The sequence below is a fragment of the Trichosurus vulpecula genome, chromosome 6 (genome assembly GCF_011100635.1).
Source record: "Trichosurus vulpecula isolate mTriVul1 chromosome 6, mTriVul1.pri, whole genome shotgun sequence".
NCBI classification, from domain to species: domain Eukaryota; kingdom Metazoa; phylum Chordata; class Mammalia; order Diprotodontia; family Phalangeridae; genus Trichosurus; species Trichosurus vulpecula.
In genome coordinates this window covers 128,140,463-128,284,641 of record NC_050578.1, presented here as the reverse complement: position 1 = coordinate 128,284,641, position 144,179 = coordinate 128,140,463, and the positions used below count along the sequence as shown (strand labels likewise).

The 144,179-nt window shown below is 38.4% G+C and overlaps 1 long non-coding RNA gene across 1 annotated transcript; it reads left to right on the top strand.

Moving 5' to 3' along the window:
- Positions 1–58,948: 58,948 nt before the first annotated feature.
- LOC118855307 lies at positions 58,949–139,574 on the top strand. The gene is made up of 4 exons (XR_005010737.1): positions 58,949–59,235; positions 82,966–83,047; positions 112,511–112,824; positions 139,208–139,574. It is a non-coding gene; the product is annotated as an uncharacterized LOC118855307 (long non-coding RNA).
- Positions 139,575–144,179: the final 4,605 nt, after the last annotated feature.

Below are 144,179 nucleotides of genomic sequence, written 5' to 3'. Positions count from 1 at the left end.
CCTGCAGAGCCCCAGTGAACACCCATGTTCTACTGTGATTTTCAAGGCTTAATACACATGACTCTACTTTAAACATTCATTAATTCAGTCCAACTGGTTCTTTGGCTATTCTCAGAACATTGAATACCATCTTCAGCCTCCATAACTTCACATAGTCTGTTTCCTAGGCTTGGAATGCACACCCTCCTCACCATTACCTCTTAAAATCCCTTAGCTTCTCTTCAGATTAGTTTATATGACAATTCTCACAGAAAGTTTTGCCTGATCCTCCCACTCATTAATGCTCTTTCTCCTCAAATTATCATCTATTTACATAATCTGGACCTTTGATTTCTTTGCTATGGGGAACTACTTCCAAATAAAAGCTGCCTTTCAATGGAAATCTTTTACAAGTACGATCTCAGGTAGTTGCCTGAGAGTACTAAGAGGTTATCTCTTTCCCAGGTCACCAAACCAATGTCTTTCCAATTTGTGACATTCCAACTCCAAGGCCAGTTCTCTACCCAGGGATTCATAACCAGTGATCCAAGGACTTAATTTTAAAAAAAATGTTAATTGTATTACAATATAAGGGGTTTGTTTTGTAATTACATGTATTTTATTTTATGCCTATCAAAATATTATTCTGAGATTGGGGCCATTGGCTTTACCAGACTACCAATGTATCCAAGACATATACACAAAAGTTTATACTATACATGATATCCATATACTAAAGGCAGGTACTAATAGAGGAAAGGCATTAGTGGGGGAGATAGGTTACTGAGAAAAGCCTCATGAAGAAGGTGGCTTTTGAGGTTTTAGAAGAAGCCAGGGAAACCAGGAAGCCAAGGTAAGGAGGAAGAATATTCTGTCAATAGCAACAGATGGTACAAAAGCATGGGTGTTAGGAGATCAAGTATCTTACGAGAGTAACAGCAAGGTTAATTTCTCTAGTCTAGATCATACATGGTTGTGGAGGTGATGAGTGCTATAATGGAAAGGAGGGAAAAGCTTGGATTATGGAAAGTTTTAAATTTAAAACCAAGGATTTTGTATTGATTCTGGAGGTACAAGGGAGCCAGTGGAGTTTATTGAAAGAAAAGGTTGGATTTGTGCTTGTTAAAAATTACTTGGTTATGTGGAGAACAAATTGGAATGGGAAAGAGTTGAGAAAGGGAGATAAAACAGAAGGTTATTGCAAATAGTCAAGATTTAAGGTGATGAGGGCATTCTCCTGGGTGGTGACAGTGTGAATGAAGAGATGAGTTTGTGCATATGTTGTGATGTTAGAACTGACAAGACTTGGCAACCCATTGGATATGTGGGTTGGGTGTGAATGAGGAGTTAATGATGAAACTGAGATTGCAATTCTTGGTGACTTGATAGCAATAAGAAAGTTTGGGAGGGGGAGAGTTTTGGGGAAAGATAATGAGTTCTGCTTTGAACATGTTGAGTTTGAGATATCTATGGGCATCTAGTTTCCCGTGTCCAAGGGCAGTTGGTGATATGAGACCAAAGCTCAGAAGAAAGGTTAGGGCTGAATATATAGATATGGGAATCTATAACTTTTAGAATTTTACCACATAATATGGCATTTGAGTGTATTTGTAAAGGATGGTTTTGGGGACAGTTTTTTCCCCAGGGGACACAGTTAATGGGGAACAATAGTATTGTTTCCTTGCCCCCATGACAATACTGATGCTGGGTGCTGACGAGGAAACAGTAATGTTTCCATAAAAGGTTGAAATTAAAATGTACTCATTATTACGTAAAATTGATTAATTATCACTGGAGAGGGCACTAACCAGTGGGAATACACAGGAGGTAGTGTTTGAGCTGAACATTATCTCTGCCTTGGGAGAATAAGATAGCTATCTTCAAGCATTTGACAACCTGTTATGTGGAAAAGAGATTAGATTTGTTATCTTTGGTCCCAGAGGGCAGAACTGGAAGGTAAAAAGGATGCTTCGCCTTGAGGTAAGGAAAAGCTTCTTGCCAATTAAAACTGTCCAAAAGCATAGTGCTTTATATCAGAAAGTAGTGGGTTACCTATTATTGGAGTTTCTCAAGCAGGGGTGAATAGTCACTTATTGAATATGATAGGTAGAGGTCATTCTTGTTTAGGTGTGGGTTGAATGAGATGACCTCTGAAGCACTTTTCAACACTGAGATTCTGTGTTGCTGGGATATATTTACACATTTAAGGGAAAGGTGATAATTTAAATAATACTTTCCATTTTGATTCTAAAACAACATAGCTTTCTTCCAGAACTGTCAAGTAGATTATTTTCTAGGTGAAGAGTTTCTAAAAATCAGCTGAATATAGTCAGATCACTGACTAGTTAGAACAATGATTAAAAGTAACTTCAAGTTTGAAGAAAGGACCAAGATGAAGAGACACTCTCTGCAAATACAACAGCATTAACCAAACTGTTGACTCTTAAAACTAAATTAAGTGACTAAAAGATATTCACTCTCCTTACTCTATATTCCATATGTGCCTCTGTCCTTTGTGTAGGCTGTTACCCATGTCTGAAATGTATTCATTCCCTACCTTTGCCTGCTGGAAGACTTGGTACTATTTAAGGCTCAAACATTCCCTTCCATGAATTCTCACTGGTTAGTGCCCTCTCCACTGAAATGGCTTTGAATTTACTTTGTATATATTTTGTGTTGATTTTTTTATGTTTAGAAGTGTTTCTCCCAATAGTATCTAAGCCCTTTGAGGATAAAAACTATTTCTTTTTTTGGTATTTGTATTTCCTAGAACCTAGCAAAGTATCTTATATTGAAGTGATGTAGTTTTAGTGGAAAGAACCCTGGACTCAGAGTCAATAGACCCAGAGTTGATTCTTGGATCTGGCACTTAGCAGTTATGTGACTCTAGGCAAGTTGGTTAACCTTTCAGTACCTCAATTTCCTCATCTATATAATGGGGATAATAGTACATCACTTTCTACGAACAGATTTTTTTGGTGTATGTATATAAGGTTCTTTATAAAACATATATAGATGTGAACCACTTATTACTATTGCTATCTCTTAGAGAAGATTAGCCAGTACAAAGCAGTCATGACAGTAAGGAGACCAAAGGAGTCCAGAATCACCTCTGGATAGCAAACATTTGTTAAGTAGGAAGATAGGGCAAAAGGAATACTAGTTTAGAGAATAAACTCATTTGCACTGGAGAATGGCAGAAAAATTATGAACAGTATTCCCTCAAAAATAGTGAACAAAACAGGAAACAACACAGTTTTGTATAAAATCCAACTAATCTGTATCATTTCTAAAACACTTCTATATGATAAGTAGAAGGAACACAAACAAATCTAGTCCAAAGGGAATCAATTTGTTAGTGTTCCTACTGTCATCTGTTTTCCTCACAAGTGACTCTGGAACTACAATATTTGAAGGATGTATAATTTTCTAGTGTATGGGGAACTCCCTGTGTGGAGACTACCTCTTAGTAGAATTGAATCACTATGGAGATTTATTCTTCTATACCTTCTCAACTCCCTCAATTGCCTCTCCCTTCTGATTGGAGGGCAGAGCAATAAACTCTTCCCAAAGCCTTCCTTTATAGAAGGCTCAGAATTTTCCAGTTAACTCTTCATTCTGCTTGGTTTTGATTTTATGAACATTATGCCCCCCACCTGGTAAATGGTACTCTCTGGCATCTCCACCTTTTCATATTCCTTTTGTGTATTGTATTTCCTCGTTAGATTGTAAGGTCCTTGATGTCAGGAACTGTTTCTTTTTCTTATTTTTATCCCTAACACTTAGCACGTATCTGGTACATAGTAAGCACTTAAAATGTTCATTGACTAGGTAGAAAAGTCTCAAAGAGTTGACTAAAGTTCTAAGAAGTTAATTAACTTGCCCCAGTAAAAATTCTAGGAGGGGATTTGAACTGAAGTCTTTCTTACTTTAAAAATTGCTATAGACCAAAAAACATACCATTTAAGTCGTGGATCCTCTTCTCCGCTCAACCTCCTCCCCCCTTCCCTCCTCCCCTCTCTTCACACAAGATGGGCTTCTCACATTGTGGGGGTAAAAAATTATAGATTCATGCATTGGTATATATAAAACATTAAAAATCCCAAAGAAAATCTTCCAACATATTATATAGATTCTCTGTAGAGGATTTATAGTCAGGCACGGGCAAGAGCTGAGAAGGGAAGGGAATGGAATAGTCCTCTATATAGTATTATACTTATTATCTCAAGTACAAAAAAATGAAATAGTTTTTATCCCCAAAGGGCTTATTACAAACATTATCTCATTTGATCCTCATAATAACCCTGTGAGGTAAGTGCTATTATTATCCTCATTTTGCAGTTAAGAAAACTGAGGCAAACAGATGAAGTGACTTGCCCAGGGTCATAGATATAGTGAGTATGGAGCTGAAGTTAGGTCTTCATGATTCCAGGCCCAGAACTCTATCTACTGCACCACCGGCTGCCAGGTGTATCTGGGTTGTTGTCTGCACTGGTAGAAATTATGGATGTAGTAATATATATGCGTCAATGTATTTTTGACAACTGAAACTCATTTATTTGAATAATATGTGTATTTAAGGCAGTTCATTCCAGATTATTTGGATTTTTGCTTCCATGCTTTTATCTCACTTTATATACCTACAGACAACTTTGGATTTAAGTTTTTAAAGCTTTTTGGATCTTGCAATATGTCAGAGTACCAGTTATTATGAAGCCAAAGGCTCAGATGGAAGTAAAGATGAGGAAAAAAATGATAAACATATTTCTACAATTTCACTGTACCCTCTTTTCTATCCCAACTACCATTATATTAGTCCAGGAGCTCATTTCCTCCCATCTTTTTTATTGTAATGGGTCTTCTCTACTCTAGGTCCTCACGTATGCTTGCTGCTTTAACTATCCTGATGTATAGATCTGATTCAGTAACTCTGCTCAGAAATATGTGTTTCGCTCTCCTACTAAATAAAGCCAACACTCTCTAGTCTAGCATGCATGGCTTTCAACAAATGGGTTCCAATCTGACTTATAGTTGTATTGTACTTACCCTAATCTGTTTCATATATTATAAAATCCTTAAAAATCATACTACTCACCATTTTGTGGCCACAACACAGGTGCCTTTACTCATGCTTCTATTTTCATGTTTTATTATTCTTTGTGACGATTAACACTTTATATGTTTTATCTCCCCTCTTATACTGTAAAGTCCTCGAATAGGCAGGGGTTGTGTTTTATTTCTTAATTTATAGCAGACCTTTTTACCTGTTTTGTGTTATGGATACCTTTGGCAGTCTGATGAAGCCTAGAACCCCCTCTCAGAATAAATTTTTTTATAAAATCATAATTGAAGGACTGCTAAGTTTCAGGTACAAATTAGTGAAAAGTAAGCAGTATTTTTTTTCCCATCCAAGTTTATGGACTCCTTGAAATTTACCCACAGATCTCAGGTGAAGAACTCCTAATTTACACTAAATATTTATATTTTTTAGCACTTAGAAATGTTTTTCCCCTTCAGGTGGTATAGTTGGTACAAAACATCCCACATTCCTGAGCCAAAATTTGTGGCACACTCTCGCATAAGTACATGCAGAGTCCAGGGAAACTGGGTTCAAACTTAGAGAGCACAGGTGCCAGCAGGGCGCATCATGGCACGTTGTTACTGAAAGCTCTTTACTCCCCTTTGTGGGATACTCAAGAAGGTTCTGTTTAACATGGTGAAGCTTTTTTCTTGGGTTTTTTGTAGAGTCCTGGATTATATATTCTTCGATTTGTGTCCTGATATAGACATTGCCTCCAACAATTGCTATTTTCAGAGATAATGCTGGAATGTCAATGGAAAGTAGGACATACAGAATCTTCTGGACTCTTCAAAGTTCAAAAAGTACTCTTTCTCCCAAGGGACATGGGAGGAGGCCAAGTAAATACTTAATATTTCAGAAATTCCAGTCTTCCCACAAATATGTTTAGAATAAAACTCTGTGTTTATTTTAGCCATCCCTTACCTATTCATCTCGAGAACAATGGGAGTCCTGTTATATATAAGTTTGTTGAGCAGAATTTTTGAAAAATAATTAAGACGCGAATCTTAGGGACAGAGCCTACTAACGAATAGTGTAGATGATCAGAATTGCTAAGATTTTCCTCAGGCAAACAAAGATATCAGAATATTCACTGAGGGCAAAATTTGTTAGGAGGCTATGCCAATGACTAGTAGCATCCCTGGAATTAACCCCAAACTCAGTGAGTTGAGAGATTGGAAGAAGAAAGATGGAATAGATCAGCTGACCCCTTGGGCTTATGCCTGTACTTGGATCCAAGCAGAGCTATCTGTCTTTGCCACGCCTCTTGCCCCGTGAGGAATTTATCCCATTGGACACTGCCAAAGGTAGATCAAAATGGTCTAAATTTAGAGCTTCTCTTGATACAAATCAGTGGAAGTGAGAAGCTGAAACAATTAGTGAAGAAGTTGCTTCTTTGTGGAATGTAGAAGAAAGAGACCTGGATTTGAGGTCAGGGAATCTGGGTTGGGCAGTTGGTTTCTCTCTCTTGGCCTCAGTTTCTTCACCTGTAAAATGAGTGTGCTGGACAATATGATCTTTAAGGTCACTTCCTTCTGTTTGAAGGGCTTAGGACTCTGAGAGTAAAGAGCTATTGGGGTCAATCTATGTGGATTATATATTCTTCGATTTGTGTCCTGAACCTATCAGAGAAAGCATCTAGATGAACCAAAACAGAAATGAAATGGAAAAAAAGACAAACTGCTTAATTTGGAGGTTTTATTTGAGATTATCTTTCGTATTTTAAAAATAATTATAGCTGATATTTATATAGAGATTTAATTTGGTAAAATGCTTTCTGTACATTATTTAATGCCTCACAACAATGTAGCTATTGCAGGCTATTATTGTCCTCATTTTACAAATGAAAGAACTGAGGCATGCAGACAATAAGTAGCTTGTCCCTGGTCCCACAGATGTCTGAAGTGGAATTAGAACCCAGGGCTTCTTAACACCAACTCCCTCAATTTATCCACTGTATAACTCTTCTTATTGACCTACACAACGAAGTTAAAGGCTCCAAATAGATGTCTCTTTAAGTCCTGGATTATGAATTTTTATTTGAACTTGTCTGAGCTTACATTAATTTCCATCATTTTGTAGTTCCTGTGTGTTTCATATATAATTAAAAATGAAGCTTGATCTCCGTGTGTATGTTTTTCCTTACTGAGGATATGAATTGAGAATAAAATGTGCTTTCTTCTCTGTTCAGTGCTAGGATATAATTATAAAGGTCAGAGGCTTAGCACTGATGGTTCATCCTGTACTTATTAAATAATAGTATATTAAACTTCTGATTAAAATAAACTACCTAATGAAAATGGATAAAGTTGCTTGGCTGTGTTGCCGTCTTTCATTCTGCTCCTTCTCTGGAGGGTGAGCCCTGTGATTTAGACGATCTTAGAGTTGGGAGGCCATCAGAAGCTGCTGTTTTTTCGTTGTCTTAGGGAGCTTTTCAGCTGGAGTTTCTAACAGCTGTTCCCAAGCTTCATTAAGACTCATTATGACTTGTCATGTAATAGAGAACTTATATTTTTTGATGATCTCCGCATACCAGTAAAGATAAAAGTCTGTCTTAAGGCAGAACTAAAAAGAACAGAAGTCGGTACATATTAAAAATAGATGACTAAAATGCCCTAGTTAACAGGCACAGGTCTGGGAAGCTCAGTACGATCACTCAGATTTAAAGGGGAAACATAAAACAGTACCTAAAGTGGCTGGGCTTTTAATGCCCCAACGGTCATATTTTAGGCTGGGCGGGGGGTGGTAATGGTGTGAGGAGCCATTCTTTAGTATGAAAGTGGCTCTCTATAGGGCACCGTTGATTAAGCTGCATTTCCATGGACAAAATTCAAAGAACCTGCTTCAGGTCATGCAGGATAAAAACACTCTGGTTGCTGTTGAATGGTGAGACCAATCTCTGGTAGGTAGCCATTCACATCTTCACTTACCCTTCCGTGCCACCCACACTGATGCCATCTTGGTATCTCCATTAGAAAAAAAAAACCCTGTGCTAGAAAGGAAATGACTTGGGCAGCTAGGTGGCACAGTGGATAGAGCACTGAACCTGGAGTCAGAAGAACCTGAGTTCAAATCCTGCCTCAGATACTTGTCATTTACTAGCTGTGTGACCCTGGGCAAGTCACTTAACCCTGGTTGCCTCATGAAAAAGGACTGAATAATTCTGGCAAGGGATACAGTGGTCCAAACTAGCTACTCCATAAATACTCTAGCCTATCTAGCCTATGGTAGATCTTTTCACCGCTCTGGGCCTCAGTTCAGTCATCTGTAAAATGAGAGGCTTATACTACATGAGGATTAAGGTCCCTTCCCACACCAAATTTATGAACGTTGAGTTTTCCCTCTAGTTCAGCAATTCTGTGTGTGTGTGTGTGTGTGTGTGTGTGTGTGTGTGTGTGTGTGTTTGTGCCTGTGTCTGTGTGATGGATCCCTTTGGGTACTTGGTAAAACCTGTGGACCCCTTCTCAGAATGATGTTTTAAAATAATTGAAGGAATTGCTAAATTTTAGTTAGAGGTTAATGACACTAAAGATTTAATTTTTTTCCCATCCAAGTTTGGACCCTTGGTCTAGTACTTATCTTTTGATTAAAACTACTCTCTTAACAATCATTAAAAAGTCATTTTCCCTATCTAGACACGATTCATGAATACAAAAAAGGACTTGTGCTGGAAACTTCCGGTGTGGGAACTCCTTTCACCAATGCAGATCACACCGACATTTGCTATGTCTTACTGCTTCTTTATTGTTCATCGTTCATCACTCATAAACGATGGAGTAAAGAACACTGAGTGCTGAATAGCCAGCTTGATGACCAAATATTTATTACCAGCAGACTGATTTTTTGAACTCAAAACATTCCCAACATACTTAAAAATGGCATAAACAGTCTGCCTTTTTCCATTGACTCCTTCTCCTTTTCAGAAGTGAATTCTTTGGGTAAGTTGAAGATAAAACTAGTATATAACTACACTTGGAGTATAGATATTGGGTCACAGTCACAGTACACAATACTTTTGCCATTTACCAGCTCAAAAAGAAAGATAATCACATCTTCAAATTGCAGTAAAAACAGTTCCAGAGAAAGCTCATTCTAGGTTTAGATAACATGAAGTTAAGTCCTTGCTCAATTTCACAGAGAGCTAGCACAAAAACTCAGACATTCCCCTCTTGTCTCTGGAATATTAACACCATTACTGACTGTGTCAAGATGTTAGCTTAAAGAATTTCAATATGAAATGGTTCAATAATCTGGTTGGTGACAATTGATTGACAAAGATAATTAACTGACTGAAGGAGAGACTTTTACAAGGAAGCCAATTCTATCTGAAAGAATTTCCTAAGCAGACTGAAATGTCATTTTTTGTCTGTCTCATCCCTCATCTCATCTTTTCTCTCCTTTCTTTCTGCCTCTCCCACCTCTAACACCAGCCCCTTCACTTTCTCACTAATCTTAGATAAAAGAGACTTTTTATTCCCTTTCCTTGATTGGTTTCCTGTGGAGCTGGTAATATCTGAGATTTTTGCTCACCAAAGCCTCCCTTTTGCTTTTCCCGCCTCTCTCTTCTGACCCTTTGGAGAGCTAGCTGTGGAGTTTGAGTGCATCCATTAGCTTCCAGGGTGTTCTGCCAAGGACACGTTCACATCTGGTCCCTTGACTCTAGGGAATGCATTGTCTGAGCCCCAGCACATTTTTCTTCACCTTTGCGGCTGTTTTATTCCATCTGGTCATTGTACTCCCTAGCTATGTTAACTTCTCATCACAGAGAAAACACCCATCTCTAAGCTGAAGTCTCCCTCCAGGGGCAGAGAAACATTTATTGGGTGTTTTTTTCAGCTTTTCTGAGGGATGAACACTGCTGCGTCTGTATTTGGGTGTGCATGTTTTATGAATGGCAGTAGATCTCATTTCTACAGTGTTTTGCCTACATTCTCCAATTCAGCCTTGCAAAAATCCTGTGAGGGGAGGTGCTATTATTACTATACCCATTTTACAGACGAAAAGACACAAAGAGATTAAGCAACTTGCCCAGAGTCATTCAGTCAGTAAGTTTTGGGTACACGATCAAAATCCAAGTCTTTCCGACTCCAAGTCTAGGGCTCTATCTGCTCCCCTATATTGCCTCAGGACTGTTATCTGTTTTGAAGGAACTCCTTATCTTTTCTATGCTAAGATCTCAAATTTGATTACAGGCCAGGAATTGATTACTATTTTCATGAATAGGCAGGGGGAATGAGTTTGAGCAACTGGTAACTTTCTAAAGCCTTATTAACATTTGTAATTGAAGTTGACAGATAAGTAGCTTGAAAAGTATACCAGCCAAGTGCCTCTACCAATTAAGAAGGTGTCCATTAAAGTGATAGATCCTCATTTGTTAAGAAAAAGTGTGAGTTTCATGAAGTTTCTTCCATCAAGCTAGCTGTCTCCCTCAATATGTTTAGTTGTTTTTTGGCATACCCCTTGAATACTCAGACTTCCCACCAGGGTCTTGGGGTAGTAGGTGAGCAACGGTTCTGAATCAGAATATGTCTCATCTCTTTAAAAGAAATGACTCAATGTAGCTGAGTATCCATCTGTCATCTATGTTTAGCAAAGAAAACGGCCTGTGGCTGTCACTGTGTAATAAAAACCTGCCCAGGCAGCCAAAACTCCAAGGAAATACAATATTCCTTTGTCTTGGTATTTTTAATCTACTAGCTTTCCATCTATAAGACCAAAATTGTCACCCACCCTAGTGAAGACTATGAGGTTTAGTGATTACCCCATACTTGGGATTCCTTAGAGGAAAGTCATGTCTTAGACCTGAGCACTGGACATTGCTATTGTTATTCAGCTGTTTCTTGTTCTAGGAAATAAGTGACTATAGGATTTAGACTCGTAAAGTACCTCAGATCATCTGGTCCAAATCTCTCACTTTACAGATAAGGAAAGGTCACTCAGTAGCAGAGCTGGGGTGTGAACCCTGCTTTTCTTACTCTTTCCATGGTACCATTTATCATTCTGCTTCCTAAATTTTTGATTGAAATGATGATCCAGCTCACTAAAAAGTTGCTTAAATCTCTGTTTGCCTTAATTTCCTTAGCTGCACCTACTTCCCAGAGTTGTTGTGAGGATCAAATAAGATATTTCTAAAGTTCTTAGCACAGTGCCCAGCACTATTTATATAGTAGGAATTATATAAATACTAGCTATTACACACACATACACACACATGTCTCCTGGATATATAGCATTGATATACAATATGTATGGTATACATTACATACATATATGTATGTTCACAAACATACGTATTTTACATATATACATATATATACACACACATATATATATATATACATATATATATACACACACATATATATACAGGTGCATGTTTATAAACAAACACATGTATATATCCTGATGTAGATAGGCAGATCCTAATCACATATATCTATACACATATATACATATGTATACACATATGTTTATATATATATATGTATGTGTGTGTGCATACATGTGTGAGACATACATATCCTGAAATAGACATCCAAAGAAGCACGACATGCAGACTCTCTCCATTGGTATAATTTATAACCCTGCCATGAATAAATAGATGGTTTAATAAATTGTAATAGCCATGATATTTTCTGGTTATTTTCTCTGCCTCTAGTCTCTCGCTAATCTAGTCCAGCTTCCATTTAGCTGCCAAAGTGATCTTCCTTAAGTGCAGGTCTGACATTGTCACCCCTGCCCCTACTCCAACTACCAACAAATGATGCTGGCTCACTATTACCTCTGAGAACAAATGTAAAACACTCTCTTTGGAATTTAAAGCCCTTCACAACCTGGTCCCTTCCTATCTTTTCAGCCTTCTTATGCTTTACAGCCTTCCATGTACTCTATAGCCCAGTGATATTAGCCATCTTGCCATTCCTTGCACGTAAATCTCCATCTCCCAACTTCATGCTTTTGCTTAGACTATCCTCCATGCCTGGAATGTTATCCCTCATCTTGTTCTCCTATCAGCTCAAGTCCCACCTTCTTCAAAAGATGCCCCCCCCCTCTCTGTTAGTCATGATGTAAAGAAGAAATAGAATCAATGGGAGGAACCATGAGAAAGAAGAAGCAAAACAAAACAAAACAACAACAGAAAAAAGAGAGCAAAAGAGAACTCCATTTGCATTCAGACTCCAAAGTTCTTTCTTTGGATGTGGATAGCATTTTCCATTAGGAGTCTTTTGCTGAGAAGAGCTAATTCTATCAAAGTTAGTCATCACACACTATTCTCCTGGTTTTGCTCACTTCACTTGGCATCAGTTCCTTTAAGTCTTTCCAGGTTTTTCTGAAATCAGCTTGCTTATCATTTCTTATAGCACAATAGTATTCCATTACATTCATATAACACAACTTGTTCAGCCATTCCCCAATTGATGGACATCCCCTCAATTTCCAACTCTTCACCAGTACAAGAAGAGCTGCTATAAATATTTTTTCACATATGGGACCTTTTCCCATTTTTATGATCTCTTTGAGATACAAATCTAAAAGTGGTATTTCTGGGTCAAAGGTTATCCACAGTTTTATAGCCCTTTGGGCATAGTTCCAAATTGCTCTCCAGAATGTTGGATCAGTTCACAAGTCCACCAACAGTGCATTAATGTCCCAATTTTCTTTTTCTTCCCTTATTGCTGAACCTAATATTTCTAGTACAATATTGAATAGCAGTAGTGACATCCTTGTTTTACCTCTGATCTTATTGGAAATGCTTTTACCTTATCCCCATTACATAGAACACTTGCTGATGGTTTTCAATACATGCTACTTATCATTTTATGGAAGACTCAATTTATTCCTATGCTCTCTAGTGTTTCCAACAGGAATGGGTGTTGTGTTTTGTCAAGAGCTTTTTCTGCATCTATTGAGGTAACCATGTGATTTCTGTTGGTTTTGTTGTTGATATGGTCAATTATGTGGATAGTTTTCCTAATATTGAACCAGCCCTGCATTCCTGGTACAAATCCTACCTAGTCATAGTATATTATCCTTGAGATAAGTTGCTGTAATTACTTTGCTAATATTTTATTTAAATTTTTTGTATCTATATTAAGAGACCTCTCTTGATCTCCCCCACTGCTAGTGCTTTCCCTCTGCGATGACCTCCTCTTTATATTTGTACACATTTTATATGTATGTACTTGCTTGCATGTTCTCTCTCCCATTAGAACATGAGCTTCTTGAGCACAGGTACTGTGGTTTTGTCTTCCTTCATTTTCTTCATTTTAGCACAATGCCTGGCGTGTAATCACTTAAATAAATGCTGACTTGGTGATGGTCAGTTTTCTGGTAATGGGCCTCTTTAAATTTAGTAAAAGTGGTCTTTGGATAATATAGTTCATTCCTGAGACCATATTAAAAGTTTTTCCAGCTTGGAAGGCCCTGTTATAGGTCATGCTTTGCTGGCCATAGCCTTCAAGAACCTAGGGTCACTGCCACACCAACATGAGGCATCAGAGTGGGACTTTGATGGAAAAGCTCTAAATATATTAAGCTTTTAAAAGGATGGATTCAATATAGATGTTTATATAATGCTAGAATAATGGGTTTTCCATATTAGTCATCACTTAGTATGCTTTTCAAAATCTATCAATTTAAATGTATTCATGTGTGTATATTTAAAAAATAGAAGTCTCTTTTTATGTATGCATAGCTCTCCAGGGATCCTTGTAATTCAGATGATAATACCAGGTATAGGATTTATATTTAGTCTTAAAACATAGGCAGACTATGTCTAAAATTTAAAGTAGGCAACTTTCTATTTGAAACATGATCTAAATGGGTTTAGAATGATCTCTAAGGACCCTCCTATGTCTAAATTTTAGGATTAGTAACTAATTTGAAAGAGGAAAAAATGGTAGTACCAAGGTCCAGCTTTTAGAAAGTTCTTTTCATCCATGAAATGCTTTTTTTCTTAATAAATGTTAAACTTCACAAATTTTCCCTGAAGAAAGTGACCATCATTGCATCATAGGCAATCATAGGATTAAGAACTGAGGAAACTGGAGCCCTGAAAAGGATATAAATCTCCAAGGTCACAGAAGTGCTAAGTAACTAAGTCTGGATTTGAAACCAGGACTTCTGACACTACATGAAGTACTATTTCCATTGTAATAACTTGAGAAACAGCTCAGGTAGATTTTGAGGGGTTTAAATATAATTTGTTAAGGGAGAAGGGAATAAGCTTTTATATGTCACCTACTGTGTGCCAGGCACTGTGCTAAGTGCTTCTTTTTTTTTAAACAATATTATTTCATTTGATCCTTACAGTAATCCTGCAAAGTAGATACTGTTATTATCCCCATTTTACAGTTGAGGAAACTGAGGCAAATAGAAGTTGTGACTTGCCCAGGTAGTAACTGTTTGAAGCTGGATCTGAAGTCAGTTCTTCATGACTCCAGGCCCAATGCTTTATGCACTGATGTAGTAGCAATTTAGATTTGAACATCTTTCCCACCCATTAATAGGCCATGTGACCTGCTTACATCATAGGAAGCATAAGTCACATGTAGTGGGAGGAGCTTCCTGACAGGAAAAGGAAGTTATGTCACAGGAAATGAGAGAGAGAGAGAGAGAGAGAGAGAGAGAGAGAGAGCAGTTATGGCTGCTAATGGCCACCATCGTGATAGCTAGAGCTGAACAGGCTGACTTAGCTGTACTATGAATTTGTTTTGGGGAAGACCCCATCAGGGGGTTAGAGAGGTTTTGGGATGGCGAGGCTCCATTTTGCGATTTGTGTATTGGATGTTTTATTGCTCTGATAGATTGGATAAATGGCTTGTGGGATATGGTTCTCTGGTATCTGAATAAACGGTTTACTTCTTCTACCTTCTATGTGGAGAGTCTCGTATATTTTGAGATATAGAACCACACAGGCACTTTGACAATTATCATCTACATTGTTATTATTGCCTTACTGATACACTGAGCCACCTACTTACCTACCTACTGGCAGTCCACTGGATGAAATATATAGGGTGTTTTCCATAGGTATGATAATTAAAATGTTTAAGCAGTTTTTTCAAAAAGAGGAAACATTTATTTCATTCAGAAAATGAAGTTATAAATAGATGAACACAGCTATCTTTTTGGGTCTGGTATGACTATGACTTTAATCAGGAATGTTTATGCATGAGGCAAGTGGCATGAAATAAGCCCTCAATTAAGCAAGGAGAAGGCATTACCTCATAGTGGGAAGGAAGAGATACTAGGACATCCTTGGGAGGCCTTTTAAGGATTGGTTGGGGAAGGAGCTGACTTCAGACTTCTCTTTGTAGCTTCCCATTTTGAGTAATTATTCTTGGTATCCAGATACTAAGCTCTTTTGTTTCCATGACAAAAAACTATTCCTTGCTCCCAATGGCTAATTCCAGGTCCTCTCTCTATCTCCATCAGTGAGTAACTGTCTTCCCTTGAGATTCATGCTATCCATCTCTACCGCCTAATCAAAATCCTGGTAGCTGTTGTCCCCACATCTCCAATTTACCCTTCTTCCTTCCTCAATGAGTTTGTTATATTACTTATGATCTTTCTCTTCTCCCCAACTCCTGCCTGAAGACCTAAGCCTCTTCAACATATATAATGACCCTCCTTAAACATCCTCACCTCTCGGTTCCTCAGTCTACTCACTTCCCATGAGCTACTCCTCCACCCCACCTCAGCCACACATAAAGATGGTCATACTGCTGTTCTTGCCACTATCACCCACAAATGTATCATCTGCATGTTCAAGAATTCGGAAATCCCTTTATCTAACCACAATCTGTTGGCTTCCCATTTCTTACTCTGCTTTCCCTCAACAAATACTACTCTGCCTCTATACCATGATTTCCAATCCCTTGACCCTTCAGTTTTCTCACTGGCCATCTTCCTTGTTCTAGCCATTCTCTCTTCTTTTCCCCATCTTGACCCCATAGTGAATCCATTCAGTTCTACACTTTCCTCTTCTCTTGAGTTGATAGCCCCCTTATCATTTTGCTGATTATTCCCTGTCAAGCCTCAGCCTCAAATCAGTCCCATCATCTGATGCCTTTACTCATAAGCATGCTAAATAAAGGAGAAAATCAGGCAACCATTCTAATTGGGGCCACTATAAATTTGTTATATAACCTCAACTACTGCTGCTAGGCAGTCCTGTTATACCTCCCTTATCAATTCACTATCCTACTCTTCACAGTTGTTCTTTTAAACTTTTTTTTACCCCTCCTCAAACTTCTCAAGGCTTTCCCTCCTCCCACTCTCTCATCTGAAAACCTTGCTTCAAATTTCAGAGAAAAAAAATTGAGGCTATTTGCTGTGAGCTCCCTCTTCCCTCCTCCTCCCCATCTCATATCACTAACATCCCTTCTGCCACTATCAACTTCTTCATCCCTGTCTCACACGATGAATTAGCCTTACTCTTTACTAACCCCTCATCCTGATCAAGTAATCCTACTCCATCCCATATCCTCCAAAAGGTTGCCCCCTCTGTCACCTATTTTCAGCATCTCCCTGTCTCCTGGCTCCTTCCCTATAACCTACAAACATCCCCATGTCTCCCATATACTCAAAAACCCTCACTAAACTTTTCCAGCCCTGCTAACCATTACTTTACATCTCTTCTGCCCTTTATGACTAGATGCCTTAAAAAAGGTCACCTATAATAGGTGCCTTCACTTTATCTCCTCTCACTTTCTTCTTAACATCTTACCATCTAGCTTCTGACCTAATTATTCCACTGAAACTATTCTGCATTGATTTCTACATTGCCAAATAGAATAGCCTTTTCTCAATCTATCTTTGGCATTTTTAGTCACCCTCTCTTCTTTGATATTATCTTCTCTCTAGGTTTTTGGATGCTACTTTCTCCTGGTTCTTCTCCTACCTATCTGACTGCTCCTTTTTAGGCTGCTAGATCTTCATCCAGATCATGTACTCTAATGGTAGGCAAACTTCAGGGTTTTGTCCTGGACCCCCTTCTCTTCTACCCTCTATACAACTACACTTGGTGATGTTATCCAGTCCCATAGATTTAACTACTATCTCTATGCCTATGATTCTGAAATTTACCTATTCTGCCTTAACCTCTATCCTGCCATCTAATCTCATACTTCTAGCAGCATTTCAGATGTCTTCAACAGTATATCCACTAGACACTGTCCGAATATATCCAATATGTCCCCAAATAAAATTTATTATCTTCCCCCCTAAACCTTATTCACCTCCCACCTTACCTATTACTATAGAGGGCAACACCATTTTTCTAGTTCCTCAGCCTCCCAAGTGCCATCAATTTCATCTTTGTAACATCTCTTAAATATGTCCTCCTTCTCTCCTTTGACATTGCCATCACCCTGGTACAGGCTGTCATCACCTCATGCCTGGACAATTGTAATAACCTGTTGATGGGCTTACCTCCCTCAAGTCTTTTCACACTCCAATGCTTTTTACCTTTAAGCTACCAAGGTGATTTTCCTAAAGTGCAGGTCCAGTCATGCCACCACTCTACTCAGTAAACTTCAGCGGCTCCCTATCAGTTCCAGGATCAAATAAAAGTCCTGTTTGGCATTCAAAGTTCTTCATAACCTAACCCTCTCCCACTTTTCCAGTTTTTTTTACACCTTACTCTCTGCCACATACTCTTTGATTCAGTGACACTGACCTCTTTGCTGCTCCGTGAACGAGACACACCATCTCTTGGCTTTGGCACTTTGACTGGCTGTCCCCCATGCCTGGAATGCTCTCTCCTTCTTTGCATCTACTGGCTTCATTTAAGTATCAATTAAAATTCCATATTCTACAGGAAGCCTTTTCCAACACCTCTCAATTGTAGTGCCTTTCCTTTCTTAAATATTTCCTATTTATCATGTATATAGTCTGTTTCTACACCTCTGTTTGTTATCTCCCCCATTACATGGTGAGCTCTACCAGGGCTAGGTCTCTTTGAGTTGTCTGTTTTTGTTTCCCTAGCACTTACCACAGTATCTGGTGAGTAGAAAGCACTTAAGCAATGTTTATTGCCAGACTGACTAATGTTGAAGGACTGCAAGTATTCTCAGAGCTGTCTAACTTTGGAACCTCATGGAAAAGCCACAATTGCCCAGTCTTAGCTCTGTGCATGGCATTAGAAATCCTTTCATTCTACTGGGTGATCTGAGGGGTTTTTTTGTATTTCTGCCAAGACCTACTTCCAGCAAGAGAAAACCAGAGAAACCAGAAGCAGATATTTACAAATGAAGGTGGAGTTATTGCAGAGCCTATGCTAGTATTAGGTACATATAATTGTGGCTGGATTAAAAAAGACCAGTGAGATTATGAAATGTTTGCCCAATGGGAAAAGGTGTGTCAGAGTACCAATGTGCTCATTAGAGGAGGCTTTAATTAGCACTGTACAAACCTGGCATTAAGGAGAGAAATAAAGAAAGGCTCACATAACTCAGTGCCTGGAGATTTTCCTTCCCACTCTATAGACTCACATTGCCTTTTGCATTCATTATTTTACATGAATTACTGGTCACATAAACCTCATTTAAAATCTTAGGTTCAAACTAAAAACTGGAGGCCAATTTATCTGTGAGATAAGACTAAATGGAGGCCTGACTGAACCCTTTCTCTAACAGTATCTGCTATTTATCAAGAGTTTTAAGTTTTCAAAACCTTTATATTCATGATGCCATTTAATCCTTCACCAATCCCAATGAGATAGATACTCTAGGTTTTGTTTTAGAAGCTCATTTTGCAGATGAGAACACTCTGACCCAGAGAAGTTAAATGTCTTGCCCAAGGTTCTGCAGGGGCAGGATTTGAACCCAGGACTTTCTGACAGCATGCTTGGCACTCTATTCTCTGTGCCATACTTTGGTTAGGAAGCTTGAATGGAAACTTTTGGATCATCACATTCATACAGTTCCAAATACACCTACAATAACTATAGTATCTTATAGTCCATACAACTTTACCTTATCCATAAGGACAATACAGATGACTTTGTCAGTTATTTTGTTCTAAATAATCCATATCTTCAGCATTCCCTAATCTACCCAAATGATAATCCTGTCATAAAAGGAAATGAAATTGGCCTAGCATGACTTTTTCTTGATGCATCCATGCTGCCTCTTTCTGACCATTCTTTCCTATTTTACTAATCATCTCTTTAACAATATGTTGCAAAATTGTACCAGCAATTGAAGGGTGCCATATAGTTTTTATATTTACTTCTCTGCCCTTTTTTCAAAATTGGGACATTTGACCTCCTCAAGAACCCCTACAATTTCTTATTTTTCAAAGATTATTGATATTGCCTCTTCAGTCATAGTTGCTAGTTTTTAAGTAAGTACCCAGAGATGTAGCTTCTCTTGGGTTAGTGACTTAAACTCATCAACGGCAGGCATCTAGATGCTCACTTACTGCTTTTTTGGGTTTCCACTCCCTATTAAACATTCCTGTGATTTATTCCAATCCAAAATATAGGATAATTTAAGGAAGGAGAGAATACTAGCAATTGGTGGAACTCAGGGAAGACTTTATAGAAAAGTTGTTTCCTAAGTTAAGCCTTGAAAGGAAATAATTATCAAAGATAAGAATTAAAGAATGGAAAAAATGTATTAAGTTCCTGTTATTTTCCAAGCACTGTGTATGCTTCTAACACTAGGTGTCTGAGTACTTGGCATACAAAAACATAAATAGACAATCTCTGTTCTTCAAGTATCTTACATTTGAATAGAAGACAACACATCTAAGGTATTTGTGGCCAGGAAGGGGATATTTTGACTTAGTAAATTGCAGGGAGGGTTAGTGGGACCATGCAATTCCTGGGGGAATAGAACTGAAAGGAAAATTTCTTCTAGGAAACATTCTATGGTCTGGATAACAAGGTAGATGGCAAAAGATGTCAGAGCTGTGGGAAAAATGCATTCTAGGTTGGACAGATGACTTGTTCAAATGCAATAGAGAAAAGGATAGAATTTTGAGTTTGGGAATATCTTGTAGGCCATTTTTTTTTCCAGAAACAGGGCAAGACAGGGAGAACCATGATGTAAGATTAGAATGGTATGATGGAGACAGAAGGTGGACAGCTGAGAAATATAGATTTTATCTTAGAAGCAATGAGAAACTACTGGAAGTTTTTGAGTAAAGGCATGGCATGATAAAGCCTGTTCATTAGGAAGATTATTTTGTCATCTACATGGAAATTAGTTGGAGAAATGAGAGATTATAGGAGGAAGACCAAATAGGAGGCTATTGTGGTAGTTTTATTTCTTCCTGAGGTTGGCTAAAGAATTAAGTCTTGGAAGTTAGGGTAGTTGATGAAATGGAATGTGAGAATGTTCAAGGGCCATCAATGTGAATATTTATGTTTCTAAGGATCAAGACTAAGAGTGGGGAAGAGAATCAGACTGCAATCCAGCTACTGAACTTCAGAAGGGAGAGTGACATTGAGGTCATTTAATTATAGCACCTCGGGATCAGGACGGGGTAAATATGTTTTGATAAGGTAAATATCACCAGAGGGGAGGCTGCTGGGAGATGGAAGCAGAGGGAGGGTCAAGAAGTTAATGGTTGGATGGATGGAAGTTTTCTGGCACTGTAGCCAGGAACCTATTACAGGGGCTAGAGACAAGAGGCAACTAAACTCAGTGTATAAGGACCTAGGGAAATCTGGAGGGATAAAATTTTATGAGAACAGAAAGAACATGAGATAAAAAAGACCTAGGGTGAAAGGGTTTTTGTTTACAACAGAGCAGTGGTTCAGGAAAAATTCTTGGAGTAGGTCTGACTGGATTTCATGCAGATAAGAATGGAGAGAAAGTTAGCAGTAATAAAGGGGTTTTTTTTACCTCAGCAGATGGAGATTGTGAATCATAGCGATAAGGGGAGAACAAAGGGGGAATTTATAGGTCCAGGGTAGGTGAAGAAATAGTTGATCAGCACCCTTATCCTTCAGGGGTTTGTAGTAAGTGAAAGTAGTACTAGTGCATATGTATTGGCAAAGTTTGGAGGATGTGATTTTAGGGAGGATGTATATGGATTTATTCTCTAGGCATGGGAAGTATGAGTTGAGGTGTCTAATAAACAGTTGCCAATGTGGGACTAGAATTTGGGAATATGATAATGCTAGATGCCTAGATCTGAGGGGTATTTGGTAGAGATGGAATTATTGAACCCACTGGAAATAATGAGATTACATAGAGATGACATGTAGAGGATAGAAGAGAATCACCCCGAGGATAGAGCCTTTGGGGACATCCATAGTTATAGGATGGGGGATAGATGATGAACAAGTAAAGGGGACTAAGAAGTAATGGTTAAGACAAGGAAGAGCAAAACCAAAACTAGAGGAGAGCGGGGTTGGGCAAGCCATGGAGATAGAGAGAGTTCAGGAGGAGGGGATGTTTGACAGTGTTAAAAGCCTCAGAGAGGCAAAGAGGAATGAGGACAGAGAAAAGACCATATTTGGCACCTATGAAATAATTGGTAATCTTGGAGAGAGCAGTTGCAGTCAAGTGGTGAAGACAGTGTAATATTGCAAAAGGTTGAAAAGTTAGTGGAAATTCTTCACAGTCCAACTTCAATTTACCTCATTAGCTATTACTCCCTTTCACATACTTCACAGTCTGGCCAAATTAGCCGTCTTCCTGTTCCTCACAGATAAACCACCTCTCCTAGTCTTCATGCCTCTTCACTTTCCCCCATGCAAGTAATGCACTTCATCTTTACTTCTGCATTATGGTAGGCTTGTTGATTAACTGAGAGAGGGACCATATTGGAGTAAGAAATAGGTGGGCTCATCTCCTTGCCTACCTCTGCTTCTGACATATATTATCTATGTGACCATTGGCAAGAAGTTGAATCCCACAGTGCCTCAGGCAGTTCTGCAAGGATATAAACCACAGATGCATTGCTTGTCTGCATTGGTGAATAGTGTTTCTATACTGGGAATTCTCTATAGGGATAAAATCACAAATCTGGACCAGCAAAAACAAAAACAAAAGAGAGCTACTGTAATTAAAGTGTTGTGATAAGATATTAATCAAAACACAAGTATGGTGAGATTCTAGGAGAAGTTAGAAATATGAGATTCTAAATTAGTTTGCATCATTACTGACCAAATAAATGATATACTAGAGGAAATCAACTGAAGATGAATGCTAATAGTGGAAAAGACAATGAAAGTAGAGAATAATCAAAGAAAAATGGTGTGTGGGAGTGTTTTGCAGAAATCTATAATAAGTAGTACAAAGAATAGTAAAATGGTTTCCATTGATTATTAACAGTGTAAGGGCATGGAGAAGAAAAAACACTGTTGAAATCTCAAATAACAGGAGGCCTAATAAGATTCAGGAGCAGAATAAAAGACTGCTTGCTTTATATTTTTTATAAAGCTAAGATTATAAATGAAATAAGAATAAATGCAAAGGAAAAAAGGAGAACCATTAAGATCTCAGGGAATGCAAAAATAAATACATGAAATTTAATGGGAATGGAACTTTGGAGAAAATGAAATGATATCCATATTAATAGTATGCTCATTCATCATGATTAATTTTGTTATGATAAATACCATGTGAATAATGATGATCCACCCATAATCTTAAAGCTTTAACAGAAATGCTTTATTTAAACATGAAGTAAACAGTGCTAATCAATGAGTTATAGATACCATTAAATGAGAGTCATGGGAAGATAGTAACAGATGAGTCAAAGCCTACCATACATAATGGAATAATTGTTTTTTTTTCATCTTCCTCATAAAATTGGAGTACCATCTATTTAAGGACATAGAGGATTTTATTTCTTGTGCACAAAACATGGAAATATTTAGCTTTAGGACACGAATCTGGCTCATAGTTAATACATGATTTGCAAGCTATCCATTATAGTTTCAGCTCAAATTTCTTTAAAAAGCATATGATTTAAAAATGCTGAATACCTATGCATAATTTGCTTTTTAGCATGTTTGTGAATTCTAGCACCTACATTTGTGGGTTGGTTGCTATTTTAAAATCTGAATGAAGTGCAGTGTATGTATCCATGGTCATGCAGGGAAAATTCATTTAAACCAAATGACACCTATTCAGGTGCTAACTAGGGTTATTGCTTTCTTCACTGCCAATCTGGACCATGTCCCTGTAAATACTAGTCACAGAGGTAGTTTTGCTTAGGGACCTCAATATGTCCTGATGTTGATGGTCCTCATCACCTCTCACCTGGACTATCTAACAATATCTTCCCAATTGACTTCCCTTCTTCCAGGGTCTCCCCTTTCCAATTTACTAACAGCTGCTAAAATGATTAGCCTAAAATGCAAGTCTGATCATGTTATTTCCCTGCTCAATAAACTGTACCGCTTTCATTTTACTTCTAGGATGAAATATTAATTACCATGTTTGTATTTTAAAACCTTTCACAACCTGGTCTAATTTATTCTCTGACACTTATTACATGGTATCCCTGTCTATATACTTTAGAATCCAACCAAACTGCCTTTCTTACTATTACTCATACATGGTATGTTATCTCTCAACTTTTCATCTTTTTATTGTCTGCGTCCCATGTATGGAATGTACTTCTCCCTCAGATTTACTTCTTAGGATCCCTTGTTTAACTCACAACTCAGGTCAAGTGCCATCTTTTACAAGAAGACATTCCTGATATCCCCAACTTCAGCCAATGTTCTCTCTCTCAAGTGACTTTTTATTGTGTATAATTACTTATGTGCATGTTGTCTCCCCCAATTAAATGTCATATCCATGAAGACAGGGATTGTTTCACTTTTGTTTTAGTATTTCCAGTGCCTGTCACTGTGTCTGGCACACAGTAGGCTCTTAAAAATTGTTGATTTATTGGACAAGTCCAATATAACATGGCCTCTATCCAACAGGGATACTATGGGAATAACACCATTGAGTACTAAAATGTTGGGGAAGTCAATTGTGATCCTGATAGTGCAGCCATTCTCCTTGAAAACCCTGGAAACTGACCTTAGTTTAAGCTATAATGGTAGCCAGTCTATATAGTGATAAGGTCCACTCTTTTTTCTCCTTAGATCACATATGACCTACTAACCCATGAAACTTTAGTATTATAACCATGAGTTCAGCTATCTCAATGAGATTTTTGAAAAAAAAAATGGAAAAGGACCCATATGTACAAAAATATTTATAGGAGCTAATTTGTAGTGACAAGGAACTGGAAATTAAGAAAATGTCTATCAATTGTGGAATGGTTAAAAAAATATGGCATATGAATGTAAAAGAAAACTATTGTGCCATAAGAAATAATGAAAGGAATGTTTCAGAATACTATGGGAAGATTTGGACAAATTGATAAAATGAAGTGAACAGAATCAGGGAACTGTTTAGATAACAATAACAACCTTTTAAAGACCAACTGAAGAACTCTGGCCAATACAGATACCAACTACATTTCCAAAGAACCGATGAGGAAAAATGCTACCTACATGCTCGCAGAGAAGTAACGGGCTCAAAGTAGGGAATGAGATATACATTTTGGGACATGACCAATATGGGAATTTGTTTGCCTTGACTATGCTATATTTGTTATAAGAGCTTTACTTTTCTTCGGTGGGAGGGGAAAATGCTTGTTAATTAAAAAATAAAATTTCATAAATTAAAAATTAAAATTAGGATAAACTGTATGTATTAAAAAAAACAATGCTGCTTATTAGCTAGCGTATTGCTGAAGACTTGCAGCTTCTAGCTGTCCTTCTATCCCTGGTTAAGCTGCTGTCCAATGTCCTGAAATGGCCAGTCATTCATTATAGTATTGTTTTCTTGCATTATAATAAGCTTATCTTCACTGGCAGTTTATGGGAGAACATATGTTGTAGAAGGTGAAGAGATAGAAACAGTTTATACAAAAAACCATGATAATATTCTCGTAATAGACCTGGATACCTGCTGATTTGCATGTGAAGAAGACAGGCATGAGAAAATGGAGAGAGGGAGGGAGGGAGGGGAAGAGAGAGAGAGAGAGAGAGAGAGACAGAGAGAGACAGAGAGAGAGAGAGAAAGCCTTATGCTATATATATAATAAATAATTTTTAAGGAAGGGAGCCTGAAGTTTTTAGAGTTGCTGAGCACTGAATAATATCATAAGACATACAACTGACCATATCTGAATAGACATGAAATGCGTAGTTACTAATGTGGTAGTCAGTTCAGAATAAGCTTTCATTCATATTCATACTATTAACTCATGCAAAATATCAACTTTGAATAAAGGATAAATATAAGATAAAGATAACAAGTACAATTAGATCAGCTCCTACCTGACCTATTTAAACTAGTGGTTCACCCTTAAAATATAATATTATATTTAAACAGATGGTAAATGAATTAATACTGCTATATGTGTTCAGGAAGTCATTCCAGAGTTAGCTATCTCAGTAAAGTAATACTGATTATAGGCAAGATAAAAGTTGATGCAAAGCTAGAAGAAAAAGAGTAGATATTAAAAAAAACTATACCAGCCAATTAAAGAACTAAAATCTGTTCTATTCAAATAATATTGATAGCAAGGACAAGAACAACACTAACTAGCACTTTTGTAGCACTTGAAGCCTTATAAAGGCTTTACAAACATTATCTCATTTTATTCTCACAAAAATCCAGGTAGGTAGTTGCTATTATCATCTCCATTTTACAGAAGAGGAAACTGAGGAAGAAAGGTCAAGTGATTATCACAAGATCATATAGTAAATAGGTGTCTGAAAAAGGATTTGAACTTGAATCTTCCTGAATACAAGTCCGGTGCTCTTTGTATTCTTGTACCTAGTTGCCTACTAATAATTCAGGATAGCTGTGGGAGGAAGAAAGACTGTAGATATAGATGGCAGTAATTTCACAGATAAATTGATAGATCACACGTTCAAGGTATAGGCAACTTTAAAATCCATTTAGTTTAACCTATTCACTTTACAATTGAAGTAGTGAAGGCTCAGAGAAGTGAAGCGATTTCTCCAAGGTTACAAGGTAGTAAAAACTAGGTTTTTAATCTAGATCCTCTGACTTCAAATCTAGCTACCTTTCCAACTGTGAAATGCTTTCTCTTAACTTTGATGTGTACAGATCAATTGCTATAACAAGGAAATCAAAAGAATCTTCAAACCATCATAGATAGTAAGCATCTTTCATACTGTTATAGTGAAGGATCATGAAACATTATAAGCACTATTGCTTCATAGAAGAAAGAGGAGTAGTAGAGAGTAAGACATTTAAAGAAAACTTGGTGAAATACCCAACCAAGCAAATTCATCCTGAAGGCATGTCAGGATAAAATTGAGTGGAATGTAACAAATTGAAGCCAAATAGAAAGATGTTAAAAGATTTTCATAACCAACTTTTTTTCATCATCAAGAAGAGGATAACCAACACACTTAGATTCTAATATCTCAGTTGTGATGTGCCCTAGAAAAGATAGAAATAAAAATTGTTTCACATGTAATTGGGGAAAATAAAATATTAAATATACATAAAAAGAAAAGAAATAACACCCAAGAGAACAAATATAAGAAAATCATAAGGTATCTGAAGCAAGGGGGTTATTAAAATCATGGTACAAAATCTGGGACCTTAATACTGAAAACAGGAATTTTAAAACATGAATACCTACTATCTTTTATACCCAGTTTTCCATTTACATAAACATTTTGTAAAACACTCTACTCATGTGCACCTGGGACATTTTTGATGATTATATTTGCAGGAAATACTAAGGCCTTTGAAATCCATTTTTCACAACAGACAATCTTTACCATTAATCTATTGACTAAAGATGTAGAGAATACTAAATTCTATCATGCTTATTTTTTGTTAATCATAAAAAGCAGAGCAAAATTCATCAGAGCAAAAATGTCATCTTGAAGGCTATCATCCAACAATGAGTCTACCATTTACACATCAACACAATTCAACATTCCTCAAGAGATCTACACTAGAGATAACTTTATTTAATGACTCTCCGATGATTAAAATTAGGAGAGACATAAACCGTGTAGAATTCCTATGCCAAAGGGGTTTGCCACTGTCATGGAGGAGATACGATGTAGAGTCAAAGTGAAAGAAAATTTCCTTAGTCCACATATTTTCCTGCTTGTGCATAGTTTGGGCTATTAATATTATTTTTGGAATATTGAATATCCCTCTGGAAAAGATTCATAACTAGCACAAAGAATTTGAACTGCAGAAGGAAAACCAAGGGGATGAAGACTACTTATTGTCCACATTATGATCTGCAGGTAGATAGTGAGCTCATTCATGAGGATATACAGATAATTATTGGAGCCTCAAATTAAACAGGAGGAGATTGGACTCGATAAATTCTGAGAAACTACAAAATTCCCTTAATGACTTCAAACTTCTTCCAGAAACAGTCTCATTTTTTTTAATTGCAAAATTTTCCTACTGTTGCATGGTTGAATCATAGAACACTACATTCTCTGAAGAATAGATTTATATGCATCTACAGAACCATGTAAAACATGTTTAGGGAGGAGTAAAATTAATATCTTTCAAAAACCAATAAAGTGGTATGTGGCAGGCATGAGTCTCTGCAATAAATAATGGAGAAGGAATGATGAAGAACAAGAGTACAGGATATCATGAAAGAAATGTATGATTGAATAAGGAAGTCTGGTGATGTGGCAAGATTTCAAGAGAAAGAAAAGAAGGCTCCCAGACTACCGGAGAACTTTCTGTGGTGAATTTCTGGAGGAGGTAGTTATATGCTGATTATCAATATCAAGTGATACATAAAGGACACAATTCTGGGCTCATAAAATTTATTCATCATGGCAATGATGGATGCAAACAAGGCAAAAACAGGACTAAAATCACATCAGACCTGGAGTTATGACACGTTTCCATTAGCTTTTCCAATTTAGTGTAGATCTGATGAATATAGGAGTTTCCTTTAGTCTGGGAAATGTCTTCTACAATGATTAGTAGCTCTGGTCTACCAGAGTCTGAACTGGGAGAATTAACACTTCTCCTTACTTTGCAATTCCTTTTCTTTACTCTGTATATGCTTTACATCTACTGATCATACAAGTTGATTCCTCTCAGTAGAATGTAAGATCCTTGAAAGAAGACCCCGTTTCACTTTTATCTTTGTTTCTCCACTACTTGGTACAGCGCCTGGCAAGTAGAAGATCCTTAACCAATATTTGTTGAATTGGATTGAATAGGTCAAATAAAATCTAAATGAAAGATGGAATCCCTATAGATGAGGTCCTTTAATTGTTCCTGCTTGTGGATAATAATGAATTGATTAAATTGATTCTTTAGAGCAAATATGCTCCAGCTCCCTTCCTCTATTAGTTGAAGGAAACTAGGTTTTTTCTGGCTCTTACTTCAGATACAGTATCTAGTGTTATGCCAAAACTTCCTTTCCATAATTGTTTTTCCTGTATAATATCATCACTCTATCTTTCCTGAATCTGATGGCTGGAGCCTCAACCACTAAACTTTGAGATATGTATTAAATATTATATGCTTCTGTCCCTCCTCCTACTTTTCAGTCATCCATCTTACTAGTTTTCTTTTTCATTCTCTGTAGCTTATTTTCTTATTCCTTTTTTTTCTTTGTTTATATTTCTAGGCAGCACATTGATTCCTCTCTCTTACCATTGCTCTCTGTCTCTTAAAAATAAATTTATTTTAGCTATGGCAATATTAACATTCTTAGCATTCTGTTATTCATAAGGTTTTACTTGGCCAGAGCAAAGGGGCATTGCTATGATAAATATATGATTGGCAAGGAATGCTATTTCTCATACAATGTTGCTCTATTCCACCTCCAGTTTAAGCAACATTTTCCCTACAAGAGTGAAAATAGTGTAATGAGGAACATTTTCCTTTTCTGTCCAGGTCAGAAGGTTGAGTATATGTGAGTAACTTAGGTCACTAGATAATGATAGAATGAAGATCAGAACTCAGGTATTGACTTCTGGTTCAAATATCAGTGAAACAGGTGTAAAGATAGTGGCCATTTATGTAATGCTTTTAAATTTGCAAAGTAAGCACTTCCTAAATATGGTCATGTTGGGCCTCACAATAACCAGGCAAGGTGAGTTCTTCAGGCATGAATTTTACATATGAAAAAAGGAAGGCTCAGAGATGGGAGACAACCTGTTAATAGTTATGGCTTGTATCAGAAGATGTATTTGGACCCAAGTCTTGCTGATTTTGATCTATCACCCCTTCCGAATGATGAATTGGTAAACAGGTTATATAATTGAAAACTCTGTGTCCATAGATCATTTGCACCAGGAATGAAGTGTCCTGATCTTAAAAAGATGCCACTTTTGGAATACTATGGGGGCAGTCCCTTTGCTGTGTGGTTGCATGCTATGATTGAAGTTGTACGCTTCTTACAATGCAAGGGTCTGATAGATGTAGAAATGGCTATGTAATTCAACACTTAGAATGCCTTGGATATGAGTCAATTACCAGCAGATGGTTAAAAGACTCACTGGTCTGGATTTACAGGAGAAGGCAAAAACTATTGGATAATGTATTGCTTTATACTTAATAAGTGACAAGAATAAATGATAAATGATTCCTTTATTTTGTTTACTTGCATTGTGGTTACTTGGAAAAGAGCAATTTCTCAGAAACTATTTAGCATCAGAAAGTTTTAGAATGGTCTTAGTTACTCTGAATAGATTTGTATTCGGCAACAAGCCCTCTATTTTCTAGAGCCAAAGAAAAGATTGAGGCCAAAGGTCAAAAGATAATGTGGTTCAGATGCTAAAAGGGAAGGGAACAAGAGACAAAGAGAACGTGAGCTTGTGTTCTGTGCTCCCATCCATGGTCATAATTAAGAGTTGCAGTATTATTAGCCTGTAATAACAATGTGCACTTCCTACCCTTTCAGGGGGTTTCACATGCCAGGCTCACATGGACTCATGAGCCTGGGCGTATCTTACTGCTGCTTTTCTAAGGAAACAATGTAGTGGAGGTATTATGAAGTGGTGTTCTATACAGTGTATATTTGGCTTGATCTCCATGGAAGGGAAGAAAGAGGATTTTATGCTTTTTAAACCATCCACACAATGCTTGACAGCAGTAAAAATGCTAACAACATCTTTTTTTTTTCTAAGAGTCTAGAGTATTTAAATTTATAGAAGTTAATTTGGCATTATATGAAAACTTGAGTTAATGTTCCTACCAGCTGAAGAACTGAACTATGACATATGAGGCCATGATGCTAAATTGAGCTCAGAATATTCAGAATTTTGATTGTGGGAAATCAGTCATTAAGAAGCTCAGATTTTCTAACCTCATCTTTAGTGTTGAGGGAAAAGTACCACATGATTCCTTCACCAGAGCTATCTACAGTTAGTTTTCCCCAACAAGAAAATAGCAGTCCCCAAATGGTTTTGAGTTATATGCTAATCAAACAGCAAAACAACTCACTTTGATGGAGAAATAGATTTGTTTTTGGAAACTAAGAATAGTTTCTTTACTCCATTCCTGCTATGGTGACCTGTACTGGATTTCACTTTCCATGGTTGTGTTTAGCCCCAGGAATCTTTTTGCTAGAAGTGGACTGGTAGCTTTTACCAACCATTTCAATAAAATGTTCAGGGTTATACTGTTATTTACATTCATGTATAATCATACGTAATCACTTATCTGGATAGATGATATTTCTTCCCAGTAGAATACAAGGCAAGGCCAGTTTCATTTTTGTCTTTGTATCTCCAATTCCTAGTGCTATGCTTTGGAAATAGTAAATACTTAATAAATGACCGTTGAATTGAATCGCTGAATTTGGGCTTATTTTGTGGGTAGCTAGGGGATAGAGGGTATAGAGACTAGGAGTCTGAAAGACCTCCAACCTTAGACACTTACTATATGTATGACCCTGGAAATGTCACTTAACCTCTGTCTGTCTCAGTTTCTTCATCTATAAAATGGGCATATTGATAACATTCCCATGGTTGTTGTGAGGATAAAATGACATGATATTTGTAAATGATTTTGCAAACCTTAAAGTGCTATATACATTCTACTATTACTATTATTAGTCTATTTAAAAGGAAAACCCAGCCTTCATATTATCCTGTGCAGTATATTTATGACAAATGTCAAGGATCTGTAGTTGATTTGGGTACTTCCTCCACCAATACTGATAGTAACCTATCTATGACTTAATGGATACATTTTATGTCATAGATTTTGAGAAGTGACTTGCCACTACACAGCCAGTAAATATCAGAGTCTTGATATGAACCTAGGTCTTCCTAACATCAGCACTCTATAGCATCATACCGGTATATCGTCACAGAACATTTACTTAAATTTGAATTTAATCTTTAATTAAGACTATAAATATCCAAGTTGATAACCTTTATAGTAAGTATATGCATTTAGGCAAGTTCCTTCACATAAGCTGTACCATCTGTAAATCAAGGATAATAATGACATATAAAAGAAGGGGTTAAAAACAGAAATGGGATGCTTGTTATCTTGGGCAAAATACTGAATTTTCCTGGTCCTCAGTTTACTCATTTTTAAAATCTTTGAGTTTGACTAGATAGTTTACCTCTAGCATCCTTCTAGCTGCACATCAATATTCCTGTGAGCCTATGAGACTGCCTCTTAAAGTCACTCTACACTCTTATTCAACAAAGAGTTATTAAACACACATATACATACTAGTGCAAAATTCACAGCTGTGCAAAGGGGAGGAAGCCATAAATGGGGCACACAAATAGGGGTAGGGTACACAAAGTTTTTGCCTGTCTGTCTGGGGACTTGCAGATCCTTGAAAAATATATTCCCATTCTATAAAGTGACTTTAAGCTTTGATTCACAATCACTTCTCAACACAAATCCTGGCCCTGTAGGAGAAGGATTTGCTGGGTCTGTTCAGCCAATTCTTAGTAATTCAGAGACTAATTATAAAAGGTACAGAAGAACAGAAGGGCAAGGGCTCCCTTGATCTTGATTTTCAGTGGAGGATCCTCATCTTTTCTTCTCTTCTGCCCTCTGGCCATATGCTTTTTTAGCTACTGCTCATTAGAAGTGCAACTACTCAACTAGTTCTGAGAATTACAGGGTGAAATTCCCACAGCTTTATTTATATATCATTGATATCCTACTGATTTTAAAAAAATGGCAGGTGCCTTAAAGGAAACTTAAGGCTTACCTAAGTGAATTAGATTATGAATACCTCATCCCCAACCCATGACCATTCTATTTTACGTGCATAACAAATGTTATCATTTATGAATTCCCTGACAATGAGACCCATACATTGCCAATGACTGATTCTGGAAACTGAGGCAAAACAGGAAAAAAACCCAGTAGATGAGACAGTATTGCTTTAGATCATTGGGGGTGGGCGGAAGATGGACTGAAGTGTGCGCAGCAGTAGGGAGGGATCATGTATGAACTAAGAGAAGAGCAGTACACAGACTAGGGAAGAGTAGGTAGAGAAGGAAGGCATCTAAAATATTGAGCAAAACCTTTGGGTTAAGGAGGAAAAGGACTGAGTTATTAGTTGCCAGAATAATCTTTCTACATCACATTGACTCTGTCACTCTCCTGTTCAAGAAATTTCAGTGGATTCCTACTTCCTACAGGAAAACTTAAAGACTTTTCAACTAAACATTTAATGTCCTTTTTATTCTTGATTTGGTCTACATTTCCTGGCTTATTGCACTAATACCTCCCCAGGAATCCTACATTCCAGCTAAATGGGGACTACTACTATTTCTCAAGTGTGGCATCCATTTCCTTTTTGCTATTTCCAGCCATCTTGTCCTCTATACCTGGAATATGCTTCCTCCTTATCTCTGCCATGTAGAATCCCTAAATTCCATCAAGGCTCAGCCACCACACTACTTCTTATGGGAAGTCTTTTCTTCTTCTCCTAGTTATTAGTTCTCTTTTCCTCCTCTTCAAATGACTAGATGCATATACTTAGTTGCTTTGCATGTTGTATTTCCACAGTAAAATGTGAGCACCTTGAAATCAGGGGCTGTTTTTCACTTTCTCTTTGCATTTTATAGCACCTGGTACTGTTTCTGACAGATATTAAGTGCCTAATAAATGCTCATTGAGCTAATTGAATTTCCACTGAGCATGCTGATGAGTTGGTTGATTCCTATGTTATCATATTTTCAATTGATTAGCTAAAAAATGTCAAGATTGAAAAGCACAGAAAGGAGATCAAGCAGCCACACATCTAAAAACCCTGCTGTGTTCCTTCCTGAAATTTTCTTCTAAAGGACTGACAGCAAAAAAAAGCATATCTCTTGAGTCTAGTGTATCATTTCTTCTCCCATCTGGCACCTTGGGGATTTTTCTGAATCTTCCCATACATTGGCAAAAAATGCTCTTGATCAAAGTGAGAAGTTAGCTAGAAACCCCTGAATTACTCTAAGTGTGTGTGTGTTTATAGCCTTGTTTCATCCAGCCTGTGTAATGTTTCCTAATTAGGCATTTTCCTCTCTGTTGCTATTGATGAAGTTTCTCTGCTATTCCTCAGACTGGAGGGATCAGCCCTTACAGTCATGGCAGGCTGCCTCTACCTCAGGTTATTTACTTGAAGGTTACTTGCTGGCTGGGCTGATTATTTAAATGGAAAAATTATATCTTCACAATATGCAAGTCAATTGAACTGAAAGCAAACTTCATGTTTAGCAGGAATTTGGATACCAAGTCTTGCTTGGGGGAAAAAAAAACAAAGCAAAACAAAAAACAAAGCTGTCTGCTAAAGACAAAAAGCCTGTGAAAGAAGAGGTGTCTCAAGAACCTGCCCCTGTAGCCAGGCAGTTAAATCGGGAGAAGAGTTAAGGCACCTCATAAACTTGATTTTCCTGTGATCACTCTGAAGACATAATTCTGATAAAAGCCTTTTAGCAGAGATGAATAATCTTTGATGAGGACCATTTAACGTTTACATAATTACTGGCAGAAATGAGTAGGAAAGATGTACAGTTTACCGCTCAGAAACTGTTCTGGGTCTGAGGTCCCCAGACTCTTCTGGAAGATGCCTTGGAGTTCCCGAATACTTACAGTTGCTTCTGGCAAATCTGATATTACAGGGACTGAACACCGGCTCCCGGCACTCTTGACATTAACCAAACTGGAAGAGCACCGCTGTGATTCCATAGCTTTAATCACTGGAATATGCAACAGAATGAGCTGCTGTGGATCTGGGATGAGCCATAAGAGAAAGCAATTTATGCAGAAGGAGAAGTCTGTTGTGGTTTGATGTGCAACGCATGTGTTAATGGGAGATAGGCTAATCCTCCAGCAGGCTGATGGGGAGTAAAAATAACGAGGAGTCTGAGATTGCCTTGCCTGCCTGATGTGTCCCTTATGCAACACATACCGCCAAGTTCGTTCCTGAAACTAACTTGACAGGTGATTTAGTGGCTGGCTTAAAATTGTAGAGCATTTTCAACATAGGGAAGAAAGTGGAGGAGAAGGGTTGCCCCTCTTGAGCTGACCTGGAGTAAGTGCTAACTGTAGCATACGTGAGATATCAATCATCTTTGATTACCAGATTAAATCCTGGGCTAACTTTAATGCTATTTCATTTAGAATGTCTTTAACCAGGATGACAGCAATAGGAACTTTGTGTAGGGTGCCCAAATTTAGGAGTACAAGCTGGTGTTTTGACTCTTTCAGCAGGTCGAAACAACTGAGTTTTCCACTTAATAACAACAGTAATAAGAAGACCTTTAAGGTTTACTTATGTCATGATCTTATTTGGTTCTCACAACACTTCTAGGAGAGGGAGGCTATTACAAGTGGGGAAAACTGAAATGGAGAAGGTGATTTGCCCAGAGACACACAACTAGTAAGTATCGGATGGAGAATTCAAATTCCGGTTTTCCTCATTCGCAGCCCAATGTTCTAGCCACATTACAATACAGCTGCCCCAGTTAGTCAAAAAATAAATAGTTAAGTATACTGAATTAGTTCCAGTAGAGAACTTCCTTTCCCTTGTAATTGCACAGTAGGGAAGTTCTTTCTTGCCTTCTTTCCTCCCTAGGAGGTACCTTCTCCAGCAGAATCCTTGGGGTTTCCCAGAGTCTCACACAACTCACTGTTACAGTGTGAAGTCCAAGATTTTTCCATTTATTGCTTAACTGAATTTGCCTCAAAACAATGACTAGAAAATGCCTTTCCTGTTGTTTGCACCAGTTACAAGTCTATTTCCATTCTAGTCTATCCTCCACCCAGCTATCAGAGTCAAGTTCAGACACAAGTCGGATTATGTCACCCCTCCCCCATTTAATAAACTCCATTGGCTCTCTCTCACTTTCAGGATCAAATATCATAACCTGTTTGGCTTCATAACCTGACCTTTTCTTATCTTTTCATTATTTTCCTGTTTTATGCCCCTCCATGTGCTCTAGAACCTAGTGACATTAACCTCCATACTGTTATTTTCAAAAAACACTCCATCTCCTGATTCTGTTCATTTTCACTGGCTGCACCCCATTCCCTGCCCATGTTTGGAATTCTCTCCCTTCTTGTCTCTACCTCCTAGGTTCCTTGGCTTACCTCAAATCACAGTTCAAATCCCACCTTCTTTATGAAGCCTTTTCTCATCCTCTTTAATTCTAGTGCCTTCCTTATGAGATCGTCTTCAACTTATCTGTGCATTTCTTGTTTGTGCATAATTATTTGCACATTGTCTCCCCCATTAGATGGTAATCTTCTTGAGGGTAGGGACCAGTTTTATTTTTCTTTGTATCCCCAGATCCTAGCACAGCATTTGACACACAATAGATACCTAATAAATGCTTATTGATTTGACTTGACTGAATTTGGTCCTTTCTTCTCATTTGTTCCCTCCTTATTTTGTCTCCCTTCACTTTTGAGCCTGAAAGTTTAGGATAGGAAAGAGTAATCTCAAGTTTGTCTGTCTATAAATAAAAAAGTTATTGAAAGCTTTCAGCTCCTATAATGCTTATGGTAAACAAAAGTGAAGGGACAAGGCCTATTACCAAGTCTTCTAGACCTTTTTAAATGGAGATGACCTTATATTTCTCTAGGCAGCTGTAGGTAGCAAAAATTATGCAGGGTGAGCATAGGGAATGATTGTTGATGGAGATTATCGTTTCATAGAATGTATGTACTGTGGGTAGAGACAGAACTTCCTTATGGTCATCAGAATTACTCCCTTATCATAGTCATACCTGAGATACTCAAGAACACCTTTTGTGTGCTCTGTCCATTAATTTGGGAGTCAATGTTTATGGAATAATGAATATTTACTAAGTTAATGGTGAATGGTGAAGTTCAGAAATGATAAGTGATTTGGGATCCACAATAAGAAATGAGGTGGGAGGGGACACTGTGGAGCTGTAAAAAGTATTTTAGGAGTAGGCAGCTGGTTTTGGCAGTGGTGGTAATACTAGGGAGAAAAGAGCCATCTTTTTTGGGTGCTCAGTTCTAACAGAACAGCATCATATATTTGGAACAGGTTAAGATCTGTGATAAAGTCCACCTTCAGTGGGGGGAGGGCATCACAAGATGCTACCACAAGCTTCACTTCTGGCTCGGAGACAGTATTCTTGCAGTGTGTGTAATAGCCGTACACGCTGAATTATGTATGTGGCCACCCAAATTCCTGAGTGATGGAGGGCATGTAAGGTTTTCAATAGCCCCTCTCAGGCTTTGGTCAAGCTAAGCACTTCCTCTTTGCTGGGAGAATGTGTAGGTGTAAGTAGAGGCATAGATAGCCACAGAGATTTACCCTCTGGTTGTGGGAGTTCTTCCTACCAGCTTGGAGTATAAACAAAGAATCTACTTGTCATTATCTTTTACTTGCTGTTAGCCAATCGACTTTAGTAGGTCATAATGAGATTGAGTGGCTATTAGGTTAATAATAATCAAAGCTAAAATCAATATAACACCTACTATGTGCCAGTCATTGTGCTTATTTCTACAAATATTATATCATTTGATTCTCACAACAGCCCAGGAGGAAGGTGCTATTATATCTTACACTTTACAGATGAGTTAACTGAGGCACAGAGGTAAAGTTACTTGCCTAGGGTCTCATAGCTAGTCTGAGGCCAGATTTAAACTCAGGGGTTCCTGAGTCCCAGCCAGTCATGCTATCCACTGTGTAACTTAGCTGTCCTCACCTAGCTGAAGTTTATGATAATGATATGGCATGATATGATATGATATGGTATAACATAACATAACATAACATAACATAACATAACATAATGAAACATAACATAACATGACATGATATGGCACGATATGATAGGATATGATAGAATAGGATATATTTAGTCATTTCTGTTGTGTATGACTCTTTGTGACCCCATTTGGGCTTTTCTTGGCAAAGATAATGGAATAGTTTTCCATTTCCTTCTCCAGCTCATTTTACAGATGAGGAACTGAAGCAAACAGAGTTAGATGACTTGCCCAGGGTCACACAACTAGTATCTGAGACTGAATTAGAACTTAGGAAGATGAATCTTTCTGACTCCAGACCTACTCTTTTGTCTATTATGCCACCTTGCTACTCCATAATATAATATAAATACTAATTACCGTGGTTGTTGCTGTTATTTTATAATGCTTTAAAGTTTGCAAAATATCATATTCCATTATCTCGTTTGAGCCTCAGAGCAAATACAGATATTATTGTCTCCACTTTATAGATGATTATATTGAATCTCAGAGAGGTTAAGTTACTTGCCTATGGTTCTATAGCTAGGAAGTATAGGAGATGAACTAAAGTCTTTCTGATTCTAAGTCCAACATGTTATTCAATGTGTACTTATTGTCTCCCATATCAGGATGTAAGCCCCTTGTGAATAGGGATTATTTCTTTCTTTTTACCTGTACTTTATTGCCTACCACAACGCCTAGAATAGAATAACAGCTTAATAAATATTGTTGAATGATTAACAATTTGCTCTAACGTGATGGTACTCATGATGACTCATCGTCCTGGTAGACAATTTTAGTCTTTGTGACAATGCATTTACCTACTGGTTGAAATGGCTTGGGGCTTGGAATGTAGCTGAGGGTAAAAATCAAACCTGTCCAAATATTTCCCTTTTGAACTATAGGGTCTAAATAAAGGGAGATCAGAAGGTGCTCAAGGTTCTTGTAGCTAGCATCAACAATGTTTTGCCATGCTCTATCAAGGTGATGTCTCTAAGCATCAAATGCCACCTTTTCTAGGAGTAGGTTCTTCTCTTCTCAAGAGATTAACTTGTGGGTGAAATATGAATAGATCTGTGATATTGATGAGGGTGACTTAGATTAAGTGAAGAAAGTCCCTACTGCAATATCAGTCTCTAAGATTGTTTAGCAAGGTCTAGGTAGATGAAGATGAGGATGACAGTAAACATTGAGCTTGTTGCATTCAGCTTATATCTTCTACATACAAAGTCTAGTGGAATTCCTTGCAATGAACTATCAGGTCTCTAAGGAGCACTGTCATCCCCAGAGTCACCTGGGGATGAAAGGGCAGTAGGATCCCCCCCAAATCAAGGGCTTACTGCAGGCCTTTCACTAACAAAGGGACATTTTACTCTAGTATGGCCTCCATCTGAAGTGTATTCACATGTACCTTCTGATAGCCTTTTAGGTGTTCTTGAAATTCTTTCTTAAATGGGCACTTTTCCAGTGGAGCGAATAGCTTGTGTTGGCATGGTCACTGGGATGTAATTGAAATTGGCATAGGTGAAAGGAATACCTTTGCTTCCTCACCCCAAATGATAAAACCCTGCATCTTGAAAATTCTGAAATTTATTATTGTATCTATTCTTTTCAAGTTCCGAGAAGCTCTAGAAACATTTATAATTGTTATTATGGCAGCTAGGTGGCACAGCAGTTAGAAGTCTGGGCCTAGAGTCAGGCAGATCTGAATTCAATTATGGCTTCAGACATTTATTAGCTGTGACCCTAGGCAAGTCACAACTTCTATGTGCTTCGATTTTCTCATCTGTAAAATGGAGAAAATATAAGCACCTACCTCCCAGTGTGGTGAGGACCAAACGAGATTCTATTTGTAAAGAGCATTTAGCACAGGGCCTGGTGCAAAGTAGGTGCTTAATAAGTGCTTATTCCCTTCACCTTTTCCCCAGAAGGGTTGTTGTGAGAACAAAATGAGATAATATTTGTGAAGCACTTTGCAAACCTTAAAATCCTATATAAATAACCAGACATATTATTTGTAGAAACTGAAATCTAATAGAATTATCCCTACTGAGCGTGCTCTAAAAATTAATAGATTTAATATTAATTAATTAATTAATAGAAAGGTGGCACTGGTCTCATAGGAGTTAGAACCAAACCCTCATTTTACAGATGCAAAAACTGAGTCCAAGACAAGAGAAGTGGCTTGCCCAGGGTTATACAGTTTTTCACAGAGCCAGGATTTAAAACGGGCCTTCAGATTCCCCATGTACCTTTCTTCCTCCTGCTGCTTTTTGACTCTAGGATCTAAGACAAACAATAACGAGAAAAAAGACTGGATCGATGCAAAGAAACAAAAGGTCATGAGACACATGAAGTATCTGCGGCACTTTGGAGGGTCTTTCATATATATGGAGGCAACAGCTACCATGTATATAATGCTTTAAGGTTTGCAAAATACTTTACAGATAGTATCTCCGCTGATCCTGGGAGGTAGGTACTATTATCACATGGATTTGACAGATAAGGAAACTGAGGCAGGAAGAGATTAAATTACTTGTTCAGTGTTACATAGCTAGAAAGGGTCTGAGGCATGATTTGAACACAGATCTTCATGAATTTTGGTTCTATCCAGTGCACCACATCAACAAGCATTTATTAAGTGATTACTATGTGTCTGTGTCAGACACTGTGCTAAGTGCTAGTAGTACAAGGAAAAAGAAAGGTAGTCCTTGCCCTTGGAAGATTATTCTAATGGGGGAAGACATCACATAGAAGGAAGCTGGAAGGGATGGGGGAAGATCTCTGGGGCATTGTAGAGAAAGTCCCAGAGAAAAGTCAGGATCACAGCTTGGAGAAGGAGGAAGACATGGATGGACTGGGAATCTCCTTAAAATGGAGGTAATGGGAAGAACAGGAGGAATTGGGCAGCGAGGTGATGAAGTGGATAGAATACTGGGCTTGGCAGCAGAAACACTCTTCTTCATGAGTTCAAATTTGGCTTTAGACATTTACTAGTTGTGTGACTCTAGGCAAATTGCTTAACCCTGTTTGCTTCAATTCCTCCTCTGTAAAATCAGCTGGAGAAGGAAATGGCAAACCACTCCAATATCTTTGCCAAGAAAATCCCAGATAGGGTCACAAAGGGTTAGACATGACTGCAATGACTCAACAATAAAAAATGGGAGGAACCAGACAATCAGAAGGAGAGTTCTTCAGGTGCAGAGGGTACTTCCAATGTTTGTAGTCAGTGAACTCAGGGTGAAGAGGTTTTTGAGGCATTTCAGAGTAAATCATGTTGGAGAGGAGAGCCAGAAAAGCTTCCTGGAGAGGAGAGTGAAAAATAGGAAACAGCATTCCATCATAATGATGACTAGTATTTATATTGCACTATAAAATCTGTAAAGAATTTCATGCATAGAAACCAATTTGAGCCTCCTAGGAATACTGTAGGGTGAGTTACTACAGATTATGATTATTCCCGTTTTACAGATGAGGGAACTGAGGCTCAGAAAGGTTAAGTGACTTGCCCAGTGTGACACAGGCAGCAAGTGGTAAAGTTGAGATTTGAACTCGGCTCCTCTGACTTTAAATCTTAGCACTCTTTCCATAGTATGAACTGAGGTTGCACAGTTAGCCTCAGAGGCAGTGTTTAAACACAGGTCTTTCTGAATTCCAGTTTAGTGCCTTTTGAATGGCACATAGTGCCTTCTGCTCCTGCTTGAGTGGGTAGAATTCATAGCTGGCAATTTGGGATTGCAGGGGTGTCTAGCCATTACACTCCATTGCTTCTCACGAGAAAAGACTTGATGGCCCCTTTAAATATATGTAATTGAAAGGGAAGTCAAGATAGAATAAATATTTTACCGGATGTCACCTCATTCTGGCTTAAATTGAGTACTTTGTTGTTGAAGGTTTGTCAAATGACTTTAGTTAGTGCCACATCACTCGATACAATCTGGCTTAAAGAAGACAGATTGTACTGGGAATAAAAGGAAGCTAATTAAAAATGGAGTTATCAAATAAAGATGGAATGGCAAGAGATTAGATGACAAACTTTAAATATTTTTTTACTGATCAAATAGATAGCAGGGACATTGGGTACACTTTAATTAGAGAGAGATGTGACTGTGACATAGTGGGCCACCACGGCAGCTGACCTAAAATGAAACAAAATGAGAAGGGGATTTGGGCCAGTAAAATGGGTTACATTCTTTGTTACATAGTTAACGGTGTTGGAACACAAAGATCGAATTGCAAAATCAAATATTCATTTCAGTAGAAAAATAGAGAAAGTTCTGATAGGAAGTGAAGTATAACACTTATACTCTTGTATTTGACAATCTGGAAACCATTATAGTGTGTTAGGTAAACTTTTTTTGCCACTCAGAAAGCTTTGGGGGAAAACCGAAATTGGCTGGACGTTGAAAATTTTATTTTAAAAGTAGTAACAGCAACAACAGATAGATAGCCCCTATATAGGGCAAACTCTCAGGGTGGTCAGATCAAACAGAACCAGCTCTAATTACTAAGAATCCTTTTCTAGTGTGTCTAAATCTGTTCTTGGGGAACAGACAGAACCAGACTTAATTGTTTTTCCACATGATGGCTCCTTAAACATTTTAAGACAACTGTCATGCTTCTCCCTCAACCTTCTCTTCTCTTAGGCAAGCGTTCTTAGCATGAACTGCCTGTGTAAAGCATGATCTCAAATCTTCCTGCCATCTTGGTCGCCTTCCTCTACACAATCCCCAGCCTCAGAAGGCTCTTCCCAAAATGAGACACTCAGAACCGAATGTAAAATCACAGAATTAGAGCTGGAAGTGACTTGAAAGGTTTTCCTGTCCAGCTCCTGGGCAAAGAAAAATTAAGTTGCTTATGCAAAGTAGAGCTGGAATTTGAACTCAGGTTCTCCAACTCCAATACTTAATATTCTCACTGCTACTCCAGTTGCTATCTTTGTCTGATAAGTGAAGTATTTACAAACCAAATCCCTTGGGAGAATTTCAGTTCCTATGAGGCAGGCACTCTGTTGGTCTTTGATCTGATATTTGTGTCCCCAGTGCTAGCTATATTAAGTTATTTGCATTAGGGGCCAGTTGTTAGTTGAGAGGGTAATATGAGGCATTCACAAGTCATTGGCTAACCAAGATAATGAAATTTATTTTGTCATAACGCAGCAAAGATATGTAACAAGACTACAATGGCATTTGGTTTCTCTGGATATTTTATAGATGAGGAATCTGAAGACAAAAGAGGGTAAATGACGGGCTCCTTGTCTCCACATAGAAACACATCTAGTCATCAACGCTGAGTATCATTATTTGGTGATCTTCCGGCATCCACCAAGTAGGAGGTGAATCTAATCCATGTGGATGAGACTTTATGCCCTTCCATTTTGTAACTGAGAAGTTGCCTAGGAAGGCAATGAATAATCAGGTTCCAGGGACAGTTTTATTGCATTTTAGGAAAAGCTAATCCCTGTCGTGGGGAAACAGGGGAGCCCTGGTGCTGTCAAACTGCAGCATGAACTGGTGCTTAGCAAATGCTTCTGAAAATTCTGAAGTGAACCCAAGGCATGATCTGACCAGGAAATCTGGGTTCAAATCGTTTCTCCATCACTTATTAGCCATATGACCCAGGGAAAATCATTTGGTTTGAATTTTAGTTTCCTTATGTGCACAATGATAAAGTTGAGCTAGATAATCTCTAAGATCACTTCCTTCCACTTCTGAATCCTGCGATCCTATAGTCTGCTCCTTCTTATTCTTCAGGGTCATTTTAAAGATAAGTGACATAATTGACTGATTCTTGTCTTTTGGTTTTTCTTTGAAAGGTTTTTGGCAGCCTAAATTTAACACAGTGGTCAGAGATAAGAGCTTATTACATGGGAAAGTGTTTTATACAGGTCTGAGAAATTTCTCTCACAAAAATTAAAATAAAATGGGCTCCAATTTATCTGCATGACCTTGGGTCAATCATTTACCCTCTTTTGTACTCAGATTCCTCATATATAAAAGAATGGCATCAGAATAGTTGATCACTAAAGCTCTTTCCAATTTAAGATCTTAAGAGAATATAATAACAAATAAAGCATGATGAATACATTAGAAAAGTATAAAAAAGTGGGAAGAGTTGTTGAAAGTTTGAAGGAGGGGGATTTCAGCTTCATGTAAGGAAAACATTTTGGTTTCATTGTTGTTGCTGTTGACCTGTTTGTTTTTTGATGATGTGTCCCATACAGAAGTGGAATTGGCTTCCTTGGGAGCTTTGGGGTTTTTCCTCACCAGGATTCTCACTTTGGGTAGTAGATAGAATGATGCACTTGTGGACAGGAAAACAGGCTCAGATGTTGCCTTAGATAATCCTTGGTGATCTTGGGAAAGCCATGTCATTTCTCTTGGCCTCAGCTCCTCATCTATAAAATAAGAGAGTTGGACTTGCTAGCCTCCTAGTTCCAAATCTATCATCCTCTATGAGCTGGTGGTGTGGTAGATAAAGTGCTGAGCCTGGAGTCTGGAAGTACTGAGTTCAAATCCATGCTCAGACACTTACTACATGACCCTGGGCGAGTCACCTAACATCTGTTTGTTTCAGTTTCTTCAACTGTAAATGGAAATAATAACAGCAGGGCTGTTGTGAGGATCAAATAATATAATATTTGTAAAAAGCACATGGTGCAGAGTAGGTGCTGTATAAATGCTTATTCCTTCCTTTTCTCAATTAAGCAGTGTTTCCCTGAACATTTGCTAGTGACATTTTAAAGAGGATTTTGGTTCTTATGTTAGATGAGGTCCATTGCAATCTCAATATCCTATAAGTCTAAAACATTACAATTCTGACCTCTCTTTCAGGCTCTAGATCTGCTTTTCCAACTGCCTATAGGACCTGCCTCCTCCTTGCTGCGAGGCAAGATAAGGCACGAGATTTGGAGACAAGACAATCTTGGTTCAATCACACCTCAGACACTTGCTAGCTGGGTGACTCTGAAAATCATCCAACTGCTTTTTTTCCTTTGCTTCTTCATTTATAAAATGAAAGGATCGTATTTGATGGCCTCCAAGGTCCCTTCCAGGTCTCAAATTATGATCCTTTGATCTCCCCCTGAATATGCCATTGGCATATACATCTCAAAGCAAGTTGATGATTTCCTCCCTAAATATTCTCTTTCTTCTTTCACTATATCTGTCAGTGGAAACTGACTGGTGAGTCACCTAGTCTCCCATATTTGAAGCCATTGTATTATCTTTGATTCTTTCCTTCCCTCTCCCTCAAGTTTCAAATTGAATCAGTTCTCAAGTTCTGTCATTTCTTACCTTGATAACATTTCTTTGCCTATGTCCCCTTCTCTGTTTTCTCATAATTACTACCCAAGCACAGTTCACATTACTACATACCTGGATTATTGAAATGGCCTCCTTAAGGTCTTCCCCGATCCTCTTTCTTTGCCTCCAATCCATTCTTTATTGCACTACCATTATCATTGTCTTTATGGATTGATCAGCTCATGCCCCTCCTCTGCTTTAAAATCTTTAATGGCTCTGTATTGTCTATTGCATAAAGTTTGAGCATTTCTCCCTGGTATTCAAGTACCTTTTAAAGTCTGTATACAATCTAATCCAACAAGCATTTGCAGCCTTCCATTTTCCACTTTATTTCATAATGTTCTTCTATATATACTCTGTGTTCCAGCTAAACTGGATTAATATTTGCCTTTTAAACATGCCCAGTATATCCCAGCCTCCTTGTCTTTATTTATGCTGTTTGCTAATCTTGGAAGGCTTTTATCTCTCCCTTATCACCCATTGAATAATTTGCCTTCCTCTAAATCCTTACTCAGATGCCATATGCTCAAAGAAGCATTCCCCATTCCTTCCTATTCGAACCATTTTTCTCCTTCATAGAAGTTAGAGGATAATTGTGGAATGAGGCATTAGCACAAATAGATATAATATACAATATTATGGTACCAAAAGGGATACCACAAAAATTTTATATATATATATATATATATATATATATATATATATATATATATATATATATATATATATATATACTGAGGGGAATGGTCATTGCTGGTGGTAGAATCAGGGGAGGCATCACGGAGGAAGTAACATATGAGTTGAGCTTTAAAGCTAGAAATTTAAAGCATTAAAAAAGGGGAGGGAAAGCAGGCAGAAAGACATGCATTATATTAATGGGACAGAAAGTAGACCAGTACAGGTGACTTTTCGATCCACTCTTCTCTAGATTAGTTTCTACTTTCCAGATTTATGGAATGGTTTATAGTATTGAAAATTCACAAATTGTGTCTAATCCTCAAACTTTTTTATTTGGAATGTGCTACATGTAAGTTTTTGCATTAAATTTAATTTTCTAGTTTTATTTTAATCTGACAATTCACATTAGTTGTCGAATATATTTAAGGCACTGCTAACTAATATAAAACCTAAATACTGAAATGTGCTACATGACAAGAAGAAACTAATTCCGCAATTTGGTACTTGCAATGGATAGCTCCAATACGGATAAGACATGGACTGGAAGTTCAAATCTACTATGTTGTGACAATGGCCAAGTCACATGATTGCTTTGAGTTACTATTTCTTCATATATAAATATATAAGGGTATTGAGCTAGTTAATTTCTATTTCACCTTCCATATGAAACAGTTTATGATAAATTACCAAAAATGAATGTGGACAAAGAGGTCTACAGGAAGATTGTTCGTTCATTCATGTACTCAACAAACATTTATGAAATAGCCATTTTGTAAAAGGCATTTTCTAGATTTTAGGGATACAAAGACAAAAAATACAAAAATCCCTGCCCTTGAGAAAATTACATTCAACTGGGAGGAAACAGGAGCTAAACAGAAAAGCAAATATAAAATATATACAGAAAGTAAAAGTAAATTGAAGGCAGATAGTAGGGGATGTACCTGGGAGATGGGCCTCTGTGGGAATACAGGATCCCAAAAAGGGGAAATAAGAAGGGAGAGAATATTAGGCACTTGGTCAATCCATGTAAAATCACAGAAGTGGAAGGAACTATATCATTTATGAGCAGCAACAAAGAAGTTTATTTGGATAGGACATATGACGGGGAGTAATCTAAAAACAGTATGAAAAATATAGGTTGGGGTCATGTGGTGAAGGGTTTAATTGCCCTTTTAATAATCAAACAAAGGTCTTTTTAGTTCATCTTATAGTCAATAGGGAGCCATTGATGCTTCCTGAGCAAAGAAGTGATATGGTGTGGAGTGTGGATTGGAGATGGTACAAACTGGTAGCAAGGAGATCAATTAAGATAGGATTTTAATAGTTCAGGTGAGAGAGATTGAGGGACTGAATTAGGATCAATGACAAATGAGTAGAGAGATGGGGAAGGATGGAAAAGTTTTTTTTTTGTGGAGATAGAATGGATAAAAATAATCAAATAATAATCCCTACTGATAGGAGAATAAAGGAGGGAGGAGAATCAAAAAGGACTGCAAAAGTTGTGAATTGAGGTTGCTTGTACATATTCAAACAGAAAATTTTGACTTGATCATTCTTAGTTTGTCCAAATATTGAAGAGAATAGTAATATAGAACCATGGATAGAATATGAATCTTCATCAGGAGACTCTGGTTCAAATCCTGGTTCTGATGCAAGATAAAATGGTTCTGAGACTCAATTTCTTAATTTATAGCATATAATGAGAACATATAATACACATATTCAAATAATAAATAAATACATAAATAAATGAATGAATGAATAAATAAATAAATAACACTACCTTGCTTGTAACCTTATTAGAAAGAAATTATGTCAAAAACTTTTTATGGTATTCACCAAGTGATGTTACTTATTCATCAAGATCAGAGGTTTTGGGGTCAGAATCAAATCTTGGCTCTATTACTTGCTCTCTTTTTTTAAATTTTGTTTTTTATTTTTAGTTTATAACACTTGGTTCCACAAGTTTTTGAGTTCCAAAATTTCTCCCCCACATCTCCCCCCCTCCCAAGATGGCATGTAATTTGATATATTTTCTACATATACCTTCACATTAAACTTATTTACACAATAGTCAAGTTCTAAAGAAGAATTATAACCAATGGAATGAATCATGAGAAAGAAGAAACAAAACCAAAAAAGAAGAAAAAGAGAGCAAATAGTTTGCCTCAATCTGCATTCAGACTCTGTAATTCTTTCTCTGGATGTGTATAGCTTTTTTCATCATGAGTCTTTTGGAGCTGTCTTTGAACCTTGTATTGCTGAGAAGAGCCAAGTCTATCAAAGTTAGTCATCACAGATATCATGTGTCTGTAATTGTCTGTATTGTTCTCCTAGTTCTGCTCCCCTTAGGACTCAATTTCCTCATTTGTAAGAAGAGAACAAAGAACTAGATAACTTCTAAGGGTCACTAAAAAGTGTACTATTTTTCTTTCTGTTTTTCTTTTCCAAAAGCCATTCTGAGTTATTTAATTTATAGAGAAAGGAGAGACTGAAGGAGATACTCTTGTTTATATGGAGTTATGGTTTTATTGTTCTTTTTGCTCAGTATTGGCAACATAAATAAAATTCTTTACATAATTTTCAGCCAGAGGCTTCAGTACAGTGTTTTTTAAATAGTAGCTTTCTGACCCTCTAAGATTTGTTTCCTCTTGCCTTTGGGAATAGAATGGTTTTTTGGGGTTTTTTTCAGCATAGGAGTGATAACTTTACAAAGAAGAATGAACTCAGGTACTCCTGAGTAGAGAAAACTGACAAAAATCAGAGAAGGTCCAAGTGGAATGCTGCTTCCTACTTTCCCCCAATCAAAAAAGTTGCTCACCACCACTAAACTATTGTCTCAGGAGGCTCAAGGAAAGGCAACCAGTCTGGCGCATGTGTAGACAATAGCCCCACAGACTGGAACTTATAGACTGGTGATGTGAACTCTATTAGGTTCTCAGTGAGGTAGACCGAACTATGGAACAATTTCTGACATGAACTCCAAGATCTTGAATATGGCCAGAGTGGCTCAAAGTGCCCAGTTCCAATGCTGGCGTATCCTATACAGTCTGTCACTATCAAGAGGAAAATGGAAATCATGTTACTTGCTATATATGTGATAGAAAAGTTCATGGGGATCAAATTGATGGGGTGCATGACCAAGTCTTTGTAGCATTTCTCTGTCATGATCTGCTCTTACTCCTCCATGCTTGATTTTGTCACTTGTTTGTCCAAGTAACTCACTGGAATTAGCCTAAAATTTTTGGCTGTTTTGGCAACTAGGCTGAGACTATTCATGTGCTGAAGTCAGTATTCCTTTCAGTGATGAGGAACCCTGACCACTTTTCTCTGAGGATAGTCCCCAGCCCCACAAAAGCACTTGTGTAGTCTCAGTCTCATTGCCAAAACAGCCAAAAATGTTAGGTTAATTCATGTAAAGGGAATTGTAAGTGACTTAAAGTGGTAATTTAATGGATATCTTGGAATAGTTGATAAAAGGCTAGTAAGATTCAGAAAAGCCTTGGTTCAAGTCTCTCTCTCTCTCTCTCTCTCTCTCTCTCTCTCTCTGTGTCCCTTTCTCTGTCTCTCTCTGTCTCTGTCTGTCTCTCTCTCTCTCTCTCTCTCTCTCTCTCTCTCTCTCTCACACACACACACACACACACACACACAAATATTATATAACCATGGACAAGTCACCCTCTCAGTAACTCTAAACAATACTTTAATCCTTTAAGTTATAAAAAGAGTTGCTGATCTGCATTCATGGAGAGTTACCATGCTGGGAGTTCCTTTAGTGATGAAGTCCCATATCTGGGACATCCCTTCCCACAACACACACACACACACACACACACACACACACACACACACACACACACATACACACACCTCCACCTCCTCACCCCCATTGGCAGTGCACTATTATTAACTCTTTTTTCTGCTGTTTTCACTCATTAGGAAAGCCTGGACTCAAACACTATGGAAATATCAGAAAGTTACATTCTTGGTAAAACACAAGAGTTGGCACTATTAACAAGGCAAGAAAGGTGATTTCCAGGTTTCGATTAAGATATTTCCTTGAGTGCAGTGTGAGAAAACAGTTATGAAAAAGTAATTATCCTGTCACTTCCTCTTTGAGCTTTGGCAGTGAATTAAGAAGATTTGAATGATTCTATGTCTAGGGAAATGGGCAGCAAGCTGAAGCATGCATACATCTTCACACAATCCAATTGATGGTTGGAAGGGAATTAAAAGAGCTCTAGCTATTTTGACTAAAATAATTTTAGATACTATGTCTCCTCCTTTATTTCTTTCTCCCTTTCCTTCTCTCTATCTTTCTCTTCATTTCTCTGTCTTTTTCTGCCTCTGCCTCTCTCTCCGTCTCTCCTATCTCTGTTTCTCTGTCTCTCTGTCTCTCTCTCTCTCTCTCTCTCTCTCTCTCTCTGGAAAAATTCAGTGATTGGATGCCCAATTGAATAAATTTAACTTACCCAGAAAGGGTATTCTAGCTCATGTTTTCCTATTCTGTCAAACAAGACAGGTAATATAATACAATAGTTCAGTCCATCAATCAATCAACAAATATTTACTGAACACCTACTATGTGCCAGACACTATGCTAGGTGCTAAGAAATGTGCAAAGAATGAAATAATCTCTACTCACGATAAGCCTACATTCTTTAATCTATGAGACAATGAGTACATGGGCATGTATATACAGCATGAAATGAATGAATACTAATCAATAAAATGTGGTTCAACGTATAGTTGGTATTGTTTGTCCTTCCTTCTCAAAGAGAACCATGACATTGCGAAGATGATGCCATGATTTGCAAGTAAATTGGATTTAAGTGAGGCAGGGCCATGCAAAGTCACTAGCCTCACTCTCTCCTCAGGAGCCGTCTGGCTTTTGTGGCAAGATACAGAGCAGGATGACTGGAGATGGCCCTGGATGTTGTGGGAGACCTTGGTATTTGTCTTTCTCAGGTCTCAGTTTGTCTGAGGCTATGCTGATTCAATGATTAAGGCTAGGTAAGAAGAAAGAAGGCAAAGAATGTCTTCTTTTACCCAGTTTAAGAAAAAATCAATCTGGGAGGAAAAGATCCTTAGGGTTTCTTGCCAAAATAGAAACAATTGCTATTTGCACTCACTCAGAGCCATCAGAACCCAAACAGTGACCAAACGAGGTTTGAGCTAGGACCTATTGCTGGCCAATAAATGAGAGCCCATTCAATACACAGTAGTTTGGGAGGGAAGGCACTATGAATTGGGGAGGGAGGTTCCTGAAAGTCAGCCAGTCCTAGTCAGCAGACTGACAACACATCTTGGAAGTCAGGAACTGTGCTAAGCATTGTGGATAAAAAGAAAGATAAAACAGTAACAACCCTCAAGAGGTTCAAATTCTAATTAGGGAGACAACATGTAGATTATGTATACACAAGATGATGCATAAGCAGTAAATAACAGTAATCTCAGAGAGAAGGCCCTAGTAATGAGGGTGGGGGAAGGAAATGCCTCTTGTAGAAGGTGATATTTGAGTTAAGGTTTGAATGAAGCTGGGAGACTGAACTGAGTTGAGCTTTCTGGGAATAGGAAATAGCTGGTGAAAAAGGCATGAGGTTGAGGTATAAGAGTGTTGGATATGAGGAATTCAGGGAAAGCGAGGGTCAATGGTTTATAGAGTACATGCAATAGAGTAAGGTATAAGTAAGCTGGAAGGGAAGAAAGGGACTAAGTTGTGAAGGGCTTTAAATTCCAAACGGATGATTTTATATTTAATTGTGCAGGTAAAAAGGAGGCAGTAGAATTTATTTATTGAGTAGCAGGTTGACAAGGTCTTTGGGAAGATCATTTTGGCAGCTGAGTGGAGGATAGATTGGAGTGGAGAAAGGCCTGTGGAAGGAATATCAATTAGGAAGCTCTTTCAATTATATAGGGGAGAGTTGGTGAAGGCTTGAACTAAGATGGTAGTTGTATGAGTGGAGAAAAGAAATGGAATTTTGGGAAAGAGAAGGATATTATAAAAATAGAGATCTGAGACATCACAGCCATATGAGACCTGGCACTGAGTGGTCTTGGGGCTTTGATAAATGTTTTGGGACCCAAGACAAATATGAAAGTCTGGTACTCAATGAATTGTAGAGCTGACAAAGAGAGGGCAGGTTTTTAGCATGAAAAGTAGAAAGGCTTCTTTTGGTTGATTCTTTGAGATGCTCCTCTTCCTCCTTGCTCCCCTCCCCACACCCAACATGCTCCATTCACTACCCTTGCCTCTGAGGTTCATTAAGAACTGAGTGCTGTCAAACCTTTCTAGACAGCACAGAGACAATTTATAGCTTAAAAGAAGAATGATCTTTTATGCAAATCAGGGAAATGATAGGGCATCAAACATAAAAATGGAACTAATTATCTTCCTTTGAAGAGGACTTCAATTTAAGTAAGCCAGTTGGTAATTTATTGTCATGAGGTGTCAGAGTACTACATGGTCTTCATAGGATCATAGATTTAGAGCTTGCAGGCACCTTAGAGGTCCTCAAGTCCAACTCCCTTATCTTAAAGATGAGGAAATAGTTACAGAAAGCTTCAGTATTTTGCCTAGGGTCTTATGATAGTCTGAGGCAATAATAACAGGATACTAGCAGATGTTATTATGGTGCTTGAAAGATTTTAGAATGCTTTTCACATATTATCTCATCTGAGCCCCTTAAGGACACTAGGAAAGGGCAGCTAGGCAGTACAGTGAATAGAGCACCAGCCCTGGAGTCAGAAGGATCAGACTTCAAATTCAGCCTCAGATACTTAATAGGTGTGTGACCTTTGGGCAAGTCACTTAACCCCAGTTGCCTCCAAAAAAAAAGAACACTAAGAAACAGGTATCATAAGTATTATTATACTTATTTTACAAACGAGAAAACTGAGGCTCAGATAGCCTAAGTGACATATCCGTGGTCACAGAGTTAGTAACCACCAGATACAGGCTTTGAACCAACACTTTCTGGTGATTTCAGGTCCAGTAGGAGTTCACTATTTATTGCAGTCTCCTGGTTTCAAATTATCTCCCCTGTCACCCTCTAGTGACAAGGGTAGTAAAATAAATCTTCCATTTACAAGAGAAATCTGTGTACTTTCCCTTGTTTGATATTGCAACTATCACTGCACTCTATGCTCTGCGTTTTGAGACATTCTCTTGCAAAGCTGCAAGTCTGGCTAGAAGAGAAAATGAAAGAAAAATTAGTCAATAGTAAATGTTTTTTTTTCATAATGTTAAATATCTTAGAACTAGAGCTGTGTTAACTTGGAAAAAAAAAGGTTTTTCTGCTCTTATGTTTTCTGATTGGTCAGCAATTCCAAGAATAGTCAGAAAATCATTTATATTTACCCTTTTAAATTGTATGTATATTGTGTATATATCTTGAGTAGCTGGGCACTGCAGTGAATAGAGTGCAGTGGAGTAAAGAAGACATGAGTTCAAGTCCCTGAGTTCTATGAGTCTAATCACAGAAATGGCAATCCATGAATCTAGAACATGAAGTAAGGGGAAGGGAGGAAAAGGGACCCATACCAGAGTAGTGGGTTATAGGGGAAAGGGAAATGCACCGGATGTCAGAAGACTTGGGCTCAGATCCCAGCTATACTGCATTTGAAACCCTGGACAAGTTATTCAGCTTCCCTGGCCCTTTGTTTCCTCATTTGTAGGGAATAGTTCTTTCTTATTTTATTTTTAATAGTATTTTATTTTTCCCCAATCACATGTCAAGACAATTTTTAGCATTCATTTTTACAAAATCTTGAGTTCCAAATTTTTCTCCCTCCCTTCCTCTTTCTCCACCCCTTTTCTGAAAATGGTAGGCAATTTGATATCAGTTACACATGAGCTATCACGTAAAATAATATTGCCTTATTAGTCACAGTTGTGAAAGAAGAAACAGATCAAAAGAAGAAAAACACATGAAAAAGGATTAAGTGAGTGAAAAAAATATGCTTTGTTCTGCATTCAGAGTACATTGAATCCTTTGTACTTGTCTTGGATCATTGTGTTGCTGAGAAGAGCTGAGTCATTCATAGGTGGTCATCACATAATGTTGCTGATAGTGTGTACAATATTTTCCTGGTTCTGCTCATTTCACTTTGCATCAGTTAGTACAAACTTTTCCAGATTTTTCTAAAATCTTCATGTTCATTATTTCCTATTGCACAATAGAGTTCCATTACATTCATAAACAGCTTGTTCAGCCATTCCCCAACTGATGGGTATCCCCTCAATTTTCAATATTTTGCCACCACATAAAGGACTGCCATATATATTTTTCACACACATAGGACCTTTTCCCTTTTTTAAATGATCTCTTGGGATACAGACCTAGTAGTGGTATTGCTGAATGCACAGTTCGGTTGCCCTTTGGGCATAGTTCCAAATTGCTCTCCAGAATGGTTGGATTAGTTCACAATTCCACTAACAATACATTAGTATCCCAATTTTCCCACATCCTCTCAAACATTTGTCATTTTCCCTTTCTGTGTTATTAGCCATTCTGATTGGTGTGAGGTGTTACCTCAGAGTTGTTTTAATTTGCATTTCTTTATTCAAAAGTGATTTAGAGTACTTCTTCATATGCCTATAGATAGCTTGGATTTCTTCATCTGAAAACTATCTGTCCCTATCCTTTATCAATTGGAGAATGGCTTGTATTCTTATAAATTTGACTCAGTTCTACATATATTTTAGAAATGGAGCCTTTATCAGAGACACTTCTACAAAGATTGTTTTACAGTTTTCTGCTTTCTTTCTCATATTGGTTGCATTGGCTTTGTTTGTACAAAATCTTTTTACTTTAATATAATAAAAATTATCTATTTCACATTTTGTGGTGCCTTCTCATGTTCGGTCATGAAATCTTCCCTTTCCCACAGATCTGACAGGTAGACTATTTCTTGCACTTCTAATTTGCTTATGGCATCACTCTTTATGTCTAAATTTTAATTTTACATTGGTATTTGGTTTGAGGTGTTGGTCTATTCCTAGTTGTGTCCTATTGGCTTCCAGTTTTCCCAGCAATTTTTGTCAAATAGTGAGTTCTTATCCCATAAATACTAGGTTTCTATGGTCATTAACTACTGTGTCTTGCGTACCTAATCTGTTCTCCTGATCCACCAATCCATTTTTTAGACAGTACTAGATAATTTTGATAGTTACTGCTTTATAATGTAGTTTGAAATCTGGCATTGCCAGACTACCTTCCTTTGCATTTTTTTCATTAATTCCCTTGATATTAATTAAGAACCTTTTGTTCTTCCAGATGAATTTTATTGTTATTTTTTCTAGTTCTATCAAATAATTGTTTGGTAGTTTGATTTATATGGCACTGAATGAGTACATTAGTTTAGGCAGAATTGTTATTTTTATTATTTTGGCTCAGCCTACCCATGACCATATTTTCCCAGTTGTTTAGATCTGACTTTATTTGTGTGAAAAGTTCTTTTTTAATTGTGTTCATACAGTTCCTGGGTTTGCCTTGCCAGGTAAATTCTCAAGTATGTTACAGTTATTTTAACTGTCAAGTTAACTGTCAATTTTAACTCTCAAGTATTTTACAGTTATCTTACATGGAATTTCTCTTTCTATCTCTTGCTGCTGGGCTTTGTTGGTCATATAAAGAAATGCTGATGATTTATATGAGTTTATCTTATATCCTGCAACTTTGCTAATGTTAATTATTTCAAGGATTCTCTAAGTATGCCATCACATCATCTGTAAAGAGTAATAGTTCTGTTTCCTCATTCTAATTCCCTCAATTTCTTTTTCTTCTCTTATTGCTATCGCCAACATTTCTAGTACTATATTGGTTAATAGTGATGATAATGAATCTCCTTCCTTCACCACTGGAAGGCTCATTGGGAAGGCTTCTAGCTTATCCCCTTATTGGGAAGGCTATCCAGCTTATTACAGATAATGCTTGCTAATGGTTTTAGATAGATACCGCTTATCATTTTGAGGAACTCTCCTTTATTCATATACTGTCCAGTGTTTTTAACAGGAATGGGTGCTGTATTTTGTCAAAAGCTTTTTCCGCACCTATTGAGATAATCTTATGATTTCTGTTGGTTTTGTTATTGATGTGGTCAATTATGTTGACAATTCTCCTAATATTGAACCTAACCTGCATTCCTGGTATAAATTCCATCTGGTCATAGTCTATAATCCTTGTGATATATTGCTGTAATAACCTTGCTACTATTTTGTTCAAACTTTTTGCATCGATATTCATTAGGGAAATTGGATTACAATTTTCTTTCTCTATTTTAACTCTTCCTGGTTTAGGTATAAGCTCTATATTTGTGGCATAAAAGGAGTTTGGTAGGACTCCACCTATTTTTTCCAAATATTTTATATAGTATTGGAATTAATTGTTCTTTAAATGTCTGGGAGGATTCACTTGTGATCCCATTTGGCCCTGGGGATTTTTATTTTGGGAGTTCATTAATGGCTTGTTCAATTTCTCTTTCTAAGATGGGGCTATTTAGACATTCTATTTCCTTATCTGTTAATTTGGATAGTTTATATTTTGGTAAATATTCATTGATTTCACTCTGATTGTCAGATTTATTGGCATACAATTGGGAAAACTATTTCCTCATGTTTGCTCTAATTCCTTCTACTTTCCTTTTTAAACCAAATTAACTGATGGCTTATCTATCTTACTGGTTTTTTCATAAAAATATCTCCTACATTTATTAGCTCAATAGTTGTGTTTTTTTAACTTTCAATCTTATTAATTTTACTTTGATTTTCAGAATTTCTAATTTGGTGCTCAATTAGGGATTTTTAAAATTTGTTCTTTTTCTAGTTTTTTTTAGTTGCATGCCCAATTCATTAATCTATTCTTTTTTTCTTTTGTTGAGGTAAAAATTTAGAGAAATAAATTTTCCCTGATAAATACTGCTTTGGCTGCATCCCATAAATTCTGGTATGCTGTCTCATTATTGTCATTCTCTTTAATGAAATCATTGATTGTTTCTATGATTTGTTCTTTGACTCATTTATTCTTTAGGGTTAGATTATTTAGTTTCTAATTAATTGTTTGACTGCCATTTGTTGAATGTAATTTTTATTGCATTATGATCCAAAAAGAATACATTTAATATTTTTGCTTTTCTACATTTGATTTTTGAGGTTTTTATGTCCTACTACATGGTCAATTTCTGTGTAGATGTAATGTGCTACTGAGGAAAAGGTATATTCCTTTCTGTTCTCATTCACTTTTGTACAAAGGTCTGTCATATCTAACTTTTCTAATATTCTATTTACCTCTTTAGTTTCTTTCTTGTTTATTATTTGGTTGGATATATCAAGTTCTGAGAGGGGAAATTTGAGGTATAGTTTTTGTTATTTCTTCCTGAAACTCACTTAACTTCTCCTTTAAGAATTTGGATGCTGTATCACTTGGTGCATATATGTTCAGTATTGATATTGCTTCAAGTGGATTATGGTACCTTTTAGCAAAATATAGTTTCCTTCCTTGTCTCTTTTAAATAGATCTATTTTTGTTTTTACTTTGAGAGCAGGATTGCTACCTCTGCTTTTTTTTCTTTTCTTTTTTTTTCCAACTCTAGCTGAAGCATAATATCTTGTGCTGCAGCCCCCTACCTTTACTCTGTGTGTGTTGCTCTGCTTCAAGAGTGTTTCATGTAAATAACATATTGTAGGATTCTGGTTTTTGATCCACTCTGCTATCTGCTTCCATTTTATGGGAGAGTTCATCCTATTCACATTCACAGTTATGATTACTAACTGTGTATTTCCCTTCATCCTATTTTTCCTCTTATTTGTCCTCTCTATCTTTTCACCCTTTCCCTCCTCACCAATGTTTTGCTTCTATTTACACCTCCTGTGATCTGTCCTCCCTTCTGTCAGTCTCCCTTCCTACCTTTACTTTATCTCCTCCTCTTCTACTTCCTTGTCAGGTGATAAATTTCTATATTTAACTGTGTGTATTATTCTTTCTTTGAGCTGATAGTGATGAGAGCAAGGTCAAGTGATGCTCATTTCCCACCTCCCCCATCTTCTCCTACACTATAAGAGGTCTTTCATGCCTTTCCACATTAAATAATTTAACCCATTATACATCTCTCTTCCTTTTGCACCTAGTGTATTCCTCTTTTGTCATCTCTTAATTATTTTTTCATGTCATTCCCTTAAATTCACCTTATATTTGTACCCCCCTCTCTCTCCATACACACACACACACACACACACACACACACACACACACACATGTTCCTTCTAGCTGTACTATTAGTAATAAAATTACAGGCATCATCTTCCCATGTAGGGATGTAGACAGTTTAGCTCCCTTGGAATCCCTTATGTTTTCTTTTCCCTTTTTACCTGTTTATGCTTCTTTTGAGTCTTGATATTGTATATAAAATTTTTGATTTAATTCTGGTCTCCTCATGAAAGCTTGAAGTGCTTCTATTTCATTGAATGACCTTTCTACCTGCTTGTTGTATTATGCTTAATTTTGCTGAATAAATTATTTTTGGTTGTAGTCCTAGCTCCTTTGCCTTCTAGAATATCACATTCAATGACCACTGATTTTTTAATGTTGAAGCTACTAAGTCCTGTGTAATCCTGATTGTGGAACCCTGATATTTGAATTGTTTCTTTCTGGCAACTTTCAGTATGTTTTTCCTTGACCTGCTAGTTCTGAAACTTGTCTATAGTGTTCCTTGGAGCTTTTACTTTGGGATTACTTTCCTGAGGTGACTGGTGGATTTTTCAAATGCCTTTTTTGCCCTCTAGTTCCAGGATATCAGGGCAGTTTTCCTAGATAATTTCTTGAAGGATGCTGTCCAGGTCCTCATTTTGATTATGGCTTTCAGGTAGCCCAATGATTCTGATATTATCTCTCCTGGATCTATTTTCCAGGTCAGCTATTTTTCCTATGAGGTATTTTACATTTTCTTCTATTTTTTCATTCTTTTGAATTTATTTGATTGATTCTTGATGTCTCATAGAGACTTTAGGTTCTACTTGCCCAATTCTAACTTTTAAGGAATTGTTTTCCTCAGCTATCTTTTATTCTTTCTTTTCTACTTGGCCAATTATATTTTCTAAGGAGTTGTTTTCTTGCAGATTTTTGTATCTCCTTTTCAATTTGGCTAATTCTTCTTTTTAAGTAATTGTTTTCTTTTTCCAAGCTATTGACCCTTTCCCCCATAACTCTTCTACATCACTCTCATTTCTTTCCCCAATTTTTCTTCTACCTCTCTTATATGATTTTTATGACCCTCTTTGAGCTCTTTCATGAATTCTTTCTGGGCTTGAGACCACTTCCAGTTTTTTTTTTTGGAGGGGCTGCCCATAGGTATTTTGACATTGTTGTCCTCTTCTGAGTTTGTGTCTCGATCTTCCCTGTCACTATAACAATTTTTTATGGTCAGATTTTTTTTTTGTTGTTGTTGTTTTGCTAATCTTTTTTTTTGGCCTTTTTTCTTTCTTTTAAAGTGGAAAGGACACTGTCTAAGGCTTCTTGTGACAGTGACTGCAGGCCCTGGCTGTTTACCTGGTGCTGCATTGATCCTGCCCTGAGGCCCATTGGGGACCCTTGTATCTCATGATGTAATTATGGGGTGGGGTTTGGCGTGGTGCCTGGTTTTGCTGGAGGTTGTAGTGGTCTGACAGCTTACCTGATGCTGAGCCAGCTCATACTGGTGGCATCTGGCAGTGAGCTGAGGCCAGTGTGGTGTTATATGTTTTCCTGGGGCTACACTGAAGCAAGTGGTGTTCTGGCTACTGGCTGCCTGTTTGCCCAGGGCTATGCTGAAGCTTCTGGAGGTCTGGCCACTGCAGGTTGCCTGTTTGCCTGGGGCTAAGCTGAAGCTTATGGTGGTTCTCAGAGATGTAATCTGCCCATTCCCCTCCCTATGCTGAGGCTTGTGGTGGGGCCTGCTGCTGGTGTTTGGCTGCTTCACTGCACTGGGGCTCTGGATCTCCCACTGGTTTACTGAGGTGAGGTTTGCTGCTAGTTTGCTGAGAGGCTTCTTGTCCTTGGCTGAACTCCCTTTTTATTTGAATGAGTCAGATCTTTCCTACTGATCTTCCAAGGTTTTTGGACTCAAAGATTGTTCACCCTGTCTTTTTGCTGTTTCTGCTGTTCTAGGATTTGTTTTGGAGGTTGTTTGGTTGTTTGGAGGTGAATATGGGAGAGTTACGGAGATTTACTGCTTGCTCTGCCATCTTGGCTCTTAGAAGTCCTCCTTACTTTAAAACCTATGGAAGATTACTGAAAATCAGGTATACTACTAGGAAAAAATTGAATATGCCTTTCCACTTTCGCTCCCCCATTTTTGTGCATGTCCATCTATGTTTGGGTAAGGTGGTATGGTACAGTGTAAAGAGTACTGGTTTCCTATAATACTATCACAACACTACATTTCTTACTGATACCACAGAGATGCTATTCTTTGATCCTATGGGAAAGCTGTTGTGAAAGCCTTAACATTATATAAGTGTAACATGGAAAGGGGTAGAAGAAGTGTGAATAAGACAATAGGGTCCAAGTTTGTAAGTAAGATGGGAACCAATGCATTTATTGGGAGATCATACCTTCATCACCTCAGCCTGGATCATTGCAATTGGCTCCTATTTGCTCTCTCTCTGCCTCAAGACTCTCCCCACTTCAATCTGTCATCAATCTACACAGCTGCTGAGATAATTATCTTAAAGAGCAGATTTGGCCACATTACTTTTTATTTAATAAGTTCTAGTGGTTATTTATTACTTCTAGGATCAAATATAAACTTCTTTGTATGGCATCTGAAACTCTCTTGCAACCTATTCCCTTCCTATCTTTCCTTACATGTATTGTTTTCTCTTAGGACATTCCCTCTGTGTCTTCCTGTACCTTTCTCCTCACCATTCCACCTCCCTCAATAACATTTTCTCCTTGAGGTGACCACATAAAGTCACCCTCTTCCTTTAACACACAGCTCAACAGGAAGCCTTGCACGATCCCTCCAATTGCTGCTATCGTTCCTCTCCACACCTTGTATTTATTTTCAATATTTTTGGTCTATACATAATTCTGTACATGTTATCTTCCTCATTGGTGTATAAGCTTCTTGAGAGCTAGGACTATGTAATGTTTTTGTAACTGTAGCCTTAGTGTTTAGAACAATGTCTGGCACATAGTAGGTGCTTAATAAATGATGCTTGCTGATGGATTGGTTGTGGCTTAGTAGACTTGATGGAGTAAAAGCACTTTTGAAAACTGTTAAATACCCCGGTGAAGAGATTTCAGTGCTCCCTGGAGGGAGCGAGCAGAGTGAGGCCATACAAGTGTATAGCACTCATGCAGGAGTGAGGGACCTCAAAACATGTATTCATTGACTTCTAGGGATCCTCAGAAAAGTGGCAGCAGCTCTGTTAAAGAATGAGGTAACCTCTATTAGTTTGCCTGTCAGCTTCCAGGACCTTCGTAACAGTCTGCCATACTCAGGGTCAAATATCAGAAGATTTTGTTCCTTAAGGCGCTATGCATATAAGAGTGTGAGGGACTGGCCGGAGCTATCATGGAAACCACTCTTTGAGCTCTCTTATAGAAATATAACATCGCTGTATGATTGTGATGGAATACTACTGTGCTATAAGAAATGATGAGCTCAGTGATCTTAAAAACAACATGGAAAGCCTTGCATGAAATAATGAAGAGCAAAATAAGCAGAACCAAGAGAACATTGTATACAGTGACAGCAATATTATTTTAAGAGCGACTTTCAGCAAATAAGTCACTTTGACTATTATAAAGATCCAAATTCACTATAAAGCACATATGAAGAAAGATGCTATCTGCATCCAGAGAAAGAACCAATAAATAGATGTACGTAGAGCAGCACTTCTTAAACTGTGGATCACGACCCACAGTTTAAGAAGTGCTGAAGGGATCACAAGTAGAAAAAGTTTAAGCTTTGATGTAGAAAATATACCTATTTTTGTCTAATGGTAGACCTCTCCAGATGGTGGGAAGGAAGGAAAAAAAGAAATCTATATGATAACTTTATGATATGTTTAAAAGGGATAGCAAATTGTACATAAGAGATTTGGAGTTTCATGTGCAATCATCACTTTTATTATGCTATGTTCTGGAAATACTTGTTTTATTTCATAAATTAAAAATAAAATAAGTGTGAAAAAATACAAAAAAAATATAACATTGGACTTTAGGGTTGCAAAGGACCTTAGGGATTAGTTTATCTAACCATTTCATCTTTACAACTGAGGGAATAGGGGCCATAAAAGTGTAATTTGTACAAGTTGACATAGTTATTAACTGGTGGATCCAAGACAAACCCTTTTTCTCAATATCCAGTCTGCTTCTCAAATCCCTGAATATGACAACACACAGATTAATCATTTCATGGACTTAAGAAAAATAGGATTTCATAGAATCACAGAATCTTTGAATAGAGCCAACATGTACCTGAGGTACCCAAGAATTACCTGTACAACATTCCCCAAAAGTGAAAACTACTAGTGGTGGGGAGAGGTTCTTCTCTAGACAGACAATTTCAATTATTGATACAATGAGTTGTACAGTGACTAGAGGAGAAGGCTTGAAAGATCAGGAAGGTCCTGAAGATCTGAGTTCAAATCTTGCCCCAGACACTAGCTGAATGTTTTTGAACAAATCACTCAATCTCCTTGTGCGGTTTTTTCCTCCTATGTAAAATGAAGGGGTTGGACTTGGTGACATCCAAGTTTACTTCTTTCTCTAACCCTATAATTCTATCCTCCTGGAAGTGGAATGAAGTTTTTCCTTGCATGATCCTCAGTTTTCCTCTCTGCAGATTGTATCCACTGCTTCTAGTTCTTCCTTCCCACTCTTTCAAATAAAAACTTCCTTTCAAATATTTGGAGACAGCTATCATGTATTTTTCATTTCTAAGATAAACATCCCTAGGACTTTCAACCTATGTTTATACATTATGATGTTAATGCTTTTGCATTGGTGAAGTGATAGTTATGAGTTGGCTATTTGAAAGGGAATATGGGACATAGAAGGGTCTACCTCTTTCCTATTTTGGTTTTGTGAATATAGAAATGTTCCCCAATTGATTATGGATTGAGGGCACAGCTTTCTAACCTTGATATGAGGTAAGTTCATCTTGGTTCAATATTGCAGATGTTGAGAATGGTCAAGGTTCTCTGCTGACTTAATAGGGGTCAGATTGTCTACCTTCCAAACTTTTTTCTTCCTTATAGAACCTTTAATTTAGATGGGCTTTGTATCACTTCCAAGAAGGTATAACCCACTATGACTAAGCATATTTTGATAGGAAGTAGTAGTCAGGACTTCTGGGAATTTTTCCCTTGCTTCCTGTTTCTCTTTAACCAGTTTACTTCAGGGATAGATGTAGCTTTTTTTCCTTGCCAGTTGGCAACAAGAGAGCAGACTGGCTTGTGGTCAGCCTGAGACCTAACTGCTCTAATGCTGTTTTTCGTGCACCTGATCCCAAGGAAGTAGAAACTATTATTTTTTTTTTCTACTTTACTGCAGGCTTTGGAACCTTTGAGTCTTCTTTCTGGGAAAGAGGTGCTGCCATGTTTCATTGTTGCCATTCAAAATTTGAAGTCCACTACAACTCCAAGAATTATTGTCTAGACATACTTCCCCCACCTACTTGAAGGCAGGTTTGTAACTGTGTCACACAGTGGTCAGGGGAAGGGGTTATAGGAGATGAAAGAGATCCTGAAAGACTTCCCCTGCCCCTAGAGACATTTAACATGCAACCTGGGAAAATACGTCATTGTATGGAAATTGATCATTCATCTGGTAGGAAATAAATGCTGCTTGTCATTTTCTTAAAACTGGATGGAAATTTTAGGTTTTTAATTTTTTGATTTTTAATAACTTTCTTACATTAATGTGTGTCTTTTCTCTCAGGAACTCAAAATACTTTACAAATATTAGTGGTGAAATAAATGTTAATACATACCTTCCTTGGGAACTAGGTAAAATTGCAAATATTCATTTGCATTTTTAATTAGGCCAAAAAGATCCCAAGCACTCACACACTAAAATCATACTTGCCCTGTTTGACTGTAGAAGTGGCTGCAGATTAGTTATTAATGGAGTTGTCAGTAAGAGAGAGACTGGGTGGAGAATGAACGAAAAACAAAAAGTGGGCAAAGAAGAATAAAGAATAAAATTGTGCCTCTTCTTATATGTCAGGTTGCTTCTTTCTTCCCCCTTTGTAGCTATTTTTAGAAATAGAGAAGTCTAATGGTTAGACTTTTATTCCACATTCTGCATTTGTTTTCTCTAATCATGTTAGCCTTTATTCCAAAAAGGAGGAAAAAAATAACAATTCCCTTCCTTTCCCTTCCCTTCCCTTCCCTTCCCTTCCCTTCCCTTCCCTTCCCTTCCCTTCCCTTCCCTTCCCTTCCCTTCCTTTCCCTTCCCTTCCCTTCCCTTCCCTTCCCTTCCCTTCCCTTCCCTTCCTTTCCCTTCCCTTCCATCAGATCCAAGACCTTCTCTCTAGTTGAGCTGAATTATCTTGTTTCCAATGGGAGAGGTCATTTATTCTCTGTATTGTCTGGTATTTCATCGCATATCTATGCTTTTTCTAATTTCTTTTGCTATTTACTAGGATTAATGGGTTTATTTGCTATGTGGATTCATTGTGGAACTGGTATTTGGTGAGAAGGCAGTCAAGTCTTGGATCTGAAGCTTTGAGCATCCCTTCCCCATAAAGGAAAAGCAATCAAGAATTCAGCTTGAATCTAAAAAATTATGTTCCCAAGACGAATAATATTTAAGAAGGCAGACAGAAATAATTCTTGCCTGATAGAGGGCAGTAGAATAGCCAGCCTCTGAGTCCAACGTCCTACTTCATTTCCTGGCAGGAATCAAATTTTCCCTTGGAAAAGGGCGGGGAGAGGAGGAGATGCCTTTTGAATAACCTCTAGACAGAACTTTGTGGTCATACATAATCTATATGGGCAGAAGCAGCACCACAAAACACCGTAAACACATACATACATACATACATACACTCACACACACACACACACACACACACACACACACACACAGACTCACACATGCAAACTGAAGAGAAAGTAGTAGGAAGAAAATGGATGCATGAGTACAGGAAAAGAAAAGAGAGAGAAAGAAAGGGAAGAAGGAAAACTTTTACAGTGTTTTTAGTAGCTTTTTTTCAAATCTCAGCTATAATTGCGATCAAGTCTTCATGGGCCTCAGTTTTACTACATGTTAAATGAAAGTGTTGTATTAAAAGGCCTCTGATATCCTTTCCTGCTCTAGATATGATGGTGGTACTCTAAATTCTCTGCACCATTTCTGAATCTGAAAAGAATACTTTTCTTTCTTTAACTGAAAATTGAAAGCAACAAAGAAAGGCTCTAGAAAGGAGCTTTAGAGATGGCAGGCCTCTACCTTCTCAATGAAAAGAATCCACAAGAGGCTTTTTCAGGTATGAATTCTGTTGAAGCACCCTTGTTGAGCACCCTCTCTGTGCAAAGCCCACAGTAGCATAAAAAAGTTTAGCTTAGACACTATCCCTGTCATCATGGAGCTTTCTGTCCAGTGATTTCCATGTTGCCATGCTCCTTCTGGTTAAAACTCAGAGTTGATATTTGATTAATGGCATCCAATATATTGAAAGCCCCACTAGTCAATGGTGAAACAATTGATTCACCATAATGATTCCCCATTGCTCCAGTCTTTGGTTTTTTTTTGAGGCAATCCTGCCTTCTAACAATTCATAGGATCTTAGAGGTGGAGAGGACCTCAGAGTCATAGGCTAATAGTCATAGTCTCATAAATTTGAAGCTGGAAGGAATGCCAGAGGTCATGTAGTCTAATGCCTTCATTTCACAGATAGGAAACCAGAGCCCAGGAAAGTTAGATGTTTTGCTCAAGCTCACACAGGTTGTCTCCGAGGCAGTGTTTGAACCAAATCTGATTCCTAGCTAGTGTTCATGATGCTGATTCCAATGAAACTGTGTTCTGGTGAAACTACTTTACTATTTGTCTTTTCCAGGGGAAAACAGAGGTTAATCCTTTCCTTTTCCTTCATTGTTAGTGAATTTTGGTGTATAGTATGAAATGTGGTGTGATATAAAGACATCTAATTATCTTATAAATGTGCCTCAACTGATCATCAATATTGCCTACATGTTCAGATATGACAACTTCTGAAATATCATTAAAACAGTTTTAATCTTATTTCACATTTTACTCACATTTCCTTTTTATAGGTGACTGCTTCCTCTGGAATAGCTAAGGCCCTTGTGGGTTCCTACTTTCATTAGAGGCCATCCTGCTGAGGAATAATTTGAACTAACATTGGTGGACTGATGACATGCAGGCTCTTTATTTTATTATATTTTATTTTTTCTCATCTTAACTGACCCAGGGGGAAGCAATTTTTGGTCTGATGAGGCACCTAGCTGACACTCAGACCTGCCTACCTGACAATGCCCTGAGGCAAAATTCAGAAGCAACGGAGTTGATTTTTGGTTGGCCCCTGCTGCCTTCTGAATGAATCTTTATCCTTTGCAGTTCTTTTTGATAGGACTATTATGTAACCTATTATTAGGAAAGTCCATAAACCTTAGGTTGCCTATGATTGTGAACTCTCCTTTGATAACTGACCCAGAAACCTTGTGCTATTTTGGTCCTAGAAGAGAATTAAAACAATACCACCCAGAAGGAGCATCACTCTGTGAAGGTCATTGCATGGTTGCCTTAAACCTGGATTATCATAATGCATTTGGCTTGTTTGCAGAAACTTCTAAATGATTGAGAAAGAACTTTGATCAAGAGAGAAAAGGGCTACTGTGAGGCTGATGCCTTTCTAAGGGCCACTTTTGAGATGCTCGATTTCCTCTGAGCACAGCATAAAGAAAGGATGCTCTTATTCCTGCAAGGAAGGACTTTGCTACATCCATATAACATCAGCTTTCTGGACTTGTCAGGCTTTGGGCAGAAATTTTATTTTCCATTCCATCCCTTAGCACTGTGACTTGCACAGAGGAAATGATCAGTGAATATTTGATGAACTAATGAATGAATTAGAAGGTGGATTAGAGAGAAAGCAGGAAGTCAGTGTAGTAAAGGGAACATGGAGGAAAAGGGGTGTGCCCATAGAAATAATCCCCATCTAGAGCACTGGTGTAAAACTCAATAGAAAAAGGGGCTGCTAATCCATATAAAAAGATCCATGTAGGTCACATATCGAGTGAATTTCAAAATATAAAATTATTGTATTTTTATTTATTTTGTTAAATATTTCCCAATCACATTTTAATGTGGTTCAGGACACACTTGGGAGTATTGTGGACCACATGTTTGACAACTCTGATTTAAAGCTCTCAGAAATCTCTTTTTTCAAGGATTATCTCAGTTTCCCCTATTATTGTATGAAGCTGCCCATGATCCCTCACCACGGAGAGCATTGCATTCTCTGCCAACTTAAGTTTTCCTGGAATGCTCAGTCTGCATCTTCCCTTTACCTCAAGCTTGTTGTTCAGTTGTATCTGACTCTCTGTGATCTCATTTGGTATGTTCTTGGCAAAGACATTGGAGTGGTTTGCTATTTCCTTCTCCAGTTCATTTGCAGATGAGCTGTGCTGAGGCAAACAGGGTTAAGTGACTTGTTCAAGGTCATACAGCTACTAAATGTCTGAGACCAAATTTGAACACTGATCTTCCTGACCCTAGGGCTGGTGCTCTATCCACTGTGCCACCTAGCTACCCTTTATCTCGAGTACTCCCTATCTTATACTTAACTGTGTACATATTGTATCTGTCTCTTTTTCTTCCTTAATCACAAACATTTTCCCCCATAGATAACATGCAAATTTTTGGGTTTCTGTCTCTTTAGCACCCAGGCCTGTGCACAGTAGGCTTTTTATAAATAAATTCTCATTGACTTGAATTAAAAGAGCTCTGGGATCCAGGGCATAGCAAATCCCTGCTTTACTCTATAATACGAATATGTCTATGGGCAAGTTGCTTTACTTGAGTGGGACTCAGTTTCCTAATTTTTAAAATGAGGCATTTGTCTGTCTAGCTCTAAATTTGTTGTCTATAAGCATTGGACTGGAAGATGTCAGCAGTGTTAGTTGTATACTCTGGCTTTGTGCAAATCTAAGGGTCTGTTTTCTCAGTGGTCTTTCTGACTCTGTCAGCCATGTGTTTCATTCAGGAATTGCAAGATAGACTCTCAAAACCCCTCCCATTTTGGAAATGCTGCTAGGATTTTTCTAAGGTGACAGCATGATTTAGTGAAAACTGCACAAGAACTGAGGTCAAGGGACCAGAGTTTGACAATTCTGCTATCCAAAACAGTGGGACAATGAGCAAGGCACATAATCTTCATGGACACCAGTTGCCACATCTACGAAATGAGGAGATTGGACAGGAAGCTCCATTGGTTCTCACCAGCTATCAGTCTATGATCCTATGGTTCTTCATTCTTTAGACCATTGCCATGCCCCAGCTGTCTTCTCTCTTCACCTCTGTGGCCCCTTTCACTCATTGGTGAGTATTTCATGGAACTTCCATTTTTAGGAAAGGTCCAGACAAACCAACCATCCCACTTTGTACTTCCTACTTTGTACCATGCCTTTTTTCTGCCCCTATGATCCCCTTCTTCTATTGGTGAGTTTCTTCCAGAATCTCTATTATCATGCTTTCTTTTCACCTACTTCCACCCATTTTTCAGCTGCCTTTAACATACTATCTTCCCTTATTAGAACTTAAGCTCTTAGAGGGCAGACCCTGTCATTCTTTTTGTTTATATTTGTATCCCCAGTGCTTAGCCCAGTTCCTGCCACATAAAAAACACTTAATGAGTGCTTGATGACGTGTTGCCTTGATCCTATGAATGACCTTACTGTCACAAAGCCCTATATTTAGGAAAGGTAAACAAACAGAACACAACACAATATAATGCATTGTGTCCACACAGTTGAGTTCACATACAATAACATCATTGTATTGTCTTCCTTCTTTGCAGGCCCACTGAAACATATCAATGTTGAGAAATCTCCTAAGTAATGCAGACAATGAAACTAAGGGCCAGACGCTGACAGGGAACTGATATTCATTCTCCAAATAATCTAATCCTCTGAAAAGAAAAAAAAAATGTTGTGAGTGTCCTGATTACTCACTGGTAATTGGTAATAGTCCTTTTTTCTAAATTAATTAATCAGAAAACATTTCTCAAAAATCCCTTTTATGCTAGATAATATACTAAGCACTGAGGATATAAAGAAAAAGTAAAAATTACTGCCATCAATGGAATAGCAACATAATCACAATGTATTTGTCATTATCCCCATACTCTTAAGTTGTTTGTTTCTCCTCTTTGGGGCTGGTTTGTGATTTGTCATTCCTACATGTCTTTATATTGGCTTACCCCAGTCTGAGCATGAACAGCTATGATGATGGTATCACATTGGACAAATCATATAACCTTTTGAGCTTCCATGCCTTCAACTATTAGATTGGGATGTTTATAACTGTCATGACTTTTTCATGGGACTTACGTGAAAACCAAATGAGATAATGCATACAAAAGTATTTGTCTGTGACAAATAATTTAAACTATAATTTTCATGCCAAAATGGGCATGATAAAAACAAAAATGGTTGGGATTTAATAGAAGCAGATTAGATTAAGAAGAGGTGGTAAGAATACACAAAAGAACTATAAAAGAAATATCTTAACATTGTCAATAACCACAATGGTGTGGTTATTGATCTAGAACCAGGCATTCTGAAAAATGAAGTCAAGTGGGCCTTGGGAGGTATTCCTAGCAATAAAGCTGGTGAGGAGAATAGAATTCCAGTTGAACTATTTAGAACTCTAAAAGATGATGGTGTTAAAGTGCTGCACTCAGTATGCCAGCAGGTTTGGAAAACACAGCAGTGGACACCATATTGGAAAAGATCAGTTTACATCTTACTCCTAAAGAAGGGTTATGCCAAGGAATGTTTAAATTACCAAATTATACTTATTTCACATACCAGCAAGGTTATGCTTAAGATTCTGCTAACTGGGTGTCAGCAGTATGTGAACTTAGAATTACCAGAAGAGCAAGCTGTTTTTCAAAGAGGCAGAGGAACTAGAGACCAAATTGACAACATTCACTGGATTATAGAAAAAGCAAAGGAGTTGCAGAAAGAAACAAACAAAATAAAACACCAGCACTTGCTTCATTGACTACATTGAAGCCTTCGAGTGTCTATATCACAATATGGTGTGGCAAGTGTTGAAGGGATGGGAATATATGATCATCTTGTCTCCTGAGGAACCCGTATGTGAGATAAGAAGCAACAATTAAGAACTAAACATAGAACAACTAATTGGTTTAAGATTGGAAAACAAGGTTGTATATTGTCACCTTATTGCTCCAATTTATATGCAGAATTTATCATGCAAAATTCTAGACTAGATGAATCAAAAGCCAGAATTAAGGTTGCCAGGAGAAATATCAACAATTTCAGATATGTAGGTGATACTACTCTGACAGAAGAAAGTGAAAAGGAATTAAGAAGCCTCTTGATGAGGGTGAAAGAGAAGACTATAAAGGCCGGCTTAAAGCTTAACATAAAAACCCTAAGATCTTGGCAACTGGTCCCATCATTTCCTGGCAAATAGAGAAAGAAGAAATGAAAGAAGTGTCAGATTTTATATTCTTAGACTCAAAGATCATTGTAGACAGTGACTATAGCCATGAAATTAAAAGATGTTTGCTCCTTGTAAGGGAAGCTATGGCAAATCTGAACAACATACCAGAAAGAATAGATATCACCTTGCCCACAAACATCCGTATGGTCAAAGCTATTGTTTTTCCAGTAGCAATGTATGCCTGTGAGAGTTAAACTATAAGAAAAGCTGAGCACTGCAGAATTGATACTTTTAAATTGTGATACTGGAAAAAGACTTTTGAGTGTCCCTTGGATATCAAGGAGGTCAAATCAGTCAGTATTCAAAGAAATTAATTCAGACTGTTCACTGGAAAGTCAAATTTTGAAACTGGAGCTTAAATACTTTGGCCACATGATGCCAAGGCAGGATTCATTGGAAAAGACCAATGTTAGGAATGTTAGGATGTTAGGAAAGATTGAAGGCAAAAAAGAAAGAAGACAACAGAGGATGAGATATCACAGAAATAATGAACATAAAGTTGTACAGGCTTCAAAAGGTAGTAGAGCATAGAAGGGCCTGGCATGCTATGATTCATGGGGTCATGAAGAGTAGGACATAACTAAACAACAAAAAAATGAGGATTTGGGGCTAGATGACCCCTCTCTAACACAAAATCCTGTGATTTTGTAAAGTGCTATATAAATACATAGTCTAATTACTGGCAGCTGCACGGTGAAGTGGCTAGAGCATAGGACTTGGAGTCAGGAAGGCTTGAGTTTGAATTCTAACTCAAAGACTTACTAGCTGTGTGAGCATAGACAAGTCACTTGACCTTTCTTAGCCCCAAATTCCTTGTCTGCTAAATGTGGAGAACAGCGCCTACCCATAAGGTTGTGAGGATAAGACAAGATAAAATATGCAAAGCATTTTACAAACTTCATTTTTAATTATTATTTTTATTTTCAGTTCTAAATTCTCTCCTTCCTACCACCCTTTTCCCACCCCATGAAAAAGAAAGAAATCTGATACTCATTATCAGATTATGAAATCATGCAAAACATATTTCTGCATTAGCCATGCTTCCCCCTCCCCCCCAAAAAGAAAAAAAAAATCCAATGCAATTTTAGTCTATCAGCTTTTTATCTGCAGTTGGAAAGCATTTTATATCATGAATTCTTTGGATTTGTGGATCATTGTGTTGACCAGGGTGACTAAGTCTTTCATGGTTGGTTATCTTTACAATATTGATGTTACTGCATAGATTGTTCTCCTGGTTCTGCTCACTTCACTTTGTATCAGCTCATATATCTTTTTAGGTTTTTCCGAAACTATCTCCTTCATCATTTCTTATAGCACAGTAGTATTCCATCACAATCATATACCCTAACTTGTTTACCCATTCTCCAGTTGATGGGCATCAACTCAGTTTCCAATTCTTTGTCAACACAAAAAAAGCTGCTATAAATATTTTCATCCATATGGGCTGTTTTCCCTTTTTCTTTGATTTCCTTGGGGATACAGATTAGTAGTGGTATTGCTGGGTTAAAGAGTGTGCAAAGTTTTCTAGCCCTTTAGGCAGAGTTACAAATTCTTCTCCAGAATGGTTAGACTAGATCCCGAATCCATGAAAAGTGCATTAATGATTTTTGCAAACTTTAAAGTACAATATAAATGCTAGCTATATTTATTAAGTCTAAAATTGTTTGTTAAGGTACTGCAGTTTCCATTCTTGGAGTTACTTCTTTGTTTTATTTGTTTCTATAAACCCTTTGTCAAAAAAACTTTGAAGATGAGAGAAGATGAATGATTAGAGGAGTGAGTTAATGGATGAAATGTGTTGGAATAAGATGAAGACTAGTTTCAGAAGATCCCTCTTTTCCTAAGTTATTAAAGTGAAGAAGAGAATTAGAAAAGATGAATGAATAAGGTACACTTTTTTTTAAAGTATGGAATACAGGTGATGAGAGCATCTTTCTCCTCAGGTTCCTTGGCTCAATTCAGGAATTTCTCCTTGGAATTCAGTTCCCTCTGGAGTGGTTTATTCACAAAGTAGAGTACATGCATATTTTAGTGAAGTTGGCCTCAACCTTTTTATCCCTTTCATTTGTTGTGATTCTTACCTAAATACTTCCATAACTCCTCCATGGATTGTAGTGTGATGAGATATATGTGAGACTGAGTCAGAGGACCTAGGTTCAAATCTTCACTCTGCTATTTACTACCAGTGTGACCTGGGGTACTGCGCCAGAATTTCCTTATCTGCAGAGTGAAGGTATTGGACTAAATGGTCTCTAAGGTCTCTTCTTTTCTACCACTAAATCAATGACTATGACCATGAAATGTACAATGTGCTTTAGGGCTTCCTCTGGCACTTTTAGTATTTCAAAGATACTAATGCAGATCTTAGGTTGTAATTTATTCTTTCGTCTTGATACATGACCAACTCGCTTTCTTTTCTGGGCATATATATACTTGGTGATGTCTTTTGTATACCACATTGTGAGAAAATCATTATTACTTGTGACTCATGAAACATAAAAACAAACTTAGCAAATGACAATTATTTAATAGCTATGGTGCTAGGTATGCCAGAAATGCTAAATGCAGTAGACTCCCTTAAGGCTTACTCAAAGGACTTAACTAGATATACTGCAGATGCAATTTAGAAATTACTGTTTTAATTATAAATAAAGTTTGGAGTTTAAATTGCTTCCTAGTTATTGAATAACTTATTTTGGGTTTCTAATCACAATATACACATTATTCAGTGATTTATAAACAGTGCAGCAACATCATTATCCCCAAATAAGATACCATGCATAAGATCTATAATTGGAAATATTAATGTCATTACCAGATGAGCTAGATTCATTAACTTCAGATCTATTTCACCAAAATTACTCATTCATCAAATTAAAAAGAATCAACAGGCAAAGTATCCCCCCTTGTGCCCATGTACAGAAAACACAGGGACCCATGTTTAATGAGAGGATATTGCTTTCATTTGTCGTGACTATAATATTATCTGATTAAGGCTTATATTGGTTCTGCATTTTTTCCAGAATTCTGCTTACAATACTGGAGCATCCAGTCTTTTATAGGTTTGAAAATACCAGTAGGTGAAATTCCATGCACAATAAGGGAAAGAACAGAAGTTTTAGAGTTAAAAGATGTGGGTTTAAATCCAGGTATTGTTACTTACCAGCTGTTGACTTTGGATACCTCATTTATCCCTTTGGGGCCTCAATTTCCTCACCTGTAATGTGAAGGGATCTGCCTGGAAGATTAAGTTTCCTTCTCCATGGCGATCCTATGATTTTAAGTCTTGATTATCTAAATATGGAGAAGCCACACTATACATTCAATCTCAAGTTCCTTTTCTCTGATAGAGAGTATTGATAATATCTTTTGCAGTACTTTTTTTAAACTATTGATTTTATTATTTTACTCTGAACTTAAGAAATAAACATTTCCACAACACAGTAGGATAGAAAAAAAAAAGATGATTACACATGAAACTGGAAACAGACTATGTACAACTTGCTATTGCCTTCAAACATACAACGATCAGGTAATTTTTTTTCCTCCTTTCCTTTCCCCTTTCCTTTCCTTTCCTTTCTTTTCCCCTTTCCTTTCCCCTTTCCTTTCCTCTCCTCTCCTCTCCTCTCCTCTCCTCTCCTCTCCTCTCCTCTCCTCTCCTCTCCTCTCTTCTCCTCTCCTCTCCTCTCCTCTCCTCTCCTCTCCTCTCCCTAGAGATGGCCACCATTAAGCACAAATATGTGTGTCTGTATAAACACACGTGTATATGCATATATATTCATACATTCATATATATATATGCATATATGTAAAACCATTCTATACATACTTGTATGAGTTTTTGTCTTTAGATGCAGATAGCATCTTCCTTCATGTCCTTTGTACTTAATTTGAGTATTTATAATAATCAAAATGACTTTTTCACTCCAAGTTGTCCTTAAAACAATATTGCTATTACTGTGTAAAGTGTTCTCTTGGTTCTGCTCATTTTGCTCTTCATTATTTTGTACAAGTCTTTCCATGCTTTTCTAAGATCATCGAGCTCCTTATTTCTTATAGTGCAATAGTATTCCATCACAATCATAACACAACTTGTTCAGCCATTCCTTAATTGATGGGCATTCCCACAATTTCCAGTTCTTTGCCACCACAAAGAGAGCTGCTATAAATATTTTAGAACATATACATTTCCCCCCTTTTCCCCTAATCATCTTGGGAAAGGAACCTAGTAGTGGTACTTCTGGGTCAAAGGGTATAGACAGTTTAATAACTCGTTGGGCATAATTCCAGATTGTTCTCTGAAATGATTGGATCAGTTCATGTTGAAGGTAACTGTCATTATCTGCAACCTGTGGAACATTCTTGACTTTGTCTCTCATCTTACCTGCCTCACTTATTACTGTGTGGGCTCAGGGAATACCCAATAATTTTCACATGAGAGGCAATGTGATATATTGACTAGAATACTGGGTTCAGATTAAGGAAGAGTCAGGTTGTTATCCTAACTCATATGCTTACTAGCTGTGTGATGCTGGACAAGTCACTTACCCTCCCAGAGCCTATTTCCTCATTTGTAAATTGGGGATGATAATACCTGTAGCTCTTAATCACACATGGTTATTCTGAGGATCAGATGAGATAATGCATTTTTAGCACTTTGCCAACATTAAAGTGTTAAATAAATATCAGTTATTATTACATTAGCAGAAGGAAAAGACAGTCCTGAAGTGAAATCTACCAGAGCAGCTGCTTTTACTGTGAAATATCATATATGGAGTCCGAGGGAAAATATATCTTTGTATAATATTTAAAAATGCATTTATTTTACAAAAGTATGTCTTTTACATTTTCTCACTCTTCGGGATTATCTGTGACCCTTTTTCTGTCCATGAGCACAGATACTTGGGAGTACAGTGAATAAAGGCCATACATAAGGTTGTAGACACGATTAAACTTTCAGAGAATTTATTCATTCTCTTTTATATTCATTGCTCCTATTTATTTTTGTAGTCAGGCAGGGAAATTTTCATAAAATGTCCAAATAGGGACAATTCTGTGAGGCAACAGGACTATAGTTTTACATCAGAAAGGGACCTTAAAGATAATCTAGTAATGTCCCTTTATTTTATACTGAAAACAAACCAAACCAAAACAAAAACCCTGAAGCCCATAGAGGTCAAGTGATTTACTACAAGCTACACTGGAGGGAAATGACAGACTTGGAATCTGAAGCCAGTTCCTGACCATATATCTAGTACCAATGCCTCCCTCTTGATTGTCCAAGAATTTGCTCTTTTCCATTGTTAGTAAAGGTGAGTAGGAGAAAAATGAAAAGAAATTCTTTAACACCATACCTTATGAACATAAAACCAAACAGAAGACATTCTAAAATATCACATTTGAGAAATGATGTTTTCCTCCATACATCTTTCCATAAATGAGCTGTGAATTGTCTTTTTCTGCAAGTCCTGATGATGGGGGTCATAGCTCCAGGTCAAATGAAGGGAGTGTAATGGGATGATAGTATCAGAGGGTGAGAGGTTTAGAGCTGGAAAGAACCTTAGAGGGCATCTCTGTTCCTATCATTTCATTTATTAATATATGTATTTTGTTAATCTTTGGTTTATACCCATTCCTTTTAGAATCTAATGTGGCAACTGTAGAATCCTAAAAATTCCACTATAAAGAGAGCAGAATTAAACATGGCACGTAGCTAAGTAGAAAATAGCAATGAATGGCATACTCTTTTTTTTATGCTGACATTTGTTAGAGCATATGGCCTGCCACACTTGGAAAAATCTGTCTAAAGTATTCCCAGATGTTCCATAAAACAAGTGCAGGTAAATTAGTGAAAGGCAAGAGGAAGGCATTGAAAATCTCGGATTTCAAATGTGGTTCAGTTAAGGATTCCAGCAAGGCTATGACCATGTGGGACTATTTGGTAGCATTGTCCCATTTGGGAAAACTCTAGGCCACAGCTGGAAGTCTCATTCAACCTCCAGTGAAACTTGTTTTATATTTGCTATAATAATAATATCTGGGACTGCAATAGTTCAAAATGCCTGCAATACTCAAGGCATTGTGTGGTATAATAGGAAAAGTAGCACCTGAAGTGTGATCCTAGAAATCATAGAAGGTAGAATTGGAAGAGAGCATAGAGATTATTCAAATTCAACTCCCTTATTTTATAGATAAGCAGATGCAGAGGGCAAATGCCTTGCTGAAGGTAACACAGGCAGTAAGTAGGATGTGGGATATGGAGTCCAGTCTTCTGAATCCAAACCCCTCCTATGCTTTCCTTGCTTTAATGAGGCAAGTGTTATCAAAACATAAGCTGTTATTATCATTTTGAAAACAAAAGTTTGAGATGGTGAGGAAAAGAACAAAAGGACTTCTATGGAATGATGTACTCTCTCCATGAGGTTTCATGTTTTAAAGGGAAAGACAGAGAACTCCAGCTTTCATTTCAGTCAGCCCAATGGATTCCCAATACTCTATAAATTCACTTAAAAAATTAAAATGGTCAATTAACAAATCCTGAAGAAGCTTTATTGTGGTTGTGGACTTGATGTATGGCATAGGTTTGCAATTGATGGTGATGCTTGCCCAGAGGTTTGGTGATTCATCATCATCTCTTAACAGGGTGGATGTTAGATCCCCGTTCTTCTTACTTGATTCGAAAAGTTCATAAAGTGAGGTGACAATCTGGACATTTGACCTGTAGGCCTTTTTGTTTTCCTCTGGAAGGCATTTTTCTTTCTGAGGAACTGATATTTGCCCTAAAATTCAAGGTTGGAAACTGACCAACAAAGTAGTTCTGGATAAAGGAAATCTTAGACTAGAAAGACTTATGTTGGGGTAATTACATGCTTGGAGGGGAACATTTCAGAAGGAATCATAGAATGTAGAACTGGAAGGTACTTACACTCTCTCAGAGGCAGCATGTCCTAGAAACTCAGGAAGAACAAGGTTTGAATTCCAAGGTTCCAGACTTTTCCATTTTCCTATGTGATTGTGGGTAAGTCCTTTAATTTCTTTGAGACTCAGCTGACTCATTTGAAAACTGCAGCACATTTCCCATGGTTTTCATTTATTTTTGCCAGTGGCAAATGAGATTCTGTAGATAAAATGATTTGCAAACTTTAAAAGGGGCCTATCAACACCACTCATTATTAGGCTAATTTTTATCCAATCTCTTTATTTTACAGAAGAGGAAATTGTGGGTCACAAGACTGGACCAACATAGCCCAAACAGTTAATGAATAGGAAAGCCTGCCTTCTTATTCCAATGGGTGGAGGTCCATAGGGATTTAGTTCATAGGACAATAAGATAATGCAATAATTTTTGTCCTGGGAGCACCCTTAGAAATCAGACAGAGAATTGTTTAGCCCTTTCAGTTGTGTCTGACTCTTTGTGACCTCGTTTGGGGTTTTCCTAGCAAAGATACTGGAATGGTTTGCCTTTTCCTTCTATGGCTCATTTTATAGATAAGGAAACTAAGGGGAAAAGGGTTGAGTATCTTGTCCATGGTCACATAGCTAGTAGGTATCTGAGGCTGGATTTGAACTCAGGTTTTCCTGACTTCACACTTGGTGCTCTATGAACTGTACCACCTAGCAGCCCTATGGACGAGTAGAGCCTTTATTAAGTGCTTACCATGTGACAGATACTATACTAAGTCTGGGGGTACAGAAACCAGCAAGCAAGACAATGCTTGCCTTCAAAGAACTTGAATACTGATGGAGGAAGACAATGGAACAGCAAGAGTATTTATATGGGACCACGGTGAGGAGATGGCCAAGAAGTGTGGTGGGGTCTGACTCCAGGCATGACAAGGCTAAGTATTTTCTATCAAATCCAAGGGACCCTGGGATAATATCCAAGGCTATAGCATATTGGAGATGACTGGAGAGTAGCAGAGCCATGGTAAGAGCCCCCTCATTCTAGGAAGCTCAGAGTGGCTAAGTATATTGCTCAGAGTCACATAACTAGCTTGAGGCAGGTCTGGTCCTGGCATTCTAGCCTTGCTTCAAATTCAGGGATCTCTTCCTTTAGCCATCTTTCTGGGAGAAAAGATAGCAAAGAGAAGGACAAACTCCTGGAAAGCAGAGAAGGTTTTGCTTTAGAGAACTTCAGGCCAAATGAAGGGTGAACCAGGGATGATAAAGATCACTAATCTTGTGCAGAGAGAAGGATTTTTTTTCCTGACATATCTATATACGAGTAAATAACTAATGAAGTCAAATGTGGTACAGCATTTTTGTCAGTCTGAACAGATGTTTCCAGGTGCAGAAGTTGGATTTATTGTTTAAATTTCACAGCGGGAGGACATTATTTTATCACTGGTAGCTGATAACAAACATTTCTAAAGTACTTACAAAGTACAAAGTAGCTTCTGCATTACTTCTCTCTTCCTTGTTTTGAGTCCTCCTAGCCAGCCTCCCCAGGGTTGACATCTATTTAATGCAGACTATTCTCAAAGCATTATTTAAGTGGATTAAATGCTTGATGGATGGAGCCTCTGGAATCTCTTCCTTGGCCTAGATCTCAGGAAAAAGGCTTCTTTTGGGATACTAGAAACCAGTGTTTTGGTTATGTACTTGACTCCATAAGGCAGGTATGACAGCAAAGTATAATGGCTGGAGGGCTGGTCCAGGACTCAGGAAGAGCTATGTTCAAATTCCACCTCTAAGAACATTTGTGAGGTGTGTGACCCTGTGCAAGTTCCCTTCCATAAGCCTGTTTTCTCATTTACAAAATGACAATTATGATGCTTTTAACTGTTTAGTAGGGTTTTTGTTAGGCTCAGATATAATAATGCATGTTAAGTGCTTTGAAAATTTTGCGAAACCACATAAATTTTAATTATGATTGAAGTGAATATTTAATTGTTGTTGTCCTTTGTATTCTAAGAGAACCAAATGACAACACAATTTTGAGATTAATGTAAATTATGTTTGACAATGGCTGATCAGACCAATATGAGCTTAGAAGGCTCTACCACAGGTCTGACATAAATAGTATGAATATTTGAGTTAGAGATGTCTCTATATTTGCATAGCTCATGTTTCTTTTGAGCTATTACAATTCTGCTTTGCTGATAGAGCATAGCACCTTATTTGATATGGGCATGCCATGCTGGATGGTCCTATGTCAGTATCTCCCATATCTTACAATTGATACCAAAGTTCTTCAGAGAGACCTTGAGAGTGTCCTTGTATTGCTTCTTCTGACCTCCATGTGAGTACTTGCCTTGTGTGAATTCTCCATAAAATATAGTCGTTCAGGCAAATGTACATTTGGCATTTGAACAATGTGGCCAGCCCATCAGAGTTGTGCTCTCTGCAATAGAGTTCAAATATTTGGCAGTTCAGCTGAAGAAAGAATCTCAGTGTCTGGTATCTTCTTCTGCCAGGTGATCTTCAGAATCTTCCTAAGATAATTCAAGTGGAAGCAATTCAATTTTCTGGCATGGCACTGGTAGACTGTCCAGGTTGCTGAGGCAACAAACAATAAGGTCAGTGTAATGACTCTGCAGACCTTCAGTTTGCCAGGCAGTCTAATGTCTCTTCTTTTTTCTTTTGGAGATTCTCAAACATTGTCAATGCATATATCAACCTCTTCATCTATGTGTACATACCTGGAAAAGTATACTGCCAATGTTGCTGAACTTATCCACGGCATTCAAAATTTCTCCATTTTCTGTGGTTCCTTGTATGGCTGGGTATAACACCAATGCTGCTTATAGCTGCTGTGGCTGTGTAAGGTCAACAACATCAGCACACAAGAATGCTGCTAGCACAGGTTTCTAAGGAAAGAAACTTTAAGAGGGTAACAATCTCACTTTAATTAAACATACATATTCCATTCACTTAGTTCAGGGGGAAAAGCCAGCACCCTGCACTTCAGAGCAAATACAAACATAAACTACAAACAGGTTAATGGACAGGCTTTGTCTGATCAAGACATCACATACATAGTTACCAAAAAGAGAAGTACCAACATCTGGGTTTTCAAAGCCAGGGGACTCTTAACAATGGCTACCCAGAGTCTCATCTGGTCAAATCACACGATACTCTTCTAGTGAGTGAGAGCCCCAAAACAAAATGCCAGCCTCAGATCTTATATACTCTTCTCAGGGTCAGGGTCAGAGGGTGTCACAACCATGCAACTCAAACCTATGTGATGCGAATGAGGCTTTCTTGTTTCTTAAGCAGGTCAAAGACTCTTGATTCAATCAAAGAAACAAAAGAAACAAAAAGTCCACTTTGCTTGCCATTACATTTGAAAGGCAAGACTCATCAAAGGTACTTGATTACCTTAGCATTCTAAAAGAGAAAACAAAAAGTCCCACCCTAATTACCATAACATGAGCCATGCTGATTGGTGGAGAACCTGTGTTTTCTTGTATTAATTGTGAGGACAAAATTAGCACAAGTGGACAAAGAATTGTAGCCAGAATGGACTTTGTTTTCTTTGAATGACTCAGCTCGCCTCGTTGAGCTTCCCTGAACGCTGGGGCTTGCTCTTCTGGGGCAGGACCAGAGCTTCCTGTGTGATGAGTCGTGGCACTGGCTGAGGGGAGGTGTGTTAACGTGGTCTACGCTGGGGGAGGGGCCAAGTCAAGAACCAATCGGCCCTGGTCGTTCAGGCGGCGCTTGATGATGTCAAAAACTCTATAAGAGGGGAGAGGATAGCTTGAAGATCCTCCTTTCCTTTTCCGGTTGGAGCCAGAGACACCTACAGCCGAAGCTGAGCTGCCGGTAGCAGAGCTGACTAGAGGCTAGTGGGTAATCTTCTTACCGTAGAGGGGAAGCATGTATACGATTTTGCCTTATACCATCTCGCTTCTCTGTGGCCTTCTGATTACCCTTGTAAGGTGGACTTATTGGGCCTGGAAGCTTTTGATGAAAATATCAAAATGGGGATGCTGGTTTGTGGGCTTGTTATTGTGGAGTGTAAATACATGCTTTAGTTCTCCTGCCTTCTGCCTAGAGAATTCCTTATATCCTGCGGTTCCGGACCTTTTAGGCACATATGAGATTCTCTTTGAAATCATAAATTCTGCCTTCCTAATATAAGAATTCATCCATATTCTGTTTAATTTTAGTCTCAGAGGCTGCTTGGAATGAATAATCATTGGCAAACAAAAAGTTGCACACCACCTCTCCCTTCACTTTAGTCTTGGCTTGTAGCCTTTTCAAAATAAATAACTTACCGTCAGTGTGGTAGCTGACCTTGATGCCATTTTTTCCTTCATTGAAGGCATCTGATGACATCACTGAAAACATCACTCTAAAACACTTGGGAGCAAGGATACAGCCCTGCTTCACTCCATTAGTGACTGGGAAAGTGTGAGAGCATGTTCCATTATCCAGAACCTGTGCAAGCATGTCATCATAAAAACGGTATACAACACTAATTAACTTCTTTGGCATTCAGTTTTTGCCATAATCTTCCACAAACCCTCATAGCTGACAGTATCAAAGTCTTTGATCAGATCAACAAACATTGTCTACAGACCTCTCTTCTGCTCCTGGAATTTCTTCTAGAGATGTCATGCAGCAAACACCATATCTACCATACTTTGGCCCTTTCTGAAGAAACGCTGGCTCTCGGATAGATGACCATCTTCCAGATGAAAGATCAGCCAATTAAGGAGGACTCTGGCAAGAATCTTGTCAGCAATAACTAGGAGAGAGATCCTTCCTATGATTGTCAGAGGCAACCTATTTCCTTTTCCTTTACAGACAATGGAGGCATCCTTGATCTACTGGAGCCTAACCTCCTTTTGCAATATAACCCAGAAGATTTCAGTCAACTTTTGCATGAGCAGTGGACCCCCTGCCTTGTAAATCTCTGCTGAAATGGAATCAGCAGCAGATTCTTTACTACATGAGAGGAGTCTAATGGCATTCAAAACCTCTTCTGTTGGAAGTTGGACTAGAAAGGGATTGACTTCAATCTAAGGAACACAGTTAATGGCTTTAGCATTGGTTGATGACATTCTGTTGAGAACATTATGAAAATGTTCAGCCCATCTTTCCAACATTATATCCTTATCATTGATGAGTGTGGCTTCATCAACACTGATTAGCTGAGATTCACCATAGGCCTTTGGTCCATAAATAGCCTTTGGGGCTTTGTAGAAGCACATTGGATAGTTATTGTCAGTGTAAAATTTAAGTTGGTCTGTCTTCTTACTGAGTAGAGTACAGAATACTGCATCTCTCTAAGTTTCACTTGTACTTCACTTTTGATGCCTTCTTAGAGACAGAAAAACTATTTTGCTAGTAAACCTTGTGGAGTCCTTGTTTTTCATTTAGTAACTTTTGAATTTCCTCATCATTTTCATCAAACCAGTCCTGATATTTGTGAGTGTTCTGGCCCAGATGAGTAAATATGGTGAAGCACACCAAATCTCTGAAAGTTGTGCACTTCCTTTCCTGCTCAACTGTTGCCAAGTATGTGTTGGCTAGGCTTTTCCTCCAAGTCAGTGACAAATAGTTCACATATGGGGAAGTGCTCTAATGTGTTAACATTGAGTCTTCTGATAGTCATCTTGCCTTGGAGACATCCCTTTTGTTAAATATTTAGCTTGGAGCTAATGTTAAATGTTAAGCTTGGAGAGGATAAGTCTATGGTCTGTTCAGCACTCTGTGTCATACATTGCTTTTGCCACTCTCACATCCTGTCTATCTCTTCTCCTTACAATGATGGAGTCTATTAAATGCCAATGTTTGCTTCAAGGGTACATCTGTGAAGTTTTAATTGGTTTAGGTAAAGAGAAGATAGGGTTGGCAGTGAGAAAGTTATGAGAGGCAGAAGTCATCAGTAGTAAGTGGCCATTGCTGTCACTATTTCTGACTCTACTCCTCCCAAGGATTCCCTGCCATGTATGATACTCTGGCCTACTCTGGCGTTAAAGTCACCCAGAATTACAAGTTAGTCATCTTTCAGCACTTTCAGATGAGAGTGTCCAGGTCTTCATAAAATTTTTCTTTAACTTCATCAGGGTTCATCATGGTGGCAACATAGGCAATGATGATGGTGGCATGGTACTTTCCTGCAAGTGGAGATCTCATTCTCATCATTCTGTCAGTCATTCATTTTGGGAGGCATATAAGCTTATTGACTAGATTAAATTTTATTGAACAACCCATATCATTTTCAAAGTGTTCCCCATCATAGCAGCCACTCAAAAAAGTGTGTATCTAACTCCGACTCATTAAACTGGCCTTCATTTGCCAGCCTTATTCCACTGAGGGCTGCTATTTGGACAGGGCACCTAATGAGTTCTCTCATAAGAGTTGTTCATCTTTTAGGTCTACTGGATTTATGTTGTTCATAAGCATGCACATTTTTCATGTACCAACGGTAAGTGAAATTGTCTTTGCCAAAGTTTTGGACATTTTGTGTTTCGTGTGTGGTCATGTGTGTGTGTGTGTGTGTGTATGTTTCTATTGCAGGGTTGAGTTTCCCCTTCCTGACCCAGTAAGCAGGCCAGGGTTTGGATGTTCAAAGAGGACTAGCACCTCTGGTGTGAGCATTTGTTGAGCCCTTTTCAGGGCTGTCCATCCATCTTTCATGTCTACATGGATCTCAACTCTCATCTGTGGCTCCAAGAAACTATAGCACGTGCAGCAGCCATGCCCTGGTAAACTGTCTCAGTTGACAGGCTAAACTAGGTTGAGGGAAACCAATGGGCCTCAAACATGTTAATGTATTAGGGGAGTGTCTCAGTTTGTTCCAATAGCCATGAAGATGACTGAAACAGTTGCTGGAGAGTACTTAGAGCTTGGTCAGACATCAAAGACACCAAGGTCAACCACTGAATCCCAGGCCATCACCAGTCTTCCTGACTTTTGTCCTGTTACTGGACTTTGATGACTCTGGGAGAGAGAGTGAGGCTGATGACTTTGTACAGCTCTGCTTCTCTTAAATCTAATTCACCCACAAGTCAAGATATCACCCCTCAATTTCATCGGTCCGCTTCAAAAATAAAGGACAAGCAACAGGTGAAATGTACATTTTTAGTGAACCTTTCCCTTCCTCATGCAAGGAGGTGAGGAGTATGGTCCTTACAAAGCCCGCTCAGATGCCCAGGAGGCTGCCAAATCCCTATCCTTCCTGGGCCTTCCCCTCTGATATGACTTTCCATTTACACTGTATATATCATGCAGTCACATAGTTATTTACATGTGTTGCCAATTAGAGTGTGAGGTTGATAAAGATAGGAACTCTGTTTTTGCCTTTCTTTGTGTCCCTGGGGCTTAACACGTGTCTGACATAGTTGAGTGCTTATTAATGCTCATTGACTCATTGTTTCTTGTATAAAAACAATAAGTTGATATCTAGGCTTATAGTTTTAAAAAATTCTGTTAAGTGGGTCTAAAACCCATGCTTCTTTCTCCAAGATCATGCTGAAGTACTTTGGTAATATCCATTTTCAGGAGTGGCAAGACTTGAGTTCAAGCCCCACCTCTCACGCATCCTGGCTTTGTGACCCTTAAAGGTACTTAGATACTCAATGCTAGGGAATCGCTAGGACCATAAGTTGCAGAGAAGGTGTTATCTTATATTGATAGAGTGATTTTCCTCACCTAGGAGTTTCCTAAATCAGTGAAATCGGAGGTGCAGTCCAATTACAAATAGTCAATGCAACAGCTCATCATTGATCACCTACTCTGTTTTAGGCACTCTGCTAGTTCTAGGTATATAAAGACACCATAAAATAGTCTTTGCCTTCAAGGAGCTAACATACCATTTGTGAAGTTAGGGTGTGTAGGCACGGAGAGAAAATACACACACATATAAGTATATGCAAAATATATACAGGATAAATACAAAGCAATTTGAGGGGTGTCGTTAAGATAAAGCTAACAAGTGGAGTTGGGGAAGATGACAGGGATCAGGAAAAACTTCCTTTAGGGGAGAGTACCCCAGGGGCTTTGCAACTTTGAAGGGATCTAAGCATGCCAAGAGCATTTGTGATTTATCTGATGGAATTTTATTTTCTATAGCAATAATATTGGGCAATTTCCACTACATCCTACATGCATCATTTAGGCATAGGTGGCAGAGTGGATAGAATTCAGGATTTGGAAACAAGAAGATTTTAATTCAAATTCTACCACAGACTTACTAGCTGTGTGATCCTGCATAGGTCACTTAACCATGTTGCGCCTGTTTCTTCATCTGTAAAATAATAGCTCCTACCTCATAGGATCTACCTGTGAGGATCAAAGAATTAACATATGTAAAGCACTTTGAAAACCTTAACTATATACACACATGATATTATTATTTATTACTATTATTATTAAAATTTAGCCTCATGATAACATTTATAGATAGGCTTTACAGTACCCCTTTTAGAAGGGTGGAAATTTAAGGTCCAAGATGGGAAGTGCCTTTGTCCAGGCTTTCATAGCTGATGAGGTAAGTGTTAGAATTGGTCTTTCTCATCTCCAGTCCCAGTGTGCTATTTAGACACCATAAGGTCTCTTAAGTTAAAGTAATGAATAATGATCTCAGCCTTCAGGGATTTCTAAAATCTGACAAGGTAAAATGAACACATAGGGAACAATAGGAAACAATATGTAACTAGTAAATTGTATAGACTTTCTGTATTGTCATATGGGAACAGAATAAAGGGAAATCTTCATGGTCTGCCAGTGGTCATGAAATGGGGAATATTTAATCAAAACCATGAATGAATACAAATTTTAGGTAGGAGGCAGACAGATGCCATTCCAGACAGAGGAGCAACATCAGTGAAGGACTGTAGGCAGAGATGACCATGACATGTTCAATTATGGGGTTAGCCTAACTAGAATGAAACGTTTGTGTTTGAAGGTAGTGAGAAATAATGCTGTTCAGCTATGCTGGGGTCTTATTCATAGGGTTTTGAAATTAAGCAAAGGAATTAAGTCCTGATGTGGTAAGAAATAGTAGGCCAGAAGAGGTTACGAGTAGACGAATAATATGATGAAGGGACAAGGACTGGGCCTGTGATTTTTTAATAGTATGTGAACAATGCAGGTCAGCACTTACTCTGCCATCTATAAGTTGGTACAAAATACAGAAAGGTTAAGGAAATTTCCCAGGGTCAGAGTTAGTATGTCAGAGGTAAGATTCTTGGCTTTCTCTCCACAGTGCCATACTGCTTCTCAACATGAATGAAAGCTCTGTTTTAAGGATTATATTGTGTGTGTATGTGTGTTTGTGTGTGTGTGTGTGTGTGTGTGTGTGTGTGAGTTTTAGGAGGTACCGGAAAAAAGACTAGCTAAAGGTACAGTGTCACAAGGATCTGGATTAAAGAAATGGCTTTAGGAATAGAAAGGAATGAAGGAATACAAGAGAAAAATCTATAGGACTTGGCACCTGGATAGAGCTGAGTTGAAGGCAAATTTTATACTTTTGGAGGGAGAGGTGCATTGAATGTCAAAGAAGACAGTAAGTCTGGAACACAGAAAATTAGTTTAGACTTCAAAGATCAGTAACTCAGGCAATATGAAATGAAAGTCTAAAACCATACGTGGAGAAGGTGAGTAAAGAGACTGGAAATTGGGGAAGAACCCAGATGAGGAATGTGGACAATCTACATAGACCACCAACAGTCAGGGGGATGTTGATAATAAAGCCAGTCCTTTACCATATCCTGGGAACTTTTAAATGATTCCCATTTGGAAAAGAACAAATTTCTGAGCTTAGTTACCCTAGGACCTTGAGGTGGAGATAAGTAGGATGATCTGGCTAGTAGATCAAATGCAGGGCAGGTAGGAAGGCAGCTCCTGATATAGTTGATTGTGTTAAGTTAAACTACAAATTATTCCCCATTTCTTCAAGAACTACCTTTTCTGCTGCCTAATAATTCTTTCTAATTTTCAACTGCCAACCTTTCCAGTTGCTTCAATTTTCTTTACAAATTAGTAAGCTTAATTGATCCAACAATTAAAATGTCATAAGGGACTTGAAATCTTAGAGATGGATTTTAAGGAATCATAATAAATCTTCCTTATTAAATTATAATAATCTTCCTTATGGGTAGTTTAGATCATGTAATGGAGATTCTTAAATATGTTCAGTGACCCCTCCTTTCCCAATTGCCTGTAAAATAAAGCTCAAACTCCTTTGTGGGTATCATCACAGGCAAACTGATGTTAGGCTACACACCTTTTCTTACCTTATCACCCATTGCCTCCCTCTATTCCCTTAAGGAGAACTCTCCATCCTTAGAACAGGTTTATACCTTTTCTTCTCATATGTCAGGTCTTCATGGTTATGAAGGTGACAGTCTGAATGTAGTTTGTCCTGGCCAGACCCCATCTGGAACTTTGTTTTCCATCCTTAGCACCACATTTTAGCAAAGGCATGAATAATCCTACCCCTCCTCCCCACCTCTTTTCTCTCTCTTGGTTTTCTTGGCTTCGAGACTGAGTTCAAATCCCACCCATGTGGATACAAAGGTGCCCTTAAGGTTGGTTTACTTTCCCTGGTTTATTCTCTAACCTGAAAGGTACCCTAAAGTCTCTTCCCCTTATCTTGAAGTACCATAAAACTTCCCCCTTATCCTGGACCACAAAATTCCTTGTCCCCCCACCCACCCATTCTGAGTCATAAAATTTCCCCTATCTCCCTTATCTTGTGTCATCTGTCTTCCTCATCCTGCCCCTAAATCTCCAACCCCCATTAGAAACCCTAAAAAATTACATCATCATCCTACAGGCTACATAGCTTTCTCTCTCTATAAGTCTGGTTCTTTTCCTGTTTAGCTCCTTGCTAAATGTCAGGTCCATGTGCTTTCATGTCAATAAAGCTCCCCTTGGTTAGAAGAAAATAGTCTAAGTAAATTCTTTCACATCTGAACCTGCTCTTCCAACTCTGATCTTGGCACCACTTTCTATAGGAGGTTGTTCCTGGTTCCCCCAGCTGTTAGTGCCTCCTCCTCTGGGATTACCTTCTATCTAATTATTGTCCAGAGTTGTCATAGGAGATCAGAGGAAAGAGAGATCTTTGAGGACTTACAGTGACTATGAAAGGCGGCAGATTTAATCTGAATCATGAAGAAGCATAAATTTTAGATAAATAGAAAGGAAGACAAGGGATACCATTCCAGACTGGAAAGCAATATTAATTACGGCCCATTGGAATGTATGCTCCTTGAGGGCAGCGAATATTTTTGTCTTTCTTTATACCCCCAGAACTGAGTAGATGCCTGGAATGAATAAGTGAAGTATCAGGCATTTAATAAATGCTTATTGATTGCTTGACCAATTGATAAACTGGAGAAAGTGAAGAAGAAGCTACCCAAGATGGTGAAGGGCTTTAAGTCTATGCCCTATGAACATTATTACAATCAGAGTGTTCAGTCATGAAAATAAGACTAAGGGGGTAGGGGAATGGTAGCTCCTTGCTGTTTTTCACACATGACACTCCATTTCCCCAGTTGTCTGTCATGACTAGAATGTTTTCGCTCTCACTTCCATTGCTAAAATTCTTGGCTTCCTTCAAGACTCAAATAAAAAGCTGCCTTTCTATAGGAGGCCTTCCCTTATTTGCTAGTGTCTACCCCTCTAAGTTTATCTTGTGTCTATTCTCTCTCTCTCTCTCTCTCTCTCTCTCTCTCTCTCTCTCTCTCTCTCTCTCTCTCTCTCTCTCTCTGTCTCTCTCTCTCTCCTCTCCTCTCTTCCCTCCCTCTCTCTCTACCTCGCCCTCGCTCCCTCTCTCTCTCTCTCTCTCTCTCTCTCTCTCTCTCTCTCTCTCTCTCTCTCTCTCTTGTACCTATATATGTACAGGTTGTCTCATTAGGATAGTAGCCCCTTGAGGGCAGGGGCTGTTTTCTCTTTATTGTTTGTATCTTCAGCACTTAACAATATGCTGGCTCATTAAGTACCTATAAAAGACTAGAGGAGGGGTGTAGAACCTGTGCCCTCAAGGCCACATATGGCCCTCTAGGTTCTCAAGTGTACCCTTCTACGTCCTCAAGTGTGGCTCTTTGACTGAATCCAAACTTCACAGCACAATTCAATCAAAAGGCCGCACTTGAGGACCTAGAAGGCCACAGGTTCCCTCTCCCTGGACTACAGGAAGGCTTTCAGTGTTTTGGGTAGACCATCTCTGGAAGACTTCAAGCAGAATGCAGATAAAAAGCATACAAGATGAAAAAGAGTAAATGCACTCAGATGCACACTCAGAGAGAGTACTCACATCAGTAACATCATGGTCCTATTGAAATACAGAAGTAGCATTATCATGCTTAGCCCCTGTCTAGACTTGTAATTTGATTTTAATTTAAATTAGTTTAAAGGGAAAGAAATGGAAAGCAGGAGAGAGAGGAGAGAACTTGAGATCTCATTTCAGGCCACTATCAGGGAAGGGCTAATGGAGACGGAAGGCAGCTAGGTGGCTCAGAGGGTAATGTGTAGGATCTCAGGTCAGATTCCCCTTCTTGGCCTAGGACACTTGGTAGCAGCATGACTTCGGGCAACTCACTTAACCCTGTTTTCCTCAGTTTTCTCCTCTGTAAAATGAGCTGGAAAAGGAAATGGCAAACCATTCCAGTATCTTTGCAAAGAAAACTCCAGATGCAGCCACAAAGAATCAGACACCCACTAAACAACAACATTGAAGATGGAAGAATAGGGAATAGTAGCAGGGGTAGGTCTATGATTAAATTAAAACAAAATAAAACATCAGTGGATGACAATTCCAAATCACAATGGTTTGGCAAATACTAGGAGAGTATTTGCTATAGGACCTGTACAAAGATGAGATGACTCCCTACAATCTAGACAGTATGGTTTAGTAAACAGAGTGCTGGAGTTACAGTCAGGAAACCCTGGACTCAAGTCCCACCTCGGATACTTCCTATTTTTGTCATCCTAGGCAAATCACTGTGTTCTGAGTCTCAGTTTCCTTGTCTGTAAAATGATGCAATTGGGCCAGATGACCTCTTGAATCCCTCCCAAATCCAAATCAATGATCCTAAGAACCTGTAAGCAGTAGCAGTGTGTGGGAAAAGTGGCATCCAGCTTTCATAACTCTCAAGTAGAACCAAATATTTTTTTTATTTTGTTAATAGAAAATAGCCTTCAAATGGCCTAGAAGAAGTGTTTGTTTGATCTCTCTTATTTTTCAGATGCTCTGGATCTGGTATCCTTGGGCTTCAAATAATTGTCACTTTAAGGTCAAGACTGACTGAGAGAGGTGAGAAAAGTGGAAGACAAAAATCTGTGCCTCAGGTGTATTCTACATTATGATTCTCTCCTATCCTGGAGTCACTATGGTGATTATTAATTTGTCAGTCAAGTAAAAAAAAATGGTTATTCATGTTTCCCCTTTGTGTGGCATAGTGCATTGCTAATTCTACATATCAAACTGGTGTAATCTGTTTTTTACACCTACACAGAGTCAATAAAATGGCATCTCTAGCCTTGTGAATGCAAAGCACTGCTCTCCTAATTGAAAGAGCCATGCTAACAGCTCAGCCAGCCTTGTTAGAGGTCACGGATAGGGCCACACTTGCAAATGTACTTGTTCCTCATTGGAAGAGGAGGCAGAGGAAGAAGGAAATAGATAGATGAACTTAAGACAGATAGCTTTATTCTGTGATGCAAGTAAATATTTCCTATAACCTTGAGACAGCATCCATACAAACTCAATTTTAGGGGACTGGTTAGTCCACAATCTCTTTTAGTGTCATTTTTACTGCTGTTCATTGTAGCTTCTTTTAGGGGGAAAAAAGTTAGTGCATTTTAGCAAAGTGTGTGTGTGTGTGTGTGTGTGCGCGTGCATGCACATGCTTATGAGCACATGCTGAATCCCTTTAAAGAAGATATTCATATGCTTGAAAGGCTATTAAAGTATTCAAAACCTTTGACCTAGCAACACCATTAAGGTCTGTAGCCCCTATTTGTGTAAAAATATCTATAGCAGCTTTCTTTCCTTTCTTCCTTCCTTCCTTCCTTCCTTCCTTCCTTCCTTCCTTCCTTCCTTCCTTCCTTCCTTCCTTTCCTTTCCTTTCCTTTCCTTTCCTTTCCCTTCCTTTCCCTTCCTTCCTTTCCCTTCCTTTCCCTTCCTTTCCTTTTTCCTTCCTTCCTTCCTTTCTTTCTATCTTCTCTCTGTCTCTATTTTATTTGTAGTGGCAAAGAATTGGAAATTGAGGGGATACCCATCAATTGAAGAACAGATGAACAAGTTGCGGTTTATGATTGTCGTGGAATAGTTGTGCTATGAGAAATGATGAGCAGGATGGTTTCGCGAAAACTTGAGAAGACTTTTATGAACTGAGGCAGACTGAAATGAGCAGGACCAAGGGAATTGTAAGGACGAACAACTGTGAAAGACTTAGAACTTAAGATACTCTCTGATCAAGACAGTGATCCAAGACAATTCCAAAGAACCCATGATAAAAAATATTATCCTTCTCTAGAGAGAGAACTGATGAATTCTGAGTGCAGGTTGAAGCATACTTTTACAAAACTTTCTTTGCATTTCTTGTTTCTTTTTAATGTGTGTATTCTTTTGCAATATGGCAAATAGGGAAATATGTTTTGTATGACTTCACATGTGTAATTGATATATTGCTTGCCTCCTCAAAGTTTCAAGGAGGGGTGGGAGGGAGGCAGGGAATTTAAAACTCAAAATTAAAAAAAAGAATGCTAAAATTTTTTACATGTAATTGGTAAATATTTAACAAAATAAAATATATTACAAAAAAGAAGATGAACCAATAAAAAATAAACAAGACGTTAATAAGTGATTTCTAATTGGAGAGAGGATTAAGTTTTCTCCTTTAGGGATAGGGACTGGCCTTGTGATTTTATTCATACTCTGAAGAGAGGAACTCCCATGAGAGGAAAATCCTTCTATCAGTTCGAGGTCTAGAACTTATTGTCTCGAGGAGTTGCCTAGGGCCTTGAGAGGTTAATTGAGTTCCCCACAGTCACAAAACTAATATGTGTCAGAGGCAAGATTTGAACTCAGGTCTTCCTGGTTCCAGAACCAACTTTCTTTCACTAGACCACACTTGGCTGTATCACTGATATACTCTAATATTCTGACACTCCAGTGGATTTTCTGCAGTTGAACATTCTTTCTGATTTTGAAGATCATAATACTATGCCATGTAAGTTTCATCTATGTCCCTACATAAATTTTTCTCTGATGGGGGAAAGGGAAGGTTGAGGAAGGTATCCAATTTACTCCAATTCTCTTTACAGTATGTGTTTTGAAAGATAGTGTCTTGGAGGGAAAAGAGTGGTGGATTTGGAGTCAGATGATCTCCACATTTTAGCTCTATCACTTACTCTGGCCTGGCAAAAACCAATTAATCCCTTTGGACCTCAGTTCTATCAACCAATCAATCAAAAAACATTAAATCCCTACTAATATGCTAAGTACTAGGGATACAAAAAGAGGAAAAATACAGTCAATCTCTGGACTCCTGGAGCTCACAATCTTAGAGGGAAGACAACAAGCAAACAAATATATAAAAGGAAGCTATACACAGTTCAAGGTGGAAATATTTTTAAAAATTTTTTTATTTAATATTTTTAGTTTTCAGCATTGATTTTCACAAGAGTTTGAATTACAGATTTTCTCCCCATTTCTACCCTCCCCCCCACTCCAAGATGGCATATATTCTGGTTGCCCCGTTCCCCAGTCAGCCTTCCCTTCTGTCACCCCACTCCCCCTCCCCCATCCCCTTACTTTCTCTTACTTTCTTGTAGGGCAAATAGATTTCTATGCCCCATTGCCTGTGTATCGTATTTCCTAGTTGCATGTAAAAACTTTTTTCTGAACATCTGCTTTTAAAACTTTGAGTTCCAAATTCTCTCCCCTCTTCCCTCCCCACCCACTCTCCCTAAGTAGGCAACCAATTCAACATAGTCCAAGTGTATCATTATGCAAAACCCTTCCACAATACTCATGTTGTGAAAGACTAACTATATTTTGCTCCTTTCTATCCTATCCCACTTTGTTCAATTTTCTCCCTTGACCCTATCCCTTTTCAAAAGTGTTTGTTTTTGATTACCTCCTCCCCCTATCTTCCCTTCCTTCCATCATCCCCCCTTTTTATCTCATTCCTCCTTCTTTCCTGTGGGGTAAGATACCCAATTGAGTGTGTATGGTATTCCCTCCTCAGGTCAAATCTGATGAGAGCAAGATTCACTCTTTCCCCCTCACCTGCCCCATCTTCCCTTCCTACATAACTGCTTTTTCTTGCCACTTTTATGTGAGATAATTTACCCCATTGTATCTCTCCGTTTCTCCCTCTCTCAATATATTCCTCTCTCATCCCTTAATTTGATTTTTTTTAGATATCATCCCTCCATATTCAACTCACCCTGTGCCCTCTGTCTTTATCTATCTGTCTGTCTATCTATCTATCTATCTATCTATCTATCTATCTATCTATCTATCTATCTATCTACATGTATGTATATTCCCTTCAGCTACCCAAATACTGAGGTCTCATGAATCATACACATCATCTTTTCATGTAGGAATGTAAACAAAACAGTTCAACTTTAGTAAGTCCCTTATGATTTCTCTTTCTTGTTTACCTTTTCATGCTTCTCTTGATTCTTGTGTTTGAAAGTCAAATTCTCTATTCAGCTCTGGTCTTTTCACCAAAAGTCCTCTATTTTATTGAAAATCCACATTTTGCCTTGGAGCATGATACTCAGTTTTGCTGGGTAGGTGATTCTTGGTTTTATTCCTAGCTCTATTGATCTCTGCAATATCATATTCCAAGCCCTTTGATCCCTTAATTTAGAAGCTGCTAGATCTTGTGTTATCCTGATTGTGTTTCCACCATACTCAAATTGTTTCTTTCTGGCTGCTTGCAGTATTTTCTCCTTGATCTGGGAGCTCTGGAATTTGGTAACAATATTCCTAGGAGTTTTCTTTTTGGGATCTTTTTCAGGAAGCGATTGGTAGATTCTTTCCATTACTATTTTACCCTCTGGCTCTAGAATATCAGGGCAGTTCTCCTTGATAATTTCTTGAAAGATGATATCTAGGCTCTTTTTTTGATCATGGCTTTCAGGTTGTCCAATAATTTTTAAATTATCTCTCCTGGATCTATTTTCCAGGTCAGTGGTTTTTCCGATGAGATATTTCATATTGTCTTCCATTTTTTCATTCTTTTGGTTCTGTTTTATAATATCTTGATTTCTCATCAAGTCACTAGCTTCCACTTGTTCCAATCTAATTTTTAAGGTAGTATTTTTTTCAGTGGTCTTTTGGACTCCCTTTTCTATTTTGCTAATTCTGCCTTTCAAGGCATTCTTCTCCCCATTGGCTTTTTGGAGCTCTTTCGCCATTTGTGTCAGTCTATTTATTAAGGTGTTATTTTCTTCAGCATTTTTTGGTCTCCTTTAGCAAGTCATTGACTTGTTTTTCATGGTTTTCTCGCATCACTCTCCTTACTCTTCCCGATTTTTCCTCTCCCTTCTCTAATTTGCTTTTCCAAATCCTTTTTGAGCTGTTCCATGGCCTGAGACCAGTTCATGTTTTTCTTGGAGGCTTTTAATGTAGGCTCTTTGACTTTGTTGACTTCTTCTGGCTGTATATTTTGACCTTCTTTGTCACCAAAGAAAGATTCCAACGTCTGAGTCTGAATCTGAGACCGTTTTTGCTGCCTGGCCATGCTCCCAGCCAACTACTTGACCCTTGAGTTTTTCATTGGGTATGACTGCTTGTAGAGTATAGAGTACTTTGTCCCAAGCTTGAGGGGTTGCACTATTGTTTTCAGAGCTTTTTCTACTCAGCAAGCTCTGCCACACCAGCACTCCTTCTACCCGAAGAACCGCCAACCCGGAGTGGACTCAGATTTGGGCAGGCTCTGCACTCCTACTTGGATCTGCCACTTAATTCCTCCCACCAGGTAGGCCTGGGGCCAGAGGCAACTGCAGCTGTAGTTCTGTAACTGTACCACCTCTGGTGCCCCCGGGGTTGTCCGTGAACTCCTTTCACTCTGTCCCCACAGTTTTTTCCCCACTAACCTTCTCTGTTGTCTTTGGTGTTTGTGGGTTGAGAAGACTGGTAACTGCCACAGCTCACTGATTCAGGGCCCTAGGGCCTGTTCTTCTCAGCTCCCGGTCTGGTTGTTCCAGGCATAGCCCATGCTGGGCTGTGCTCCGCTCTGCTCCCAGGTCCATGCGATAGACCTTACCCAGAGACCATCCAGGCTGTCCTGGGCTGGAGCCCTGCTTCCCTCTGCTATTTCGTGGGTTCTGCAGTTGTAGAATTTGTTCAGAGACATTTTTGTAGATGTTTGGAGGGGTCTTGGGGAGAGCTTTAGGCACGTCCCTGCTTTCCAGCCGCCATCCAAAAGAAGAAATATTTTAAAGAGGGAAGACAGTAGAATTAAGAGGCTTCCTGTAAAAGATAAGATTTTGCAGAAAGTTCCTTTTCTGTAAAGTGAAGTAGTTGAACTAGATGAATTTTGAAGTCTAAAACTCCAAATTTATGATACTATGATCCAATCTACATTCTAAATCTGTGATACTATGATACAATGCATGATGGGGCTCTTAGGTAGCTCAGCTAGCTAGGTGGATATGGTAGATAGAGCAAAGGACCTGGAGTCAAGAAGACCTCAGTTCAGATCCAGCCTGAGACACCTACTAGCTGTGTGACACTGTTCAAGTTACTTAACTTTGCCTCAGTTTCCTCATCTGTAAAATAGAGATCATAATAACACCTACATACCAAGGATGTTGTGGGAAGCAAATGAGATAATTGTAAAGCAGTTAGCACAGTGCCCAGCACATAATGAGCATTGAATAAGTGTTAATGATGATGTTGATAGTGATATGGGCTGTTCATTGTTCATATTTCACTCTCACTATGGGGCTTATCCTATCCAGGGATAGAGGAGAGTGAGTATCGAAGGAAGATTCCCAGGGGAAGAGATGAACAGTTGAATATTCTCATCAGTGCTTGGAAATTTGGTTATTTGGTTATTTTTTGGCACTGCTAAAAGAATGGGCCAATGCTACATTTTTGCTTTCTCTGCTGATAGAAATTTCCATATATTAGTGAATCTATTACACAATGTGAGTCCATTGTGACAGATGGTTCAGCATCTTGACTCCAGCAGCCGCCAAGCCTCAAACTTCAGAGACTACAGACCTCTGTTCCCTCTTTATCCTGTTCTTCTTATGTGTCTAACCAATTAGGCAGAACTATACATAGTGCAAGGGGCAGAGAAAAAAATCCCATCCTGAGCCCTGCAGGCAATCAGTTCATGCCCTGAAGCATGAAATCTGATTAGACTGATTATTTGAGTTTACACACCTCCTAATGCTGTTAGGGGGTCATGAATTTACCAAGTCCTCAGTAACCCAGAACACTGGAATATGACCATGTGACCTCTAGCCACAGTGAATTCCACAGGCTGTTTCTTCACTGCATGAAGATATGAAAATAGAGAAATCATTTTCTCAGTGCCTGGGTCTAACATTCTTCAGAAAATAATTGATTCACTCAACATTCATAAGAATCAATAGTATGCACAGCCCTGGGCTTAGAACTGGATGAGATTAAAAATAAAATATACATGCAATGATATTTCTGCCCTCGCAGGGCTTATATTCTAGTAGAAAGATAGGACACCTACTTAGGTAAAAACAATTCATCATAAGGGCTAAAGCAATACAAAACAAAGTAATATGTGAGGTCATAGGCCTTTGTCATCTCTTTCATGGATTTCAACAGTTTGGAGTCCCTGCCTCCTACCTCTGTCCTCTGCTATTCATTCTCCACATGACTATCAAGTAAATATCCTTAAAACACAGATATGACTACATCACTCCACTCACTCAAAAATCTTTACTAGCTTCCTATTGCTGCTAGGCCAAAATACAAAATGATAGCCTTGTCCCTACTTATGTTCTAGTCTTCTCACTCATGTGACTTCCCTTTACTCAGTCTCTGTTGCAAAATGTCCTATTACTTCTTCTCTATATGAAACATCTCCCAGCCTTATGCGTTTTCATAGACTGAGGTTGATACCTGGAATTCAGTTCCCCTTCTATTAGCTTCTTAGAATCTGCAGCTTCTTTCAAAGTACAATTCATATGCCTTCTCTAGTCCTCTGATTGCTACTGCTCTGACCTGTGTGAAATTATTCGTATGTACTTTGTGTTTACTTTTCTGTATATATAGGACACCCCTCTCCCTCACCTTCGGTATGTAAATTCCTTGAGGTCAGGGACTGTTTAATTTTGTCTTTGTATCATACATACCTAACAGTTTCTTGCAAAGGAGAAATGATTAATAAACATTTGCAGAATTGAAGGGAAAAGGGCAGGGGAAGGAACTAAGGAAATGGTTTAGGATGCTTCTGGAGGTGGGCAGGATGTGGACTTGGTTTTAGATTAGGCTTCTATAACAACAATGTTGCTAGCAGCTTCTGTAGAAGTGAAAGACCAACAGCAGGAACAGGAGGGCTTCTAGCACAGGTTTTTTGATCTGCTTTTCTAAGGAAAGCAACTTTCAGGGGTTAACAATCTCATTTTAATTAAACATACCTATATCATTCACTTAGTTCAGGGGAAAAAAAGTCAGCACCCTGAACTTCAGAGCAAACACAAACAGAAACTATATAAACAGAGCAAAATAACACAAATCAGCAGACAGGCTTCTATCTGTCCAGAGCAATACATACGTAGTTACCAGAGAGAGAAGCACCAGCATCTGGGTTTTCAAAGTTGGGGGGGCTCCATGACAGCTACCCAGACTCCCCTCTGGTCAAATCACATGACACTCTTCCAGTGAATGAGAGCCCCAAGCGAAATGCTGACCTCAGAGTATATATTGTACACATGCTTCTTCAGGGTCAGAGGGTGTCACAACCATATGACTCAAACCCATGTGAACTAGGCTTTCTTGTGACTTAAGCAGGTCATCAAAGACTCCCAATTCAATGCATCTTGATTGAAACAAAGGCAAGACTCATTCAAGGGCACTCGATGGCCTTAGTGCTGATAAGCATGCAAACGAAAAACAACAAAAAGTCCCACTTTTCCTGCCATTACATTTAAAAGGCAAGACTCATCAAAGGTACTTGACTGCCTTAGTCCTGTGAAGCCCTCCCAAAGGAAAAAAAACCCAAAGGCAAAAGTCCCACCTGGCTTGCCCTTACACATAGTAGCATGTATGTGTCTACCATATATGTATACATATACATATACGGCTCCTAGGCCAGATCTCTTTCTCTTCCCTTTCCCTTCTTCCTCTATACTGCTTCTCATCCTTATTTTCTCTCTTTCTATTTGTCAAGCACCTACTATGTGTCAGCACTGTAATTGGAGCTGGGGAAAGAGAGAAAGATGAAATTTGGACTGTCTTCTATTTTTTATTTCTTGGGGGAGCTCAGTGACTCCAAGGGTGGGAGAAAGAGATAGAATCTCACTTAACTCTTGCCTGAAGGTACCTACATTCTATCAGGGAAAATAATATGTACACATACAATAAAGTAAATTCAAGTTAATTTGGGGAAACACAAGAAGCCCATGGCAGTAAGACAGTAGCTTTGAAGGAAGTCAGTGATTTTAAAAGGCTGAAGTGTGGAGATAATGCATTCCAGGCATAGAGAGCAGATTATTCAAAGGCTTGGAGGTGGAAGATTGGTTACCATATAGGAAGAACTTTTTGGCTTGACTGTAGAGCATACCAAGGGGAGCAATGGGCCTGCAAAAGTAGGGGCTTCAAATACCAATGAAGAGGGGTTTTTGTTTGTTTATCCCAAGAGGCTGCTACTTGAGTTTACTGGGTAAAGGAAAGACATGGTCAGACTTATTTCTTAGTAATATCACTTTGGAAGCTCAGAAGATGTGTGGAGAACGAATTGGAGATATCACACTATCTCTCCATCCATTATCTGTGAATGAGACTGATGGAGACAAAGTATATACATATACTCACAAATGCATACAGTGTATCGATGGGGTAAGTATTCTTTTCAAAACTATGTTCAGTGATAAGTCTATTGAGCTGCTCCCCTGCCCCACTCCCCAACCACTCTCTTTTTTTTATCCACTCTTCTTTTTCCTCTTTCTCTTTTCTCTTTTACTCTAAAAGTCTTCTCTGAATATGAGGAAGTCAAACAGCAAAACAACACTGTGCTATTCCATGATTATTTTGGAGAAGAGAGGACAACCCCTGGGGAGGTAAACGCTAAAGATAGCTGTATCACATGTGGTGTATCACACCATGCTAAGCCCTCATTAGAGACTGGGGAAAGCTAACGCCAGGTACTTAGAATTCTCACCTAAGCAAATGACCACTTAAATAACAAAAATTACTGTATTTTGTTTAAAAAAAAACATTTCCAGTAAGAACCAAAGACCTTTTTTATGACAACGAGCAATTACTTTATACTTATCCAAGTGCCATTTTCTCCAAATCATGTGATGCATAATTCCCAAGTGCATTTAAGTCAATCTCAGCCTCCCTATATACTGTGTTTTATAGAAAACAGCTGACTAGTGGGAACTTGCTTTGCTTTTGTATTGGATATGTTGCTCATGCCAGAGTGCCTCAGAAGGCATCTCCATGTGGAGGATCCTAGGCCATGGATGATTGTTTCCAGGAAAACTGGGATTAATTATAAAGGAAGACACATCTGTGGAGCCTATAGACATTCTGCAACTGGTTTGGGTCAGCTAACCACATGAAGAAGAGGAGGCTCTTTGGCTACAGAGTCATTCAAAAATGCCAGTACCCTCAACCTTTTCTTCTTGTGGCAGTTCATCAGCCAGTGATGGTAGAGGGAGGCATGGTACGACCTTATGAATTTGAAAGGTCCATAGGGCTCCTCAGCCTCCTCTCATCTATAGTTCAGTTCAAATTTGTAGCCACCACAGCATCAATACTTAGAGGAACAAAGAACAACTTTAGGGAGTGACCTTCAGGAGTCCAGCTTAGGGGTAGCTAAAACACAAGATCATCCAGCTGTCATGCCACATCTGGACGTGGACTTGTTGGGACTACTGCTATGTAGGAAATGAGCTAAGCTTTGAGCCTAACCCCTAAACTAAGGTGTTCTGGGGGAATTATGACCCTGAGGTATTGAGGAAATGCTTTTATGTTTTTTTCTTGGCTACCTCTTTGAAGGAAATATCACTTTATTAAAAGTTATCTGATAATAAGAGGTTAAATGGAACCAGTAGTACTTGTTGCTAACTCCTAAAATTGTGGGAGTATAACTGGTTGTAACTGAGAAAATAGATAACTATAATCCCTCAGGCCATCCTAGAACCCTGAAGTGGATACATGGCTTACCTAGCCCTGAGAGAGTGATGGCAGGACATACATAACAGACTTCCAGTCTACAAAATACTAGGCAATAATACATCAACTTTGTGGCAGAGGGATAGTAATTTTAAGGATTTCCTTAGCAGCAGATGAGGTTATATAATTGCTACTTAAACCTTAACCATCTCTCAGTCTCTGAGAAACATAAGGAAGGAATTTCAGATTCACACCTTGTACAGTTTTAGGCTTGTGCTGATCTTGACTTTTAGGAAGGTCAGTTGCTCTCTCACCTGACCTTGTTCCTCATGGCCAAGTCTCTAGCTTGTATCCTAGTCTCAATAGCTGGGTTACAGTCTTATTCTTCTAATGCATTAATCTCTTTTTATTGCCTGCCTGGTGTCCCAGATCTGCTAGATCTCAGGGCATAATATCAGTCTCACCAGTCCATTTGTGTCTTGAATCATGCTCCTGAACCTCAACCCTTATGACAGGATCTCTCATGCTTCTTTCTATAGACTTCTCTGCTGGTGATCCCCTGCTAAAACAGGTTACATTCTTTGTCAGTAGCAAGATCCTATGGGGCCAAAATTCTGCCCATCTTCAGTAATATCCATTAATTCTCCACTGCTGGGATTCAACAATACCAGCCTTCTACTGGTCTTTCTACTGGACTTTTATTACCAGGCTCCCTTCCAGTTCCACCAACCTCTCTAGATTTCCTCCTTTCAAGCAAGCTAGAATCTTTATAGTGTGATAGCATCACAGATTTAGAGCTGACAGGAAGCTTAGAGATGATCCAATTACTCCCTCCTACCCCAGTTAACAGTTTTAGATACTGAGGCTCAGAGAGATTGTGACTTGCCCAAAAGTCACACATGTAGTGAGTGGCAGAGATGGGACAGTTTATCTGACTGCAAATTCAGTGTTTTTACCTCCCCCTTTCCCTTTCCCTTTCCTTTTCCCTTTCCCTTCCCCTCCCCCTTCTCCTCCCCGTCTCCCTCTCCCTCTCCCTTCTTTTCCTTTCCCTTCCTTTCTGAATTCTAGGCCTCCTATAGTACTTCCTTGCCATCTCCGCATGGACCACTATCTCCATTCCTTCCTCAGCAGAAAATTGGACACTATGCCTGGTCTTTGACAGTCCGACTATTTTATCTTGCTGTGTTTCAATTTCTTTCCCCCTTGCCAATTCCTAGCTCCCACATTAGAATGCAAGTTCCTTGAAATAAGAACTATTTGGCGGCCTTTCATTTGTATCACAAGCACTTAGCAGAGTGTCTACACAGGGGTGGAGAATCTACAGCCTCGAGGCCTCCACCCCTGGACTCTAACACATAGTAAGTGCTTAATAAATGCTACCCTCCATAAGTATCTATTTCTGTATTACCCCTTATAGACCTATTTAATATATATATACATATATGTTGTCTCCCTGTTTAGACTGTAAACTCCTTGAAGTCAGGGATTATTTCAATTTCTGTTTAATCCCTCATGCTTAGCATAGTGCCAAGCTATATACATTAAAACTGGACAAAGAAAAGATCAAGATGCACCTATCCATAATCTGAAGAAAACCTAAAATTAGGTCAATGATGGCACTCTACATCTACCTACAGAGCATTGACAGCCTTCAGAAGGAAATTACAAAGAAGTTCTAACGGGTGTGATTACCCATTATTACGTCATTACCTATCAGTTAACAGAAAGGCCAACCATCTGTCTCTAAATATGTCTAGTTTATCACTCATTACACACAATCTTCTTTCCAGGCTCTCTAATTTGGCTGCTGTAGCCATGTACTATCTTTAGCTGAGTGAAGGATTTCTGGTTTTTTTTTTTTAGATGAGTCATATATCAACTGTATTCACAGAGTTACAAAATGCTAGAATTGTAAGAGATCTTAGAGACCACTCAGTCCACCCCCTTCATTTTACTTAGGGAGAAAGGGAGGTCCAAAGTGGAACAATGACTTTTCCGGAGTTATATGCTAGTTAGTTGGTATCTAATTACCTTGTATTTAATTGATAAAGTTATTCTCTCTCTCTCTCTCTTTCTTTCTCACACACGCGCACACACACACACACACACACACATTTTTTTTTACCTCTAAGAGAATAAAAACTCTTGAGATTTTAATTATTTGTATATAGACCCCGCCATGGCTAATAGAGTGCCTGACAGGTGATAGTCACTTAAGAAATACTGATTGGTATGACAAGCGGGTGGCAGAACCAGATCCATAATAGTGTATCCTGCCTTCCTCTGAATCCTGTTGTATATTACTCAACCTACTTATGGAATATTTTATTTTTAAATATGATTATTTGCTCATAATGACAAAATGTTTAAATTCATTTAGGGCTCTAATTTTTGCTGACTATTTTCTCACATGTGAATTCATTTTGTCACCAAAGGACAAAAATTTGTTAGTTTCAGGGTAATTTGGGACACTTTATTGAGTCAGCCAAGTCATCTTATCTAAACAGTGTAGTAGGCAGATGATGTAGCTTTAGTTGTTTCTTTTGTCTTGTCAGGCTGAAGGACTTACTGGTTTTCCTAGGTTTTTCCCACTTAGACAACCTAGCATTTGTAATGGGGATGGTGAACTGGGCCCTTTACTGCTTCACATTTCCAACACTGTCATTTAGGAACCTGTCCTCCTGTCTTACTGTGGCTGTGGTAGTACCTTAAAAACCTGGCATTATGAGAGCCAAATAGCAAAGTACAGCCAGGACCAACCTGAACTTGCCAAACAACTTTAAAATAATGCCTCAAATGAAATTTTGGAGTGATAGAGCTAACAAAAGGTCAGAGGGAGACATTTTTCTTACTTAAGACAACTTAGGAGGTCCACAGGAGAGGTCAGTAACCCCTGGGGAGGATGCAGGCCAGGGTACAGAGAGGCACCAGCTTTGAGTCTTGGAGGTAGCCAAAACAGCAGCAGTAGCAGCAGCAGCTTTGGGAGCTCTCAGTCTAGAGACTGTAAGGGGGTCAGACACTTGGTCAGAAAGATGTTATAGGGGACCCTTTAATGGCAATGGGTATAGCTGGTGCAGACTGGCAACTCTATTGCCCATAAGCAGTTCTGAGTCACAGTTGTAGGATGGAGGGGAGTGCTTGTGATTGGTCACTAGGGAGCAGGGGCCCTGGTCATAGTTCCATGGTTTAGTACTTGTGGCTGCAAGGGAGCAAGGGGCCTTTCCTGGGTAAATACTGGGAGCACAGACCAGGAGAGCAATGACCACATTTCTCCCAGGATAGCACCACTTTGAAAGCACCAAGAACTTGCAAAAACTAGCTCAGAAAACAGTAGCACACAAAGGCCTGAAGCTTGACACAATGCCTACCCCCATTAGGTGAGCAGAGTCCAACTTTAACATAAAGTTAAAAGTGAAGAAATAGGCTGAGAAAATGAGCAAACTACCAAAAAGAAATTGACTATATAAAGCTGCTACCATGGCAAAGAAGACCAGCACATAAACTTAGAAGAAGACAACAATGTGAAAACAGCTAGGGGCAAAGCCTCAAACAAAAGTGCTAATTGGACCCAAAGTGACCAAAAACTCCAGAAGAGTTAAAGAAAGTGAGGAGTGCTACTGGAAAAATCTGGAAAAGAAATGAGAGTGATGCAAGAAAATTAAGAAAAGATTATTAACAGCTTGGTAGAAGAGGCACAAAAAATAACACTTAAAAAACCAGAATTAACCTAATGGCAAAAGAGGCACACAAATTCACTGAAAAAAAGAATTTTAAAAGCAAAATTGATAAAAGGGAAAAGAGGTACAAAATCTCAATGAAAAAATACTTTTTTCAAAATTAGAATTGGGAAACTAATAGTTAATGACTACATGAGACTTCTAGAAACAATAAAACACAGTCAAAAGAATGAAAAAAAAATAGAAGAAAATGTTAAATATCTCATTGGAAAAATAACTGACCTGGAAAATAGGTTGAGGAGAGGTAGTTTAAGAATTATTAAACTCTCTGAAAGCTTTGATAAAAAATCTAGGCATCCTCTTTCAAGAAATTATCAAGGAAAAATGCATTTATATCCTAGATCCAGAGAGTAAAATAGAAATTGAAGGAATCCACTAATCGCCTGCTGAAAGAGAACCCAAAATGAAAACTCCCAGGACTTCTATAGCTAAATTCCAGAGCTCCCAGATCAAAGGGAAAATACTTTGAGCAGTCTGAAAGAAACAATTCAAATATCATGGAACCACAATCAGGACCACAAGATTTAATGGCTTCTATGTCAAAGGAGTAGAGGACTTGGAATATCTTTTCTGGAAGGCTAGGATTATAATCAAGAATCCCCTCCCCAGCAAAACCAAAGATGATCTTTAGGGGAAAAATGGATATTTAATGAAATAGAGGACTTGCAAACATCCCTGATGAAAAGACCAGTTCTGAATAGAAAATTTGACATTCAAACACAAGACTCAAGGGAAGTATAAAAAAGTGCACAGGAAAGAGAAATCCTACATGTGTATTCCTCCTGATAGGGTGAACCATAAGAAAACATCCAGAGAACTAGTATGTGGAAATTTCATTTCTATGACTATGTTTGGTTGCCTTCCTGGGAGTTGGTATTCAAATGCAGTTGAATCTGTGATATTAAGATAGTTCTGGGAAAGGTCTTGCTGTCTCTTTCCCTTTGGCCCAATTGCTATGAATGGAATAAATTACTGTAAATTATATGGTTAGTAACCTGATGTATGTAGGCCAATGCATACTCCCAGAAACTAGTTATCTTAATGAAATTCCTATGTGATTTTCTCTTCAACTGTTGTCTTTCACATCATTCTACTCTAGTGTCTGGGGGATTGATACCTTTCAAAAGAGTACTTTGCTCCCCCAAACAACCCTCAATACTTCCAGTGTTTGGTTTTCTAGGAGTCAGCAGCAGGACTTCATGTATTGAGGAACGATGATTTTAATGTTACTTTGGAGATTATTTCATATGCCAATATACTTTGAAAGTCATAAATGGAAGAATCATAGAATCTCAGAGTTGGAAGGCTATCCAGCACAGTATCTGAAAATAAATTCACTCCCCAACATCTCTCACAGAGGCCATTTAACCTCTGTTTGAAGGACTACAACAGATATTCCACTATCTCCCCAAGGCAGGCAATTTCACACTGAAGGAAGCTCAGGCTGTTATGAAGTTTTTACTCATATTCAGCTGAAACCTGCCTCTGCAAATGCCACCTATTGCTCCTACTTCTACCCTCTAGGACCAAGAGGTACAAGTTTAATCCTTCTTTGATGTGGCAGTCCTTCAACTACTTTAAGACAATTTTCTCTTTCCCAGGATAAACATTTTTTGCTTCTTCAGCTGCTTACTAGGCAACCTGAAACTTCCCTTCACTATTTTTTCTCCCAGATTTGCTAATCCGATTACTTTGGGGCAGCCATAGATCTCACCAAGGAGGCCCTTTCATATTTTAGGACTTGATGCAAATGGGAGCATCTAGATAACATCAAGATCCAGATGCTTCTTCCATTTGGAAGCTGTGCAAGAAATGTTACTTAACAATGAAGAACACCTCTGAGAAACACACGGATCTCTATATTCTGAGCCTTGATTGATATCGAACATTAGGTGATCAGTAAACAATGTTCTCTTCATATTCCATCTGTCAAAGAGCCCTCTTTGATCTTAATACACACATGGGGACAGACTGTCTCATTTAAAAATCTGACTGATCAATGCTCTTTCCATTAAAATGACCCAGCAAATTGACTTCACTATATGTGATATGTTTAATTTTTCATTTTAGGTAACATCTCTTCTAGGAACATATAAGGAAAAATGAAAATGATATAAAAGAATAAGATATTAGGTTGCAACAGAGGTAAATTGAGTTTTAAGGAATCCTATGCTTCTTAGCAATTACAAATTAGAGAGGTCTTATGATAGGCCAAGAGGAAAAAAATCCCTACAAATGAGTAAAACAAGTTTCTGGACTCTCCTCAGCAGCTGTCATCAGGAAATTACACTGAGACTTTGAAATTAAATTTTAAATTTGCTCATAACCCTTTTTTTAGTGGAGTTCATTAATGTGCATCCTTCCCATCTCTAACCAGTTTACTTCAGAGGATTTTAGCAAAATATATACTTACAACTTGAATTAACCTAGAACAATGTAATTAAGGAGGATGGTGTGCAGGTGTATGACCTAGATATTTTCGAATATTCAACTGGGAGTAAGCTTAAGTATTTTCGTGTTTTATTGCATTAGCAAACAGAAAAAGTGGTTTTGTAGGAGATTCTTTAATCTAAATCTAGCAAAAGGGATGTGTATCAATATTTGTGGGAATTATCCTGCGGTGGATTATATTTGGCATTGTACAATACCAATATTTATTATTGAAATTGGGCCATCTTTGCAAAGTAGGGTATTTTTGGGAGGGTGCAGGGGACAGAGTGAATAGAATGCTTAAAATGACTGTCAGTTCTACAAGCTCATTCCAGGCAATGGTGCCTTGGGGAGAGAGGAAACCATGATCTTGATAGAAAGGTTTCCAAATCTCTGTAGTGACATCCAGGCAATCATATAGATGAAAAGTAATGGGAAGGATAGGTTACACAACATTTTTTTTATATTGGACATAAGTAAATGGAAAATGACTAGAGAAAAATCACCCTTGTTTGTGGGCAAAGGGGTTGCTTAGATTTTAAATCAGCTTGCATCCTCGGCAGGCTGAGTGCTTCATTAATGGTGCCTCTGGCATGTCAAATAGAGCACCCTATAGTGCTGAGAAATGGTCGCACTTCTGTTCCCACTCTGATTATAAGAATTGATTGGTTTGGCCTGCTCTACATCTCAGGAGACTTATCCAAGATCTTGCATTAAGTCTGTGTCATAGAGTTTTGGGATTCTTACTTTTCAGTATTTCAAGCAGTGCGCTATATCAGAGCTGTAACTTTTTATAACGCTCTGGAGCAAATTCATTTGCGGGGTTGGTTGGGAGATATACAGGGGATGGTTGCTCTGTGAGGGCAATTACTCTAGATAAGGATGGTCTATTTCCTTAGAATCACCTAGATCTAGTATCTCCCTTTCTCCCAAGTGGGTTGTGAAGAAGGTAGCCCCTTCCTGAAAGTGGTGCCATGGTGACATGATCCAAGGGGTGGAGATTGGGGTCAGTTGTGTTTTAAACCATTCAAGGAAGAGGGGACAGGCAGGGTACTGAGGACCTACATATATGCTACATCCCACTTCAAGAAAAATGGAAGAACTGGAAAGATTATATCCTGATTCCTCAGACTTGATGAAGATTACCATAGGTGCTAGAACAAATGACTGAAAAACTATCCTGTGTCTTAGTACTAGAGCTTTTCCTTAATGAGGGCAGATAGAAGGAAGGAGTTCTCCTGCATGTCTATTATTGTACTGTTTCTTTACTATGATCTCTCCCTGAGAGGCAACATAGTATAGTGGAAGGAATACTAGACTTTAAGTAAAGAGACTTGTCTTGAATCTCTGTTCTTTGTGACCTTAGGCGAATCATTGAACTTTGAGAATGACCAGTTTCCTCATTTGTGTAGTGAGATGAAGAGTATCTTCTTTCACTGCCATGGTCAATAACGCAAGCGTGTGCTAGACTCTGCTTTGCATATTTTGTGGTGAATGATGTCCTTTCACAATTCTTCCAGCAGAGTGGAATGTCTCTTCACACTTCTTCCAAACAGTGGGCTACTTTTCCTCAGGCACTGGTTGGATAGCCAAAGGAGTAAAATTGTTGGGAGATTCCTTGCTCTCTAACAACAAGAGGGAGGAGTGAAACTGTCTATGTAGAACTTTTGGAAGAAGGACGGAGGTCCCTCAACAGAAGCCTTTGTCTCAAGGTGCTAAGATTTGGCATCTCTTTCAATGGGACTCCCGGGGAGAGCAGGTTTTGCCCAGTGGGTCAGGGAACACTAAGTGTGCAATAGTACAGTTTGGTTCTTAGTATTGAGCTTTGCATGAGGTCAGTCTACATGCAAAAGGGAAATGACCTATTGGCCACCTTATTATAGATGACTTTACTGCCAATGAAGACCAATGACTGTGCTAGAAGTATCATCATCTGCTCTTGGGGTTGCTTCGGCAGCCATGTGGTACCAGGCCTAGAGTCAGGAAGGCCTGGGTTCAAAACCCGCCTCAGATGTGTATTAGCTGTGTGACTCTGGGCAAGTCATTTTAACCTCTGTTTCCTTCAGTTTTCTCAGTTGTAGGGCAGGGAAAATAATAACACTTAGCTCCCAGGGTTATTGTAAAGCCCTTAGCATAGTACCTGGAGCAGAGTAAGTGCAACATAGATGTTAGCTAGCTTTTTTTTTTTGCTTCTACTTACAGTCACCACTTTATATCGGGAGACTCCTATCAATTACAATGATTTGGCATTCTATGATTTCATATCACATGGACTATATCCAGGACTAGTTTGAAGGGGGGAAGTAAGGTCTGGGATTTATGGCCTTTATTCTCTTCCATATATTTTCAAGTCTTTTAATGTTTTCCTAAAATCATTGAGCTCATTTCTTGTAGCACGGTAGTATTCCATCACGATCACACATCACAACTTGTTCAGCTATTCACCAGTTGATGGATATCCCTGCAATTTCTGAGAGAACTGGGGGAGATGTGGGAGAGGGACTTCTCCATAGATTTTCAGTCCTTGAGGGAGAAGCAACATGATTGGATGTCCTCTTTACTGTCTGTCTTTCAGTTTTGTTGTTGTTTGTTTTATTTTATCATCTTTAAGGTCCACTATTTCACCTGTACTAAGGTTTATACTAAGTTCTTGCCAGGCTTTTTGAATTCCTGAGGTCAGATTTGTCTAGTAATAGCCTTAAGAACATAAGTGATTGGAACATTCTCTTTAGCTTCAACACCTTGCCATCAAGGGCTGGTGTGTTATTAGAGTAACATCTTTTTGTTTGTTTGTTCCTTAAAAGGTACTGAATCTACCCTCAAGATTTAAATGGTCCAGGGGACTAAGGTATGAACTGTTGACTTAGCTTCCTAGTCTTGTGAGTACAATGCATGAGGAACCAGTGGCTCTTCCCTCATGCTTGATGATGCTTCTATTTTGTGTGCCATGATGGAAAACATGGGGAAGCTGTGCCCAATTGAGTCAGTGTAATATCCTTGCTTAATGTTCTTTCTGGGCTACTGATAAACAAACATCCTTTTGTTAACTCTCAGATTGTCCATAAGTATTTTGTGTCACTCCTACCCCAAACTGAATTGTCACACTGCCTTAAGTCAAGCCTGGCTGAAGACAGCCAGCTAGAGGAAAAATAGTGGCTGGGGAACCAAAGACAGAAATAAACTGGTCTATCTCTTCAAGAAGCCTTTGTTCTGTTGAGGGAAAATATATATACACTTCAGTAGGTGAAAAGTAATTTCTAGAGGCAGAGAATACTCACAACTTGGGGTGGTGGCAATTGGGTGATACTTTTCCTACTCCAGGGGATAGATCATGAAATATGCTTTGAAGGAAGCTAGACGTTTTACCAGGCCTATTAAGAACCTAAAGAGCAGAGACTTACCCATGGTCACAAAGCTGAGGAAAAACAGAGGCTGAATTCGAAGTTGTCTTGTCAAATGTCCAAATGAGTGCTCTTTTAACTTCCTCATGTTTCCTTTAATCCTATTTCCTTATTGATAAACCAGAGCACCCAAGGCACCAGACTAATTATCCACCTCCTCCAATAGTCAGGTAAGAAGAAGCGATTTTAATTCTGAGCACTCATGACAAAACAAAATTGACCAGTCCTTTTCCAGTGATCTTAAAGTGTGCTCCCCACGTTAAGTTGTCACTGCTCTGGGCTGAGATTTTGAAATGATTCTGGTCAAGGAGCTTCCTTCCCTTAGGCAGGAGCTGCCCCTATTTTGTGAAATCAACCACATTTTTCAGTCACACACTTCCCCAGGCTCCGTCAGAGGTGTTGAGTGACTGTGTTAACCTTGGTGTTTGGGCAATAGGAGAGTCAGTTGAAGTCAATCGCCATTTCCCACAACCCTGATCAACTCCAAGGGCGCCGACGGGGGTGTTGATGGACTGTGAGGGACAAGTTGGTCAAGTATCTCTCTTCTCAGCAAATTACTTCCTGCCAGTATAGTGTTAGCAGAACATATTTTAAGTCGCTTCTTTTAACAGCACATATTGGTTGGTGTTGCGTAGGCTCTCTCTATTTTTAAGAGACAGATGGCAGCTCCCCGTTTCTGTACACTGTTATCTTGTAGCTGTAAGCATCAACTTTACAGGTGGACGGGCTGTTGTACAGAATGACATTTTACAGAATTACTAAATCTCAGAATTGTCAGGGTCCTTGTGGTCATTGAGCTCAACCTATATCTCAGCAAATATCTCTTTAGCATTCCTCCTCCACTTGAAGACTCCTAGATAGGGGAAACTTACTACTTTCAGAGAAAGCTCATCCCATTGTGGAATTACCAGAATTGCCCAGAATCAGTTATTACCATAACTGACTACTTCACACAATGGCACTGCCTGGAGGAAGCTCACAGATCCTGGTGGAGGCTGAGCTTTAAAATGTCACTGAAGATCAACATTGGGAGAGATGTCACTGAGGGGAAAAACTTAAGTAAGTTGTCAGTGACAGGAAAGCGTGAGGCTGTTATCAGTTTCAGAGAGTCTAGAGTTTTATTATTCTCTTTATGTTGATCATCCCCCTTTCCCTTTTATGATTAGATGAGTTTCTAAATGAGAGGTTATTGGTTAGTATGAATAAAGATATTCGCTCTTGATTAAATGACAGTCTTTGAACTGAAATTTTCATTTGGTAATCCTTTCTAAAACATTTATTATGTAATAGAATATTATTGCATCATAAGATACAATGCATGTGTAATTCAGAGAATCATGAAAAGATTAAGGATCACAGGAACATTCATTTAAGGCTAGAAGGGACCCCAAGGGTCATCTTTTCCAATTCCCTCATTTTACAAATGAAGAAACTGAGGCCTAGAGAATGACTGGTCCAATTTGTATGAACTGATGATGAGTGGAGTAAGTAGGATCAATGATTATTATAACATAAATGAAAACAACCCTCTGAAATGAAGCCAAACTCTGAGTGATTAACGGTAATGAGCAATCTTGGTCCCAGAAAAAAAGAAGTGGAAAGGTACCTCTTTTCTTTTGGTAGAGAGGTGGAGGATAACGGGTGAAAAATGTCACCATGTAGTGTCGGGCATGATCACTATATTGTTTTATTTTGATGAACTTTTTTCTTGGTTACAATCAAGGAATCTGGGAGGGGGTGCATTTATCTGGAGACAGCTGTGATGAAAAAACAGAAGGTCCTAACAAATATTTATTTAAAAAGTAAAAAGATTTGCTAGCTAAAAAAGTTAACCAACCCATAAATAATTTATAAGCAATATGAAAACATTAACAGTCCTGATAATAATGAAATAGTTAACAAACCACATCAGTCCAGATTTATTATTTCTATGTAGTTCTCACCAAAGTCCTCCTGTAATGAATGCATCATCTTAACAATGATAAGTCCTCAGGTCTGGAATTGCCCTTCTTTTAATCCCCAGGGCTTAGCATAATGTTTGGGATATAGTAAGTGATGAAAAGAAAACTCTTTGTTGACTGATTGACTAACTGGAAAGTTAAGGAAGCAGAGGGAAAGTTGTCCTAGTGCATGCTTCAAATATGTTCCAAGCAATGACCTGTATCGCTGCTCTCTGTGAACAAGTTTGTCTGAGTGCAGTGAGGTTTACCATCACAGGGGTAGTCACCCAGAAAGTCAATTCACCTCTCTGAGCTTCCATTTCCTCATCTGTAAAATGGGTATACTCAATAGCACCCACCTCTCAGCGTTGCTGTAAGAGATCAATGAGAGAATGTACATAACTTTCTTTGCAGACTTTAAAGCTCTATGTAATTGTTAGTTATTATTATTAATCCTTCAGGGAAAGATTTGGGGATCTAGAGCTGGAAGGGACTTCAGAGAGCATTCTGGAATCTGAATCTCAGAGAACTTACCTGAAGTCACACAGCTAGTAAACATTATACACCCATGTAGAACCCAAGTCTTCTAATTCCACAGTTAGTCTTTTTATTTCCCCACTACTCCATGTTTCCTTTCAGTTTCTGTTATGTTTTTAATGGTATTCGGATATTGGTCCTGCAACAAGAGCTCTGCTCTTTTCTATTTAGATGAAAGTGCCACTTTTATTGTTTTATATAAAAGTCACTCTTTTATATTTAAATCACTATCCTGCCATTCTTCTCTATATACTGTTCTGCAGACACAGGTGGATTTGAAAAACAAGACATCTTCACAATTGATTATGAACCGTGGGATACAAGACCTTACTCTGTAGCATCGCTGAAAGCATCTTTGGAATGACTCCCTTAGCAGACAGCATGGTGGAGATCATGATGATAATTTATACAGCAACAATGATGATGAGAAAGGAGGAGCAGGAGTAAAAAGAGGAGTTGAAAGAAGAGGAGAGAGAGGAGGAAGAGGAGTAAGAGTGGGAGGAAGGAGAAGAAGATTGAACAAAACCAGATTGCATTTAAAGGGCCATGGAGTAGATGGCATCTATCTTTCTCTCAGGTAGACCTAACCCTGGGGAAATTGAGTTTTTAATATGGTTTGAAATTGTATGCTTTATTTTGGGTGTTATAGGATTTGTCCTATTTAAGGGCTGTCCAAAATGCAGCCTGCAGGCAGCATGATATGCTGCCGACCTACAAGGGTAGAAATTTGCATAAATGCTTTAGTAAATGAAACCCAGCTACCGCAGAGCTCTCCCTAAAATGGCAAATCAAAATATATTGTCTATTGTTTCAATAAAAACCTAAAGTTGGACAGCCCTGTCCTATTTCATTAAGAAAATAAAAAGCGATTAGGACTATATTACATTTTGAATTTGTATCTTCAATGCATGGCAAAGTGCCTGATGCTTAATAAATCCTTGTTGATTGATTTGACTGTAACATATATTACACATTAAAAGATATTACATATATGTATTTTATAGTATATAGCATGCATATTTTACTATATATAGTATGCATAATGTTTATTATAAAATACACACATATACAATATACATATAGATATATGCATACATACATACATGCATATCTATATCTATATTTATATCTATATCTCTATAGAGCTTCCAATCAACTTATACTCCAAAATGTGAGATATATCTGGACTAGCCAGTTATTGGTTGGAATGGTATCCAGAGCCCTGGGCCAGAAGGCAGAAGTCCCATCTTTGACACCTACTGTATGACTGAAGAATTCATTTCACCCCTCTCAGTCTCCATTTCTTCAACTGTAAACTGAGGACAATAGTGCTTGCACTTCGTCCCTCAGAGGTTGTGAAGAAAGTATTTTTGTAACTCTCTAAGTCTTATGCAAATGCCCACTATTATTTTTAACTTCACGGCATTTAAGCATCATTAAGTATATTTAGATTGTTCTCATATTCACTACTATAGCTGGATCAATGTAAAACTTTGTAATTCTGTTCCAAGGATGTGGTGAGAAGAGGCATGGTATAGTCATTGAGCTAGCCTCAGGTTTAGTTCATATCCCACCTCTGACACATATTGCTTGTATGTGGTGAAGCAAGTCAGGACCCAGGCAGCTCCTTAAGATTAAGTAGCACAGAAAGTATAGGTCTACTTTTATAAGGGGAACTTTTAAAAACTTTTTTTTGCACTTAATAGTATTTTATTTTTCCCAATTACCTGTAAAGATAGTTTTCAACATTCATTTTTGTAAGATTTTGAGTTCCAAATTTTTTCTCCCTCCCTCCCTTCTCTCCGTCTTCCCCAAGACAGCAAGCAATCTGAAATAGGTTATACATGCATAATCATGTTAACATATTTCCACATTAATCCTGTTGTGAAAAATGAATCAGAACAAAAGGGAAAAACCATGAGAAAGAAAAAGAAGCCCCCCAAAAGTGAAAATAGTATGCTTTGATCTGCATTCATACTCTATAGTTCTTTCTCTGGATGAGAATAGCATTTTCCATCATGAGTCTTTTGGAATTGTCTTGGATCATTACATCACTGAGAAGAACTAAGTCAATCATAGCTGATCATTGCACAATGTTGCTGTTACCATGTACAATGTTCTCCTGGTTCTGCTCACTTCTCTCAGCATCAGTTCATGTAAGTCTTTTCCAGGTTTTCCTGAAGTCCACCTGCTCATCATTTCTTATAGAACAATAGTATTCCATTACACTCATATACCACAACTTGTCCAGCCATTCCCCAATTTATGGGCATCCCCTTGATTTCCAATTCTTGGCCACCACAAAAAGAGCTGCTATAAATATTTTTGTACATGTGGGTCCTTTCCCCTTTTTATGATCTTTTTGGGATGTGGACCTAGTAGTGGTATGGGGGGATCGAAGGGTATGCAAAGTTTTATAGCCCTTTGGTCATAGTTCCAAATTGCTCTCTGGAACCAACAATGCATTAGTGTTCCAATTTTCAATAAGGGGAGGTTTTTCACTGGGAGTTCTTTATTCCAACAAAATTTAGGGACCAGTAAAGAAAAAAAATAGTAGGAATCTGAAATCCAAGGACCTGAGCTCACATCTAGAATCTGCAAGTTACTATTTGTGAAGCCTCTGGCAAATTAACTTCACTTCCTCATTTATAAAATGAGAGTCTTTTTCAGCTTTAGATCTTTGATCCTGTGGAGGAAGGTAGCATTATTCCATAAACAAAACAAAAGAAAACACATAGAATTAGAAAGGCCATCAAAAGATCAATTAATAAATAAATGCTGTGCAATGGAATTACTGAAGTGAGTAACCCTTCAGTCAATTTATCCTCAGAATTCTGAATAAGGAATGCTGACCTATGTCCCTGGGAGGATTGCCTGAGCCTTCCTTGGTAATCTGTCCTATTATCTAACTATTCTTTTATTAACTGCTCTCAACTGTACCTGCTACAAACTTAGCATGTTTCTGTTTTTTTAAATTAATTTATTTATTTTTAGTTTACCACACATGGTTCTACATAGTTTTGAGTTCCAGATTTTCTCCCCTCCCTCCCCCCTCCCTCCCCAAGATGGCATGGAAGCTCATATACCATGTTTCTGTTTTAATGGAGTCGAAGATGGATAGAGCCTTAAATTTAGACCTGGAAAGGACCTTAGCAACCATCTAGTACAGATGAGCAAACTGAGGCACAGAGTACTAAAGGGAATTGTGCAAGGTCACACATAGGCAAGGATTCAAACCCATGTCCTGGCTCCACATGGTTGCTATTTCCAGCACCACGTTGCCTATGTCAACTATTGACCTTCCACCTCAGAACACAATGCCGCTTTACTTGAGGATGACTGACTGGCCTTTAGCCTTTTTAATTTTTCACTTTAATCATTCTACTCATTTCAACAAACACTGAGAGACAATATGAAATGGAGTCTAGATCCCTCACGTAGAAATCCTTGCCATAGGATTCTGGCTCCAATAGTTACTAGCTGTGTGTCCCCAGTCTAGTTACTTCATCTTTCTGAAATTTAGTGTCCTCCTCTGTAAAAGGAAGGCAGTAACATTTACACTGTCCAGCTTATGCACTTGTTATGAGGAAAGTGCTTGCTAAAATCTAAAATTCTGGAGAAATAAGTTATTGTTACTTTTTATAAGGCACTGAGGGTAGAAAGATGAAAGTGAGATCATCGTCAACCTCCAGAAACTCAAATACTTAAAGAAAAGAGTTTTGCAGTATTTTCTCAGCAATTGAGAAACAATTATATTTCAGAGGCAAGGGGGCCCTGATATACTTATTGTGCCCTTTATGAATAAAAGCACTGGAAATAATGAAGCATCCACTACCCTTTTCTGTTTAGTTTTCAAGCATTTGTCCTATTGATCCTTGCTCTACTGGCCATGTTATGTGCCTATCAGTCCTCTGCTCAAGAAGTTCTAGTGAATTCCCATGACTTCTAGGATGAAATACAGGATCAAATCCTCTGTGTAGTATCTAAAGGTCACCACAGTCTGTTTCCCTCTTAACTTTCCAGGCTGATCATACATAATTTCTCATCACCCACTCCTGTCAGATGGGATGACTTGCCGTTCCCTAGACGTGGCATTTCATCTTCTGTCTCTCTGCCTTTGCAAGGTAGTTCACCAAACCTTTAAAGTTTTTTCCCCATCTCTGCCTCTTGGAATCCTTCTTTCAAGGCTCTTCTAGAGTACTACCTATTATTAGAGGCCTATTTTATTCTCCACCCTCCTCAATTTCTGGAACCCTCCCTACCCAAATGACTTAATACTCACCTGATATGTATCTTGCATTTATCATTCTGGGTCCATATTACGTTACTCAGTAGAATATAAGCTCCTTGGGGACAGGAACTGTTTCATTTATGTCTTTGTGTTTTCAGCACCCAGCATAATAACTGGCACATAGTCAGAGCTTAATGAATACTAAATGAATGAATGAATGGCATCAAGGTTGATTGGCTTACCCCCTCAAATCACAGAAAATCAAGCAGTGCTCTGTCCCTATTATTTCCTGGATAGTGTTAATTAATACCGAAATAATTCATTGAAGTGAATTATTAGGGAACCTACTAGAGTTGTGCACAATCCATCAAAATGCCCTTTGAGATCCTTGTCTCTTTTTCACAAGGTCTCTCACAGCTAGCAATGAATATTTCAACTTTAACAGAAAATGGAAATGTCAGGTGTGGCTTCCTCGTTTGTTTTATTCAGTCTTCACCCCTTCCTCCATACTCTCACACATATTGTACAAACTGTCTTCTCCTTGCTAAACATATTCTATTTTTAATGCATGTCAAAATATTCTGTTCAATATGAATTCATATACAAGTATACATACATTATATATATATGTATATATATATATATATACATTCACACACACACACGTATGTCCTTTCCTGTTATTTTCAGTTCTTTGCTTTTTCTTACATCTGCAAAGCCCTTGATAATTTTAAAAGTACTCATCATACCAATACCTACCATTTATATAATGAGTTAATTCCTGCAAATTACTTCACACACATCATCTCATGTTGATAAGAAGAGAGAAAGGAAGGGGAAAAAAGAAAGGAAGAAAGAAAACAGAAGAATGTGAAGCAGCCATTAAGCACTTAAATATGTGGCACTGTGAAAAGCATTGGGAATACAAAACCAAGAAAACATGGTGCCTTCTCTGAAGAAGCTTATGCTCTAATGAGAGAAGACAACAAATAAGAGAGAGGTGGAAAGCAGGGAGAGGGTATCTAGAGGGGCAAAGCAGCTGGTATGTATAGGGGGCAGGCCGTATGAGTCAATGAGAAGGAATGTGATTAGCATAGCAGGGACTCTGGTGATATAGTGGTTCTAAGCAAGGACTAACCCATTAGGGCTGTCCAAAATGCAGCCCCCAGTGTGATTTATGCGGCCTGCCTACAAGCATAGAAATCCTTTAGTAAACGAAGCCGAGCTACCGCAGAGCTCTCACTAAAAAGGCAAATCAAAATATATTGTCTAGTGTTTCAATAAAAACCTAAGGTTGGACAGCCCACAATCAGACCTAGAAGGTAATACCACTATTATCTTTATACAGGAGAATGACTCAGGGCCATGGTTATACATATACACACGGTAAGTATCAGAAGCAGGGTGTGAATCTAGGTCTCTCCCTCCTCTAGTTTTAGGGCCTTCCTTTCTACCAGTAGCTCTTGAATAGTTTTTATGTTATGGACTCCTTCAGCAGTCTGGTAAAGCTTAGGGATCCCTTCTCAGAATACTGTTTACGATTGCCCTATAAATTAAGATTCATAAGTTTACAAAGGAAGTTGATTATAGTGAAGTGAAGTTGTATTTTTTTCCTATGCAAGTTCTCAAACTCCCTGAAATTTACCCCAGATTAAGAACCTTTGCACTATGTCATTCTTTCGCTTTGATAGATGTTCTGTTACTTTATTCTCTCTTTCTTCCGCCAAGTTTTAAGTCCCTAGAGTTGATCAGATCCTGATACCTCCAAAAGGCACATACAGATAGGCCTGTGATGGCACAAATTGGATATATTGATTAACAGGCAAGTCATCTCAATAAGGAGCCCCTCAAAGAAAGAAAGGCTTCCTCATGTTGGACCCTGATCACAGTGAGACAGACCTGATGTTCAGAGTTAATACACCTGTGACACAGTATTTTATTTAGAGCCTCAATAAGCAAGGCCTCCTCCTATCCCAGCTCCCCTTTGTTATTTCCCTTCTAGTTTCTGACTGTTAAAGAAACATACCAAGACGGTGGACCATTTTATCTTGGGAGAGGATCATTTGTGATTTGGCTCTATCTTAATGGAGGACTTGTTTTTGTTTTTACTTGTGTCTGACTCTTTGTTATCCCATTTGGGGCAAACCACTAGAGTGGTTTGCCATTTCCTTCTCTAGATCGTTTTACAGATGAGGAAACTGAGGCAAGCAGAGTTAAATGATGTGGACGGGGTCACAGCTAGTAAGCGTCTGAGGCCAGATTTGAACTCATGAAAATGAGTTTTCTTGACTCCAGGTGCAGCATCCTATCCACTGCGCTTCCTAGCTGCCCAATGGAGGTTTTAGGCTTCTCCTTTTTCTTGTTCATTCTAGATAATATTAGTAGAAAACTGTTCTTTTTCCTTTTGCAAATACAAAGTCTCACAAGCATTTTATTCCATTAACATATTTTTGTCTGTACAAAGGAATTTTGTGCTGGGTCCAGCCACACTGGGACTGTCCCACTTTGGGACACTTTTGACCCTTTGAATCTCAATATGAGCTGAATTTTCATCTGCTGTCAATCCCATTCCCACATCCCCCACACTGCTTGTCCTTTTCTTAATGAGCTCTAGTGGTGCTTTATTATCTCCAGAATCAAATGTAACCTCCTCTTTTTGGCACTGAAAGCTCTTCCCAACCTGGCCTCTTGCTATCTTTCTAGTCTCCTTACGCTTTACTTCTTTCTCTGATCCTGAGATACTGGCCCATTTGCTATCTCTGCAACAAGGCACTCCATCTCCTCACCACCTTTGCTCCCTTTTTACTGTTTGTCCTCCATGCCTGAAATTCTCTGCCCTCTTGCCTCCAACACTTGGTTTCTCTGGCTTCATTCCGGACCGTATTCAAGGCCCATCTTCTGTAGAGGACTTTTCTGATCCTTTTGGTTGCTAAGTGCCTTTTTCCCTGAGATGACTTTCTATCTACTCTCTCTCTATTGCAAAAGACATTCATTGAATACTTACGATTGCCCTAGGCACTGTGTTAAGTGATAAGGATACAAAGGCAAAAACCAGTCCTGGCACTCCTCATGGAGTGAGGAGAAGATAACTTAAAAACAACTATGTATGAACAAGATAATATACAGGATAAACTGGAGAGAACCAAAAGGGGGAAAGCACTGACATTAAGCGGGATGAGGAAAGCTTTCTCAAAGAAGATCAGATTTCAGCTGAGATTTGAAGGAAGTCAGGGAAGCCAAGAGGCATAGACAAGGAGGGAGAGTATTCCAGGCATGGGAAACAGCAGGTGAAAATACAGAGAGTTGGGGATTGGAATGTCTTGTGTGAGGAATAGCAAGGATGTCAGCAGATCAGAATATGGGAATGGGGAATAAGGTGCCAGAAAAGTGGAAACACAGGACGGGGGCAGGTTGTGAAAGGCTTCGAATATCAAACAGAGGATTTTATGTTTGATCTTGGAGGTAATAGGGAGTATTGAGAATGGGATAATGGTGGCAGTGACATGGTCAGATCTGCACTTTACTAAGGTTATTTTGACAGCTGAGGTGAAATATAGCAGGAAGAGATTTTGAGGCCAGGGGTCCAACCAGCAAGCTATTGCAATAATTCATGCATAAGTTAGTGAGGGATTGCACCAGGTTGCTGGTAGTGTCAGATGAAAGAAGGTAGAATAAGGAAAGATGTTACATTATGAAGGTAAAATTGACAGGGCTTAGCAATAAACTGGATTAGGGGACTGAGTGGGAGAGTGAGTAGTTGAGGATCACATCTAGATTGTAAGCCTGGGTAACTGGGAGGAGGATGCCACCCTCCACAGTAGAAGGGAAGTTTAGAAAAGGGAAGAATTTCATGGGAAAGATAATGAGTTCAGTTTTGGACTTGTTGATTTTAAAATGTCTATGAAACATCTGGTTTGAGATGTCTAATAGCTAGTGGGAAGTGCAAGTCTTGAGGCTAGATAAACAGATCTGAGAATCAGCAGAAAGATGATAATTGACATGTACGTAGTTATTTACATGTTGTTCCCCCACGCCTGCCATTATAACGTATGCTTGGCGAGGGAAGGCACTAATTTTGCCCTTCTTTGTATCCTATGTGCTTAGTATAGTGCCTGGCACCTACTCAGGGTATAATAATAGCTTGTTGACTGACAATCCCATATTGCATTCCTATTATGAGCAAGGCACTGTAATATGTGCTGAGTTAGAAAAGCATACATGAATTATTCCCTGCCTTTAATAAATATATAACCCTAGGAGATCATCCAGTTGAAGAACACACTACCTCCCTGCTCCCTACCTCTCATTTTACAGAAAGGAGAACTGATACCACAGAAGTCACATGCCTGTCACTGGCAGAGTAGAGACCAAAATTCAGGCTGGCAGAAACCCACTCAAATTTTAAAATGTAGTTTAAGAAATTTAAGTTTAAGTTATTAACTTAAACTGAAGTTTAAGAAATTATTTAGAATTTTGAATTTCACCAGGGAGGTGAGGGAAGGAGGATTTTTTTCCCTTTTGGTCAACCAGAACTCTGTATTAACTAACACTGCCACTAGAAACTGAAGTCTGATTAGGAAGTTTAGGGTTAAAGGTCACTCAGCTGGCAGAAACTGTTCATGGGTATTATCTATACACATCATTTACTTCTCAAAAATGGTTATAAAAATAGAATCTAATCTGTAATTAAGGTAAAGCTTCAGGTCAGACATTGCTGCTCTCTGCCCTAAAAACAGGGTGCCAATATGTTTGCCTATGTTAAGTGGCTAAAGGTTATATTATTAAATAGAATGTCCTTATTAATACTTTGCTGGGCTAACACAGCAATGCTGTTGAGCATATCAGCCTTCAAATTCTGATGAATTGTAGGATTCGATCATAATCCCTTGTAAAAGTGCTATAACATTCCCACTAGGAGGACAAACTTTGTAAAGATAATCTTGATCCCCTGAAAATGATCACTATGAGATACTTAGGGCAAACATAGCAACAAGAAGTCGTCCTTTTCCTCTTGCTTAGATGTCATGTCTTCCTAGCGGAATAAATGTCTAAAAATAATCTTCCTCCATCTCTTAATTGAGTGTGCATGAGCCTATGCCATAATTGGTATTCTGATTACACTCAGATTCCTCATCATACCCATTTTTGTTTCAATACTGTCATTACCGTAGTTTTATATTATCATACTTTAAACCCTGTGAGGTATGCAGGTGAGAGCTATAGGAAATAAATGTTTGAGACCTGAAATTTTTTTCTGATGGGAGGTGATAGGAAGGACATTTGACAGATAAATATATTAATAGTAATGTGATTTTGACTTTCATTGATGCAAAAAAGCTCTAAATGATTCCATACTTTGGAAGTTCAGATGTGATTTCTATCTTGAGGAACTCTGTCCCTACAGGGGCCAGGTTTTCTTCTTCAATTTGCCTTGTCTATACTGTTCTCTAAATCAGAGTTCGGACAATGATACATAAACATTGACCTATGTGAGATAGCTTGCCATATGTATCTAGAAAATCAGGAATCCTCCATGGTGGGTAGGGTGAAGAGTGGGCTCCATTACTTGTGTCTATTTTTGGAAAGAAAAGAATTCAGGAATTGCTCCTAACTTATAAAGTTGCTAGCAGCGCTGAAGGCTAGTGAGAATTGGTCCCAGATAAGACTCATGAACCTCTTGTTTGAAAGTGTGCTTTAGGTTAAATATGGAAAAGGGGAAAAATAGGAGATAGAAGTTAGGTTGAAAAGTGAGTTACTGGTGTAGATGATGAGCCAGTAGGTATAGACAATTCCTATCAGTGAAGATGAAAAAAGGACATCAAGGTCAAGAGAATTTTTCTTTTTCTTTTTCCTTTCCTCTCTCCTCTTCTCCTTTCCTTTCTCCGCCCCCCCCCATCTACATTATGTCTAGATATAACTATACTAATACCTGGCTCTACGACTATATAGTGAACTCGCTCCACCTATGGCAGACCAACAATTAGGCAACTAGTCTATAACTCAGTTGTTTTAGAGAATTACTTGGGGCACTGAGAATTTGAGTAACTTGGCCAAGTATACCTACTTGTATATATTTGAGGCAGGACTTGAACCGAGGCCTTCCTTGTTTCATCAGGCTCTCTGTCCCTTGCATCACTATATCATGCATGCATGTATGCGTGTGTGTGTCTGTGTGAGTGTGTGTGTGTGTGTGTGTGTGATGGAATTAGGTGGCTTCATAAAGGGTTGAGTGGCTGGATCCAAAGAATAATGGCTAATAGACTGATATACAGAAATAGACCTATATACACCATTCATCTGATGTTTGAAGAACATGGTCTTTATAAAGCAGGTGCCCTCCCATCCAGGCTGATAATCCCTGGCATAAATTTCAGTTGGCATTCTTGTATAGCTGTATCTAGATACCAGTCTGGAAGTATAGTCAACTTTGGGTAAGTTGAGATTCAAGGTATTAGGGTCAGGCATCACCTAGATCAGTGATCTATAAACAATATACTAAATAAACATTATATTTTCAGTAGCATTCAGCTTGTTTGGGAATAAGAACCAAGAAAGCCAATGTTAATAGTTGCATTTGTGCATCAGTGGTATTATTTCCAAGATCAATGCGGCAAGAAATTCAAGGATCGAGGAGGGGACATTATTGAAATGGGCTAGACTGTCCAGGGCATAGCCAGCACATGGGTATGCCAATCCTCCCACGTCAACCCACCTCTTCAGAAACTTTTTGACTTCTAAATTCAGATGCCTCATATTCTTTGGTGTTTGGTGATTCATTATAAATTGGCATGCTACAAGATGCCTATGATACCTAACATATTCTAAAAAGTTCATCGATTCCAGAAAGGAACAAACTCAGAGGAAATAAATACTTAAAAGTTTCAGCAGCAGAACTGAGACTCAATTTTTGTGTGTTTTTGTTTTGAATATTGATAAATAGCCTATAAGTCAAGCATTATATCATCTAGGAAAAACTGAAGTTTTGTACTTTCAGAAAAAACAAGAAAATATGACTTTTCATTTCAAAACCAACCTCAGAAGACATGGATTCAAATGATGGGTCCACTATTTATTTTCTATGACTGTGGGTGAGTGATTTAAGCTCTGTGGCCTTTTGTTTCCACATTTGGAACGTGAGGAGGGATGGGCTATGGTCAAGACGGGAACAGCATGATTGGCTGACAAAACAAATTAGCCATACATTTTGGGGCTTTTGATAGCTAGGCCCTAGACACATTTTAGAACTTAAGAGTTGGAGATATTGCAAACTGAGAGATGTCCATTGAGGAGACCCCTCCATGGGGCAGGGTATGGGGAGGAAGACATTTCTCTCTTCTCTTCCCTCCCCTCTCCAAAATATCCCAAAACAAAACACTGGTCACATAGCTTTAAATATTTGCTGCCTTACCAGTGGAGAAACAATTCATCTGTTGGGGAGAGAAGACACACACTTCTTTAGACAAAGATGGCCACCAAAGGGAAGCAGTAAATTCAAGGAAAACAGTCCCTGGCAGAAGATAAGAGTCAGACTATGGATAAAAACAGATCCTAGAACCCTAGCTGAGATACTACACAAAAAAGGAACTGTGTGAGGTATCTACAAAGAGATCAAGGATTTCCAGGCCCTGATGTACCAAGAATTTCTTTGTATCTTAGGTATGTGCCTCTTAACCATTGTGCCTAGTCTTCCTGCTGTGAATCTTGTATGTATTTGGGGGAGAGGTAGGGTTACGGAGAAGGAGATGTCTTATAATTACTGTTCTTACTCAATCAACCAAATAAATTTCTTTGCATTGAGCTAATTTAATTTGCCAGATAATTGTTAATGGGAAACACATTGGAGAGACCTGTGAACTATAGTGTTAAGGATATTGTTCTGTGGGATCTGTTTTAGACCCTGGAATCCTTCACGTAGCAGTTTCCTCTTGGGACTCAACCAGCAAGTGCAAATACCATTTGGGAAACATTCAAGAAAGGACGTTATGCTATAAAGAATATCACTTCATATAAGCCCTACCAGTCTCTACAGTAGGGCTAGACTGTACTAGTGTCTGTGGCAAAGAATGATCAGTAGAAGAGAAATTTCTTGGGTGCTTTCAAAGGTCTTTACTGTAGTGGAAATTCTCACCATATGAGATCTTGGGACATTGATTTGATCAGATGAACTCTTTGTTTTTATGTTCCCATGATTCTATTAGAAGTTGTCAACCTCTTAAAAAATGGTATGCTTGATTGCCGATCCCTGACTTTTGATTTGCAGTCAGGAAAGGGCTTTCTGGGTGTGAGATGACAACAGAATGGTGATCATGCCAACTCTCACAAATGAGGAGTGGCCGTATGATGCTACCGACTCTGAGGATATCATCGCTATTATTAATAATAATTCCTATGGCTTTAGTAGCTCCAGGTTTGCAAGTGCTTTCTGTACATCAGCCTGGTGAAGTAGGAATTGTTATGATTGCCTCCATTTTGCAAATGAGAACACTCAGGCTCCGAAGGTTAAATGGTTTAAAAAGGGTCAAACAACTGATCAGTATCAGAATTGGTATTTGAAGCCCAGTGTCTCCTACTTCAAAGTTTACTGCTTTTTCCTCTACATCACCTAGTATATAGATGGTGGTGGTGGTGTGCCTTGCATGCACACTTGGGGAATAAGTAGTAGGTCTTACTATGATGAAGGGTTGTTTCCTGGTGACAACTAGCTTAAAATATTTGAAAAATCAGCTCATGAACTGTCATTGCCGAGTTTTCTTTAGAATGTCAACCACAATTGTATAAATTAATCACTACTTTTTAAAGAATAATTCTGGCACTATTTTTCACATTTATTGCATGTATCTACACACACATACACACATATATAAATAAATATGATGAATATGTTAAAATCATTCAGAATTCCTTGATAGATGCAAAATGCAGATAATTTTACTTGATAGTTCTCCAATTATTAATAACCAAGCAAGGCATGAAACAGAGACATATGCTCACCAAAAATACTTGCCACTCTCAAGGAGGATACCTAGTGTGGATTCCAGATGGAAGAAGGATTCCCTATGGATGATGAGGTCCTCCAGATGCTCTTATTTGTGGATGACATTGTGCTGATTGAATCAAGCCCTCATAATACACTAGAGAGCCTCTTAAATTAGATCCATATTCACTCAAAAGAGTTCAGCTTGGGTATTCAGTTTGGAAAAACCAGATGGATAAAGAATGCCTATTTTTCAGTATATGGACATGATCTATTAATACTTGTATCTTGGACAGACACTGTGGATTGGTTAATGAATTTGGCCTAGAATTTAATAAGATAATGAAAATAGACTAGATGTACTTGGGAAATTGTGCAGTTTGTGGCCTCCCAAGCCTTTCCTTAAGACAAAGAAAAACAAACAAAATATCTTTTACCAACAATATTCTGGTGATATCATGTGTTGGTGAACCAAGAGATGCCACAATCTATGAGAAAACTAAACTGTGTTATGCACTGTGTAAATCAATTATGGCATACTGTAAATAGTGAATTGTACATATGAAGAAGTACAAAATATATCATTGAAGAGAACTGTACAAAAAACGAAGTGGCCCAGTTATATAGTGAGAGCTTGTGATAACAGATAAACAGCTTCTATACTGCATTTGTACTGACATAATTACCAGCAAACTGAGAGGAAAGACCCTTAGCGCTTTGGTTAGGTTTTGAGTGAAGAGTTTATGAAAGTATATGGATAAGTCTTGAAATGAATGGGAAAATTAAGATGGGTTGCTATATATTTCTTGTCAGTATGTTGGCTCTCTGTGCTGACACACATTTTTCCTTTCTGACATGGTATAAGTAATCTTACTCTGTACCTGGCCACGGGATTGAAATCCCTGGGATTAATTTATTGTCCCAGATCTATCTTAGGGTACTTTCCTCTAGCCATGCCCCTGCTTCCTACCTCTTATTCCACTTCCTTGAGAGGGTTTGGGATTCAGAGGCCAGCTATCATGCCTGTGACTTATAAGCACCATCTGGCTTCTGTGGGGAATGAACTATTCCCTTTTTGGATGTGATTATGCCCCACTACCATTAGGTTGGCTGTCCTCTGCTTGTGGAGTTCTGCTTCCCGTGCAAAGACCAGAGATAACAGTCTCTACCTTATTTCCATAGTGCACTCTTCTAGGGTCTCCCCACGGGATGTTCTGTCTTAGGGTATGTTTTCTTCTGCAACTCTCTCTACCTTCAGCCAAACATACTAGATTTATCCCAGATGGTAGAATCCCTAGATCCTATCCCCATTCCACCCCCACCTTGTGGGGTCTTTGTTTTAGGGGTGTCTTAGAGGTGATTTGAGATACGAGGCCTAAAGTGTTTCCTTAAAGAAGCAGCAAAGTTAGTATACCACCTTTTAATGCCATTACTCCCCCTCCCCCACCTTATAAAAGTTAACTGGTTGTTTGAGGTTTGTTTAAAACAGTACAGCAAAATTTCCTCTAAAAACATATAAGAAAAAAGAGGTTTTCGTATAATTTGTACTTCAAAAAAGAATAATTTGTCCCAAATAATCATCACCCATTCCATCCCCAAAGGCTTATTTCCCACTGAAGTCAGGAAAGTGACTGCTCACTGCAGTAGGAAAAAAATGACACATTTTTGTTGGTGGTAGAATTTTCTGGGGGGAAAATTATTTACCTGATGGGAATTGATTCCAAACAAGTGACAACATTTTGCGGGGATGCATCAATTCTGAGCCTGTGAGAGCAGGCTTTCTGACATTGGCCAGCAGGAAAAGAAATAACAAAATAAACCAACGAATAATTTTTAAAAAATGAAAGTAGCTGAGAAAAAAATGGAAAAAAAACTAAGACAAATCAAGTCTCTTTTACATAAACCTCAGAGGGTTTCCAAACAGAACTAAGTAATTTGGGGATATGGTGGTATTCTCTTAACTAGCCTCCCTTGACTCTATGATTCTTCTAGCTCCAATCTATCAGTAGGCATTGCTTACATATTAATCTTCCTAAAGTGTTACTTTGTATGTGCTGCATGCTAGGACCAATGCCTTCAATGCCTCTCCAAGGCCTAGAGAATAAAGTCCAAACTCATCATTCTGGTGTTCAGGGCCCTCTTTACTTTGATTTGTCTTCTCCCTTTCATGAATCCTCTACTCCCATTAAATCATTGTCTCCCATTAATTAATCCCCATCTCTTCATTGTCTCCCATTAGTTCCCATCTCTTCATTATCTCTGTCATTCTTCCTGACTTGAAATCAATGCATTGCTTCCTACTTGATACTTAAATATGTCTTCTTTTTGCTTCAGGCCCAGTTCAAGTGCTGTCTCTGCTTACCATAGCCTATCATGGCTTCTCCCGCTATTGAACCCCTAAAGAGGATGTTTATGGTTTTACCTTTGGTATACACATTGGTATATATTTGGTATATATCTCTGGTATACACATTTGCTACCCTGTGTTGTTACTTTTGTTCCTTAGAGGCAGCTGGTAGCACAGTATAGAAAGTGCTGGGCATAGAATGAGGAAATCCTGAGTTCAAAATTGGCCTCAGACACTTACTAGCTGTTTGACCTCCGACAAGTCATTTGACTTCTGTTTACTTCAGTTTCCTCAACTGTAAAATGGAGATACTTATGCCTATCTTGCAGGGTTGTTATGATGATCAAGTAAGGTAATATTTGTTAAAGCACAGGGAATGCTGCATAGCAGGCATTATGGAAATGCTTATTTCCCCTTTATCCTGTCTCCTCAGGTATAAGTTCTCTGAGAGTAAGGGTGATGTCTTATGCCTTGATGTATCTTTCTAGCCTTGTGTAATGCCTAGAAATAACAACCCCTCACATTTAAGGGCCTGCTCTGGGCACTCTTGTGTTGAACACTGGGCCCAATGTGCAATTTAGCTCCTTTCCCTCAAAGTGTATAGAGTATACTAAGGGGATAAGACACAATCACTGTGTTGTGTCCTCGGGGAAATATGAAACACAGGCTGATGGGAGATCAGAAAGGAGGGACAATACCAAATATGTGTGCATAAGCGTGTGTGGCCATAGCAGGAATCAAGGAGACTTCCTGGAAGAAATTTGACTTGAGGTTCTGAATATGGTTAGGAATTTAATCAGCTAAAAGGGATAGAGAACATTAAAGAAAAAGGGTTGGGAGATGGGGTAGGAGCTACAGCTTAAGATTAGCTACAGAGGGGGCAGCTAGGTGGTGTAATGAGTAGAGCACAGTCCCTGGAGTCAGGAGGATCTGAGTTCAAATCCAGCCTCAAACACTAGATATGTGTGACCTTGGGCAAGTCACTTAACCCAATTGCCCTGCCTTCCCCCCTCCAAAAAAAAAAAGAATAGCTACAGAGGCATGGGAGCAAAGTGCATGTTAGGTCATTCATTCAGGAAATATTTATTAAATTATGTGCCAGGCACTTTTCTTAAGCAGTGTAGATACAGAGAAAAAATGAAATAGTCTCTGACTTCAGGGACCCCACCCACATTAGTGGGAAACAGCATGTTGATACAAAATATGTATTAAGTCATTGATGGAGGAGATATTGCTTTCAACTGGGGAACTCAAGATAAGATTCATGTAGGAGGTGGTATTAAAGCTGATTCTTTAAGCAAGGCAAGGTATTCTGAGGAGACAGGCGAAGAAGGAGATGAAGAAGTGTGCCGAGACCAGCTTGAACCAGATACTGAAGATCTGGCTGTTAAATTTTTGATGTGAGTATTTACACTTCAAAAATAGGAAAATACCACATGTCAAAGCTTGATTTACTGTTTTGTTCATTGTCTTGAGAAAGCGATGCAGAAAATATTAATAATGCAAATTAAACTTAAAAATGTACTGTACATACCTCCCCGTTGCCCCCCTCTATTGTACAGCACACACTTGAAAGAGAAAATTTCAGATGTGGAAAACAGCTTGTTCAAAGGCTCAGGGACTAGAGATGAAAGGTTATATATAGGGAAGAGCAAGAAAACCAGAATAACGGGAATGTCGTCATCTTCTGCAGTGTGCACTATTGGCCTGGAAAAGTAGGGACTCTGTATACAAATAATGAAGAGTTGTAAATGCCATACGTAGAATTTTATCCTAGACAACAGGAACAACTGAAGCTTTCTGAGCAGGGGAGTGGGCAGAGGGTTAGAAACCCTATGGAGGGGAGAGACTAAAGGTAGGAGAAGAATGTTTTTCAGTTTGTCTGAAACATAGTGTGCATGAAAGACAGGTATATTGCACATAGTAGGTGTTCATTATATGTTTTTGTTGATGAATACCATATACAATTATACAGAGTAAAGAAGCAGAATGAAATGAAATTCAATCATATGAGATAAATGCGCATTTTGTAGTATTCAACAATATTTCAGGATAGATGACATAGCGTATGAAAATATAATAACATTATTATCTTGGCTTCGATTCTTGACAAAACAATGTAATGGTGACTTCTATTCCACGAAAGGCTCTGGTTTATCTTGACTAGTTTTTCTTCTCTTCAATAGGCTGTTTAATCCCTAGTCACTCCCCTTTCTCCTACTTGATACCCTTTCCTTTCTACTCTTTTCTGGAACCTCCCCCTCTACTCTTAATAACACACTATATTTGGATTCTTTTAAGCTAGAAAGTTTACTAGCTGATTGGTATCTTAGAGACCTCAGGGATAGGAAACTCATAAGAGTCTGTCCACATAAAATACTTGAGTTGCTCTGATTTTACAGTTGTCAAGATCCCCTGTGTTGGTAATCAAAATGGGCTCCTTAGCACTTAGTTCAACAAATACCATTGAAGAGTTTGGCCTTTGTTTCCTTTGATTAATTCAATTACTAGGTGCTAAGCCCCAGGCCCAAACCCCTATTAGGTGTAAAACCTTAGTGGGTGTGGATTGGCAACTAAGGTGGGGCCCAAGGTGGGGCCAACTCCAGGGAGGGTCTAGTTTACATGTCTGGGAGAGCAGGGGCTTTTATACCACATGGGTTTAGGTCCGCCTCTCTGTGATGATTCTAGTTCATGTGGGTGAGTCGCATGTGTGACTCACCCCTAATGCTGAAAAAGATATAAAAACCATGGGTTGGCTGTTTGTTCTCTGGAGCTCCTCCTTACAGCAGTTGTGGTGTGTGTGACTCTGGGCCAGCCCTTGTTCCGAGCTCCAGGGCTGAACCTAGATGTTGGTAACTATGAATTGTGTTGGGTCTGTCTGTTGATATTTGTAATGTATTTGTATTTTGTTCTGAAGTCAGGATGCTGACTTTTTCCCTTGAACTAAGTGAATGCTGTCTGTATGCTGGATTAGAGTAAACTTGTCAACCCCTTTAACCTTGCTTTCCTTAGTTAAGCAGATCAAAAGAACCTGTGCTGTTGGCAGCTTTCCGGGTGCTGGCTGTGGGTGGATCTTACACCCCCACAGAAGCTGCTAGCCGGATTGTGGAAACACCCCCAAGCTGAGTAACCTGCTTTGACCCCAGAGATACCCAAGCTGCCATGAAGCATGGATATAGGAACCCCAATGAAAGTTTAGTGTAGACTTGAACCAAGTCATGGGAGTAGCATTATGCAATCGTTTCCTGTCATGACCTGAAAATCAACATGCCTAAGGCTCCTTGATGAGCCTTGATTCCTCGTTTATGCCTTTCTATACCTCGTTCCAGTTTAAAGGCTTTAGTCCCAGTCTTACCTTATAGGGTATGGAAGCCTTTCTAGTTAGAAAGTGGCAGTTCCAATTCTAGTGTGGTTGGTTTAATGGCTTGCCCTAATGCCTTATACCTTTCCCCCTTTGGCCTTGCTTGCTACTTTCTTTGGTGTCTCTTGTTAAGTGTATTGGGCTTTCTTTTTGTCTTCTCTTAAATGCAATAAGTTAAAAGGTCTGTTGCCTTCAAGAGGGGCTACTGTTCCTCTTTTGGGTCATTACGATCAGATTTTGGCAATATTATAAAAGGGGTGATTTGTAAACATTCACCTAGAAAGTTGGTGATTATTAAGGGGCAACATGGACTAATGAAGAACAAGTATTGTCAGACTAATATGATTTCCTTTTTTTTGAAAGTTGAGGATGGCATGCTCAGGTACCTGGAATCCAATGATAACTGACAACTTTATGTTATTCTTGTGGCTAAGGTAGAGAGATATGACTTAGATGGATGGGGAATTGGGTGATAGCTGAACTGATTAAATGTCTGGACTCAAAGTGTAATGGTATATAGACTATGACATACCAGTCTTTACAAAAGTCAAATTAAAATTAAGTGTGATCCAAAAGGATATGATAAGGTACCCATCCAAGGAGGTTGACCAGGATGCAATGCGTTACCATCCAGGATTTACAGAAGAAATTCTCTTAAAAGAAGGTGAGTCAGCAGTAAGAATAACTAGTAGGCAACCATTGGAATCCATGTAATTACAGAAGATTTAAAGGAAAACTCAAGGCATTTAGAGAAGACCTAGTGTCAATGATTTAAAGATGAATATGATGAAGAATCAAACAAGATAATTCAAAGTGGATGGGTTGCAATCCACCTTGTTAGAGTTCTATGATCTATCCAAGTGTTTAAATAAAATATCCCCCCACAATGTAGCATTTAGCAGAGTGTCCCAGCCCTCTGTACAGTTGCATGGCACATAATAAATCCTTAATAAATGCTCGTTAACTTGTTGATTATGCCTCCAAAAGAGGCATATCTCAAGTATCTCTCCTGGTTAAACACTTTAAATTAATATTTGATGAAAGCGTAGATGACACACTACCAAATTTGCAGATGACACAAAACTGGGAATTATAATCAACACATAGGATAACAGAGTCAGAGTCCAAAAGTTTCTTTGACAGGCTAGAATTGGAGGGCAAATATAATGAAATAAATTTAATAGGGATAAATATAGAATCCTACAATTATGTTACAAAAACAAAAAACAGTCAATCACAACAGGGATGCACTGTCAGGGAGCAATTGATGTGAAAGAGATTTGGGTTTGATCTCCCAGTCAGATGTATGCATATGTGTGTACGTGATTGGATATGCGAATGTACAAATGGGTACATGTAGGCTGTGGCATGCAATTTATAAATGAGACTGATCATATTGCAACGTGTCCTGGTACCATTTTAGCTAAATAATTGGCCAAAGTTTCTGCAAGCTTCTTCAGAACAGTAGACTCTACTGGCCACCTATATATTTCTAGCAATATTTAGGATAGAGTTTATGGAGGTGTCCAAGTCAGCATTTTATCAGGGACTTGGAGGGAGGCAGAGATAGAAAACTGTCTATCGGCTTGAAGAACCTCTGCTGGAGAGCTAATATTCTGGATACGAGAACTAGGTTTCAAAGAGAGTTCCACCAGCTGGAATTATGGGCCAGTGTGATAAGATGAGAGTTAACAGGAATAATAGCAATATGGATGTAACTACTCAATATAAGATCTTAGATTTAGATCAGAAAGAATTATAATATTATAAATTTAGTACTGAAAAGAATCTTAGAAATCATTGAATCCAACCCTTTTATTTTACAGATGAGGAAAACGAAGACCAACAGGTTAAGACATTTGCCCAAGGTTAAAAAAAGAGGCAAATGATAGAACCAGGATTTGAATTTTGGTACTCTGACTCCTAGTCACATGACTCTTTAGTAACTTCTCTTTTCTTAACCCATATCCAATTAAGTCAATGCTTGGCAATAGAACCTTCTCATTATCTTCCCTTTTCTCTCCACTTGCATGGTGGACAACTTAGTTCCTGATTTCATTATCTTTTGACTAGAATATTACAAAAATCTCCAAAATATTCACCCTATTTTGAATCTCTTCATTCTTGAATTCATCCTCCACAATAGATGCTAAAGTTCAGGTTTGACCAAGTCACTTCTCTGCTAAAAATGAACAAAACATAACAAAACCTCTAAGGGTTCCTGTGTCTTGAGAACAAGATAACGACCTGCTTGGTTTGGTACTTAGAATCTGACCTCCTCTCTTCCTTAGCTTGTTACACATTACTTCCCTTCTCTTATAGTCAACTGTCCTACTTTGTCTTCTTCATATGTAATAATCCATCCCAAATCCATGGCTTTCCTTTACTCCCAGAATGCTCTTCCTCTTTTCCTATACCTCTTAGACTAGTTAGTTTCTTTCCAAGTTATGTTTATATATCACTGTTTATACAATAGGACCTCCTTATTGGTTTATTCTAGTTTAATGTAAACTCCTTGAATTTGGGGCTCAATCCCCCTTAATGCCAGTGACTTCCCTCTGTTGATCATCTCCAATCTATCCTGTATTTCTCTTGTTTGTACACAGCTGTTTGTGCCATTTAGATGGTTTTTGCTGTTGTTCTTTGCTCTTCATTCTCAAAGAGGGTCATGACATCAGCAAGGTGAGGCATGACTTGAAAGAAAATTGGATTTAAGTGAGGGAGCGCTGTGCAAAATCACCAGCCTCACTTTCTTCTCTGGGGTCCAGTGGTCCATCTGGGTCCAGTGGTCAGATATAGATCAAGACAACTGGAGATGGCCCAGGGTGCAGTGGGAGATCTGGGCCTTTTCAAGTTGAGGTCTTTAACAGGTCTCAGTTTGACTGAGGCAACCTTGAGAGCAAAGATTTTCTTTCATGTTCCTTTGCATCCCCAACACTTCGTACAGTGTCTGGCATATAGTAGGCACTTACATTGATTGACTGTTTTGTTTTTATATTTGTATACATAATACTTAGCATATTGTATTGAACACAGTAGGAGCTTAATAACTGCATTTTAGATTGCTTGGGAAATCTATGATGTTCTATTCAGGTATAGGTTCAGACAGATGGTCTCTGAGGTCCCTTATAACCCTGACATTCTGTAACTACGTGAAATAGGACTGGCTTCCTGGAATCAATGACACAGAAGGGTATAATGCTAATTTTTTGTTAAGATTACAAAATTCCCCAAAGTAGCTGAAAGAGCAGGGAGATAATAAAATTGGACAAATTGACAATATAAGAAAAATGATCATAAAAAATCTTGATAACATCTCTGAGCACTCTTTAATCACAGATACTGAACAGGTCTATCCTGAGGAGTGCTGCTCATTTTAATTATTTATTGAGAGTTGATGGTTTATTTGGAAGCAAATGCAATTACATCCTGACACTTTAATTGTGATCCGTTTGCTTTGGTCCCTTGCCACTGCTAAGAGGAAGGTTACCTTCCTATGGAAATCTGGCATTTCTATAATTGGTTTTCTGAGTCTTCTATGAGACTGTAAAGAATCTGTATTATTAAGTGTGCAGACAGAAATCAGTCTTGAAGTATTATGGAGACTGATAGCTAATAATGACAAAATATTCACTTGAAACTTAAACCAGGACACTTTCATTCCTTAAAGGACTGTGTTGCTGGATCTGGGCACCTTCATTCTCTTAATTCATTTAGCATATAAACTTGGTTTTCAAGGAGTTACACTGTAGATCTAGTGATCTTAATCCTTCACAAGTCCGTGGAATCTCAAGGTCAATAGGTAGCTAAAATGTCATCTGGTCCTACATCCTAATTTCGCTAAAGAGGAAAATAACATATAGAGAGGTTTAGTTTCTTGCTGGAGGTCACACACAGTCATAAGTAGCACAGCTGGGATTTAAAGGGAGGTCTTCTTACTTTAAGCCAGCATTCTTTCCCATCTACCATATTGGTCTTGGAAAGTGATCATAAATCCTTGCTTTGATCAAAGATTTCCAGTGATTGGGAATCTACTATTTTCAGAGATGTGTCGTCAAAATTTTCACAGAAGCACAGATTATGAGAGGGGAAAGAGTCCTCAGAAGTCATCTAGTCCCCCCTATACCTAACTAAGAATCCCTTTTACAACACATCTAAATGGCTATACATCCTCTACTCGAAGACCTACATTAAAGAAATCCGCTCCACCTTAGTAGTTTACTAAGGCTTTAAGGAATTCCTATTTTGGAAAAGAAAGTGTGACTTCTATGGTGAACATAATCATTGAATATCTTAATTAAGGCCTATGAAATCTCACAACGACCCTTACCATGGTCACCTGATATAGTGACAAATGTATATCTTTTTCTTGTTTTCTTTCAATTATTAATAAACTTTGTTCCATCCAATAGTTTGTAGCCATTCAATGTTAATATAACATATTTTCTAATGAGGGCTATAATATTATTGATAATAAAATGACTAACATTTATAATCAAGAGAAATAATGTCTGTAAGCATTTCTCCTTCAACTCTAATGCTGCTAAAGTGATTTTTTTTGGATGGGGGAAGGCAGGGCAATTGGGGTTAAGTGACTTGCCCAAGACAGCTAGTAAATGTGTCAAGTGTCTGAGGCTGGATTTGAATTCAGGTGCTCCTGACTCCAGGGCCAGTGCTCTACTCACTGTGCCACCTAGCTGCCCCTAAAATGATTTTCTTTAAGCACGGATCTAAGGATATCACTCCCTCACTCAATGAATGTCAGTGACTCCCTCTTGCCTCTAATTTCAATATAGTCATTTTTCGGTTGTGACCAGCTCTTTGCTACCTGATTTAGGGTTGGTTTTTTTTTTTTTTTTGGCAAAGATACTGGAGGGGTTTGCCATTTTTTCTCCAGCTCATTTTACAGATGAAGAAATGAGTCAAACAGGGTTAAGTGACTTGTCCAGGGTCATATAGCTAGTAAGTGTCTGAGGCTGGATTTGAACTCATAAAGATGAGTCTTCCTGATTCCAAGCCTAGTGCTCTATTCCCTATGCCACCTAGCTGCCCCCATAACAATAACTACATTATTATTCTTATTCTTTGTCAGGCACTATGCTAAGTGCTTTATAATTTTTTATCTCATTATCTCAAACTTTAAGTTTTGAAAAATGACTTAAATCTATTATATCATTTGATCTTCACAACAACCTTGTGAGACGGGCACTTCTTGATTTTAGGTTCGATACTCTATCCACTTACCCACCTAGCTGCTTATAAAGGATCACAATTATTCAACCAATAAGTGACCATTTATTAAATATCAACTATTGTGACAAACTCCATACTGGGTATTGGAGGGGAAAAAGAAAACCAACCTTTCCCTTAGAGAGCTTGTATTCTATGAGAGGAGACAACATATACGCCTCTACCCATCCACATATAAATACACACACTTATACAAGTTAAATATATCCATATATGTAAGTATATGGTAAGTATAAACTAACACACAATGTGTTAAATTCTAGTTCCATTGTATACATTTTATAAGCCTAGATTATATATAGCACATATAGTAAATATACTAAATTGTATTGTTTTACATGTATTTTGCATATAGGTAACATTTATTTGTGTAAATTTGTTCTACACACATATATAATATATGCATGTACACACACATACATATGCAAACATAAAAATATACAAAATTCCAAGTTGATTTTAAAACAAGAAAACTCTAGTAGTTGGGGAGATCAGAAAATGTTTTGTGCAAAAGGTGACAAGTGAACTGAGCTTTGCAGGATAAATAAGGATTCTCAGAGGCAAAGTGAGGAGGGAGAACATTCTAGGCACAAGAGAGAGCTTGTGTCAAGGCATGGATTTGCTGGGGGTAAGGAAGAGCAAGAATTTCAGGATGATTGAAAGGTGGGATATGTGAAGATGAATGATGTATTATATGCCTGGAAAGCTAGACTAGGCTGACTCCAGGTTGTGAAGGGCTTTACATGTCAAGAAAAGAGGTTAGTATTTGTTCCTAGAAGTAATATGAAGACTTTTCGAGCAGGATAGTCTTGTATGCATTTTAGAAAAATTATTTAGGCATCTGTGTGGAGAATATTTTGAAGACACTCAAGACAGAGACACCAATTAGGAGACTTGCAAGAGTCTAGAAGTCTAGAAAGAGGTAATGCATAATTAAGAAAGGTCAATGAATATAAGAGATACTATGGAGGTAGAACTGACAAGACTTGACAACGTGACAAAACCTGGGTATGAGAAGATGAGAGATTGTTATGGTAATTAGGGTGGGACTTCTTCTTTTTTTTTTTTTTTACTGTTTTCTCTTTTGGAATGCTGAGGTAATCAAGTACCTTTGATGAGTTTTGCCCTTCAAATGTAATGGCAAGCAAAGTGGACTTTTTATTCTCTTTGTTTTGGAGTGCTTCTCAGCACTGAGGAATCTTTGGTTGAATCAGGAGTCTTTAATTGCCTGCTTATGGTTGTGAAGCCCTTTGATTCTGAAGAAGTATATATAAATTCAGAGGTTTTGCCTTTGGGGGCACACTCATTGAAAGACTGTTGGTGATGAGACTCTGGGTAGCCATTGAAGCAGCCCCTCCTGGCTTTGAAAACCCAGATGTTGGTTCTTCTCTCTGGTAACTATGTATGTATTGTGATTTGATCAGACAGATAAAAGCCTGTCTGTTGATCTGTTTGTAATTTCTGTTCGTATTTGCTCAGAAGTTCAGGTTGCTGACTTTTCCCCCTGAACTAAGTGAATGGTACATGTATGTTTAATTAAAGTAAGATTGTTAACTCCTTAAAGTTGCTTTCCTTAGAAAAGCAGAACAAAGGACCTGTGGTAGCAGCCCTTCTGTGTGCTCTTGTTGTTGGTTTTTCACCTCCACAACAGCTGCTAGCAACATTGCTATTAGGGGGATATCTTGTCAAAGATGATATGAAGGTTGTTAACCTTGACAACTAGAAGATTCGCAGTACCTTTTACAGAAATAAAGAAGTTCAGAGGATAGGTTACTTTGGGAAGAAAGACAGTGCCTTTTGTTTTGAGACTGAATAGCCTGCCTGGATATCCAGTTTTGGAAAGAAAAATAATTAAATTAGAAATCAATGGTGTAAGAGTTCCAGCTTTCAGTAACAGCTGGCAGTTTTTGCAGAAAGGAAATAGGTAAATTCTCTAAACCACCTGTGAACTGTCATGCCTGGGTCTGAGGTATGTTAGTCCATGTTAGAAATGACACCTATTGTGGCATCTAGGTGGCTCAGTGAGTAGAGCACCGGCCCTGAAGTCAGGAGGACCTGAGTTCAAATGTGACCTCAGACACTTGACATATTTACTAGCTGTGTGACCTTGGGCAAGTCACTTAACCCCAATCGCCCTGCCTTCCTCCCTCTATAAACAAAAAAAGAAATGACACCTATAGATTAGGGCATAGATAGAGTACTGGACTTGGACTCTGGTAGATTCAGTTCAAATTCTTTGACAGTTTTGTGACTATGAGCAAATTACTTAACTCCTCCGAGTCTCAACTCTAACATTTGTAAGATTAAGGTAATAATATGTGTTGTACCTTTGTTTTTTTATGGGGCCTCTGTGAAGCTCCAATTAGAAAATGTGTGCAGTGTGCTTTGAAAATATTCCAGAGTTATATGAATGCCAGTTGTATGGTCCTAGAGGTAAACTTAGTAAATTGATTCTGTGGTAGTCGATGATGTAACCCACCCAAGGCCATCAAAAAGCTCTCTTATTGCCTTCTGTTTCCCAAACGTGTTGTAAGCAACAAAAGGCATCGAATATGGAACACAAATATTTGTATCCTAGTCTCTGTTTTGCCATTTATGAGCTATCTGACCTTGAGAAAGTCACCTAACTACTCACTTTACTCTTGCTAAAATCATGGGGTTGGACTGAATGACCTCTAAGGTCACTTTTGCCTCTAAATACTATGGTCTCCAACCTTTGTCTTTGGCATCTTTTTTCAAATGGATCCAGTGCTTTTGATAATTGCCTAATATCTAGTTCTTCTTGGTCTTCTTGCAGAAGTAGAGATCTGGAGGGCTATGGATGACCTTCATATAGCACCAGAGAGCTGGAACTGCTGTGGTGAAGTGGTACTTCTATGATGGCTTGTTCTGGAAACCTTGCTCTTTTAGTTTGGGCCCAAGTCCACCAAGACAGTACAGAAGATCATTGCAACATATTTGATACAACAAACTACCTATTTATTCTGAGCACCATCATCTATTATTTCATATGAATATTGGTTTTTGTACATATACACGCATGTATGCCTGTAGACATAAATGCAGATATGTGAAAGGTGCACACATACCATGTGCACAACATGGCAATATATTAATATGCACATGTGAATATGTGCACACATGTACACAGGCATACATGCACACATACAGATATTCAACCATGTATATACATACACGTACACACAACCAATACACATATATGCACATATGTATACATATGTATATACATGTGTGTACGTATGTGTGTCTGTATGTATGCACATACATACCTTTATTTTACATAGATAAGCAAATGTTCCCACAGACACATCTGGTAAAATATAAATTTTTTGAGGACAAGTACTGTTTCATTTTTACTTTTATATTCTCTTTTTATGCTTTTTTATACTTTTATATGCACATACAGAGGTTCCCCTGGCTAGACCATAAGTAGGCAAATTTCATTTTCGTATTTCTATTCCTAGTACCTAGCATGGTAATTGATACATGGAAGGTGTTTGATGTATCAGATATGATTTAACCTTGTGGTTGAATATCACATTACCTGTCTCAGTTGCCAAATCACCCCATTGACTACCTAGTCTGAGCTCTCAGTTTTCTTATTTTTATAAACCTGTTTCTGTGCTAAGACTATTTAATGCCATATGTGATGGAGCAAAGAATCAAGACTGACCTTCAAAGACTGGCCTAGAGGTGATTACCAAGACTTTGTAGTTCTCTTTATGATGGCCTCATCCATGCACTTCACTGCAATTTAATTCAAAAATATTTATTGAATATCCACTATGTGCCAGGTACTTTGCTGGGCATTGAGAATATAAAAGTAAAAATGAAACAGTACTTGTCCTCAAAAAATTTATATTTTACCAGATGTGTCTGTGGGAACATTTGCTTATCTATGTAAATGTCAAATATATTAGTGAGATAAAGTGAAATTTTAGGAATGAGGATCTTTAACAATTGAAAGGATCAGGATAGGTATCTCCTAGAAGTAAGCAGGAGCTAAGTCCTGAGAGGAATAGGTGGTTCTTAAAGTAGAGGCAAGAAAGAGAGAACAGAGGGCAGCTCCCAGGCCACTGGGAAGTGGAGTCTTGTGTCTGGCAAACAGCAAGTCAATCAATGTGGCTGGGACCTAGGGTGCATAAAGGAGAATAATGTATGATTAGCCCAGAAAGACAGTGGACAACACTGCAAGGCAGGACTACCGTATGACAACCTTGAGGTAAAAATCTTCGATGTCCATAACATTTCAGGTTGTTATTGTATCTTTTGGTGAGTATTCCTTACTTTTCATTTCTCATGCTTACCAGTGATGATGATGATGGTGATGATGATGGCTGACATTTAAACAATGCATTAAATTTGCAAAGTGCTTTACATACTGTAACCCCGAGAAGTAAGTATTATCATCTGTATTTTTATTTATTTATTTTTTTGGATGAGAAAACTGAAATCGGAGATTAAATGATTTGCCTGTGGTGGGGCAGGTAGTAAGGATCAGAGGAAGGATCTGAACATGCGTCTTCATGATATCAGGTACAGCATTTTATTTACTCTATCATGCTGCTTCTCAAATAAGCGGAAACTGCCTCTTGTAAAAAAGTGTCCAATTATGAATGCCTCTCTGGTCCCAGAGACATAGGATCATAGATTTAGAACAGGCAGGGACCTTTGAGGCCATTTAGTTCAATCCCCTTATTTTACTGATAATGAATTGAGGCTAGAAAGGCTAAATTAATTACCCAGAGTCAGTCAGTTAGGAAAAAAAAAAGTAGTTAATATGTGTCAGGTGCTGTGCTAAGTCCTGGAGATATAAAGAAAAGTAAAATCACTATAGAAGATAGTATACAGGTGAGGTGGGATTTGAACCAATGTTTGCCTCAATTCATATACAAGTAATTCATGTACAAATATTCCTTCCACTGATACCATGCTGCTTCTCAGAAAATGTAGAAGTTTTTTCATATGGAATGTAGAACAAATGTGACTCTCTCTGTGTCCCTGATACTTGCCACAAGGTTCTAACTGAATAGTTACTGGAAAGAAGAAGGGAAAATCTAGGGAAACAGCTTTATATTGCTGCAATAGTCTGTGTAGACCTTTGGCTCAGTTAATCCAAACATTGTCCAAAGGTGGATAAGATCGTGAATTCAATGCCCTTACTGGACATTTAACTTCTTGAAGAGAACAAGTCATTCCATGGCCCAAAATTGTAGCCCCTACTCTGGTCAGCCATCTCACTACCAGTTAGGTGGGAGATGGGGCAGGAAAACATGACTGACTCAGTGCCACCTACTCCTGCAAGAATAACTCTGAATACTTCCCCAATGGATTGTCAGTAAGTCTTCCTTGTTAAAGAACAAACAAACAAAATATCACCCTATTATTCCTGTGGTTTGGCTATTGACCGATTCCTCCATTTAGGATTATCACATATGGAAGCACATTTAAAGTACAAAGTTGTTTTTAAAGGGCATTGCCAATTATGCATAAGCCTTTCATTTCTAAAGAAACCCTTTTCCCTAGATGGTTTCAAAATACAACCTCCAATGCATAATAACGCCCACAGTTAGTGGCTTTGGGTATTATGTCCTGCTGTCAGTCCATTTGTCAAGCCTGCAATTCAATAGCTTTTCCTTGTGAAACTCTCCTCCAGTCAATATTTTATGTGGAGGGTATACATAGGTGGACACACTTATGGCCAATGGAATAGACAGGTAGCTAACTGCTTTGTGAGGTATTAAGAGAATTAAACTAGAAAAGGAAAAAAGTTTGATGCCTGAGAAATACATTCTTTGGCTTAAGAGAGAGAAATGAAACCCCCATGATGCTGTGGTATAAAATAATAATAATAAAAAGCCTAGAATATGGCACTGTATTACAGCGGTTTCCCAAGTGATCAAGCATTCCTGTTGAGAATGATTGAGCCTATCAAGATATAAAAGAGCAGCTGGGGACATTTGAAGTGGCGATTTATATTTCACGAGGCTTTGGACAGGAGACGTGAGCTGCAGTAAGAAGTAGGAAGGGGATGCTTAAGTCGGGCAAGTAAAATGTCAGCCACAAAGGTGGCTCATCAATGCTACTTAATGGGAATCCTGATGCAAAGTTACAAATATTTCAATGGGACAAAGTTCTCATTAATCAGTAATTCAAATCAATGCATAGATTATTTTTGTTTAACATTGATTATGAAATGTATAATTAGTGGGCCTTAAATTGATTTATTTTTGACAGATGTCCAAAGCTCGTAATAAAATGTATGGTATTCTAAAACTAATGCCTGCTCAGTTGACCAGGTTACTCTTTTGAGAAGAAAATAATATCATTTTGGGCTAAGTAACTCATTGTAGGGCTATGAAGGAGGCATGGAAGACTTCATATTGATTTTAATTGATATGTTTTATTTAAGGAAAATTATGTAGATGAACAGATATTTGAAAAAAAAATTTGGTGATAGTATTTGGAATTCCCAATGTGGAAACTCCTTCTATCAATGCAAATTGTCAAACCTTTTAAATTTGTGATCTTAGGGAAAACCTTATGTTGTTTAGAGGTTATGTGACTTGCCCATGGTCACACATCTAATATCAATCAGACAACCAGCCCTTTATTAAGTGCTTAGTATGATCCAGGTACTGTGCTAAGTGCTAGGGATAAAAAGATAAAAGAGATCTCTTCCCTCAAAGAATGTACATTCCAATGGGGTAGACAGCCTGTACCATGTGTAGGTGTATAGAAGATACACAAGAATAAAGCAAGTGAAGGGAGAACTTAAACCCAAGATCTTCCTGTATCTATCCATCATGTTAGGCCCACTCTCATTTAGCAAACATGTGGCCAAAAAAACTGACTTAAAAGTTCTTGGGAGGCCTAGTCTCTGTGGCTTGACATTTAGCATAATCAAAGCTAAGAGACTGGGGAAAAAAGTATTTCTGTTCTAGCAAGATCCAGATAGTATACCTACATTGTTTTATACACACACACACACACCAATAAAAGAATCCAGCACAAAAAATGGATTATTATATAACTACTGTGTTCATTAGATTGTAAGGTCCTTGAGGACAGGAACTATATTTTGCCTCTTTTTGTATTCTCAGCACTTAGCATAGTGCCTGGCACATAGTAGTCACTAAATAATTTTTTGATTAATTGATAACTACCATAAAATGAGCAATTCTTTTTTTCCCCAATATTTGGTCTAATTCTATAATGTCAACAGTATAGAAATCATCCAATGTGGAAACTTCTTTTCCTGATAGGAGGTTCAGTAATTCATTTGTAATTTTTATTCTTAAGGACATTAAGTGATTCATCTATAGTTATACAGGCCGAATGTTTAAAAGGCAAGACCAGCATCTAGGTCCCATCACTCCATTCTTCATCTCTATGAACTTCTTAGGATTCCAAATACCCTGCCACTTTGTATAACTGAATTTCATACCGGGTTAGCTCTTGGGATGGTGTAGTAAATTGAGAACTGGACTTTGAATAACGTGGCCTGATTTTGTCTCTTGTTTTGCCATTCAGTGGGTGATCTTGGAGAAGCAACTTAATTTCTCTGAGATGGTTTTTTCATATGACAATTTGGGATAATAATTTGTGTACCACCTCCTTCCCATGACTGTTTGGGGGATAAATAAAATCACTTAAGAGGAAATACTTCATAAAAACCACAAGTATATAGGTGAATGAACGAATGAAGCATTTATTAAGATACTTTGTGCAAAGTATTGTGCTAAGTA